Source organism: Lepidochelys olivacea (assembly GCF_965140295.1).
Source record: "Lepidochelys olivacea isolate rLepOli2 genome assembly, chromosome: 7".
NCBI lineage: Eukaryota > Metazoa > Chordata > Testudines > Cheloniidae > Lepidochelys > Lepidochelys olivacea.
Window position 1 is genome coordinate 91,526,603 of NC_140417.1, and position 144,179 is coordinate 91,670,781.

Below are 144,179 nucleotides of genomic sequence, written 5' to 3' on the forward strand. Positions count from 1 at the left end.
CCACTCAGCCCGCTGCCGGTCTGGGGTTCTGGCCGCCGGCCCCTTGCCAGCCAGGGCCCCACTCAGCCTGCTGCCAGACTAGGTGAATGGAACCCCAGCTGGCAGCGGGCTGAGCGGGCTGGCGGCGTAAGATCAGCATTTTCATTTAATTTTAAATGAAGCTTCTAAAACATTTTGAAAACCTTGTTTACTTTACATACGACAATAGTTTAGTTATATAATATATAGACTTATAGAGAGAGACCTTCTAATAAACGTTAAAATGTATTACTGGCACGCAAAACCTTTAAATTAAAGTGAATAAATGAAGCTGTAGAAGATGCCTTGTTTGTGCAATTTTTTTTTTTGTTGGCTCTTATTGAGAAATACTCATGTAGTCTGCATAGTAAGGGTCTTTCAGATCCCTACAGTATGGATTTTTATGGCTGAGTAATGACAGTTCAACTTGTGAATGGAGCTAAGAGCCTTAATGATTCTGTCAGTCAGTCACCTGATAGTGCATGCATCTCTCAGAACTAGATAAGTGATGGCATGGGCCCAGAACTGGTGCTGCTTAGATACTCACTGATCCATCACCTCCTGTAGAATGAAGGAGTAGCTCTGGTACTTCACTTTTAGTTACTTGGGAATTTTTGAAGTAACTTTTTCTTTGTTAGAAAATGCCAATTCATCAACACCAAAACTTTCTGCAGAAATGTACCTGTTTTGAGCAGAAGGTTTCTCAGGTCCAGGCTGGAATTGCTGCGCAGGCAGCTCTCCACCCCCACCCCAGAATAGTGTAATGGGAGTGAGAGAGAGTGAGGTTCAATTCCCTGATCTCCCTGATTCGGGCCAGACAGTTGAATCCAGATCTCTGGCATCCCAGGTGAGTGCCCTAAGCACTTGACTATTCCGCAGTGGTCTTTCTTGCCCTTGTTTTTTCCCATGCAAAAATAAATAAATAAAAAATCAACAGGTCACAAGAACAGACATAAAAACAGCCAGACTGGGTCAGACCAAAGGTCCATCTAGCCCAGTATCCTGTCTTCTGGCATTGGCCACTGTCAGGTGCCCCAAGGGAATGAACAGAACAGGTCATCATCAAGTGATCCGTCCCGTGACCCGTTCCCAGCTTCTGGCAAACAGAGGCTAAGGACACCATCCCTGCCCATCCTAGCTAATAGCCATTGATGGACCTATCCTCCAAGAACTTACCTAGTTCTTTTTTGAACCCTTTTATAGTCTTGGCCTTCACAACATCCTCTGGCAAGGAGTTCCATAGACTGTGCGTTGTGTGAAAAAATACTTCATTTTGTTTGTTTTAAACCTGCTGCCTATTAATTTCATTTGGTGACCCCTAGTTCATGTGGTATAAGAAGGAGTAAATAACACTTCCTTACCTATTTTCTCCACACCAGTCATGATTTTATAGACCTCAATCATATCCCCCTTTGTCTCTTTTTCAAGCTGAAAAGTCCCAGTCTTATCAATCTCTCCTCATATGGAAGCCATTTCATACACCTAATAATTTTTGTTGGTCTTTTCTGAACCTTTTCCAATTCAATATATTTTTTTGAGATGGGGCAACCACATCTGTATGCAGTATTCAAGCTGTGGGTATACCATGGATTTATATGGAGTCAATATGAAATTTTCTGTCTTATCTGTCCTTCTTAATGATTCCCAACATTCTGTTAGCTTTTTTGACTGCCACTGCACATTGAGTGGATGTTTTCAGAGAACTATCCACAATGACTCCAAGATCTCTTTCTTGAGTGGTAACAGATAATTTAGACCCCATCATTTTATATGTATACTTGGGACTGAGTTTTCCAATGTGCATTACTTTGCATTTATCAACATTGAATTTCATCTGCCATTTTGTTGCCCAGTCACCGAGTTTTGTGAGATCTTTTTGTAGCTCTTTGCAGTGTGTGTAGGACTTAACAACCTTGAGTAGTTTTTATTATCTGCAAATTTTGCCACCTCACTGTTTTTCCAGATCATTTATGAATATATTGAATAGGACTAGTCACAGTACAGATCCTTGGGGGACACCACTATTTACCACTTTCCATTCTGAAAACTGACCATTTATTCCTACCCTTTGTTCCCCCTCTTTTAATCAGTTACCAATCCATAAGAGGACCTTCCCTCTTATCCCATGACAGCTTACTTTGCTAAAGAGCCTTTGGTGAGGGACCTTGTCAAAGGCTTTCTGAAAATCTAAGGACACTATATCCACTGGATCTCCCTTGTGCACAGGCTTGTTCACCCCCTTAATGAATTCTAGTAGATTGATGAGGCATGATTTTTCTTTCCAAAAAACATGTTGGCTCTTCCCCCAACAAATTATGTTCATCTATGTATCTGACAATTTTGTTCTTTACTATAGTTTCAACCAGTTTCCCAGTACTGAAGTCAGCTTTACTGTCCTGTAATTGCCGGAATCACCTCTGGAGCCCTTTTTAAAGTTGGCTTCACATTAGTTATCCTCCATTTGGTACAGAAGCTGATTTAAGTGATAGGTTACAAACTATAGTTAGTAGTTCTGCAATTTCACATTTGTGTTCCTTCAGAACTCTTGGTTGAATACCCTCTGGTCCTGGGGACTTATTACTGTTTAGTTTATCAATTTGTTTCAAAAACTCCTCTCATGACACCTTAATCTGGGACAGATCCTCAGATTTGTCACCTAAAAAGAATGGCTCAGGTTTGGGAATCTCCCTCACATCCTCAGCTGTGAAGAACTCTGCAAAGAATTCATTTAGTTTCTCCGCAATGGCCTCATCATCCTTGAGTGCTCCTTTAGCATTTTGATCATCCAGTCCCCCCACTGGTTGTTTAGTAGACTTCCTGCTATTACTTTTTGAGCCTTTGGCTAGCTGTTCTTCAGATTCTTTTTTGGCTTTCCTAATTATATTTTTACACTTCATTCGCCAGAGTTTACGCTCCTTTCTATTTTCCTCACTCGGATTTAACTTCCATTTTTTAAAAGATGCCTTTTTGCCTTTCACTGGTTTTTACTTTGTTGTTTGGCCACGGTGGCACTTTTTGGGTTTTCTTACTTTGTTTTTTAATTTGGGGTATACAAATAAGTGGAGCCTCTATTATGGTGTCTTTAAAAAGTTTCCATGCAGCTTGCAGGAATTTCACTTTTTGGTGTTGTACCATTTAATTTCTGTTTAACTAACATCCTCATTTTTGTGTAGTCCCCCTGTCTGAAATTAAATGCTACAGTGTTGGGCAGCTGTGGTGTTTTCCCAGCCACAGGGATGTTAAATTTAATTATATTATGGTCACTATTACCAAGCGGTCCAGCTATAATCACTTATTAGACCAGGTCCTGTGCTCCACTTCGGACTAAATCAAGAATTGCTGCTTCTCTTGTGGGTTCCAGGACTAGCTGCTCCAAGAAGCAGTCATTTAAGGTGTCAAGAAAGTTCTTGGTTTCATTCCTTCTTGTAATGGAAACAAATTACAAAACCTCAAATTTTGTTTACAAAATGGAAATCTTGTTTCCCATCCACCCCTATTTCCATCCACCTTGTAAGACATGGGATGCTCATCCACAGTTTAGTATATTTCAGAATGTCCCATTCCTTTTGCCTCTGAATTAGGACCAACCCTTACAGTTTTGCTGGTGTGTAAACAGATTTTATGGGGTTCTTTACAGCTGCACTCGCTGAGCTGGTACTAGTGTGCTGGTTGGTGTCATCACCAAGTACATGTATGCACACCCTATCTTGGATGGACTGTCTTACAAGTTCCTAGAGAGCACCTTCTAGGTTTTACCAAGATGGAGGAGAGCTGTCCCAGGGCTGGCCATATGGTGGATTTTATTTGCTAAGCTTTAGGAGTGGTCTCTCCCTGTGTTTGTGTGGTGGTTTTTTTGTTTGTTTGATTTTTAATATAACTTGTTTCAGTCAATGCCTTGTGTGCCTTACAAATAAAATTCTGGGTGGTGGTGTTGGATTATTAAGGTGATTCTTGCTGATCCTGTGTGTGTGTTTGGTTAAAGAAATCTCTGCTGTATGCCAAGGGCCCAAGTAATATTAGTTTAAATTATTATTGTGCAAATGTAATTATAATTTCTATCAACTTTTTAGCAAAATATGAATCAGGTGAACAGCAGAGCCAGACCCAGATGGAATTATTTCATTTAATGAGGGCATTAGTAGCAGGGTGTTGTAAGGAGGCCACCTTTATGTATGTATTTCATTCATTCATTCATGTGAGCTTCCAGACTCATATTGCTGAGTCTTTGTTCCTGTAACTGGCAGGAGCGATGCTGGTTAGTCCCTTCAATACTGTTGTCATAAATATAAAGAGAAGGGTAAACACCTTTAAATCCCTCCTGGCCAAAGGAAAACCCCCTTTCACCTGTAAAGGGTTAAGAAGCTAGGATAACCTCGCTGGCACCTGACCAAAATGACCAATGAGGAGACAAGATACTTTCAAAGCTGGAGGGGGGGAGCAACAAAGGTTCTCTCTGTCTGTGTGAGGCTTTTGCCGGGAACAGAAAAGGAATGGAGTCTTAGAACTTAGTAAGTAATCTAGCTAGATATGCATTAGATTCTGTTTTGTTTAAATGGCTGATAAAATAAGCTGTGCTGAATGGAATGTATATTCCTGTTTTTGTGTCTTTTTGTAACTTAAGGTTTTGCCTAGAGGGATTCTCTATGTCTTGAATCTGATTACCCTGTAAGGTATTTACCATCCTGATTTTACAGAGGTGATTCTTTTACTTTTTTTCTTTAATTAAAATTCTTCTTTTAAGAACCTGATTGCTTTTTCGTTGTTCTTAAGATCCAAGGGTTTGGGTCTGTGTTCACCTACACAAATTTGTGAGGATTTTTATCAAGCCTTCCCCAGGAAAGGGGGTGTCGGGTTTGGGGAGGATTTTGGGGGGAAAGATGTTTCCAAGCGGGCTCTTTCCCGGTTATATATTTGTTAGACGCTTGGTGGTGGCAGCAATAAAGTCCAAGGGCAAAAGGTAAAATAGTTTGTACCTTGGGGAAGTTTTAACCTAAGCTGGTAAAAATAAGCTTAGGGGGTTTTTCATGTACGTCCCCACATCTGTACCCTAGAGTTCAGAGTGGGGAAGGAACCTTGACAACTGTGTATCTGATTTAAAAGGCAATCGAGAAGTGCATTGAGGATTCCAGCATGTCAGCAAAGCAAAACAGTAATAGGATGAGCATTAAGGAAAATCTCTGCCTGCGTTTCCCCCTCTGCCTAAGGGGGAAATCAGCCTCCTCAGTCTCTCCAGCTGGGCTCCACAGCTAGGCAGAAACATGCTAGGACATCAGCAGAACCTCACAAGTTCTGCTACTGGAGGACACTCCACTCCCATAGGGAAGGAAACAGGATTTGCCCCTCAGGAGTCACTGTATAAATAAGCTAAAAGAGCACTGAAGAGTTAACAGTATGAGCCCCATTACAGGATTCTGCTATTATATCTTTGCTGGTTATGCGGGTCTGGAGTGATTATTAGAGCTGATAGGGAATTTTTTTCTTAAATATTTTTGTCTGAAACTTTGTCAGGTCAAGAGAGAGACCCCAAAATAGCCAATAGCCTGGCGGTTTGAGCACTCATTTGGGCTGTAGGAGACATTGCTACCTGTTTCAGAGCCGGGACTTGAAACTGTTTCCTGATAGGGTTGCCAACTTTCTAATTGCAGAAAACCAAACACCCTTGCCCTGCCTGTTCCCTGAGGCCTTGTCTCTGCCCCATCCCTTCTCCAGGGCCCTGCCCCGCTCACTTCATTCTCCCCTCCTTCCGTTGCTCACTCTCCCCCATCCTCGCTCACTCATTTTCACCGGGATGGGGCAGGAGGTTGGGGTGTGGGAGAAGATGAGGGTGCAGGCTCTGTAGTGGGGCAGGGCATGAGAGGTTTGGGGTGCAGGAGGGGGCTCAGGACCGGGGCATGGGGTTGGGGTGTGGGAGTGGTGCAGGGTGCAGGCTCCAGGAGGGAGTTTGAGTGTGGGAAGGGGTTCCAAACTGGGGTAGGGGTTCGGGGTGCATGAGGGAGTTCAGGGTGCAGGCTCTGGGTGGCCACATCTCCCTTTGGCTCCTAGACAGAGGGTTGGCCAGGGGGATCTGCATGCCTCCCACTCCCATAGGCACCACCTCCGCAACTCCCATTGGCCATGGTTCCCAGCCAATGGGAGCTACAGAGCCAGCTCTTGGGGGAGGGGGGCAGTGCACCTAGGAGCTGGAGGGATATGCCAGCTGCTTCCTGGGAGCTGTGCAGAGCCGGGCAGGGAGCCTGCCAGACCTGCTGTGCCACCAAGTGGACTTTTAACAGCCTGATCAGCAGTGTTGACCAAAGCCACCAGGGTCCCTTTTTGCCCAGGGAGCCACCCAAATCACTGGGATATTGGCTGTCTGAGGTTTGTCTCTTTCCCTCTGTTTTTTAGTGAAAAGTTTCAGGTCTCTTTTTCATTCTAATGTGGAATGAAAACAAATTCTGAAACCTCAATTTTTTTTGTTTAATTTTTTTTGCAAAACAGAATTATTTTTCCCTGACACACTTTATGGATTATATAAGAAATATGATGGTGAAGTTGTGTCCTGTTATACATCTTGAAGTCAAAGGTGCCCCCAACTACGTATATAGACACCCTGCACTAGGCATGTATAAATCCAAAGAAATAATATAGTCGTGGATTAGTAAATTTTGTTTTACTTATATACATTGCCCAAAGTTGTCTCTGAAGCAAGCAGAAGGACTGGAGCTGCAGGGTAGAGATGGCACATATGCATTCTTTGTTCATATAACAGTGGTCAACGTGCGAGGATTCCTTCCTTTCCAATCTTGGAGGAACTCACATGGCTGCTTGTGATATGTGCTGATGCTGCCACGGGTTGGGCCGTTGCTGTTTTACAGCTCTTTTATTCCAGTCCCGGTGGCTCAGGAAGATATTGCTGCCTCAGCACTTTTGGAAAGTTATCTTGATATGCCTGAGAGTTTCTTTTAAAGATTAGCTTATGTAGAAACTGTGTTGCACATCTTTCCTGCCCCCCCCCCCCACACACACACACGTCTTACTAGACTGACTTCCCACTGGGAGTGGCTTTGTCAAGTGTTGCCAGCTCTCGTAAGTCTTGCAATAGTTTGTGTTTTGCTTCTTGAATCAAAAAATTTCATAAGAATCCCATCTTTGGTTTTAAAAAAAAGGAATTTTCTACTCTTCATGGTTGTGGAGAAAAGCTTGAAAACATGAATCGAGTGCACCCAAGGGCTCAGAAACTAGGAGGCAAATAAAAAGAACTCCACATTTGTTTTTTTAAAATCTCATGCTTTTTAAGACTTCCATAATGTTAGGGGCTTGACTCACGATTTTTGAAAGCTTCGGGTTGACAAAACCCTTGGCCTTTTTGAGTCAGAGCAGGAGACATGCTTGCTTGGCTGTAAAGGGACAGAGGTGCATGCAAGAAGCCTGTCCTCATGCAGCTATGCAAGGGCCTCCCACAAAAGCAGTCCCTGGGGAGCACAAACAGGTGCAGAAAGCAGAGAAGGGGAAGACATGGGGCCTTTACCCTGCTCCTCTGTGCATGGGCTAGCAGATCCAGGCTGGTGTGCTGTAAGGGCACAACCTGTTCCATGGTAATGCAGCTGCTTCGTCACCTCATGTGTACTGAAAGATCCACACTTCCTCCCTGTAGGGCTGTGCCATAAATGGTAGAGCAGGTTGACCCTTCTTTCAATGGAAAATTCTTTTTTGGACCAAAACACAAATGTTCACACCCAAACTCATCTTGATTTTTCTTTTCATTTTATGATGAAAAATTTAAAACACTTTGAAAAAAATAAAGTAATAAAAGCCACAATCCAGCCTTTAATGAGTGTTTTGGGAAGCAATAAAAGGGACCTGGAACAACCTAGAAACACCCAACAAGCCTTGATGAGATGAGTTTGTAATGATTGATGTATCATTGTCTTGCATGTAGGATTATATTTTATGCGTGTCTTTGCCTGCAGACTTTATTCAGCTGAAAAAATGCTGCTCTTTTCTTTATCTCTTACTCTTCCAATCACTCTGATGTGCCCATCAGTGTAGGAACCAGATACAAAAAGTACTACAAACACAATGTCTGTTTAGTTATGCCCAGGACCTTGGTCTCACTGACAAATCACATTTTCTATAAAGTTGTTTTCTGAGCTTCTTTATGTAGGAAAGAGAGAAGGGCTATCAGGACATTTGGTAGCTACATTTAGTCAGGAAAACTCTGCAAAGCACTGTGAGCTGAATGATGCATTACTTTTATTCACTCTGGTCTGCAGTCAGGGATTACCACGTCCAGAAGCCCTCTAACAAGCAAACCCTGGTCTAAGTCCCCAAGCTTCACCAGGTGTTTTCAGCCACAGTGTCACTGTTGATCCCAATATTGGAAGCATTCAGGGATTCCTGCAGATAACTAGGCCCTAGCCCTATGGGTTCTTTGACGATGACGACGACAAGCAGAAAAGCTTCTCTGTGACCTTCACAGTCAACCCAGGGTAAAGCACACTGCAATAGTCTAATCTCTAGTTGACAAAAGCATGGACTGCTATGGGGAAAGTCCATTTCTGAGAGGGGGGACACAGTCCTATGCCTATATGAAGATAGAAGAAGATGTTTATGGTCATTGCTACTGCTTCGGTATTTAGAATTATTTCAATGGGAGTCACTGCTCAGCACCTTGACAACGAGAGGTCACATGCCCCCTACAAATGGCACAGTCATAATTACTGGCATTTTCAAATAGCGCTTTCTTCACTTTCACACATGGGGGGCGCATATAATAGGCACGGGAAGGCATTGCCTTCCCACACAGGTGCAGCAGACACCTTGCTGAATGCTGGGGCCATGGTGGCCCTGCCTCTTCCCCTCCCTGCCTTCCATGCTACCGGATGTTTTTCTTTATTATGGTTCCCCAAGCAGAGACAGTTGAGAAGGCTAAGTAGCAGATAGCCTGCTTAGCTGCCCCTGAACCTGCATGGAACAGATACAAGGTCAAATTTCAGTCATGTCTGCTTTCCCAGCTGCTCCAGTTTTCTCCAGCACACCACCATCTCCAAGACGCCACCAACCCTCCTCTCCAGAGATCCCAGCTTCCTGTGCTGCTGCTTGCTTTGCCAGTTCCTTCCCTCTCCTCCCTGCTCAGCTCCCTCCCTGCTTGGCCCCTCACCCCATCTAGTCCCCCCCTCCCTGCTCCTTGGGTGGGCTAAGTGGGCTTCCTCCTTCCCTCCCCATCCTGTCCTGCTCATCCTCCTCCTCCACCCTCTCCCTGTTCGGTTGGCCCCAGCCAGTGAGTCCCCCTGTCTCCCTGCTCAGCCTCCCTCCTGCTTGCTCTTTGTGGGGTTTCCTCCTCATCCCCCCTGCCCACCTGTTCCCTGGGTTCCTCCTCCTCTCCTCTTCCTGCTTGTGTTTGGCTCCCTGTCCCCCACCACTCACTCATTGCAGTCCCCCTCTCCCTGTTCACTCAGCCCTCCCCCTCACTGCTCTCAGTTCCACCCACCTTCCCCCTCCCTCACTTGCCCTATCCCAGTTGTTCATTTTAACATGTTGTCTCGTTGAGGGATGCTATTTGTACTATGCATTATACAATGCAGGGGAGTGGGAGGTAAAAAGCCCCATCAGTTTGAAAAGTGGTTCTGGTTTTCACTGGCTGGCCTAGCTGTGGGATGCCTCCTGCTCTGCTGATGCTGGAGCAACTCAGCTAAGATGTAGGAGGGCAGATCACTTTTAAAAGAGGGCGGGCTTTTGGAAAGCTTGCCTCTCTCACCAAAAGAAGTTGGTCCAATAAAAGATATTATTGCCTCACCCACCTTCATGGGTGGCAGGTATAATAGTCCAGGGGGAAACGCCTTGTCTCTCTAAAAGGACACACTGGACAGTCTCTACGTAAAGGAATAAATGGACACAAATCAGATGTCAAGAATTATAACATTCATAAACCAGTCGGAGAACACTTCAATCTCTCTGGTCACGCGATTACAGACATGAAAGTTGCGATATTACAACAGAAAAGCTTCAAAACCAGACTCCAGCGAGAGACTGTTGAATTGGAATTCATTTGCAAATTGGATACAATTAACTTAGGCTTGAATAGAGACTGGGAGTGGCTAAGTCATTATGCAAGGTAACCTATTTCCCCTTGTTTTTTCCAACCCCCCCCCCCAGACGTTCTTGTTAAACCCTGGATTTGTGCTGGAAATGGCCCACCTTGATTATCATACACATTGTAAGGAGAGTGATCACTTTAGATAAGCTATTACCAGCAGGAGAGTGGGGTGGGGGGAGAGAAAACCTTTTGTAGTGGTAAACACCCATTTTTTCATGGTTTGTGTGTATAAAAAGATCTTCTGTACTTTCCACAGTATGCATCCGATGAAGTGAGCTGTAGCTCATGAAAGCTTATGCTCAAATAAATTGGTCAGTCTCCTTTTTTTTTTTGCATATAAAACTCATCACACATAATTTCTGTGTGAAATAAGGAATCCCGTTGAAATCAGAGTTGTTGGATGATTCCTCTCTGAACTCTACTGTACCACAAATACAGCTACCTACATGCACAGCCTGTTTAGTAATCAATTAAGAGTCCCTTCAAAGAGACTCGTTTGTTTTCCAGATAATGGAAAGTAAAATTTAAGGGAAGAAGCATGGTTTGGTGTTGAAAGCAGAGCTAGAAATGTGAAGATCTGGGGTTCTATTAATGGCCCCCCTGTCACAGACTTCCAGTGTGACATTGTACCCGTCATTTAAGGCTTAATCTCAAGGGGAGTCTTTCCATTGATTTAAAAAGACAGCAGATAGGGGACTTAATTAGCATGTGCCTCAGTTTCTCCATCCAAAAAATAGGGATAATAATACTTGCCTGCCTCACAGGAGTTCGTGTAAATTCATTGGTTTTGGTTAGGTGCTTTGAGGTCATCAGGTGGAAAATGCTTAGAAGTGCAATTTTGCGAAGTGTTTTTTACAATTCCAAAACCTTTATGCTTCATTCATGCAGTATGCACTTCTCCTGGATCAGAGGAGAATTTCAATTTGGGACTTTATGGGATGACTCCTCTTCCCACTGTGTGATGCTGGAGCAACTTGCCAGAAGGGGAGGGGAAGCAGGGATCCACCCCATCATCACTTTTCAAAGTAGGAGGTGGGAGGACTAGACAAAGACGCAGGTAGGCCAGCCAGCCTTATCCTACGTGTGCAGTCAGTCAGTGTTCTGCAGGGAGGGCTGGATCACTTGTAGCAGCAGGCAGCCTATGCTGTCCTGTCCTCCGAGCCAGGGCCAGCTAAGTGGGACTGGCAGCTGAGGCTGCCAGGAGGCCCCCTCCACCAGGGCCAGAGCCTTTCAGAGCATTCCTACAGGTAAGCAGTGCCAATTAGGTTTTTTCACTTGTTCAAATTCTGCAATGGGCAGGGCTGGGGGAGGCGCAGAGAGCTTGAGTGGCCAGAGCCTGGGGGGGAGGGAGGTATGGAGGTAAGGAAGGTGGGGCAGAGGGAGGAGGGACATGGTGGCGGTGAGGAAAGGCGGCACTGATAGGATAAGACTCAACTCTTTTCAGTGGATGGGAGATTACATTTGCCTGGTGGCCAGTTTCTCATGAGAATGGGGCTGGTGATTTGGTTCCTTCACCCATGGGGATATGGGATCTACCGGTCTGGTACATAAAGCTGGCACAACCATGCTGCCTCAGTGGGACTTTTTGCCGCCTTGGTTCTTTGAGCTAAGCATGTATTACTGTTATTAAAGTAGCAGCTAACCTTTATTTTACTGCCAGGATTCATCTCTAGCTGCAGCAGCCACTCCTCCTGGCAGTTCTTATTCATTGCCTGAGGTGCTTACTGCTGTTTAAACAATAAACACGGGAAGCACTCAAGCTTTGTTTGTGTGAAGAAGTGAAAATAAGGTGGCAGCTTTTGCAGTCTGATTCCAGCCATTTTCTTCCTATCAGGGTGCAAATGCCAGCTGAAGGTGAGGCCTGACACCTTGTTTTATTGTGTGAAGCAAGGATAAAGGTTTCTCAATTAGCTTTAACTGCAGCTTACCATTATAGTTCCCCAGGATCATTCAGAGGGGTTCTGGGCACTTGAAAAGGCCATTTTGCAGGCTGCCTGCATGTCAACTATCAGGGTAAATCAAAAAACCTGTGACTGACTTTTTTTTATTCCCAAGTTTAGTGCTTTTAATTAGGTACCTTCTGCATCTCCAGCCTTCACAAACACCATCTGGTGCACAGTGGAAAACATGCTCCATTTTCTTTACAAAGAAATTGCAGAAAAGTGGAGGGTTTTTTCAAACATAATTGGCTTAGGTTCAGGGATTTGGTTGGAAGGGGATGTGCAGGTGGTGAGTGGGGGTGAGAAAGGAGGGGGAGGGAAGAGAGGAGGGAGACGGTGGGGAAGGGACAGGGCTTGGACAGAGCAGGGTCTTGGGCAGAGCAGGGGTGGAATATGGGCAGGGCCACAGACAGAAGAGATGGACTACTGCCTCCCCAAGCAGAAGGACTGCGGGGGCTATTTAAAGGGCCTGGGGCTCCCCTGCTTCTACTGCCCCAGCCCTTTAAATAGCCACCGGAGCCCCGCCGCTGCTACTCCAGGGTTCTGGGAGCTATTTAAAGGACCAGGACGGTAGACGCAGGGGAGCCGCAGGCCCTTTAAATAGCCCCCGGAGCCCTGGGGGAGTGGGGGCTCCAGGGGCTATTTAAAGGGCCTGTGGCTCCAGCTGCCTCTGCTGCCCCATCTTTTAAATAGCTGCTGGAGCCCCACCACTTCCGCAGGGGGCACTTACCCTTGGGGGGGGGCACTTACCTTACAGGGTGGTCTGGGGCTGGCTCTGACCCCCTCAGCCCTGTCCCTTCCACCCTAGGCCCTGCCCCTTTTGGGGGCCAGAGGTGGCCCCAGCGTACTGGTAAGTCATTGGACTTACTTTCACCTCGAGCTTTACCCACCTCCTATGCTTTCACACATTCCCTCAGGCCAGGGAGCTAAATCAGCTGTTCTTTGTGCAGGTATTTACTTCTAAGTCAGACTATTGGCTTTTTTCTTGCTATAAAAGTAAATAGTATCATTTTTTTTAAAGCAGAGAGCTACAGTATGTTCATAGCATTCCCATTAACAGATAAATGAATTGTTTCACACAGGCCCAAGATGCAGCTGTTTATTATGTTGGCATATTTGTTCCAAGGAATTAGATATTCAGAAGAACTCATAAGATGGAACACTAAACATGGAGAAGAAATGCTAAAGAAGATCACGGTGGTTCCAGAATGCTTTATGAATGTTGTAAGTTATGTAATTTTCTCTCTTTAAAGTATGGATTGCATTATTACTAATACAACAACACTGATAATGGTCTGCATGCCAAATTAATGTTGTTTGAGTCCAATTCACAATGAGTACAAGCTACGGTCATGTGTACAGTAGATGTACCTTGCATAAAATCACATAATAAGACAGCATGTTAGATTGGTGCTGCTACCACCTCACCTTTGGCTGAAAGAACAGGCAAGTAGCTGCTTTAGGGCACTGGGAGTCAAGACTCCTAAATTCTGTACCCAGCTCTGCCACTGATTCGCATTGTCTATGAGCAGTGTGCTTAAGGTCTGATCCAGCTCCTACTGAAATCAGTGGGAGTCTCTCCATGTATATGATCAAACATATACTGCTGTAAGCCATAGTCAGTTATTTAGGCCTGGTCTACACTAGGAGTTGAGGTCGAATTTAGCAGCGCTAAATCAATTTAACCCTGCACCCCTCCACACGACAAAGCCACTTTTTTTGACTTAAAGGGCTCTTAAAATCGATTTCTTTACTCCACTCCTGACAAGGGGATCAGCGCTGAAATTGGCCTTGCCGGGTCGAATTTGGGGTACTGTGGATGCAATTCGACGGTATTGGCCTCCAGGAGCTATCCCAGAGTGCTCCATTGTGAACTCTCTGGACAGCACTCTCAACTCAGATGCACCGGCCAGGTAGACAAGAAAAGGCCCGCAAACTTTTGAATCTCATTTCCTGTTTGGCGAGCATGGCAAGCTGCAGGTGAGTGCAGAGCTCATCAGCAGAGGTGACCATGATGGAGTCCCAGAATCGCAAAAGAGCTCCAGCATGGACTGAACGGGAGGTACGGGATCTGATCGCTGTATGGGGAGACAAATCCATGCTATCAGAACTCCGTTCCAGTTTTCAAAATGCCAAAATATTTGTAAAAATCTCCCAGGGCATGAAGGACAGAGGCCATAACAGGGACCCAAAGCAGTGCCACATGAAAATTAAGGAGCTGAGGCAAGCCTACCAGAGAAGCAAATGGCCACTCCGGGTCAGAACCCCAAACATGCCGCTTCTATGATGAGCTGCATGCCATTTTAGGGGGTTCAGCCACCACTACCCCAACCCTGTGATTTGACTCCATCAATGGAGTGGGAGGCAACATGGAAGCAGGATTTGGGGATGAGGAAGATAACTCACAGCAAGCAAGCGGAGAAACCGGTTTTCCCGACAGCCAGGAACTGTTTCTCACCCTGGACCTGGAGCCAGTACCCCGCAAACCTACCAAGGCTGCCTCCTGGACCCGCCAGGCGGAGAAGGGACCTCTGGTGAGTGTACCTTTTTAAATAGTATACATGGTTTAAAAGCAAGCATGTTTAATGATTAATTTGCCCTGGCATTTGCGGCCAGTAGAGCTACTGGAAGAGTTTGTTAACTTGTCTGGGGATGGAGCGGAAATCCTCCAGGGACATCTCCATAAAGCTCTCCAGGATGTACGCCCAAAGCCTTTGCAAAAGGTTTCTGGGGAGGGCAGCCTTATTCCATCCACCATGGTGGGACACTTTACCACGCCAGGCCAGTAGCACGTACTCGGGAATCATTGCAGAACAAAGCATTGCAGCGTATGTTTGCTGGCATTCAGACAACATCCGTTCTTTATCTCTCTGTGTTTTCCTCAGGAGAATGATATAATTCACGGTCACCTGGTTGAAATAGGGTGCTTTTCTTAAGGGGACATTCAGAGGTGCTCGTTCCTGCTGGGCTGTTTGCCTGTGGAACAGAAAAGTTCCCTGCTGTTAGCCACACAGTGGGGGGAGGGGTTAGCCACGCGGTGGGGGGAGGCAAAATGCAACCTTGTAATGAAAGCACATGTGCTATGTATGTAATGTTAACAGCAAGGTTTACCATGAAAGAGAGTGTACCCATTATTTTATAAAATGTCTTTTTAAATACCACTGTATCTTTTTTTTCTCTCTACTAGCTGCATATGTTTCAAGGATCACAGTATCTTCTCCTTCCCAGAGACTAACAAAGATTAGAAGGTGAAAAAAAACGTAGTCATGATGAAATGTTCTCTGACCTCATGCTGTCCTCCCACACTGACAGAGTACAGATAAATGTGTGGAGGCAGACAATGTCAGAGTGTAGGAAAGCACAATATGAACGCGAGGAGAGGTGGCGGGCTGAAGAGAGGGCTGAAGCTGAAAGGTGGCGGCAGCATGATGAGAGGAGGCAGGATTCAATGCTGAGGCTGCTGGAGGCCTCAGCACGTATGCTCCAGCGTACAGTTGAGCTGCACGAAAGGCAGCTGGAGCACAGACTGCCCCTGTGTAACCAACCACCCTCCTCCTCAAGTTCCATAGCTCCTCACCCAGACACCCAAGAACGCGGTGGGGTGGCCTCTGGCCACCCAGCCACTCCACCCCAGAGGATTGCCCAAGCAACAGAAGGCTGGCATTCAATAAGTTTTAAATTTTTTAAGTTTTTAAGTTTTAAAGTGTAGTGTGGCCTTGTCCTTCCCTCCTCCCTCACCCCTCCTGGGCTACCTTGGCAGTTATCCCCCTATTTGTTTGATGAATTAATAAAGAATTCATGAATGTGAAGCAACAATGACTTTATTGCCTCTGCAAGTGGTGATCAAAAGGGAGAGGGGAGGGTGGTTAGCTTACAGGGAAGTAGAGTGAACCAAGGAGTGGGGGTTTCATCAAGGAGAAACAAACAGAACTTTCACACCATAGCCTGGCCAGTCATCAAACTGGTTTTCAAAGCTTCTCTGATGCGCACCGCGCCCTCCTGTGCTCTTCAAACCACCCTGGTGTCTGGCTGCATGTAACCAGCAGCCAGGTGATTTGCCTAAACCTCCCACCCCGCCATAAACATCTCCCCATTACTCTCACAGATATTGTGGAGCACACAGCAAGCAGTAATAACAGTGGGAATATTGGTTTCGCTGCGGTCTAAGCGAGTCAGTAAACTGCGCCAGCGCGCTTTTAAATGTCCAAATGCACATTCTACCACCATTCTGCACTTGCTCAGCTTGTAGTTGAACAGCTCCTGACTACTGTCCAGGCTGCCTGTGTACGGCTTCATGAGCCATGGCATTAAGGGGTAGGCTGGGTCCCGAAGCATAACTATAGGCATTTCAACATCCCCAATGGTTATTTTCTGGTCTGGGAAGAAAGTCCCTTCCTGCAGCTTTTGAAACAGACCAAAGTTCCTGAAGATGCGAGCGTCATGTACCTTTCCTGGCCATCCCACACTGACGTTGGTGAAATGTCCCTTTGTGATCCACCAGTGACTGCAGGACTATTGAAAAGTACCCCTTGCAGTTTATGTACTCGCTGGCTTGGTGCTCCGATGCCAAGATAGGGATATGGGTTCTGTCTATGGCCCCACCAGTTAGGGAATCCCATTGCAGCAAAGCCATCCACTATGACCTGCACATTTCCCAGGGTCACTACCCTTGATATCAGCAGATCTTTGATTGCGTTGGCTTCTTGCAGCACAACAGCCCCAACAGTAGATTTGCCCACTCCAAATTGATTCCCAACTGACCGGTAGCTGTCTGGCATTGTAAGCCCCCCCAAGGCTATTGCCACTCGCTTCTCAACTGAGAGGGCTGCTCTCATCTTGGTATTATTGTGCCTCAGGGCAGGGGAAAGCAAGTCACAAAGTTCCATGAAAGTGCCCTTATGCATGCGAACATTTCGCAGCCACTGGGAATTGTCCCAGACCTGCAACACAATGCCGTCCCACCAGTCCGTGCTTGTTTCCCAGGCTCAGAATTGACGTTCCACGGCATGAATCTGCCCCATTAGCACCATGATGCCCACATTGCAAGGGCCTGTGCTTTGAGAGAAGTCTGTGTCCATGTCCTCATCACTCTTGTCACTGTGCTGATGTTGCCTACTCGCCCGGTTTCACGTTGGCAGGTTCTGGTGCTGCATATACTGCTGGATAATGCGTGTGGTGTTTAATGTGCTCATAATTGCCAGAGTGATCTGAGCGTGCTCCATTCTTGCCATGATATGGCATCTGCACGGAAAAAAGGTGCAGAACGATTGTCTGCCATTACTCTGATGGAGGGAGGGGCGACTGATGACATGGCTTACAGGGAATTAAAATCAACAAAGGGGGTGGCTTTTCATCAAGGAGAAACAAAAACAACTGTCACACAGAATGGCCACCTCAAGGATTGAACTCAAAACCCTGGGTTTAGCAGGACAATGCTCAACCCACTGAGCTATCCCTTCCCCCAGTATTTGAGACAGGACTGAATCTCCATTAAACTTTTCAAGGTGCCCCTGACAGACCTCACCGGAACAATTGTCGGCCGTTGATTTCACGAAGGGAGGGAGAGGAGAGCAAATGAATACAAAACAAATCTGGTCTATTTCTTTTTTCATGGCCATAGTTTCGATCCACTCCAGCTATCTTTTACATCTTAGGCTGGCAGCATTTCTGCAAATAGCTTGCTGAATGTTCAATAGATGCAGTCAAATCGTAGAAAAAGGTATCTGGTGAATATATCACTTGACCAATTTCATAAATAATCAAAATATATGAGCTGACTAGTATTGGACCATCTCTGACGCTGACCAAATACCACAAAAAGGATTCAGATGTCCAAAAGGTTGAAATTAATCAGAAAAGAACATATTAGTCTAATTCTATTCAACCAGCTGTATCGTTTAATCCTTAGGGTATGTCTACACTACGGAATTAGGTCGAATTTATAGAAGTCGGTTTTTTAGAAATTGGTTTTATATATTCAAGTGTGTGTGTCCCCAAAGAAAATGCTCTAAGTGCATTAAGTGCATTAACTCGGTGGAGTGCTTCCACAGTACCGAGGCTAGAGTCGACTTCCAGAGCGTTGCACTGTGGGTGGCTATCCCACAGTTCCCGCAGTCTCTGCTGCCCATTGGAATTCTGGGTTGAGATCCCATTGCCTGATGGGGCTAAAACATTGTCGTGGGTGGTTCTGGGTACATATCGTCAGGCCCCCGTTCCCTCCCTCCTTCCGTGAAAGCAAGGGCAGACAATCGTTTTGCGCCTTTTTTCCTGAGTTACCTGTGCAGACGCCATACCATGGCAAGCATGGAGCCTGCTCAGGTAACCGTCACCGTATGTCTCCTGGGTGCTGGCAGACGTGGTACTGCATTGCTATACAGCAGTAGCAACCCATTGCCTTGTGGCAGCAGATGGTGCAATACGACTGGTAGCCGTCATCGTCATGTCCGAGGTGTTCTTGGCCACGTCGGCCAGGAGCACCTGGGCAGACATGGGTGCAGAGACTAAATTTGGAGTGACTTGACCAGGTCATTCTCTTTAGTCCTGCAGTCAGTCCTATTGAACCGTCTTATGGTGAGCAGGCAGGCAATACGGATTGCTAGCAGTCATACTGTACCATCTTCTGCCGGGCAGGTAAGAGATGAGAATAGCTAGCAGTCGTATTGTACCATCTTCTGCCAGGCAGGCAAGAGATGAGGATGGCTAGCAGTCATATTGTACCATCTTCTGCCGAGGAGCCATGAGATGTAGATGGCATGCAATCCTTCTGCACCATCTGCTGCCAGCCAAAGATGTAAAACATAGATGGAGTGGATCAAAACAAGAATAGACCAGATTTGTTTTGTACTCATTTGCTTCCCCCCGTCCCCTGTCTAGGGGACTCATTCCTATAGGTCACACGGTAGTCACTCACAGAGAAGGTGCAGCGAGGTAAATCTAGCCATGTATCAATCAGAGGCCAGACTAACCTCCTTGTTCCAATAAGAACAATAACTTAGGTGCACCATTTCTTATTGGAACCCTCCGTGAAGTCCTGCCTGAAATACTCCTTGATGTAAAGCCATCCCCTTTGTTGATTTTAGCTCCCTGAAGCCAACCCTGTAAGCCGTGTCGTCAGTCGCCCCTCCCTCTGTCAGAGCAACGGCAGACAATCGTTCCGCACCTTTTTCCTGTGCGGACGCCATACCAAGGCAATCATGGAGGCCGCTCAGCTCACTTTGGCAATTAGGAGCACATTAAACACCACACGCATTATCCAGCAGTATATGCAGCACCAGAACCTGGCAGAGCGATACCGGGCGAGGAGACGACGTCAGCGCGGTCACGTGAGTGATCAGGACATGGACACAGATTTCTCTGAAAGCATAGGCCCTGCCAATGCATGCATCATGGTGCTAATGGGGCAGGTTCATGCTGTGGAATGCTGATTCTGGGCTCGGGAAACAAGCACAGACTGGTGGGATGGCATAGTGTTGCAGGTCTGGGACGATTCCCAGTGGCTGCGAAACTTTCGCATGCGTAAGGGCACTTTCATGGAACTTTGTGACTTGCTTTCCCCTGCCCTAAAGCGCATGAATACCAAGATGAGAGCAGCACTCACAGCTGAGAAGCAAGTGGCGATAGCCGTGTGGAAGCTTGCAACGCCAGACAGCTACCGGTCAGTTGGGAATCAATTTGGAGTGGGCAAATCTACTGTGGGGGCTGCTGTGATGCAACTAGCCCACGCAATCAAAGATCTGCTGATATCAAGGGTAGTGACCCTGGGAAATGTGCATGTCATAGAGGATGGCTTTGCTGCAATGGGATTCCCTAACTGGTGGGGCCATAGACAGAACCCATATCCCTATCTTGGCATCGGAGCACCAAGCCGGCGAGTACATAAACTGCAAGGGGTACTTTTCAATAGTGCTGGCAGCTCTGGTGGATCACACAGGACGTTTCACCAACATCAACGTGGGATGGCCGGGAAAGGTACATGACGCTCGCATCTTCAGGAACTCTGGTCTGTTTCAAAAGCTGCAGGAAGGGACTTTCTTCCCAGACCAGAATATAACTGTTGGGGATGTTGAAATGCCTATATGTATCCTTGGGGACCCAGCCTACCCCTAAATACCATGGCTCATGAAGCCGTACACAGGCAGCCTGGACAGTAGTCAGGAGCTGTTCAACTACAGGCTGAGCAAGTGCAGAATGGTGGTAGAATGTGCATTTGGACGTTTAAAGGCGCGCTGGCGCAGCTTACTGACTCACTTAGACCTCAGCGAAACCAATATTCCCACTGTTATTACTGCTTGCTGTGTGCTCCACAATATCTGTGAGAGTAAGGGGGGGACCTTTATGGTGGGGTGGGAGGTTTAGGCAAATCGTCTGGCTGCTGGTTACACGCAGCCAGACACCAGGGCGGTTAGAAGAGCACAGGAGGACGCGGTACGCATCAGAGAAGCTTTGAAAACCAGTTTCATGACTGGCCAGGCTACGGTGTGAAAGTTCTGTTTGTTTCTCCTTGATGAAACCCCCCGCCCCTTCGTTCACTCTACTTCCCTGTAAGCTAACCACCCTCCCCTCCTCCCTTCGATCATTGCTTGTAGAGGCAATAAAGTCATTGTTGCTTCACATTCATGCATTCTTTATTCATTCATCACACAAATAGGGGGATGACTACCAAGGTAGCCCAGGACGGGTGGTGGAGGAGGGAAGGAAAATGCCACACAGCACTTTAAAAGTTTACAACTTTAAAATGTATTGAATGCCAGCCGCCTTCTTTTTGGGCAATTCTCTGTGGTGGAGTGGGTGGTTGGCTGGTGGCCCCCCCACCGCGTTCTTGGGCATCTGGGTGTGGAGGCTATGGAACTTGGGGAGGAGGGCGGTTGGTTACACAGGGGCTGTAGTGGCAGTCTGTGCTCCAGCTGCCTTTGCTGCAGCTCAACCATACACTGGAGCATATTGGTTTGATCCTCCAGCAGCCTCAGCATTGAATCCTGCCTCCTCTCATCACGCTGCCGCCACATTTGAGCTTCAGCCCTGTCTTCAGCCCGCCACTTACTCTCTTCAGCTCGCCACCTCTCCTCCCAGTCATTTTGTGCTTTCCTGCACTCTGACATTATTTGCCTCCACGCATTCATCTGTGCTCTGTCAGTGTGGGAGGACAGCATGAGCTCAGAGAACATTTCATCACGAGTGCATTTTTTTTCTTTCTAATCTTCACTAGCCTCTGGGAAGGAGAAGATCCTGTGATCATTGAAACACATGCAGCTGGTGGAGAAAAAAAAGGGACAGCGGTATTTAAAAAGACACATTTTATAAAACAATGGCTACAGTCTTTCAGGGTAAACCTTGCTGTTAACATTACATACATAGCACATGTGCTTTCGTTACAAGGTCACATTTTGCCTCCCCTCACCGTGTGGCTACCCCCTCCCCCCTCCCCATGGCTAACAGCGGGGAACATTTCTGTTCAGCCATAGGCAAACAGCCCAGCAGGAACGGGCTCCTCTGAGTGTCCCCTGAAGAAAAGCACCCTATTTCAACCAGGTGACCATGAATGATATCTCACTCTCCTGAGGATAACACAGAGAGATAAAGAACAGATGTTGTTTGAACGCCAGCAAACATACACTGCAATTCTTTGTTGTACAATGATTCCCGAGTACGTGTTACTGGCCTGGAGTGGTAAAGTGAAGGACACAATAAGGCTACCCTCCCCAGAAACCTTTTGCAAAGGCTTTGGGAGTACATCCAGGAGAGTCGCGAATGCCAGGGCAAAGTAATCCTTTCACATGCTTGCTTTTAAACCATGTATAGTATTTTAAAAGGTACACTCACCGGAGGTCCCTTCTCCGCCTGCCAGCTCCAGGAGGCAGCCTTGGGTGGGTTTGGGGGATACTGGCTCCAGGTCCAGGGTGAGAAACAGTTTCTGGCTGTCGGGAAAACCGGTTTCTCCGCTTGCTTGCTGTGAGCTATCTATAACCTCATCATCATCATCATCTTCTTCGTCCCCAAAACCTGCTTCCGTGTTGCCTCCATCTCCATTGAAGGAGTCAAACAACATGGCTGGGGTAGTGGTGGCTGAACCCCCTAAAATGGCATGCAGCTCATCATAGAAGCGGCATGTTTGGGGCTCTGACCCGGAGCGGCCATTCGCCTCTTTGGTTTTCTGGTAGGCTTTCCTCAGCTCCTTAAGTTTCACGTGGCACTGCTTCGGGTCCCTGTTATGGCCTCTGTCCTTCATGCCCTGGGAGATTTTGACAAAGGTTTTGGCATTTCAAAAACTGGAACGGAGTTCTGCTAGCACGGATTCCTCTCCCCATACAGCGATCAGATCCCATACCTCCCGTTCAGTCCATGCTGGAGCTCTTTTGTGATTCTGGGACTCCATCATGGTCACCTCTGCTGATGAGCGCTGCATGGTCACCTGCAGCTTGCCACGCTGGCCAAACAGGAAATGAGATTCAAAAGTTCGCAGTTCTTTTCCTGTCTACCTGACCAGTGCATCTGAGTTGAGAGTGCTGTCCAGAGCGGTCACAATAGAGCACGCTGGGATAGCTCCCAGAGGCCAATACCGTCGAATTGTGTCCACAGTACCCCAAATTCGACCCGGCAAGGCCGATTTAAGCGCTAATCCACTCGTCAGGGGGTGGAGTAAGGAAATCAATTTTAAGAGCCCTTTAAGTCGAAATAAAGGGCTTCATTGTGTGGACGGGTGCAGGTTTACATCGATTTAACGCTGCTAAATTCGACCTAAAGTCCTAGTGTAGACCAGGGCTTAGCCAACTCCCTAATCCACTCCGTACTTAGATACCAGCACTATGGTGATGACTACTCCTGAAAAATCTAAAATACAGTAGATATATATAATCAAGTTTCTTGATTTTGATGTTTGAATTTAACTGATGATCTAATCCCAGAAATTTAGAATGGCTTGTAATTCTTTATCATTTTTAGGGATGCAGCATTGAAATCTGACTATTACACAGTGTAAAGCAGTGCTCTCCAATTTTTTTACACCCAAGATCACTTTCTGAATTTAAGGGCAACCCAGGATCTACCCCGCCCCTTCCCTGAGGTCCCTCCTTCCTCAAAGACCTGCCCCACCCACTCTACCCCCCCCCCCATCACTGCTCTCCCCCACCCTCACTCACTTTCACTGGGCTTGGATAGGGGGTTGGGGTTTGGGTTCAGGAGGGGGTGTGGGCTCTGGGCTGGGGCTGAGGGGTTTGCAGTGTGGGAGGGGGCTCTGGGCTGAGCCTGGGGCAGGGGGTTGGGGTGGAGGAGTAGGTAAGCGGTGCAGCTCTGGGGAGGAGTTTGGGTGCTCCTGGCTGGAGCAGAGTGTTGGGGTGCAGGAGGGGTACAGGGTCCTGGCTCTGGGAGGGGGGGTCAGGGCTGAGGCAGAGTGTTGGGGTACAGGAGGGGGTAGGGTGCTGGCTCTGGGAGGGGAGTCAGGGCTGGGGCTTGGGGTGCAGGAGGGGGTTCAGGGTTATCCAGGAGGGGGCTCAGGGCTGGGAGTTGGGATGCGGCCTCCCACCAGGCAGCACTTACCTCTGGCGACTCCCAGTCGGTGGTGCAGCGTGGCTGCCTCTAAGACAGGCTCCCTGCCTACCCCAACCCCATGCCACTCCCAGAAGGGGCCAACACAGCCCTGTGGCCCCAGAGGGACGGGGTGGGCTCCACATGCTGCCCCTCTCTGCAAGCACCGCCCCTGCAGCTCCCATTGGCCACAGCTCCCCATTCCCGGCCAATGGGAGCTGCGGGGGCGGTGCTTGCAGGCAGGAGCAGTGCACGGAGGGAGAATCCTGCCCTGCGCCCGATCCCTGGGGCTTCAGGGTTGCGCTGGCCACTTCCAGGAGCAGTGTGGGGCCAGAGCAGACAGGAAGCCTGTCTTAGCGGAAGCCCCGCTGTGCCGCCGGAGATCGCAATCGACTGGGAGATCCTCTAGGATTGACCAGTCAATTGCAATCTACCGGTTAGTGACCCCTGGTGTAGAGGCTGCACTACCCAGGTGAATCACAGGTGCCTTCTATGGTGATGTTACAGCATATTGCATCAACAGCCCTTCCTGGCCATCTGTTTCCCCCGGGGTTAAAGGGAGGGCTCAGAGCTTTGCTGTGCTTCAGTGATCGCTTTCGGGCCATTACCAGCTCACATAATTATAACTCTTGGTAAATGAACCAGTCCTCAGCAGCCCTGGGACCTGGAAGAGCACAAAGGTGGCACCTTCTTCCTGTGCCTCCTGTGTTGAGCAAGAGCTCAAGTGGACATGTGGATTGGGACCAATGTTTCCTTCAAGAGACCTCAGTGCGCACACAATGTGAAAAATGGATATATGTATAAACAAACCTTTATTTGGCTCCCTGCAGACTGAAATCATCAGGTACCATGGATACCCCAGTGAGGAATATGAAGTTACAACAGAAGATGGATATATCCTTAGCGTTAACAGAATTCCTGGTGGGAAGAACAGTGGGAACACAGGTATGAGTTATTTGTATGAAGTAAGGAAGGCTTGGTGGTCCAAGTTTCTAAAAAACAGTCCCCTAAATTGCACTCGAGTAAATGCAGCTGCAATACAATTTCTGCCCATTTCTTTGCCACCATGAAACATAGTTTTCAACCTTCAAAGATGCTAATAAGGGATATAGACACCATCTTGACCAAAACTTGGCGTAGAACTGATAACCTCCACTGCTAAAAGCATGAGTCTTTAGCTTGTACTAAAGAGCAAGGCTGAGAGCTAACACAGAATTGCATTCTCTATGGCAGCAGTCTCCAACCTTTTTACTCCCAAGGTCACTTTTTGAATTTAAGGGCAACCCAGGATCTATCCCACCCCTTCCCCTAGGCCCCACCCCTTCCCCAAAGCCCACCCCATCCACTACATCTCCCCCCCTCCCCGTCACTTGCTGTCTCCCACCCTCACTCACTTTCATCAGGCTGGGGTAGGGGGAGGGAGTATGGGTTCTGGGCTGGGGCCAAGGGGTTTGCAGTGTGGGAGGGGGCTTTGGGCTGAGCCTGGAGCAGAGGGTTGGGGTGCAAAAGTGGGTGAGAGGTGCAAGCTCTGGGAGGGAGTTTGGGTGCAGGAGGGGGCTCCGGGCTGGGGCAGAGTGTTGGGGTGCAGGAGGGGGTACAGTGCTGGGGGTTGGGATGCGGCCTCCCACCGGGCAGTATTTACCTCTGGTGGCTCCCAGTTGTGCAGCGTGGCTGCTGCTAAGGCAGACTCCCTGCCTACGCGAGCCCCACACCGCTCCCAGAAGGGACCAACGTACCCCTGTGGCCCTGGGGAGGGGGGAAGTGGGGGTGGGTAGCATGTGGCTCTGTGTGCTGCCCCTCTCTACAAGCACTGCCCCCCCAGCTCCCATTGGCCACAGCTCCCCGTTCCTGGCCAATGGGAACTGTGGGGGTGATGCTTGCAGGCAGGAGCAGCGCACAGAGGGAGACCCTTTCCTTGGGGCCGCGCTGGCTGACCGCTCCTGGGAGCAGCATGGGAGCCTGTCTTAGCAGCAGCCCCACTGTGCCGCCGGAGATTGTGATTGCCTGGAAGTTCCTCTAGGATCGACTAGTTAATCACAATCGACCGGCTGGTGATCACTGGTCTATGGATTGGGTCCAGAGAATCACAGAGGACACACTGAGCAATGGGTTACATAAGCAAAGTGTGTGACAACATACACATTTCAATTGGTGAGTCACACTTTAATTTACAGATTACTCACATTTTCAAGTACAAAGATCTATTTTAAAGAGATCTTTACACTATGTGATTCACATGCAAAAATGCCATCCTCCCACATAGATCAGCAGCAGGGTGTGAAGGGCTAGGCCTTCTAATCCGTATTTTAGACTTTTACTGTTGAGCTCCAGCAGTAACTGCCCCCACCTTTTGGAGACTAGCCAGTGAAGGAGGATTTGACACACACTTTCCCAGTGATTTACATAACTGTTTACTAGTCAGCAGTAGCCTCCTGTGTTCTATCCCTGGCTTTGGGAAAAGGTCTGTAGTTTACACAGGTTGGAAAAAAGATAATCCAACCTGGTTTAATCACTCTGAGTGGCAGTGTGATGCAGTTGGGTTTGTCACATTAATTAGAGATCTGGGTTCTAGATCTCCAGACTCCTTCCTGACTGTCTTCTAATTTGGGTTTCGTGGCATGGTGTGATAAGGCAGCCCCACCTGGAGTGCCCTTCAGTAATCCAGGTGAGCCTGCCTCAGTTCGTCCTTTCAGATACCCGAAGAACTCCATGACAGGCTCTCTTGCCTCAGTAGCACACCTTCTGGTAGCTGGTTTATTACACAAACAACATGCAATTTCTCTGTAACCAGAAGTTCCAACATAGCTCATTTATAGGAGCCAGCCACTCTGTAACACACAGGAATTTCACCTGCAGTTAAAATAGATGAGATTTGAACCCCAGGTCTCCTCTTGCCCCACTCAAGGACCTTTCACCTAGATTACAGGCATATTTGGGGAGAGGCTCTCAACATTTGTTTTAGAGTAGCAGCCGTGTTAGTTTGTATCTGCAAAAAGAAAAGGAGTACTTGTGGCACCTTAGAGACTAATACATTGTTGCCCCTCTGTAAGTCACACAAATATGCCATTCAGATGCCAAAGCTCTAAAATACTCCACAGACAGAAAGTACCAATGTATAACTCCTATTCTTGGAATCTGCACATGAGGAGTCACAATGTGGGCAAAGAACAGATCCCAGAGCTTTAGATTTCTTGCAAAAGGCGTGCAAAAAGTGACACAGTCCAGTGGGAAATTGCCAAAAGAGGTGACCTTTGACCTTATTATTCTTTCTCTATCGATCCACTTTTCATCAAATCAGCATGAAAAACCCAGTCATGCCCCAATTTTATTCTATGTTTTGATTTTTGCCATTTCAATGAGACTTTTACAAAATAAGGTCCTGTTAAAGCAAACTCTGTAACACAACCTTCACTACTGTGGAGCTACTGCCGTACCCTAATAAAATGTTCTTCCTTTTCAGGGCAAAAGCCAGTAGTGTTTTTGCAACATCCAGTCCTAGGAGATGCTACTCACTGGATTTCAAACCTGGACAACAACAGCCTGGGCTTCGTGCTAGCAGATGCAGGCTTTGATGTTTGGTTGGGAAACAGCAGAGGGAACACTTGGTCTACAAAACACAAGACACTTAAACCTGACCAACAAAAGTTCTGGGAATTCAGGTAGAGTGAATTATTTAGAAGTACTAAAAATGGAACTGGCTGGGTCCTTGGTGACTGGCTGGGCTGGGGGATAGATAATGGGATAGGGGAATCTTTCCCTTTCACATTATTAGCTGATACCTAGCACAGATTGGTAGTGACCCAAAAGTGGGAGGGGGCCTATAATGACAAGCAATATGATAAAAAGACACAGGGCACCCATTGGGGCTGAAGTGCGGGAGAGGAATGGTGGGGAGGGACTGAAGGTGTAAGGGAAGGGTGTGGTTAAAGGGAGGTGGATACTGAAGTGAGTTAGGGGAGGAGGAAGAAAAGGAAGATAAGAAGCATAATGGACAGTGATAGTGAGATTGAGCAGCTGAAGGGCTGCAGTGATAGGAGAGAGTCAGGATAAAGTGGCATGGACAACCAATGGCAATGGAGCAAATGAGAGAAAAAACCACCTATTCAGAGTCAAAGTATCAAAACTGGTATGAGACTGAAGGGTTCTCCTGTCTGTAGCTCCTCATGGGCATGGGGAAAGGCCCATGGCTTGGTGCTTTGGCACATTGCACTAATCTCAGGTCTCCTGAGCTGAAATGCTTCTGCCTTGATCTCTGGAGACAGAGCTGCCTTACTTTCTGAAGTGAGGCCAAGAACCCAAACCTCTAAATGGTTTGACTTAGTCATAGAATCATAGAATATCAGGGTTGGAAGGGACCTCAGGAAGTCATCTAGTCCAATCCCCTGCTCAAAGCAGGATCAATCCCCAACTAAATCATCCCAGCCAGGGCTTTGTCAAGCCTGACCTTAAAAATATCTAAGGAAGGAGATTCCACCACCTCCCTAGGTAACGCATTCCAGTGTTTCACCACCCTCCTACTGAAAAAGTTTTTCCTAATAGCCAACCTAAACCTCCCCCACTGCAACTTGAGACCATTATTCCTTGTCCTGTCATCTTCTACCACTGAGAATAGTCTAGAACCATCCTCTTTGGAACCACCTCTCAGGTAGTTGAAAGCAGCTATCAAATCCCCCCTCATTCTTCTCTTCTGCAGACTAAACAATCCCAGTTCCCTCAGCCTCTCCTCATAAGTCATGTGTTCCAGACCCCTAATCATTTTTTTGCCCTTCGCTAGACTCTCTCCAATTTATCCACATCCTTCTTGTAGTGTGGGGCCCAAAACTGGACACAGTACTCCAGATGAGGCCTCACCAATGTCGAATAGAGGGGAACGATCACGTCCCTCAATCTGCTGGCTATGCATCCCAAAATGCCATTGGCCTTCTTGGCAACAAGGGCACACTGTTGACTCATATCATGCTTACACTGTCACCCCTAGGTCCTTTTCTGCGGAACTGCTGCCTAGCCTTTCAGTCCCTAGTCTGTAGCGGTGCATGGGATTCTTCCGTCCTAAGTGCAGGACCCTGCACTTATCCTTGTTGAACCTCATCAGATTTCTTTTGGCCCAATCCTCCAATTTGTCTAGGTCCCTCTCTATCCTATCCCTGCCCTCCAGCATATCTACCACTCCTCCTAGTTTAGTATCATCCGCAAATTTGCTGAGAGTGCAATCCACACCATCCTCGAGATCATTTATGAAGATATTGAACAAAACCAGCCCCAGGACCGACCCTTGGGGCACTCCACTCGATACCGGCTGCCAACTAGACATGGAGCTATTGATCACTACCCATTGAGCCCGACAATCTAGCCAACTTTCTACCCACCTTATAATGCATTCATCCAGCCCATACTTCCTTAACTAGCTGACAAGAATACTGTGGGAGACCGTGTCAAAAGCTTTGCTAAAGTCAAGAAACAATACATCCACTGCTTTCCCTTCATCCACAGAACCAGTAATCTCATCATAGAAGGGGATTAGATTAGTCAGGCATGACCTTCCCTTGGTGAATCCATGCTGACTGTTCCTGATCATTTTCCTCTCGTGTAAGTGCTTCAGGATTGATTCCTTGAGGACCTGCTCCATGATTTTTCTGGGGACTGAGGTGAGACTGACTGGCCTGTAGTTCCCAGGATCCTCTTTCTTCCCTTTTTTAAAGATTGGCACTACATTAGCCTTTTTCCAGTCATCCGGGACTTCCCCCGTTCGCCACGAGTTTTCAAAGATAATGGCCAATGGCTCTGCAATCACAGCCGCCAATTCCTTTAGCACTCTCGGATGCAACGCGTCCAGCCCCCTGGACTTGTGCACGTCCAGCTTTTCTAAATAGTCCCTAACCACCTCTTTCTCCACAGAGGGCTGGCCACCTACTCCCCATGCTGTGATGCCCAGCGCAGCAGTCTGGGAGCTGACCTTGTTCGTGAAGACAGAGGCAAAAAGAGCATTGAGTACATTAGCTTTTTCCACATCCTCTGTCACTAGGTTGCCTCCCTCGTTCAGTAAGGGGCCCACACTTTCCTTGGCTTTCTTCTTGTTGCCAACATACCTGAAGAAACCCTTCTTGTTACTCTTAACATCTCTTGCTAGCTGCAGCTCCAGGTGCGATTTGGCCCTCCTGATTTCATTCCTACATGCCCGAGCAATATTTTCATACTCTTCCCTGGTCATTTGTCCAATCTTCCACTTCTTGTAAGCTTCTTTTTTATGTTTAAGATCTGCAAGGATTTCACTGTTAAGCCAAGCTGGTCGCCTGCCATATTTACTATCCTTTCAACACATCGGGATGGTTTGTCCCTGTAACCTCAATAGGGATTCTTTGAAATACAGCCAGCTCTCCTGGACTCCTTTCCCATTCATGTTATTCCCCCAGGGGATCTTACCCATCTGTTCCCTGAGGGAGTCGAAGTCTGCTTTCCTGAAGTCCAGGGTCCGTATTCTGCTGCTTACCTTTCTTCCCTGTGTCAGGATCCTGAACTCGACCAACTCATGGTCACTGCCTCCCAGATTCCCATCCACTTTTGCTTCCCCCACTAATTCTTCCCGGTTTGTGAGCAGCAGGTCAAGAAAAGCTCCCCCCCCCAGTTGGTTCCTCTAGCACTTGCACTAGGAAATTGTCCCCTACATTTTCCAAAAACTTCCTGGATTGTCTATGCACTGCTGTATTGCTCTCCCAGCAGATATCAGGATAATTAAAGTCACCCATGAGAACCAGGGCGTGCGATCTAGTAGCTTCTGCAAGTTGCCGGAAGAAAGCCTCATCCACCTCATCCCCCTGGTCCGGTGGTCTATAGCAGACTTCCACCACTACATCACCCTTGTTGCTCACGCTTCTAAACTTAATCCAGAGACACTCAGGTTTTTCTGCAGTTTCATACCGGAGCTCTGAGCAGTCATACTGCTCCCTTACAAACAATGCAACTCCCCCACCTTTTCTGCCCTGCCTGTCCTTCCTGAACAGCTTATATCCATCCATGACAGTACTCCAGTCATGTGAGTTATCCCACCAAGTCTCTGTTATTCCAATCACGTCATAATTCCTTGACATCACCAGGACCTCCAGTTCTCCCTGCTTGTTTCCAAGGCTTTGTGCATTTGTATATAGGCACTTGAGATAACCTGCTGATCGCCCCCCATTCTCAGTATGAGGTAGGAGCCCTCCCCTCACAGACGTTCCTGCCTGTGTTTCCTCCCGGTATCCTGCTTTCCCACTTACCTCAGGGCTTTGGTCTCCTTCCCCCGGTGAACCTAGTTTAAAGCCCTCCTCACTAAGTTAGCCAGCCTGCTCACAAAGATGCTCTTCCCTCTCTTCGTTAGGCGGAGCCCGTCTCTGCCCAGCACTCCTCCTTCATGGAACACCATCCCATGGTCAAAGAATCCAAAGCCTTCTCTCCGACACCACCTGCGTAGCCATTCGTTGACCTCCACAATTCGACGCTCCCTACCCCGGCCTTTTCCTTCCACAGGGAGGACATTGAACAGTTTCTGTTTTACTTAGCTAACAAACTTGAGATTTACTAATGTGCATTCTAATGTAGTTGAAACTATGGTAATTAATGTATGTAAGCCTTTTGTGTTTCCTCTCTGTAGTTTTGATGAGATGGGTAAATATGACATTCCAGCAGTTCTCTACTTTGCCATGAATAAAACGGAACAAAAGCAGCTGTACTATATTGCCCATTCAGAGGGCACAACTGTAGGTAGGTGAAGGAATGCAAGCTGGTATACCATAGCATCCTATTTACATCCCAGCAGGATGTGGACTTCGGTTATTAACTCCCTTTCTCCCTAGCTTAAAAGTTAAAGGTAGAAATACTTTCTAAACTGAAATTGTCAACGTTTGGATAACTTTTCTCAGAACAATTTTTGTGTGTCTGAACTAAGCAAACAAATTGGTTCCTGACATCTTTTTAGACTTTCTTGGTAAGGTTTGTTGATATCAAACAATTATTTAGAAGGTGGTCACTGTGAAAGCTTGCATGGTGTCTTTGGTTATTATAGTTTTGCCAGCTCCTGCAATTTTATCACAAGCCTCACAATATTTGTTGCCATCTCCTGCAGTCAATGCTGTGTGACAAAGTTCCTCCTCTGCCTCGGTGGGTCCTGCGCTTATTGGTGGATTTGCTTGCCTCAGTGATTCACAGCAGCCCTCAGTTTGGCCATTCTTGCTAGTGGCTCAAACCTGCCATCCACTCAGCTAACCTCATCACTGGCCAGCATGGGGGAAACGGAGAACAATCCCTGCAGTTTCTGGGTCCCACCTAGTGGGTCAGGGCGGATCCCTTTCCAGTTTAGACCTTCCCTTCTGGTGTTTCTCACAGACCAGATTCAACTCCTCCTGTGTCCGATCAGGAGTTGGGGGGATGCGAGGGAACCCAGGCCCACCCTCTACTCTGGGTTCCAGCCCAGGGCCCTGTGGATAGCAGCTGTCCACAATGTTCCCTGTATCAGCTGTGTGACAGCTACAACTTCCTGGGCTACTTCCCCATTGCCTTCCCCCCAGCACCTTCTTTATCCTCACTGCGGTATCTTCCTCCTGAAGCCTGATCACACTTGAACTCTTCACTCCTCCAGCAGCACACCTTCTCACTTTCTGCTCCTGGCACGACCCCCTACTAACTGTTGGGAGGTCCTTTTTAAACCAGGTGTCCTGATTAGCCTAACTGCCATAATTGAATCCAGAAAGTTCTTAATTGGCTACAGGTGTCTTGATTAGCTTGCCTGTCTTAATTGGTTCTGGCAGGTTCCTGATTGCTCTAGGGCAGCACCTGCTCTGGTCACTCAGGGAACAGAAAACTGTTCATCCAGTGGCCAATATATTTGCCTTCGACCAGACTCCTTTGTCCTCCGTCCATTCACGCCTCCGAGCGGAGTTCCTCTGGGCGGCGTCCACTGACTCCCTTGATGCCTTTGAGGAGCGGTGGGCGCTGTCCGGAGTTCTCTGCTCGGTGTCCCCGTCCGGTTCCCTTCGTTTGACCCTTTGACCGCACTCCCGTCCCTGTTTTTCATTAGTTGTCCCCCGTAATTAGTTGGTTCTCCAGGCCCTGTGGATCTCCCCCTTAGGCTGTGGGGGGATCCTTTTGTAGTGGACGAGCTCTGCCCGCCCACGTCCTGGATTCCCAATAGGACCAGACTCCTTTGTCCTCCGTCCATTCACGCCTCCGAGCGGAGTTCCTCTGGGCGGCGTCCACTGACTCCCTTGATGCCTTTGAGGAGCGGTGGGCGCTGTCCGGAGTTCTCTGCTCGGTGTCCCCGTCCGGTTCCCTTCGTTTGACCCTTTGACCGCACTCCCGTCCCTGTTTTTTCATTAGTTGTCCCCCGTAATTAGTTGGCTCTCCAGGCCCTGTGGATCTCCCCCTTAGGCTGTGGGGGGATCCTTTTGTAGTGGACGAGCTCTGCCCGCCCACGTCCTGGATTCCCAATAGGACCAGACTCCTTTGTCCTCCGTCCATTCACGCCTCCGAGCGGAGTTCCTCTGGGCGGCGTCCACTGACTCCCTTGATGCCTTTGAGGAGCGGTGGGCGCTGTCCGGAGTTCTCTGCTCGGTGTCCCCGTCCGGTTCCCTTCGTTTGACCCTTTGACCGCACTCCCGTCCCTGTTTTTTCATTAGTTGTCCCCCGTAATTAGTTGGCTCTCCAGGCCCTGTGGATCTCCCCCTTAGGCTGTGGGGGGATCCTTTTGTAGTGGACGAGCTCTGCCCGCCCACGTCCTGGATTCCCAATAGGACCAGACTCCTTTGTCCTCCGTCCATTCACGCCTCCGAGCGGAGTTCCTCTGGGCGGCGTCCACTGACTCCCTTGATGCCTTTGAGGAGCGGTGGGCGCTGTCCGGAGTTCTCTGCTCGGTGTCCCCGTCCGGTTCCCTTCGTTTGACCCTTTGACCGCACTCCCGTCCCTGTTTTTTCATTAGTTGTCCCCCGTAATTAGTTGGCTCTCCAGGCCCTGTGGATCTCCCCCTTAGGCTGGGGGGGGAATCCTTTGTAGTGGACGAGCTCTGCCCGCCCACGTCCTGGATCCCAATAGGACCAGACTCCTGTGTCCTCCGTCCATTCACACCTCTGGGCAGAGTTCCTCTGGGCGTCGTCCACTGACTCCCTTGATGCCTTTGAGGAGCAGTGGGCACTGTCTGGGGTTCTCTGCTCGGTGTCCCCATCCAGTTCCCTTCGTTTGACCCTTTGACCGCACTCCTGTCCCTGTTGTTCATTAGTTGTCCCCCGTAGTTATTTGGTTTTCCAGGTCCTGTGGACCCCCCTCTTAGGCTGGGGGGGGGGATCCTTTAGCAGTGGATCCCAATAAGACCAGACTCCTGTATCCCATTACTCATGTTTTGGAGAGAAGATTAAAAACACAAACTCTTGCAGCTCAAACACCAGAAGGCAAATAAAAAGAACCTAAACATTATTTAATTTCAAGCCAATCTTATTATTTTAGTGGGGCCTGATGCAGGATTTTTGTGTGCTTGGTATTGGCTATTCTGCTATTTAAAAACAAATTGCTGGTATTATAGCCACTAAATCAGTATTTACAAATTGTTTACTACGTATACCGTGAGTACAGAAAGTCAACTCAGTCCCTAGTGTATGAATACAATGAGGGATTTGATTCATTTGCAGTCACTTGAGGGTTCCTGGTTTACCCATAGGATCGGTTGGTGACAGTGGGATGGGGGATATAGGCTGGTATGCCATGTTGCACCATTGCCATTTGAAAAAAGTGGGGAAAAGACAAAAAATGGTGGTTGGGAGCAGGAAGCCTGTTACCACTTCTTGCATAATATCCTTTTCCCCTTTTTTCTCCTTGAGTCAGAACAGTATTAGGCTCTAAGACAAAAGTGATAAAACATGCATTTAGGCTGGGATTTTCAAAGGCATAAATAGAAGTTAAGCACCCATCTCCGCTAGGCACCTTTGAAAATCCCAGCCTTAGAATACAAATAGTACCATATATCTTCTATACATAGACATTGTTAAGGCCATTTTAATTGCTTCTTAAAATGCTGTGCAATTACTCACAGTACAGTGTATTTCTTTTTTCTCTGAACATTTGCCTGCCCTTGTGAATTTAAGTCACAGTTTTAATAGTCTTTTAAATATAGTTTTGAATGTGAACAATTAATTTACAACCCTATAAATAGTGCTTTAGAAACTGGGCATCATAAAACTCAGAAAATATTTTATGGGAATTTTGGAAACTTGATAGGAAAGATTCTGGAATCATCAAGAAATCTGGTTAATAGAAAATTTGGTTCTACACCAAAACAAGTTGAAACTATAATCTGACTCTTGGCCACCTGAATCCATCTGAACAATACCCCAAAACTTAATTTTTCCCAATGAAGACTAAATGGAGATTTAGGATGAACATTTTGCTGTGATAATATGGAATCATAGGGCTGTAAGGGACCTCGACAAGTCATCAAGTACAGCCCCCTGTACTTGAGGCAGGACCAAGTAAACCTAGATCATCCCTGACAGTTATTTGTTAAACCAGTTCTTATGAACCTCCAATGATGGGGATTTCTCAAGCTCCTTTGGAAGCCTATTCCAGAGTTCAACAACTCTTATAGTTAGGAATTTTTTCCTAATCTCGAACCTAAATCTCCCTTGCTTCAGATTCATTACTTTTTGTCCTACTTCAGTGAGCATGGAGAACAATTATATAGCATTTGAATAGATAAAAGGCTACTTATACATTTTAACCTTCAGTTTGCTGCATGGTAACTATTTATTTTAATTATGGATGATTTCTTTGCAATAATACAAAATAATTTGTATTTTCTTAGGTTTCATAGCATTTTCCATTAGGCCAGACTTGGCTCAAAGAATAAAAATGTTCTTTGCCTTGGGGCCGGTAGCCACAATTACATTTGCCAAAAGCCCTCTGGTAAAGTTTGTGAGTCTTCCTGAAACACTGCTCAAGGTATGTCATTCCTCCACCTATAGGGCCAGATTGTTGGCTTCAACTCCTCCTGATCTGCTCTGCCTAAAAGCAGAGGGGAATCCTTGGGTGGTGCAGAGCTGCTGTGTACCCCGTACTCCCTTTCTACTGGGGGGCATGTCAGGGGCTAAAAGAGTTAGGTGGGACTGGGAAGTAAACTCAGCAAAGCTGAGAATCTGGCCCTGAATATTTGATTATTCAGATAGTTCTATGATGGACTTGGAGCTGCTCTATGATGATTTATGAATACTGCATGTTGGCCTAGTTATTGGGGTGTTTTCTGAATGACTATATTTCTTTAACTCAACAAGAGTCTGTGTGGAAAAACAGGAAGGAAAGAAAAGAATGGCTCAAGACAATTCACCCCTCAACAAACACTCAAGAGTTGTTCGGAGACAGTGGCAGTCCTATTGGCTCTAAGGATTTTACTTCGTTTGCCTTCTGAGCCTAGAAGAACAAAAGAACTATAGCATGTTTAAAAAGTGACCTTTTCTCAAGAAAGAAGTAATAGGGGAACAAGGACCCTACTGGGACCCTGGAACACAGGACACTGGCCTGCCTACTTACCATCGCAGGATGGCAAGCCTGTACATAAGATAGATATGCTTAGAGATGGTTTTAAAATCATTTTTCTCTAAAAGCCTTATTCTTACTGCAAAATAAATAAATCCTTCTGTCTAATAAGGCTGGTCACTGTACATCACCAATCAAAGACTCCTGAAGGGAAGAATTGCAGGTGCCCAAATCCAGTCAGAACCACTGGATACCCATGGTTGATATGCAGAGGACTGTAGCCCAGAGCCAAGTCTAAGAGTGGGAAAATTGTAAAATTATGTCCCAAGACAGAAAAAAGTCATGAGACCTGAAAGCTGAAGGGTGCACCCAGAGAGACCGGACATGGGACAGAGGTGTAGCTAGTCCTACAGCCATGACAATTTCTTAGAATTCTATTTCCTGTTTATGGAGGCAGGTAAAAGTTACACAGGAACGGCTCCTGGGGCCCCATGAGAACTGCCCCCTTTGGCCAGCATGTACATACATACTAACTCAATGTATACTAGTATTTTATATGCAAAGCAAACCTGAGAATTATCAGATTGGAAGTGATTTCAAAGGAATCACTACCACAACACTGGTGTGGGCTTGAACTATGGACTATCATGGAAGTGCTGGTTGAGGTTCTGTAGTTAAGACTGAGTTGAGATTTAAATTTAAAGCCAGCATTCAACCACTTTGCTACAGATGAAGACTGCAGAATATCCTCCTCAAAATGACAGCTCTTGTTTTTTGAGTACAATATGAATTTTCTGAGAATTTAAAAGTAAATCCTTGAATTTTGAGTTTAAAATTAATTTTTTGTCTCAAATGATCTTAATAATAGAATAATGCAGATACTTCAGACTTCCCAGATAGTTAAAAAATCACTGAAATCTCATAACCTCATTGAAGCTGGTGGCTACAGTGTCTCTCTCTCCCCCCCACCCCCCTTTAAGATGATAGAAACAGTTAAGGTCTGTTGTGAAGTAATTGTGAGCTCTACCCAAAACACATCCAAAGCCACTCAGGAATTTGAACTTGCCAGGTATTGTCTGAATTTGTGAGTGTGAGTGTGTGTGAGAGAGAGAAGCAGAGAAGCACACAGAAACAAATAGAGAAGGAAGCTCCAGACACAGCCTGGACAAGCATAGCATGTAGCCCCAAGAGAAGTCTAGAAAGAGTTTTTGGAGGGGGTTATGGAGAAAAGGGGCTTATGGCTGTGAGCAAGGAGACTATCTTGTGTATCTTGGGTTCTCTTGTGTTCAGAGAAACATAACTTTTTATATTCTTTGTAAATAAACTAGATTGCATCAAAGCCCCTCGACTCTATCATAAATTTCTCCTCCCAAATTTTTGCTAACCACTAGGATCAAAAGGGTTTGTGTGGTCCTTTAAGAAATGTAGCATCTGAGTCAGGTTGCTTTTCTTCCAAATGATCTTAATAACAGAATAATGCAGACTCTTCAGACTTTTCATATAGTTAGAATTATTGAAATCTCCTACACTGGCTACATTTGAAGACCTTTTTTAGTATAATTGGTCATTTTTTGCCATAATACATCATAACTGAAAGTTTCTCCTTTAGCAGAGGCTGACTAATTTTCTACTTCACCGCATGACCTGAAGCTGGGATGTATGTGTGCAGAGGAATGGAGTGTCGGGGGAGGAATAGTGTGGGGGTATGCATGCAGAGGAATGTAGATAACCCAGTGTGGATGAAAATGGCCGTTATGCCCTGGCTGCTTTCTGCTGCTCCAGAAAAAAAGCAGTCAGAGGCTATCAATGAATCTGGCCCTAAATGTTAAAATAAAGATTTAAGGTTGATACTTCATTCTTCAAATTGGTAGAAATGTACATCATAACATTTTCTTTGGTTTTCTTGTGTGTGTTCATGTGTGAAATATTTAACAACTTAAAAAGCCAAGGAAATTCCTAGATAAAAACTTGTTAAACTGGAGTTATGTTGAGAGGACATATCAGTAGCTTAAGGTAAAAACATTATAAGGTTGCTGTAATTATCCCATAAACAAGCTTTACAAACTATAAGTCCCATTCCCTCCACCTCCCCACCCCAAAAATAGTACAATGTGTCTTAAAAATCAATATAATCTAATCTGGGAAAACAAACACTATGATGGATGAACCATAAATACATAGTTATTGCATGGCATCACTACATGGCAGAGCAGTTTGTGTGCCTTAAATTTGCATTTCTCTACCTTAACATGTTTGCATTTCTCTAAAGTGTAGCCTGAATTCTGAATTTCCTGGACTTGAAAATCTTGTTTTGGGGATAATTACAACATCTCTGAAATATTTTTACCTTTAAATTATTGCTCTCAGCCTTAACTCCAGTTTAGTATATTTTTTTTTCTGTGAATTCTGATTAATTATATTGTTAGGGCAGAGTAGAGAAGCTTGTATGCTGTATCTGTTCTGTGGCTAAAGAACATCAGACTCCAAGGCTCTCTGTCTCACATCCTCCTTTAGAACTACAGCAATGAGAGGACACAGAGTAAGACTTTGCATATGGTGAGTGTTAGTGGCAATGAAGAAGACTGCTGTATTCTGTAACCAGGCTTACAACCAACTGAAATATATTCTGAAACAGAGGTCATTGACTTGGGAATGGATAGAGAATTTCCTTCATGATTATCACTCAGTAAACTAAGAAAGGTCAGGATTACAACTGAAGTATTACAGGATGTCAGAGGGTTTCATCAAGCTCTGAATACTTAGCTCATATTCAAGAGTAAAGTGGCAACATATCTGTATGAAATGGAACTGTAATGAGACAGCTACTGAATAATTTTCTTTTCAGACTGTATTTGGAACTAAAGGAGTCTTTCATCAGAGTGAACATCTGCAAAAGCCTCTTACCCTATTGTGTACCAAGCTGGATAAGTTTTGTGCATATGTCCTCTCTTTTGTGGCTGGGCGTAATGAGCAAAACTTAAATATGGTAAGTATGGACCAGGCTATTTAAAACAAATACTGCTCAAATAATTTCTGAGGTAAATAGCATTTGTGCCCTGTGTGTGTGGCACATAGCTACTTTCATGTGGGGAAATATATGCATAGTACTTGGCTTAACTCAGTGATGTTCTGAGGGAGTAAGAGCTTCTTGGTGACTTTGACCAATGCCAAGGTGGCTTTTAACTAGTGATGGGATCAACCAGAACACTAGGTTCAAACCTTCCAAAGCAGGTGGGGTGAGAGTCTGAATCCAATCCTGGATCCAGATTTCACAAATGTCTCTATCTGGTTGATACAAGCTTCTGGGTCTGAACACCACTTACCAACTGCAAGGTATTAAAGATTCAGAGCCAATTTGGCAACAGGGCCATTCTCTAATTTCAACCCATGAATGACATGTGCATAATACTTGCTATCTTTTCTTAATCTAAGATTCATTTTACCTTTATCCTGTCTATCCATGGGCTCATTCTTGCCCTCAGACTACATGGCCATGCAGGAGGAGGAGGGGGGAAGAAGCTCTCCATCCCATTCTGCTTGTGTGGCATCTTAGTCTTGCTTGGATCATGTGTGTAAGGTACAAGGGTGAGAAGAAGGTTCTGGGTCTGCATGCCCAATGCTTTCTTCCCTTCATGAGCTAGTGGCTAAGGAGGTGTGTGGAGTGGGTGGAACCATAGTTCCATGCTCCATCCCTGCATATACCAGCCAGCTGAGCTATATGGGGGCAGGGGTAGGGCAAATGTACTGTGCCCTGAAGGAAGCAGGAAGAAACTGTGACTCTCCAAAGTTTACTGTAACTAAACTCATATTAAGAATTAAACATTGTTCTCTTGCCGTAAGGCTAATAATCAGAATTTATCAGACTATAAGAGTGAAGTAGCACTCCATTTCCCAGAGGTACTTCTGACAATTGGAAGCTTGTTTTAGTCTAAATAGATACTGTGGGCCATATCCTGCCATTGATTATTCAGTAGAGCTCTTTGTAGATTCTGTAGGGGCTTCTGTTCAGAAATGGGTGGTATGGCATGGCCTGAAGTTTGCAAACTGATTTGGATTCACCATCTTTGTCCTCCTTTGCTTTTTGTTAAACTGAGATTAAACAATTAATTAAAGAAGTTTTATCTAATTGTAAGAAAAATATCCAGTTTTTAATCAGTGATAGTATGTCAGATTTTTCTAACAATTGAGAATCATGGTAGTGTCTTAAAGCCAAATTATAAAATAAACCCTACCAAGGTCTGCTCTGACCTAAAACATTTAATAAGTTCAATATAAAAAATTAACCACAGAAAGATGTGATAGCGATTTAAAACAGCCATTTCAGGAAAGGTCTAGCCTTTCTAAATGGTGCAGATAAACAATTAATGCTTTTTCTGACATTGGGTATATCAGTAATGTGACTCTCAATTCAGAACCAAATTTGATGGAAAATATAAGTTATTGTCTCACAATATTAAGTAATTGTCTTTGAGTGTACTAATATAGCTAGAAAAATATATATGTAAAAATTATTTTTCTTCCTTGTTTGTGGAAAAAGTAAAACACATAGTTAATTAAGTCTTTGTTATTAAATATACATGTATATGGGATTTTTTATGAGGTCAGGCATGTACCTGGTTTGAAAACTCTAGTTTTTATAGTCATTTAAAATTATTTTTATCACAGAAACTGTGTTTATTCAGTAATAGTGACTTCACATAACAGGGACTCCCTCTAGTGGCCAAAATGCCACCTGTAAATTCTTAGCATTAAGCCAATTATTTTGTAGACTTGTTTGTAAGTTCCCTGTTTTTATATCTTAAGGGTAACGTGTTCTAGTCCTTTTTCATGCAATGGTAAAACTGGTGCTTTCTAGCTTTAGAAAGCTGGGAGTGTGGGTTTGCCTTCTTCTGCAGTGTGTGGCATGGGTCACTTGCTGGTATAAATTAGAGTAAATGTGGGTGGATTCTCTTGTAACTTGAAGTCTTTAAACCCTGATTTGAGGACTTCAGAAACTCAGCCAGAGGTTATGGGTCTATTACAGGAGTGAGGTGGGTGAGGTTCTGTAGCCAATAACGTGCAGGAGGTCAGACGAGATGATCATGATGTCCCTTCTGGCCTTAAAGTCTGTGAGTCTGAATCTAACCAAATGGATCCCACGTTGATAACAATTAGTAAATGTTTTCTTTTCAGAGTCGGTTAGCCATGTACATCGGACATTCACCTGCTGGAACATCTGTACAAAATGGCTTACATTGGCGCCAGGTATTTCATGTAGTATAAGTGTACTTGATACTCTGAAACAAAGTCAGGGCTACTGTGCTAGGCGTAGATCCATAAAGGTACGTAGGTGCCTAAGATCCAATGTTAGGCTCCTCTGTGATCCAAAGAACTCCTGCTTAGCTGCTGCCTGACCCTGTCGAAGTCTAAACTCACTCAGCACCTAAATCTTTGGTGTGAAAGTTTCCTATGCATGTATGTTGCTGTCTCTGGGTATGCATGTGGCTTCCTCATTATAGGTGCCCGGATGCCTATCTGCCATGTAGACTACAGAATAAGCCACAAATGGGGAAGATGTTCACCTACCTGTGTTGCCTGCAGGGCCTGATCCAGTGGACAAGCTCAGAGGCTGCCTGTTGGATCAGGTTCTGTTCCAAAACTGGGTGAAGAGGTAATGCCCACCTTCTAACTCAGTGGTTGGAACATTCACTCGGGCCTGATCAGGGGGAAAGGGTTTAAACGGGAGAGTGCTCTAACAGCTGGGCAATGGGATAGTCTGCTGTGGGTCTCTCTCAGTCTCTCCTGTTGAAGTTCTTCCCATGAAAGTCATTGGAGCAGGGGGAGTAGATCCTCGGTCTCCCGCCTCACAGCTGCTTGCTCTAACCACCAGGCTACAGAGTTATTCTCACTCTCTTTGTGCCTGTCTTTAAGTATCAGGGGGTAGCTGTGTTAGTCTGTATCCACAAAAACAACAAGGAGCTGGGGGTGGCTGGCTCATTACAAATAAGCTTTGCCACTCCTGGAATTGACACCTCCTCATCTATTATTGGGAGTGGACTACATCCACCCTGATCGAATCTGCCCTGCCAACACTGGTTCTCCACTTGTGGGGTAACTCCCTTCTCTCCATGTGTCATTATATAATGCCTGCACCTGTAATTTTCACTCCATGCATCTGAAGAAATGGTTTTTACCCACGAAAGCTGATGCCCAAATAAATCTCTTAGTCTTTAAGGTGCCCTTGGACTCCTTTGTTCTCTTTAAGTAGTTATCCATAGTGGAACAGTTTCAACAGGAGAGACTGAGGAAGTCCCCATTAGAGAACCCTCCTGAGAGGTAGAAGACCCCATTGAAATGCTCCTGCCCCCTCAGGCAGAGGGGGGAACTGAACCTGGGGTTCCTACATGACAAGTGAGTTCCTATCCAAAGTGAGCACCACCACCTGCTAGGTTTGGTGTGGAACAAAGCAGGCACCTAACATTCTCACAAGAAATGACTCAGACACCTAAGCTTCCTGATTCCAGGCAGTGGCTTCCCAGCTGTGAATCGCAAGCAGAAATAGGCTGGATTTAGGTGTCTATCTCTGAGAGAGGAGTGGGGCTTAGAACCCACCTCCTCCATTGGCTAACTTAGGCGGCTCCCTGGCTAATGTTCTGGCTTTTGTGGATCACATTCTTAGAAGCCTGCTCCTCACATTCCTTGCATAGGAGCAGAAGACGCCTAACTCAGGCTACATGGTTCATGGTGTTGTTCCAGTGATTTTCTAGGAACTTAACAGTTAGGTGTTACATCACCAAAGTTCCTTTGTGGATCCAGGCCTTAGAGACTTGCCCAACTTGTCTTATCACACATTGTCATTTACTTTTGCTAGACAGAGTGTTGTTTATCACAACAATTTTCACAAAAGCCTTAACCCCTTGATATCAGGTACTGAGATTTCTTTATGACACATTATGCACTTAGGAATTGGACAGTCGGGTCAGGAGCTTGCAGGCTTAGTTTTTTATAGTTAAAAACATTTTTATTTGAAAGGTGTATAAGTGAAATAGAGCATATTACATGTAATTTGAAGGTGTTAAGGTCCTAGGTGTCTAATTCTCACTGATTTCAAATATCTGTAAAAATCTGGCCCTAAGTCACTTGTGAAAATGAGACTTGGGGTTCCTAAGTCACTTAGGTGCTTTAACATTTTTTACCTGTGCTCTCACCATTACCTGACTGGGATTGATCGTGTACCAGTTGAAAGTCAGTGGTGCAGGATTCAGCCTATTATGCATAGAAGAAGGCTGGCACATTCTAAAGATTTTGATCTGAAACTGTGAATAAATATCCTTGTTTTCCTTTATTACAAATAATAGAATTTAGGCGTAATGCTCCTTATGTGATCTTTGGCTTTTCATTAAAAATTGATGTCAGCTGGAATGCCATTAATATACATTACCAGAATTTAAACCTTAAACCTAAAATGAAGAGGTAACAACATTGCTGTAGGATCAGACTGATAATTTCTTGAATTTTCTCTTAAAAATGGCAAAATCTTTTAAAACAATCTCCATAAGGTCAGTAAGAACTTAAATGGGTCAGTACAAGGAATTTTGATAAAATCGTGTTACATATCTTGTCTCTCAAATAGAAATACAAATAGTTAGTGACCTTGCCTAATCAAAGAGGCCATGATTCTGCCACCCTTAAGAATCATAGACTTTAAGGTCAGAAGGGACCATTATGATCATCTAGTCTGACCTCCTGCACAACACAGGCCACAGAATCTCACCCACCCACTCCTGTAACAAACCTCTAACCTATGTCTGAGCTATTGAAGTCCTCAAATTGTGATGTAAAGACTTTGAAGTGCAGAGAATCCTCCAGCAAGTGACCCATGCCCCACACTGCAGAGGAAGGCGAAAAACCCCAAGGCCCTTTGCCAATCTGCCCTGGAGGAAAATTCCTTCCTGACCCCAATATGGTGATCAGCTAAACCCTGAGCATGTGGGCAAGACTCACCAGCCAGACACTCAGGAAAGAATTCTCTGTAGTAACTCAGATACCGCCCCATCTAACATCCCATCACAGGCCATTGGGCATATCTACTGCTAATAGTTGAAGATCAATTAATTGCCAAAATTAGGCTATCCCATCATACCATCCCTTCCATAAACTTATCAAGCTTAGTCTTGAAGCCAGATATGTTTTTTGCCCCCACTGCTTCCCTTGGAAGGCTGTTCCAGAACTTCACTCCTTTGATGGTTAGAAACCTTCATCTAATTTCAAGTCTAAACTTCCTGGTGGCCAGTTTATATCCATTTGTTCTTGTGTCCACATTGGTACTGAGCTTAAATAATTCTTCTCCCTCCGTGGTATTTATCCCTCTGATATATTTATAGAGAGCAATCATATCTCCCCTCAGCCTTCTTTTGGGTAGGCTAAACAAGCCAAGCTCTTTGAGTCTCCTTTCATAAGACAGGTTTTCTATTCCTCGGATCATCCTAGTAGCCCTTCTCTGTACCTGCTGAAGTCTGAATTCATCTTTCCTAAAATATGGGAGATCAGAACTGCACACAATATTCCAGATGAGGTCTCACCACTGCCTTGTATAATGGTACTAACACCTCCTTATCTTTTCTGGAAATACCTCGCCTGATGCATCCCAAGACCGCATTAGCTTTTTTCATGGCCACATCATATTGGCGGCTCATAGTCATCCTGTGATCAAATAGTCTGAGGTCCTTCTCCTCCCCTGTTACTTCCAAGTGATGCGTCCCCAGTTTATAACAAAAATTCTTGTTATTAATCTCTAAATGCATGACCTTGCACTTTTCACTATTAAATTTCATCCTATTACTATTACTCCAGTTTACAAGGTCATCCAGATCTTCCTGTAGGATATCCCGGACCTTCTCTGTATTGGCAATACCTCCCAGCTTTGTGCTATCTGCAAACTTTATTAGCACATTACTGCTTTTTGTGCCAAGGTCAGTAATAAAAAGATTAAATAAGATTGGTCCCAAAACCTATCCCTGAGGAACTCCACTAGTAACCTCCTTCCACACCTTTCAGTGTGACCTGTTGTAGTCTCTCCTTTAACCAGTTCCTTATCGACCTTTCAATTTTCATATTGATCCCCATCTTTTCCAATTTAACTAATAATTCCCCATGTGGAATCATATCAAATGCCTTACTGAAATCGAGGTAAATTAGATCGAAATCGAGGTAAATTAGATCCACTGCATTTGTCCAAAAAATCTGTTACCTTCTCAAAGAAGGAGATCAGGTTGGTTTGACACTATCTACCTTTTGTAAAACCATGTTGTATTTTGTTCCGGTTACCATTGACCTCAATGTCCTTAACTACTTTCTCCTTCAAAATTTTTTCCAAGACCTTGCATACTACAGATGTCAAACTAACAGGCCTGTAGTTACCCGGATCACATTCCCCCCCCCCCCCCCCACTTTCTTAAAAATAGGAACTATGTTAGCAATTCTCCAGTCATACAGTACAACCCCTGAGTTTACAGATTCATTAAAATTTTTGCTAATGGGCTTGCAATTTCATGTGCCAGTTCCTTTAATATTCTTGGATGAAGATTATCTGGGCCCCCCAGTTTAGTCCCATTAAGCTGTTCAAATTTGGCTTCTACCTTGGATGTGGTAATATCTACCTCCAAATCCTCCTTCCCATTTGTCGTCCTACCATTTTCCCTAAGCTCCTCATTAGCCTCATTAAAAGACTGAGGCAAAGTATTTGTTTAGCTATTGGGCCATGCCTAGATTATACTTAACCTCCACTCCATCCTCAAGGTTTAGCGGTTCCACTTCTTTTTTCTCTGTTTTCTTCTTATTTATATGGCTATAGAACCTTTTACTATTGGTTTTAATTCCCTTTCCAAGGTCCAACTCTACATAGCTTTTGGCCTTGCTCACTTTATCCCTAAGTGTTCTGCTAAGGTATCTTTCCTTGCTAATCCCTCCCACTCCTTGTAGGCTTTCTGCTTTTTCTTAATCACCTCTCTAAGGTGCTTGCGTATCCAGCTCGATCTACAACTCCTGCCTATGAATTTTTTCCCCTTTCTTGGGATGCAGGCTTCTGACAGTTTCTGCAACTTTGACTTGAAGTAATTCCAAGCCTCCTCCGCCTTTAAATCCAAAAGTTCTTCAGTCCAATCCACTTCCCTTACTAATTCCCTTAATTTTTTAAAGTAAGCTCTTTTGAAATCAAAAACCCTAGTCACAGATCTATTTTTGTTTATCCTTCCATTTAGTTTGAATTGAATTAGCTCATGATCACTCTAACCAAGGTTGTGTCCTACAACTATTGCTTCTATGAGGTCCTCGCTACTCACCAAAACTAAATCTAAAATGGCATCCCCTCTTGTTGGTTCAGCAACTACTTGGTGAAGGAATCCATTTCATTGGGTCATAGTACCTTACTATGTGAGTAGTCTCCTTGATTTCAACTGAGCCCAGAATAGTCAAGCAATTATCACAAATGGCTGGTTCACTACCCTTAGGATAAAAACTGTTTTCCTGCATTCTTTCTAGATTAAGATGCAAAATATGCCCCTCTGTGGGGGACAGCAGCTGTAACTTCCTACATGATTATAGGATGCTTAGAACCAAGGGCCTCTGACCTGGCTAGCCTCTAGGCACTACTCCAATATAAATGTTAATATACCAATTGCATCTAACGACCTGAAAATAGCCAAGACTGGTAAACACAATGGGCCTGATTCTGATCTCACTTACACTGGGTATAAATCTGGAGTAACGGAAGTCAGTGGAGTTACTCCATATTTACATCAATGGTTCAAATTTCTCTCAGGTGTAACAGCTGAAGTCATTGGAGAGACACAAAGGAGCAATCTGGCCTACTGTTTGGTTCCTTAAAGTCCTTCAATTCAGTATTTATAAATACTTACACGGGAAGGAGATTTCTGATAGCAGTTGGCTCTTTAATCTAGTGGACAGAGATGTAATATGATCCAATGGCTGGAAACTGAAGAGAAATACACTTAGGTTAGAAATAAAGTACACATTTCTAAAAGTGTGGGTAGTTAACCACCGGAACAGCGTGAGAGCAGCATTTGCCCCAAAGTTTTAACAGGATGAAAGACGCTGTATTCTGCTCTCTATCCCCTGAGCTATCCAGACTTTCACTATCATTATAACTTTTTATATTATATAATTAATAGGTATTGTATTCAAAGCAATTGCAAGCTTATGACTATGGCTCTAAGGAAAAGAACATGGAAAAATACAATCAGGTAGGTTAACATACTTTTTGTTGAAAAATGCTGTGAGCTTTGAAGAAAAATAAAAAAAAATTGAGGACTGGAAAGCTCAATATTTAGTACTATAAAGGAAAATTTCTATAAGATGTGCCAATGATACCTTACATCAGTGAGGTTAAAAAGTATATATATAAATAGATCGTGTTCGGATAGTTGTGGGTGAAACTGTGGAGAAAGAGGTGATTTCATGCATATATGTGGACATGTCCAATTATTAAGATACGTAACCAAATATTACAAATGGATGGAGATTTATTACCAGATGATCCTTTGATAATTCTCCTGGGACTTTCCAGTGGGAATGGTCACAGGCAAAGGAATGAATCTCTCACCTGATAGTAGCTGCTAGACTATTGACAGTGTCTAATTGGGAAAGGCAAGATGTTTCAAAAAACAAAACAAATCCCGGAGATGAGAGGATTATTGGTATGGAGAAATTAGTGCATCAGGTATGCATACAGCAACACTCAAACATACTACATTCACCCACAAAACACCCATCTGATTTGGCAATTCTTTAATAAATGTAATAGACTTGCTTTGGATTGTTAACAAAGAAGACAGAATTGTCTTTCAGTTGAAGGAAATCCCCAGAAGTCACATGCCCTGAGTTGTGTGAGGAGGTTCATCCTCTAAGGCGGTAATACCCTGCCAGCTAAGAGTGTCTTTTGATGCTATCCTTGCATACTGCATCTTTTGACAGAAAGTGAAGAATCCATTTTGTAACAGCTAGTATTTGTATTTTCAGTGTTTTGTGTGGCTGTGGCAATGATATTTCCTAAATATACCATTTAAAACCAAAGCAATGTAAAGCACGCACCCTTTGCTACCAAAGGTCAATTTAAAAGAGATGTGTGTGTGTATAGCTACAGGGAGGAATGACAATCCTGTGTTTAAGGCATTGATTCAGACTAAGGAGACCCAAATTCTGTTCCTGGCTCTGTCGCCGATTTCCTGTATGATCTTGGGCAATGCACTTAACGTCTCCCTCTACTCCAGTTTCCCATTGGTAAATTGAGATTAATAATAATACTTCCTTGTAGGATTGCTGTGAAGATGAATTCATTAAGGTTTGTGAGGTACTATGAGTACCAAAGAAAAGCCTCTGAATAAAAAAAAGTGGTCTAAAATGTCCCATTTTAATAAGCAATAAGCTGCAACACTCTGGGTTATGGACAAATGGAGCACAAGAAATAAAATGGCTTGTATTTTGCTCAGTGCATCACAGTCCTATAAGATGTGAATAGAATGCTAGGATATATTAAGATGATACAAATATATTTTCTTACAAAATGTGTAACATGAACCAATGTACTTTAACATCTGTATTATAAGCATGGTTATTAATCTTTTGAAATTGATCACTCTAATGTTAAGGTTTACCCCCAATCCAGATATCAAATTGCTGGAGAATTTTCATTCATGTATTATGCAAAAATCCAGGAATAGGGTTGTTGTTGCAATTAACAGGATGAAAAATGGACTAAGAAAGCAGGTTTTATTATTACTATTTTTATTTTAGCAGATTGTGAAAGCAAGATAGTAGGCCTCTGTCTCTTCAGAATTGGTTTGTTAAAAAATTGGTGTAGCTTTACAGGTTTTCATTTCTAATCCATTTCCCTTTTTGCCAGACTACCCCTCCTATATACAAGATAGAAGAACTGAAAATGCCCATTGCTATTTGGAGTGGTGGACATGACTTGTTTGCAGACCCAAAGGACGTGGCCGCATTACTTGGTCAAATTACTAATCTCATTTATCACAAGCATTTTCCTGAATGGGAACATCTAGATTTCACCTGGGGTCTTGATGCAGCTAAGCGCATGTATGTGAAAATCATTGAACTGATGAGGAAGCATCCCTGAAGCCACACAGTGGTTCCTGAGGTTGAATGATTTGATCCTTCTATTGTGCTCAGAAATAAGGATGGTTTTCTTTCCTTAAAGTGATTAATCAGGGGATTAGTAAAGGGCTTTATGGTGACTGACTTGTATTTTCCTACATTTGTCACTCTACTGTATTTTCCAACCTGGTGAATTTCAATAACTAGGGAACTACCTCAGGAAGCTGAGATACATTTCCAAGAGGAAAGGAGTACTTGTGGCACCTTAGAGACTAACCAATTTATTTGAGCATAAGCTTTCGTGAGCTACAGCTCACTTCATCGGATGTTGCATCCGATGAAGTGAGCTGTAGCTCACGAAAGCTTATGCTCAAATAAATTGGTTAGTTTCTAAGGTGCCACAAGTACTCCTTTTCTTTTTGCAAATACAGACTAACACGGCTGTTACTCTGAAACATTTCCAAGAGGAATCTGTTTAAGACCTACAAAAGCAGTCATGTACATACCCCCTGTTATACCACAGGGGATCACTTTGTTTGAAATTTTTTAATCTCTGCCATATAGTCTATGAGTGGGTGATTCATGACATTCATCCAGTTCCAGACAATAACGTTTCTTTCATCACTTTTAAAAAGCATGCTTTTCGTGGGAAGCTTTTAAAGAGATTGTCAAAGTGCTTAGGTCAAAAAACAGTTGACTTTGGTGCTTGAGAATGATTCCCTTCATAGCCTCTGGCCAACTCTCTCAACTTCTCTTTCAAGTTTCCTATTTTCAAAATAGCCTACCTTGTAGGGATGTAGTGAGGATTAATTTGTTAATGTTTGTAAAGAACTTTAGGGATCAAAAGATTACACGTGCTAAATTTTATTAGCTCATATTGAAAGATTTATTTCAGCTTTCTGGGTATTCATAAATTTTTCCATCCAATCCACATTGTAGCAAGAGTTATGCTAAAAATTCAGATACTCTATTTCCATGAGCAGCTTTGATGTGGTAATTACTAACCAGTAGGCACAAACTGAAATATGGATTACTGTTTAGGCGTAGCTAACTACGGGGAGTGAGTTCCTTTAGTCAGTAATGCAGCTGCAAGCAAGCTGTGAGCAGACTCAGCTGTTTACTGCTTTCAAGTGAGTGAAGTTATTGATTCTGTTTTGAGTTCTTTCAGTTAAAAAATTCATATACTTCTGATTTGTTGCCCTGGGTGATTCTTTCAGTGGGTTTAAGGTGCTGAAAAATTAAACTTGTTCCTGCCTGTTCATACTCCTGTCTTAAAAACATTGTAGGGAGGCTGTGGGGCTTTTTATATTATTAACAGCAAGAAACTGGGCAGTTATGGTATGATTAACTTGGAAAACATGTGACAGGTATATAATCAAGGCAATATATTGTGTGTACTTATGCTTTGAGTTATGATTTGTGATTTAAGACATTTTTGCAATTAATAAATAAAAAACTCAATCATCTCCTGGTGTATGTCCCTGGATTAGCTGTGCCTGTATTAAATGTTCGATCTAATATAAGAATGCAAGTTCTCTTACTGTATATCCAATAGTTTCTGGACTGGTGGGGATGAGGAGGGATGTTCTATCAATAGGGGTATCTCAGCCTCAACCAGAGTTAGATGTTTAAAAAAGCCTGGATTACTGTTATGACATTAAACAGTTTAATTGTCATTTTATCCTCATGATTTTGAAGCCAATCTCATGCCCCTTTGGGTGTCTAACTTGAGAGTTTTGAACATGCAGAGGTGGCAATAGTGAAAACAACATCCCATAAGTGCGATTTTTAAATGAAATGACTATGGAAAGGGACAGATATTTTTCATTTTAAGATTTTTGTTGGGTGGTTGTTTTTACCAAAGATGAGTGAAGGGGAGACACACAGAGGATAGGGCAGCCAGAAGTAAAATTAACCCCTCCACATGTATTGCAAACACAGAACAAAATAGTCACAAGCCAAAAAATTATAGCCACGCTTTTTCTTGAATTTTCACCAGACTTCCAAAATAATAGCAAATATCACCTGCTTTTCTTTCTTTCTTTCTTAGAAATGGTATCTGTCTGCCTTCTTCACTAGCTCAGCCCCACACCTGTCAGCTCTCATGCAATCATGTTAGGCTGGCAAACATTTTCCTTTCATTTACATTTCTTAGCTGAGGCTTCTAGGCTGCTCTGTGGAAGTTACTTCTCTTAAGCCTCCTAGATGGCTATCATATCAGGTAGGTATGGACAAAATCTGTATTTAGAGCCTCTGCTCATATGATCACTACAAAAGTATTTTCTCCTGCTGATAATAGCTCATCTTAACTAATTAGCCTCTCACAGTTGGTATGGTAACTTCCAACTTATCAGTATGTGTGTGTATATAATATCTTACTATGTGTTCCATTCTATGCATCTGATGAAGTGAGCTGTAGCCCATGAAAGCTTATGCTCTAGTCAATTTGTTAGTCTCTAAGATGCCACAAATCCTCCTGTTCTTTTTGCGGATACAGACTAAGATGGCTGCTACTCTGAAATCTGCTCCTATAGTAAGGCCCTAACCCATTTTGCTCTGGCCTGCATTTCCAACCTTACTGCATATCACATTCCCCTCTCCAGGCCCCCAGTAATGCCAGCTTTCACTCCTATTATGGTCTCCTCTCCCACTACCACCTTGTTTTTCAAGAATGTCCTTTTTCTTAAATGTATGTCAAACAAAATATGATTCCATGCCCCCACTTGAAGGTATAACAGGTATGGCAGGGGAGGAAAGGGATGTGGAAGAACTCCAGTCTGCCATAGCAATCCTCCACTGATTTTTGATTAAGGATCCTAGGCCATGGTGAAATTTGGAGCTGACCAGGACTAGTATTAAGCACCATTGGCACTGACCCAGACCTGAGAACCAGGGAGCTGTATGCCACCCTGCTCCTCCTGCATTGTCTCTCGCTGGCACAGGAGAGAGGCTGTCCCTTTATTTCTTGACTTGGAAGGATTAGATTTCACTTGTTCATTTTCCCCTTCAAAATGCACTAAAGGGACAAAAATGAGAGTTCTATGTTGTTGCATGTTTGGGGGAGGGACCTTTAAAGGTTCCTTGTGAGATGGATCAGCTACTCCTGCCTCTCCCCCCCAACAGCTGATTCTGATCAAATGGAGATCAGGTGGCAAAACTTAGTTATTGGGGGAGAGCTGGGGCTATCTATTTAGAGCTGGATGAGCACAGTTGAAAGAGGAGGAGTTTCTCCTCTCTGGGAAACAGCCTGAAAGAAGGCTGAGAAATCGACAGCTGAGAAGACAGGACAGGCTATTGCCCAGGAGAACTAGAGGTAGAAGACCAGATAAGCAGCAGCCTGTCTGAACCTCTGAGTAAGGGGAGGAATGTGCCAGCCCCTGGACAGAGGGGTCATTGGAGAAAGACTATAGTAACTGAGGCATGCATATGAGGGAGAGATGGCCTGCTGACCCCAGCCAGGCTGAAGGTCGGATTGTTTTCTTATGTTTGGTTAGACTTTGATAAAAGACTGAAGCCCTGGGAAAGGGCTGGACTCTAAAGTGGTCTGGCCAGAGGGCCAGGTCACTCTTACAACTAGACTGGGCTGAAGGATAGCATGTGAGACTGAAGTAGAGTTGCTGCATCATTACATCCAGGCATAAGGGGGTGTCCTGGAGTGGCAGCTTTGCTCCACATGTACAGAATGCCTGAAGACTCATGATCTGGCCTGCCATCATTAGTCAAGAATATTTAGAAAGGAAAAGCTTCAGATGTAATATCTTGGGCTTGCAGACCACTGGTGACAACTGTCTTGTGGTCAAATATATCCAGCAATCTATTAAAAAAAATTATAAAATTTAAATACAATTTTTTTCTGAATCTGTTGTGAATCATGTCTTCTATAGTCATCAGATTTCAAATAAAAATTAACTTTTTAAAATTCCCTGCTAGTGTAAGTAAGGGGATAAATTGAAAAAAAAATATGAAAATTATCTAAATCAACAGAATAAAAATAAGACAACTCCTTCCAGGCATACCACATGGCTATGTATTTTATATGCCGTATGTACTGACTGCATACCAGGAAATATAATACAGTACATGTCTTCAGCAAACATCAAATCTTTTAAAAAACAAAAAAAACAATGCCTCCAGGGCATTCTTGGTACTGTACAACAGGGAGTGCCCAGATAGGCATGAAAAAAAAATCTACTTAACACTCTTATCATCTCATTAAGGACTAGGATGCCTTCTTTAACACACATTCAATGTTGGTGAACTTTAATCTTCTCGCTATATCCAGTGGAGACTCCCCATTCTGAAAGAAATAGACAAAACATGTTGTGATAATAGTCATGGAAGCAGGTACTTGAGTGTGAGTATGTCTATATTGCAACCAGAGGAGGGGGTGCAGCATGTGTAGAAACATGTGAGGTAGTGTTAATCTATTTAGCACCAATCCCAGGAGTAGTGAAGCTGCATCAGCACAGACTTTGGTACAGATTAGTTCTCTGACTAAATACCCAGAGTCCAGAGCAGCCTCAGGTCTGTACTGATGCAGCTTTGTTGCTATTGGTACTCCCACTAACTAGATTAAAGCTAGCTTGGGTATGTCTACGTGGGCTGCAATCACACCTCGGACTGCAGTGCAGACATACCTGAGAGCCTCATTGGGCAGATCAGCCAGTTTGTGTTTATCTGTATGGTTTGTATTGCCTGATCCAGACCAATAAGAATCCCCAGCACTAAAAGATGTCTCAATTAACTGAGTCTGATCCTGCTCCCCGTCAGTCAGTGGGTCAGGGTCTTTATTTCAATCACATCAAAATCCATTCTGTTAATCAACATGGCTGATGTCAGAAGTCGGGGTCGAAGCAATAGTAAATGAAGGAACTGCAGTGTTGTCAAGGTTCTTTCATGTCTCTGGTATGTAGTGAGGAAATTAGTTCTTTCCTTTGACATTTGATTAGCGGTGGATGAGCCTCCTTTGGGAAAGGAAGTTGCCGATTCAGCCCCTTGCACAATAGGTTTTGCCAGTGTAAGGCTCCCATCAGCCCTGGGGAGGACACCCACATATCTCATTCCACCAGGGGGCCTGCAACCAGCCATCATAACTGGAAGTGGGTAGTGCTGGACTGACAGGGGCATGGGCATGGCGAAGACCCCTAGGAGATGCATTGATTCAATACATCCCCCAAGTAGCCTGCACAGCTCCAACCATGCGCTATTTACAGTTTAATGCTGCTCTCCCCCCAGGAAGGCAGTGGGGCAAATATTTCTTTCTTCTTCACCAGAAGTGAATCCACTCTTGGGGAGCATTCTCCTGTGCCAGCCACCTGATTTCTGGAAGCTTAGCAGCGCAATGCTCACAGACACAGCTATTATCTCCTTACCTTATTCTTTATAGAAGGGTCTGCATGGGCTTCAAGTAGTAGAGGGACAACGGACTGATTTTTCATTTCACAGGCATAGTGAAGGGCTGTGTTACCAGACTGAAAGTAAACAGAATCCAGGTAGAGTTTACTTTTACCACGCTTGAAGCAGAAATTTTAGACAGACATTTATCTTTTGTTTCATCAGCCCACCTGCCAATGGTACTTGGATGTTGGAAGTTGTTTTGTGTGTTTCTTGAAAAAGGATGATATGTAGCCATATGTGATACAGGGCAGAAGGCACTTAAAATGTGATGGAGTGACAAGACTGATTGTTTTACTGTTACCAGAGATGGGTCTAAGCCACAAAACAACAATCTAGATACAGGGCCCAGACATCAGTCTCCGCAAAGCTTGAGAATATAGAGATTGAGGGATCTGGTTCAGGCTGCATTGCTATCCTAAAGCACATCTACCTACAAACCAGGCTGCACAACCCTCCCTCCCCTACCCCCAGCGTAGTACAACTCCTCATCCTCCCCACAACCCCCTAATGCAGAGCAATGCCTAACTGTGTACAGCTTTGCTACAGCAAAGCTTACGCTGCATGCTAGTAAACATAGCTAGGCAGTAGCCGAGGTAGAGGAGAATCACTTCATGTTTGTGTCCAGTCCTGTGAATTTAGGAAGTTGTGGTTGGTGGGGTTTTTTTTTTAAACTATTTCTGTATTTAGGAAATTTTAACAGTTTTACAAATCCTAGCCCTGTAAATATCAAGACACAATACAATAATCATTACAACAATTAGAGAAACATTACACAGTAGTCATTGGATCTCTCTATTTAACAGGGCATTACCATGTTACAGAGTGAGAATCTTTACCCCTGATATGCCATTTCTGTGATTTTTACTAAATTGAGTGGTCATACACTTAACAGACCAGGTATGTCTATCAAATATGAAAATTCAAAAAAATTGGACAGGTATGTTGGTTTTTTCCAGGTGAATGTATTATCTAGACATGTTTACTAGCATCCAAAGTAAGCTTCACAGATTTTAAAAAACTGAGTTGTACAACATGCTGGAAGACCATTCTGGGACCGGTTCTGTTCAATATCTTCATCAATGATTTAGATAATGGCATAGAGAGTACATTTATAAAGTTTGCGGGCGATACTAAGCTGATAGGGATTGCAAGTGCTTTCGAGGATAGGATTATAATTCAAAATGATCTAGGCAAACTGAAGAAATGGTCTGAAGTAAATAGGATGAAATTCAATAAGGACAAATACAAAGTACTCCACTTAGGAAGGAACAATCAGTTGCACACACACACAAAATGGGAAATGACTGCCTAGGAAGGAGTACTGCAGAAAGGGATCTGGGGGTCATAGTGGACCACAAGCTAAATATGAGTCAACAGTGTTACACTGTTGCAAAAAAGTGAACATAATTCTGGGATGTATTAGCAGGAGTGTTGTAAGCAAGACATGAGAAGTAATTTCTTCTGCTCTACTCTGTGCTGATTAGGCCTCAACTGGAGTATTGTGTCGAGTTCCGGGCACCACATTTCAGGAAAGATGTGGACAAATTGGAGAAAGTTCAGAGAAGAGCAACAAAAATGATTAAAGGTCTAGAAAACATGAGCTATGAGGGAAGATTGAAAAAATTCGGTTTGTTTAGTATGGCAAAGAGAAGAATGAGGGGGACATAACAGTTTTCAAGTACTGCACATAAAAGGTTGTTACAAGGAGGAGGGAGAAAAATTGTTGTTCTTTACCTTTGAGGATAGGACAAGAAGCAATGGGCTTACATTGCAGCAAGAGAGGTTTAGGTTGGACATTAGGAAAAATTTCCTAACTGTCAGGGTGGTTAAGCCCTGAAATAATTTGCCCGGGGAGGTTGTGGAATCTCCATCATTGGAGATTTTTAAGAGCAGGTTAGACAAACACCTGTCAGGGATAGTCTAGGTAATACTTAATCCTGCCATAAGTGCAGGGGACTGGACTAGATGATCTCTTGAGGTCCCTTCCAGTCCTGTGATTCTATAATGATGCAGTTGCAATGCATTAGCTTATGACCATGTTTCCCTCTAAAGGCTGGCCTCAGTGACTATAGCATCTGCTTCCTTAGCTCATTACACAAGAGAAATTATTCCATTCTTGTGAGAGAAGAAGAATAGAGAAGAGAGAGGAATAGAGAAGCATGCCTGCTCCTGCCATACCACATCAGCTTTCATATAATAGTTAGAGAAGCACCTGGGATTCCCTAGCAAGTAGCCTATGGCCACAATTGAATGTCAAGACCTTTCCTAGACATTATCAATAACTAAGGCTTATGGGACACTATCTGCTCATGCCTTAGTGTTACAGAAACTGGCTGAAGAAAGAGATGGAGCTTTTCCCCCCTCTCCTGCTCTATGTGGAGGAAAGAGAAAGAGATTATTTACTGCACCCAGAGACCCTGATGGATGTAGGTGTATACCAGGTAGTCTCTAGATGAGACCAGGAGGGAGAAGGAGCCACCCAGTGCCCTCTGAAGACTAAGAGGTTGTAGGGATCAAATTATCCCCCTCCTCCAGAACAAAAAAATGGCAAAATTGGAGTGCCCTTGACCCATAAACTGCACCAGACCAGGTCCATGGATGTTTGTGAAGCCAGGTTGACAGTTCATGTGTAGGACTAGAACCTGAACCTACCCTGACTTTGGATGGATAAAGGGTTCTAGGCCAGCTGTTCATACAGTCGCTCATACCACGACATCACTCAGAATAGTCACAAAGTCTAACCACCCCCAACCTAGGGAGTCAGCTCCTTTCTGGTGCAGTCCACACCTACTGGCAAACTTGATAGTCCCAATTCTACACACACAGAATCCTTCCATCACCTCTGCTGAATTAAAGCATGTTCACTCCACTGAAGGATGATGGGTGACTGAACTCAGGTTTGTTTCCTTTGCCATTTGCACTCCTTTAAGGGTGTTGTGGCAATGTAACACTTCATCATTCCCCAGCATTTGACTAAGACTCTACCACAGCAATAAAGAGGCTGACAGTCAAATGTCACACACCAGGGTAAGGGGAGTGTGTCTAACATTTCACATCTGTTTTAGATGCTGTGTCTGGAGCAATAGTGATTAAGACTCTAGAGGCAAGAACAATAATTGAGTTGAATAAAAGCCAATCTGAGCTGCAAAGGGGGAGAAAATTGTGTACTTTAGAAAATTTCACCCTAAAATTCAAGGGACAACAGTGAGCCACAGTGACAGACAAGCTTAACATATCAAAACAACCTTTTACAGGTTGCTCTTCCCCTGAAGCATCACACTATTTCTAGTAGCTTCTGAAAGGTACTTTTTCTAAATTAACTAAATGAATGTTGTATACACCACACCAGTGAGTGACCTCTGTGGCTGTACAAACCCACTTACATAGTCTGTAGCATTAACATCTGTGCCAGCTCGAAGTAACATCTTGATTAGGTTTTCATTCTGTTTAGTTTTTGATACCTGTTAAACACATAGAAAGAAGTCCAACCCAGTTGGAACGTTAATTCAGCTAATACATGTTACTAAGCAGATTTGGGCTAGCTATGGGTATTCTACTCAAAACAATGGAAATGCCCTATTTGTGCAGTACACTTACACGTGACACTACTATCTCAGCAGTATGTCAGTTATATTCAGAGCCAAATCCTGAGGTCCTTATACACTTTTACAGTTCTTACTCAGTCCTTAATTTGAATGCAATGCAGGATTATTTTGTGTATATTCATAACTCTGGATGAGCTACAGTACAGGGTCCTGCTTGTGATAGGTAGGTATCACCGGCTGGCTGGCCCTTTAAGGGGAGTCAAGCCCAGCCTTGCCTGTCATGATCAACTACCCTCTCAGTTGACCCTGACTGACTAGGGATCAGATGGGCCTGTTCAATTATTAGATCCAACTGGGACGGGGTCATGAGAGGCTTACAAGAGGTCAGAGAAGTCAATCAAGAGTGGAGTGGTCTGGGAGACTCTAGGAAAATAGTCCTTGGAGTTGCTACTTAATAGAGACCAGAGGAGAAGTAAAGAGAGAGAGATGCCTTCTCCCCTCTTACTCCCAACAGAGGGCCTGAGGTAAGCCTATAAGCTGTAGAAGCCATGTAGGGAGGCTGGGGAGTCAGTCTGCCTATAGGATGTCCTCAGCAGGAGCAGAACTAAGGACCCTGTACCAAAGATATAAGATATACCATATAGGAAGGCAGAGTGGGAGGTCCTGTGTTTCCTTGTGAACTTGATTAATAAACCCATATTCCAAGAAGGAATATTACTTGATATGTGAAAGCCCACATCAGAGTTATTGGAGAGTCTAAGAAGGAGACAGTGAAACAGTAGCAGTAGAATGCTGTGATGCTTTTAGTAAGGCAAGTAATTCGACACTTGCATGCCTGAGGTGGTCTGAAATGGCTTCCTTCCTGTGGCTTGGCCTTGCGTGTATGCGGCATGTGAGGTCATGCTGTGCAGAGGATACTTTTTTGTTCCACAGTGTATGGTGGGGAGCTGAATGGAATTGGCCTGCAGGCTGCCACTTGGGTCAGGGTTTTTGTGACTTCTGGGACACGTGTTATATGCCTTGCGTACACAGATGGTATGCCACTGCTAGGAAGCCAGTGTACCTACAGTGGGTCTCAGGATGGAAAAATGTAAGGTAAGTCTTCCTAGTTTAGTTTGTACTCACCATGATAAGATAGCCAATAAGCAGAACAGGCATTAGGATGATAATAAGCAGGTAGTCAAGGAAACTAAACCGTTTTCTCACAGCATAATGCAAACATGTGCGATCTTTCTAAACAGGGAAGAAACATCTGATTAGCATTAGATGCACAATTATTCCCCTTGTGTATGTCACAGCTTTCTGACTCGTTATATCTGGAGCATTTCTTTTTCATTAATGTTGAAACAGGACACGGGTATCTTGCTCAACTGAGTGAAATACATTTCAGTTGCACAAAGCCACAGTCCCTGAGCTTCACAGGGGCACAGTGTGCATGGGACTGGGGTCTGAAATTGATGTCTCCAGTCCTGGGCCAGGTTAGGGGGAGCATGGGGGAAGAGTGCACTGCAGTTCCCATGTGGCTGTTACTGTAGCCTGTGGGGGAAGAATAGCAAGAATAGCCCCCATTTTTAAGTGTGTCATTAATTGTTAATTTGTGTCATTAGAGATCCCATTGACTCTCCCCTAGTCACAGGGGGTAATGGGGTAGCTGTGGAGTGAGACTGTGGAGGAGGAGGTAGGAGGGGTTTGGAATAAGCAGCCAAACAGAGCTGCTGCAGAGGCAGGGAGAGCTCCCCATGCCCTCAGAAGGCAAAGAAGCTTCTGGATGGGGTGGGGGAGAGCAGTAAGAGCCTGGCAGTTCTGCTCCCTCTTCCTCGCCTGTGAAAAATGTATTGGTCTGCTCCTCCTCTGTAATGCTGCAACAGCAGGCCTGGGAAGGGAGAGAAGAGAGCTCCCTTGGAATTGCCATCCCTCCTGACCTGCGGGGGGAGAGAGACACAGACAGACATACACACAAAAGTCCCCGGATTTGCCCTCCTGCCAGGCCTGGGAGGGTGTGAAGAGCCTCCAAAGCTACAGATGTTGAGTGGGGAGCAAGGCGGGTGAAGAACTGTGGTGTGGCTGGAGTTGATGGGCAGGCTGAGTCACAACATTAATTGCTATGAGGCTACAATGACCAAAAAATCCAGTTTCTCATTTGCTGTCCCATATGCTCTAGGGGGTGAGTGAGTTCAAAACTCTGGAGACCGCTTAAAAAGAACTAATTAAAAATCACAATTTTGGGGTCAATCTCATGGCTCTTTTTTAGGTCTGACTTGGGGTTTTTTTTGGTTTTTTTTTGTTGTTTTTTTTTTAAACTTTTGGGGTTGGCAATACTACAATCATTTTCTTCCACTCCCTAATTGCAAAATGTAATCAGATGTCATTAATGAAAAGAGGGGAAATCCTGGGACACTTGGCTATTGCCATTCACCTTGTTTCTGATGTTCACATCTGCGTTCCATTTCAAAAGGAAACTGACTATTCCGTTGTGTCCCTGTCTGCACGCACAGATTAGGGGGGTGTCTCCCCCAAAGCTGTCTTGAATGTTCAAATAATTGCTGTCCTCTTCCAGCAGCAGTTGAATTTGATTGAAGTCATTATCATAAGCTGCCTGGCAAATGGGCTGAGGAAAGGAGGGGAGGAAATGTTAGTGACCCAGGCATTATAGGCCTGAGCCTCAGAGGAGCCAAGTACTTCCCACTAGGTGAAGTGAGAGTCCTGTTAGCTCCCTTTCAAGCAGATGTGAGGTCCCTCAATTCCCACCTTCTGGGAAGCGCTCGGCACTTCACAGGCTCAGGCCCCATGAAAAGAAAGAAAGATTAAGGTATAACTCCAAGGTGGGCAAACTGTGGCCTGCGGGCCACATCTGGCCCATGGGACCGTCCTGTCTGGCCCTTGAGCTCCTGGCCAGGGAGACTAACCCCTGGCCTCTCCCCTGCAGCCTCAGCTCGCCCTGCTGCCAGCGCTCTGGGCGGCGGGGCTGCAAGCTCCTGCCAGGCAGTGCAGCTGCGAGAGCCGCTAGGGGTGTAATGTGTTAAATTGCTCCCCATAGGAATGTGCTACTTATGAAGCGCCAGGACTGGCAGCTGTAAGTACACGGTAAGTAGCACATTCTTACAGGGAACAATTTAATATACTACACCTGGGTAGGGAAGGCTCTGCCTCCCCAGACAGCCTGGCCCTGCCCCCTATCTGTCCCTCCCACTCCCTGCCCCCTGACTGTCCCCCTCTGAACCCCCAACCCATCCAACCCCCCCCCCCCGGCTCCTTGTCCCCTGACACCCAACCCCTATCCAACCCCCTCTACCCCCTAACTGCCCCAACCCCTATCCACACCCCTGCCCTCTGACAGGTCCCGTGGGACTCCCATGCCTATCCAACCCCCCTTGTTCCCCATCCCCTGACTGCCCCCCGGGACCCTCTGCCCCTTATCAAACACCGCCCCGTGGTGATCTGATGCTTGCAGTGCTATGGTGTCTGTGTGGGCAATCCAGGAAAAAGGGGGTGAAATGATTTGTCTGCAATTGCTTTCATAGAGGGAGGGAGGGAGGGGTGACTGACATCATTTACCCAGAACCAGCTGCGATAATGTTTTTGCCCCATCAGGCAATGGGAGCTCAACCCAGAATTCCAGTGGGCAGCGGAGACTGCGGGAACTGTGGGATAGCTACCCACAGTGCACCACTCTGAAAGTTGACGCTAGCCACGGTACTGTGGAAGCGCTCCGCCGACTTAATGCGCTTAGTGGGGACACACACAATCGACTGTATAAAATCGCTGCCTAAAAATCGACTTCTATAAAATTGACCTAATTTTGTAGTGTAGATATACCCTAATAGTTCAATCTTGAAAAATGCTGCACCCCAATCCACTAACCCACCTAAACAGGTGCTTACTTTCACATACAGTGAGTAATCCCATTGATCAGAACTCTTGAGTAAGAAGGCACAGTTTTTACACAGTAACTCTTCAGAATAGAGCCACACTTCAGGTTAAAATAGAAACTTTTTAAAAAAGAAAACAAGAAAGGATCACTTCACTTCTGCAAATATGGGTCAAGAAGCTTAAATACAAGTAACACAATTTCTTGTCAGGATATATTGGACTTTTCTTTTAGCAATCCCAATACAATGAATCAATCTGAATGCTGGTATTGAAATGGTACAAAGTGCACTAGGGAACTTTCAGTGTGCTCCAGCAGGTCTAATGGAACAATTAGTGTGCAACACATTAGTGTGCTTCAGAAATCATAACCCTGCAGCATGCATTGCTGCTCTGTGAAGACTTTCCCTGAGAGTACCTAATCTGTGTAGTCCAGAAAAGAGCGGGTCCGAGGTAGGAATTTTCCCAACATCCTTAACCGTGAAGACTTACGTAGAAAAGTCATTTAGTTTCTCAGCAATGTCCTTGTCTTCCTTAACTGCTCCCTTTATTCAATTGATCCAGTGGACATAGAAGTTCTGTCACAACCTTCTTCCGCCTGATCTACTTAAAGAATCTTTTTACCCCTTTTTCTGTCTGCTCTTCAAAATCCTTTTAGGCCCTTCTAATTTCCCTACTAATATTGCCTACTCTAGTTTATGCTACTGTTTATTGCCTTCACTAGGGTCAGATTTAGAAAGATTTCAAAAAGAAAAGGAGTACTTGTGGCACCTTAGAGACCAACCAATTTATTTGAGCATGAGCTTTCGTGAGCTACAGCTCACTTCATGGGATTTCAGTTGGTCTCAAATAGTCTTTCAAAACTTGGCATTTAGCCATAATGTTTTATTCCTTGCTTGCCCTGTTCCTTTTTTTTCAGCAGTTTAACCTGCCTTCTAAGGCTCTATTGTTTTCGTAAGCAGCATCCATGCCACCTCTAGGGATTTTATTTCCTTTACATTTAACTTTATTGCTTCTTTGACTAACATTCTCCTTTTAGTGAAATCTTCCTTTCTAAAGTTGGCCCTTTTTGGTACCCTACCTCCTCTTAGACGCTGAACCTAATTGTGTCATGGCCACTATTATTTAGTGGCTTAACTACTGTCACTTCTTGAATTAGCTCCTGTGTGTTGTTTAAGACTTGCTCAGGACTACATTTTCCTCTTGAATGCTCAAGAGCTAGCTGTCCTAAAAAAATCGTGACTTATAGAGAGTGTTTTTTGCAGACACTGTCCTGTTGTGCCATTTGACTAGTTTAAAACTGGGTGATTGAAGTCCCTCATTTAGAAGAGGACAAATGAGATAAAAGTGACAAATGTATGACTGGGACTTAAACCAAAAAAAGGGGGCTGGTTGGGTTAGAGTGCAGGCTCTGAGGGTCAGGACATGTTCCTGGTACTCTTGCCTGATACCATGTTGCTACATAAAACACCTCAGGCTTATTTAAGGTCCACTTCTACTTTGTCTCGGACCTTGTAAATTTCAGCTGTGGCTGTTTATAGAAAAAGGGTGGAGAGTGCCCTAGATAAGGTATACCACGAGGAAGTAATTTCCCTTGAGTAGGGAGGTCTGTACTGTGACCGATATGACAATATCCTGAACAAATCTTATGGCAATAAGATTAGCATTACTGAAGTAAATTCAATGGTTTTGGGGTCCACTGTATTAAAAAGGCAATTGTTTATGTTATTGTGAGATTGTATGTAATGTCAGGTATGCGAACTCTGATTATCAGCCCTTTGAAGCCACCCCCGGAGAGGATTCTACGTACTAGTTCGAACTGGATTCTCCAGGGACCAATGGACAAAGGATTTGTGCATCATTAGCCTGGTTTTAAAAAGCCTTGGGGCTTTCTTCCTGATCCAGCAAATGGACAGGACCTCTGGTTCAAGGAGGGTCCCAATTGTTAGGGAGGAGTTGGAGGGACTGACCCTACGGAGGGACTGACCCTACTGAGGCCCCAAAAGACACTGTTCTTGTTCTGAACGGAAGCTGTGATGAACTTGGAACCATAAAGAAACCACTTGTGTGAGGTTTTGAAGGACAGCTCCTGTCACAGCCCATGTTAGGATTGAGGTAATCTCTGGTAAGCTTATTTGTATGAGTATAATTTTGTTGTTTTTCTCTGTTGTGCTTTTACCTTAAGAATAAAATACGCTTGCACAGGAAGTGTATGTGGTTATGAGCAGTTACACTTAATGCTTTGAAGAGAAAGTTCACCAGCCTTCTTAGGCAGAGTCTCTTGCTGAGAACAACACCATGAAGGCAGGGAACTGTTCAGCCTGGAGATATCCCAGTCAAATGGGAGAGAGATGCATGTCTCCAAGAGAGGTGATGGCCAGGGAGCCATCTCAGAAATTGCAAGTGACAGATCTTAAGGTTGTATCTTGTCCTCCATTGACAGGAGAAGGAGGGGAAAAAAATCAAGGAGCAGGGGAAACTGCAAACTATTCAAGACTAATAACAGCTAACGGCAGATATTAGAGCCTTAAAGGAAAAGCTAGGGACTTAGCAGACAGTTTCATCCTCTTACACCTAGAAGAGTACTCTGCTTTAGGGTTGAGGCACAGTAGTTGAACAGTGTGATAAACCTTGTATTACTGCTGCTCTCGAGAAATGACTTCAGTCTCCTGGGTTGTTGGTATGATGACTCTTGGCAGGACTAAATTAAGATGACCTTATACAGGCACAAGGCCACAATCACCGCTCTGGGGGAATGCCTGTCTGTCTTGCAAAGAAGAGCAGTGACTAGTGGTGGGGATAATTTCCAGGAAGCTTTAGAAAAACTCCACTGATCTGCATGACCAGAGTACCGAGTTGTAGGTTCAAATCACAGAATTCAAAAGACAACTGGCTGATCGAAAGAGGAACTACAAGCCACTTTGGTGAAGGTGGAAAAGGAAGCACCCCAGAAGAACGCGACCCAGAAGGTAATCAGTAAGATGGAATCTCAGGTCACTGAACTTCAGAGAGACTTGGAGCTAGATTCACAAAAACTTAAATGTGGTGGCACTCAGTGTTGCCATGCCTAACTTTTAGGGTCCTGGAAATATCACTGGGATTCACAAAGCCTAGGTTAAGCTCCCTATACAGTGAATGGGGAGAGACCCACACCTCATAATGGGATTCACAAAAGCCAGCACACTATATAGCTTGCCTAAGCTAGCCAATGGGAGATGCCAAGCCAAGGGGTATGCTAAGCCTGTGCCTCCCCGCACTGGGGAATCTCAGCTGCAAACCCTGTCTTAATGTTAAGCACCTACACCATTTTAACACAAAGCAAGAAAGGGGGCACCTCCCTCATAATTTTTAGCCCAGTGATTAGGATGGTGATACTTCCCCCAGCTATACTGTGTAAACTTGCCTATAGGGGCCTGATCCAGTAGGCCAGATCTGAGCATTCAGACTGTACTGGATCCTATGGGCAATTTCGGCAAAGGAATGCCTGTCTTTCCTCCCAGCTTGTGCATCATTCTGGGCTTAAGTATCCAGGTGCCTGATGTAGGGCACATGATCAGAGGCAGAAATATAAGCACCTAGGGAATTTTCACTGCGAACATTTGCTTACTGAGTTTAGAGGCCTGCAGAGTTCAGGATCATCTGAGCAGGGGTTTTGTGAATCCCAATCGGATCTGATTATGGGATTTAGGCCTAAAGTGGCAGTTAGTTTCCTAAATTCTTTTGTGAATATAGCCCTTGGAGTCTGAGCGGCCGGGAACAAACCAGAAACCCAGGAGCTGGGGGGAGAGTTGGAGGTACTGAAAACATCCACAAGACATACTAGACTCCACTGTTACACAACAGGAGCTCAGATCAAAGCAGGTTCTGAAGAAGACCCTGGATAATGAAGCAGAGGCATTTACAAGCTGCGACCCAGAGAAGGAGCTGGGTTGTACTTCAGACAATCCCTCTGTCCCTCTCCTTAAGATAGGTGTCCCCGAGCTCTCTTCCTTGGAGCTGAAGCTGTAACTTAGGCCAGTTTCCCCTCCAGCTGGTCCTTTTTCCCCCAATCAATGCTGTCACCCTCAGCTTAGGAGGGTTCAGCAGGCAGATCATCTTCTAAGGGAAGAGACAGAATATATAGTAGTCTTCCCAGAGCTTGCCCAATTGGTTGGGAGCGAGGGGTACCCTGCCCACCCACACTCTACTAGGCTCCTAGTCCCAGGCTCTCAAAGAAGCAGTAGCCTGGATTTTCTCCAAGCCTTAACTAGCCTCTGGGACCATAGTCCACTCTCCCAACATCTACTTCTGCCTTCTCTAGGTCTTCATCCACTCTAAAAAGTCCCAGAACTTAAAGGGGGACACCACAGAACTGATGTTGACTGACCCTTGCATCTAACAGAGGCAAGAAAGGAGAAAGTGCTTTTCTCTAAAATAGCAGAAGTCCTTACACAAGGACATGGTATTTGATCCAGATGCATGTTTGGGAGGGGTCCCTGTGTGTGGTTGTAGGGAACAGGCCACTTTGTAGAACGCTGCCTGCCCTTGATTCTATGGGGTCTGCAGTGAGTTGTAAAACTTCCTTCCATTTGTTGTGGAAACCTGTAAGGGTAGTGCAGAGGCAGACAATGGTCAGCACAGATCCTGCCCCAGTAACAGGAATAATCTAAAAAGGGGAGCATGGATCCTCAAGAGCTTGATCCAAAGGCCATTGAAGTCAGTGGGAGTCCCTCCATGGACTTACTGGGTATTGCATCAAGCTCTCAACAAATTGAACTTCTCTAACCAAAATACTGATGACAGTAAGGCAGATTTTGTTCATCAGTCTTAAAGCATTTGGTTAGATCAGAATGTGGTAGTCATGGAGCTGATCTCTAACGTATGAATACTGGATTTTTATCTGGTTATTGGGATGTTTACTGCATGAATGTATCTGCTTAGTCTAATAGGGTGCTGTCTGGTAAAAACAAGCAGGAAGCAAAAAAAAAAAATGGCTGCAGATAAGCTAGCCCTTGGCAAACACTTGGGGGTTGTTCTGAGACAATACCATTACAAGAAACAGGCCTGAAACAATAGTCCTTTAGATCTCCTATCAGTTTAAAAATGGACTGTCTCTGAAAGGAGGAGGTAGTTGTTGGGCAGGTGTTCTGGCAACCCATATGTGTGCACGTACCTTCCAGGGGTGTCTGAAGAAAGTTAGTCCTGCACAGGTTACCATCACACGTAAGAATGTGCCTGTAGACATGTTTGTTTTAAATTCCCCCCGCCCCATTCTTTGTTCCTACTGTGATCAATAAGTACACTGATTTAAGAAGGTTGATCTGATGACTGTATATACCACTAGTCACAGACTCCTGACGGGAAAAGTCACAGGTGCTGAGCTCAGTTGTGCTTGCTGGGTAAGCACAGTTGATGCACAGGGTACTGTATCCCAGAGTGTCATCTAACAGAGAGAACTTCCCCTGGGCTGGAAAGGGCATGAGGCCTGTCAAGGTTCCTTCCCCAATCTGAACTCTAGGGTACAGATGTTGGGACCTGCATGAAAGACCCCCTAAGCTTATTCTTACTAGCTTAGGTTAAAAACTTCCTCAAGGTACAAACTTTGCCTTGTCCTTGAACCCTATGCTGCCACCACCAAGCGTGGTGAACAAAGAACGGGGAAAGAGCCCACTTGGAGAAGTCTTCCCCCCAAGCCCTACACCCCCTTTCCTGGGGAAGGCTTGATAAAAATCCTCACCAATTTGCATAGGTGAACACAGACCCAAACCCTTGGATCTTAGGAACACTGAAAAAGCAATCAGGTTCTTAAAAGAAGAATTTTAATTAAAGAAAAAGTAAAAGAATCACCTCTGTGAAATCAGGATGGTAAATACCTTACAGGGTAATCAGATTCAAAACACAGAGAATTCCTCTAGGCAAAACCTTAAGTTACAAAAAGACACAAAAACAGGAATAGACATTCCATTCAGCATAGCTATTTTACCAGCCATTAAACAAAAGAAATCTAACACATTTCTAGCTAGATTACTTACTAACTTTTTACAGGAGTTCTGAGCTGCATTCCTGCTCTGTTCCTGGCAAAAGCATCACACAGACAGACAGACAGACCCTTTGTTTCCCCCCGCTTTGAAAGTATCTTGTCTCCTCACTGGTCATTTTGATCAGGTGCCAGCGAGGTTATCTTAGCTTTGTAACCTTTTACAGGTGAAAGGGTTTTGCCTCTGGCCAGGCGGGATTTTTATAGTTCTGTATACAGAAAGCTGGTTACCCTTCCCTTTATCTTTATGACAAGGCCTGACACCTGAGGAAAAGGCAATGAGGCCTGTACTCACAGAGGGGACAACAATGCAGCTAGTCTTGTAACTGTGACCCAGAGTACAGATAACTACAGTCTCTCAAAATTGCATGGGGGTTTTTATGAAATAGTCTTACATTTCCATTTGCTCTTATAAAATGGAGTCCCTTCCCACAAAGCATAGATACTCTGTTTCAGAAACTCCATTGCATTAATTTATGCCTTGAAATCTAACTCAAGTTGACACACCTATTCTACAAATTAGGTGTGAATCAATGTTGAAGAGAACAATTGGAAAATAAAACAATTATTTACACCATTTCTGAAAAATCGGTCAGCATCCCAACTGTCCAGAAACTATAACTTGTCACTCATTTACATCACTGTTCATTTATATTAGTCATGTAGGAGCCCTACTTTCCAAAGAAAATTACTGCCTAAAAATACATTCTACTGGAAAAATAACTAATGAATTTAGTTGTTTACTAAAAAGTATGAAAGAAATGTTGACAGTAATTACACTGACTCTGCTCTAATTAAACCTCTTAAACTTTCAGTTTTTGATGTAAAAAGCCTGAGAAAGTTCTGTCAGAGTAGTAAAGACTTTAAAAGGAAGTTGTTGTAAATATCTGTCTACAGCTTTGAAGTGGAATGAAGTCCAACCAGTTAGTTGGCTTATGAACACGTGCAACTGAACTATATATAAATTAAAGTGCCTCATTCCCTTTCATTTGAAATAGCACTTTACTTTTTTAAATGAAAACTTTATTGCTTTTCCATATGTTAATTTAGTTTTTGAGAGGCATGTACGTTCTATGCTATATCCAGCAGGAGAAACCTATCCGTTGTAATCAGAGTCTAGGGAGCAAAGGAGAGATTCAGCTCCTTGTCTGTAATTATGGAAAGCATTTGGCCATACATTTTATACAGCACTCTTGCTAAAATCAAGGCACCCCCTTCCTCCCCACCGCTGTCTCCCCATTACTGACGCTAAGATGTGGGTGGGAATGAGGAGAGAACTCTCTTCCATTCAGTAAAGAGAAATGGCCACTGGATTTGGCCCTTAAGGCAATAGTTTGGCTTGGTTTTAACACAGTTGGTAAAGTGGCCACTCAGTGGCATTGCCTAACATGTCAAACAGAACCCCAAACTGCTTCGCTCTGAATGCAGAGCTGTAGCATACTCTTAACTTAGCTAACACCTTCTTCTCTGAAAATGAAACAACCCATGTAATGTAGGTATTTGTACAAAAAGTACCCTTATACACTTCTAAAATATTATACTTTAGACAAGATGGGGTTTTCAATTCCTAATGTAAGCCTGTCAAGGAAATCTAAATCTCTTCTATATAGATCTTCTACAGTTTCACATACCTCATAAGAAATGACCACATACCTCTGAATAAAGTATCCCCATGACTGTTCTTGCCTGAAGTCCCGCGTAGCTCACTTGACCAGCAGATTTTCTTGACTTTCAGTTGCTCTTGAGTTTACTTAAAGTTGATTAAAATTTAATCTCAAGAGTCCTTTAGCAGAGTGATTTGAGCCATGAACAATGTATCTGAGCCTTTCCAAAGCTACACTTGTTGTAAGTGCTTTCCTAATCAGGGAGTATGAAATGATGCCGTTTTCAAAAGCCCAACCCAGTGAGGTAAACATGAGTGTGGGTTTTATTGCAAGGCTGACACAAGTAGTACAAGTTACAACAGCTAGACTTATTTTGCAATAGCAGGTTCTCTTAAAGGAAAAGGTTAAACTAGCCATAGGGGAGAAGACAAATTGCACAAGAAAATGAATGAAGAAATGTGAGACTTCTAAAAGAAGAATTTACAGAACTAGGTGTTAGATTATCACCCAAATAGTAAAAAATGGGACCCTAAAATATAACAGCTGTGACTGCAGAAAATGAGATTAAACTAGCAAGAGTGGTGTTAACATTCCCATAGAAAGGTAAATGCAGATTTGCTTTATCAGATAAATATGCTTCCTTTAGTACACAATCACAGAAATCAGAAACAATGAATCTAGTCTATCCACTGCTAAAATGGGATGGAAAAGGAGTTCAGGTTGTGATACGATAACTATCACTTGTACAGCATCATCCGTGTATGTAGTGCTTTACAATAACCAGGGAAGACAAAGAATATGCCCTGGGGAACTTACAATACAATGATCACTGTCCTTGACAGTTACCAGATTCTTCACAATTGAAGTATCCCATATCTCTCCAAACTATTCTATATTCCCGGGTGTGAAATTTGGCCATTGAGCAGCCTCGGTGATTTTTGGTGCAGGCACAAGGAAAACTGAAAAATTACCTACCCTTCTATATGCCCAGAATAACATGAGACACTCACCTAATCCACAAACAAACCATGCTTTTCTGTGCCCCTTGCCAGAAGAGGGTGCCACCATCTTCTCTGAGAGCAGCCTGGTGGCTAACAGAGCTAACATAATCTTTGGATATATAAAAATAAAAGGAGTACTTGTGGCACCTTAGAGACTAACCAATTTATTTGACCATAAGCTTTCATGAGCTACAGCTCACTTCATCGGATGCATAAAGTGGAAAGTACAGTGAGGAGATTTTAGATACACACAGACCGTGAAAAAATACACATTGTAAGGAGCTTGATCACTTAAGATGAGCTATTATCAGCAGGAGAGTGGGGTGTGGGGAGAGAAAACCTTTTGAAGTGATAAACAACGTGGGCCATTTCCAGCACATTTCCAGGAGTTAACAAGAACGTCAGAGGAACAGTGGGGGGGCGGAGGGAGGAGGGGAGGAATAAACAAGGGGAAATAGTTTTACTTAATATAATGACTCAACCACTCCCAGTCTCTATTCAAGCCTAAGTTAATTGTATCCAATTTGCAAATTAATTCCAATTCAGCAGTCTCTCATTGGAGTCTGTTTTCGAAGTTTTTTTGTTGAAGGATAGTCACTTTGAGATCAGAAATCGAGTGACCAGAGAGATTGAAGTGTTCTCTGACTGGTTTATGAATGTTATAATTCTTGACATCTGATTTGTGTCCATTTATTCTTTTACGTAGAGACTGTCCAGTTTGCCCAGTGTACATGGCAGAGGGGCATTGCTGGCACATGATGGCATATATCACATTGGTAGATGTGCAGGTGAATGAGCCTCTGATGGTGTGGCTGATATGATTAGGCCCTATGATGATGTCCCCTGAATAGATATATGGGCACAGTTGGCAACGGGCTTTCTTGCAAGGATAGGTTCCTGAGTTAGTGGTTCTGTTGTGTGGTGTGTGGTTGCTGGTGAGTATTTGCTTCAGGTTGGGGGACTGTCTGTAGGCAAGGACTGGCCTGTCTCCCAAGATTTGTGAGAGAGTGTTGGGTCGTCCTTCAGGACAGGTTGTAGATCCTTGATAATGCGTTGGAGAGGTTTTAGTTGGGGGCTGAAGGTGACGGCTAGAGGCGTTCTGTTATTTTCTTTGTTGGGCCTGTCCTGTAGTAGGTGACTTCTGGGTACTCTTCTGGCTCTGTCAATCTGTTTCTTCACCTTCAGCAACCTATTGTAGTTGTAAGAATGCTTGACAGAGATCTTGTAGGTGTTTGTCTCTGTCTGAGGGGTTGGAGCAAATGCGGTTGTATCGTAGAGCTTGGCTGTAGACAATGGATCGTGTGGTGTGGTCTGGGTGAAAGCTGGAGGCATGTAGGTAGGAATAGCGGTCAGTAGGTTTCCGGTATAGGGTGGTGTTTATGTGACCATCACTTATTAGCACTGTAGTGTCCAGGAAGTGGATCTCTTGTGTGGACTGGTCCAGGCTGAGGTTGATGGTGGGATGGAAATTGTTGAAATCATGGTGGAATTCCTCAAGCGTTTCTTTTCCATGGGTCCAGATAATGAAGATGTCATCAATATAGCGCAAGTATGCATCCGATGAAGTGAGCTGTAGCTCACCAAAGCTTATGCTCAAATAAATTGGTTAGTCTCTAAGGTGCCACAGGTACTCCTTTTCTTTTTGCGAATACAGACTAACACGACTGCTATTCTGAAACCTGTCATTATGCAAGGCACTGCATTTAGCCGTATGGAGTGGAAATCTATCAACTTCATGAAAAACCTTGTACCGATACAGACAGACATCATCTTCCTTTCCAAATGCAAACAGATGGACATCATACCAAAAGGACTGAAGGTAAAAAATCCATTACAATCTACATACCACACAGACTACGCTGACAGCTTGTGCCATACGCTCTCAAAGAAACTGCAGAACCACCTGATCAACGTCCTCTACAGCAAACAGGAAAAGATTAAGAATGAGCTCTCAAAACTGGATACTCTCATAAAAAACCAACCTTCCACACAAACTTCCTTGTGGCTGGACTTTACTAAAACTAGACAAGCCATTTACAACACACACTTTGCTTCTCTACAAAAGAAAAAGGACACTGAATTATCTAAACTACTACATGCCATAAGGGGCCACAGCAATGGTTCCCTTAACCCACCCAGCAATATTGTTAATCTATCCAATTATACTCTTAACCCAGCAGAAGAATCTGTCCTATCTCGGGGCCTCTCCTTCTGCCCCTCCACCCCCACGAACATGATACAGTTCTGTGGTGACCTAGAATCCTATTTTCGACGTCTCCGACTCAAGGAATATTTCTAACACACCTCTGAACAACATACTAATCCACAGAGACCTTCCTACCAACATTACAAAAAGAAGGATTCTAGTTGGACTCCTCCTGAAGGTCGAAACAGCAGACTGGACTTCTACATAGAGTGCTTCTGCCGACGTGCACGGGCTGAAATTGTGGAAAAGCAGCATCGCTTACCCCATAACCTCAGCTGTGCAGAACATAATGCCATCCACAGCCTCAGAAACAACTCTGACATCATAATCAAAAAGGCTGACAAAGGAGGTGCTGTTGTCATCATGAATAGGTCGGAATATGAACAAGAGGCTGCTCGGCAGCTCTCCAACACCACTTTCTACAAGCTATTACCCTCTGATCCCACTGAGAGTTACCAAAAGAAACTACAGCATTTGCTCAAGAAACTCCCTGAAAAAGCACAAGAACAAATCCGCACAGACACACCCCTGGAACCCCAATCTGGGGTATTCTATCTGCTACCCAAGATCCATAAACCTGGAAATCCTGGGCGCCCCATCATCTCAGGCATTGGCACCCTGACAGCAGGATTGTCTGGCTGTGTAGACTCCCTCCTCAGGCCCTGTGCTACCAGCACTCCCAGCTATCTTCGAGACACCACTGACTTCCTGAGGAAACTACAATCCATCGGTGATCTTCCTGAAAACACCATCCTGGCCACTATGGATGTAGAAGCCCTCTACACCAACATTCCACACAAAGATGGACTACAAGCCATCAGGAACACTATCCCTGATAATGTCACGGCAAACCTGGTGGCTAAACTTTGTGGCTTTGTCCTCACCCATAACTATTTCACATTTGGGGACAATGTATACCTTCAAATCAGCGGCACTGCTATGGGTACCTGCATGGCCCCACAGTATGCCAACATTTTTATGGCTGACTTAGCATAATGCTTCCTCAACTCTCGTCCCCTAATGCCCCTACTCTACTTGCGCTATATTGATGACATCTTCATCATCTGGACCCATGGAAAAGAAACCCTTGAGGAATTCCACCATGATTTCAACAATTTCCATCCCACCATCAACCTCAGCCTGGACCAGTCCACACAAGAGATCCACTTCCTGGACACTACAGTGCTAATAAGTGATGGTCACATAAACACCACCCTATACCGGAAACCTACTGACCGCTATTCCTACCTACATGCCTCCAGCTTTCACCCAGACCACACCACACGATCCATTGTCTACAGCCAAGCTCTACGATACAACCGCATTTGCTCCAACCCCTCAGACAGAGACAAACACCTACAAGATCTCTGTCAAGCATTCTTACAACTACAATAGGTTGCTGAAGGTGAAGAAACAGATTGACAGAACCAGAAGAGTACCCAGAAGTCACCTACTACAGGACAGGCCCAACAAAGAAAATAACAGAACGCCTCTAGCCGTCACCTTCAGCCCCCAACTAAAACCTCTCCAACGCATTATCAAGGATCTACAACCTGTCCTGAAGGACGACCCAACACTCTCTCACAAATCTTGGGAGACAGGCCAGTCCTTGCCTACAGACAGCCCCCCAACCTGAAGCAAATATTCACCAGCAACCACACACCACACAACAGAACCACTAACCCAAGAACCTATCCCTGCAACAAAGCCCGTTGCCAACTGTGTCCACATATCTATTCAGGGGACACCATCATAGGGCCTAATCACATCAGCCACACCATCAGAGGCTCGTTCACCTGCACATCCACCAATGTGATATATGCCATCATGTGCCAGCAATGCCCCTCTGCCATGTACACTGGGCAAACTGGACAGTCTCTACGTAAAAGAATAAATGGACACAAATCAGATGTCAAGAATTATAACATTCATAAACCAGTCGGAGAACACTTCAATCTCTTTGGTCACTCGATTTCTGATCTCAAAGTGACTATCCTTCAACAAAAAAACTTCGAAAACAGACTCCAACGAGAGACTGCTGAATTGGAATTAATTTGCAAATTGGATACAATTAACTTAGGCTTGAATAGAGACTGGGAGTGGTTGAGTCATTATATTAAGTAAAACTATTTCCCCTTGTTTATTCCTCCCTCCGCCCCCCCACTGTTCCTCTGACGTTCTTGTTAACTCCTGGAAATGTGCTGGAAATGGCCCACGTTGTTTATCACTTCAAGTTTCAGAGTAATCACTTCAAAAGGTTTTCTCTCCCCACACCCCACTCTCCTGCTGATAATAGCTCATCTTAAGTGATCATGCTCCTTACAATGTGTATTTTTTCACAGTCTGTGTGTATCTAAAATCTCCTCACTGTACTTTCCACTTTATGCATCCGATGAAGTGAGCTGTAGCTCACGAAACCTTATGGTCAAATAAATTGGTTAGTCTCTAAGGTGCCACAAGTCCTCCTTTTCTTTTTGTCAATACAGACTAACACAGCTGCTACTCTGAAACCTTTGGATATATAAAGAGAGGAATATGGAGTAAAAGTAGGGAGTTAGTATTACCTCTGCATGCACCATTATTGAGATCATTACTGGAATATTGTGTTCAATTCTAGTGTCCAAACTTCAAACAGGATGCTGAAAAACTACAAGGAAAAAGCTAAAAGAATAATTTGCAGTCTGGAAAACTTGCCTTTATAATAAGAGACTGAATTCCTTCAACCTATTTAGTTTATCCAAGAAAAGGTTCAGTAATAAATTGAGCATGGACCATAAGGACTGACATGGGAAGATTTGATAGTAGACAGCCTTTTAATCTAGGAAACAAAAGCATATATCCATGACAGAAACTGAAGATGACAAATTCATATTGGAAATATGGTGCAGGTTTTTTTTTTAACTGTGAGGGTAATTAACCATTGAAAAACTTATCTAGGGATGTGATGGATTCTCCATTACTTGAAGTTTTGAAATCAAAATTAGATGTCTTTCTAAAAGATATGATCTAGCTGAGCTAGAAGACGGGCTTGATGCAGGAATCACTTGATGAAATTCTGTGGCATATGTTATGCAGGAGATAAGACTAGAGAACCATAATGGTCCCTTCTGGCCTTAAAAATCTAAGAAAATGGCCCCTTTTCTGCACAGTCATTTCCAGATTGCAGAAGTCTTCAGTAACTTCTCAGAAACAACTGTAGTGGCTGTGGCTAGGAGTGGCAGCAGGGACTTTTTACTTTAATTAGTTCAGCGTTTGGTTTTTCAGTTCCTAAGAGAAGCTGTGGATGTTGTCTCCAAACTGAGCTGATGACAGCTCTGTGGTCATTAGTATTTCTGTTTCAACTTCAAGTCTTTGGCTCTGCTTGAGTGTTCCTTTGGCTAATTATCCCGTTGAACAGAAATGAACAGCACCACCTGGTGTGCAGTTTGGGAACAAAAATGAGATATTTGTCATTTTTAAGACTACACTTTTACAAAGTGGTATGTGTACATTCTGAAGTACAAATGGAAAGCTTCTAAAGGATTCACTGAGAAGGCATGCCAGCTTAGTAAAGGATGCAAGAACTCAAAATTGTGTTTTGAGTGTAGAACCTGTTTAAACACATACCTGTTAAAGGCAATAACCTGTGAAAAGAATATAAATTTTATGGTGATCCATATATCAGGATTCAGCTGTAAACACTTAACTTTTAAAAACGGGCTATATGTTCAAATAGCTGAGGTCCAGCCTCCCTTTTTGCATATGCAATTTGTGGCCTCAGATTTAGTCCTTGTACCTAAGACTGCCTGAATTGTGCTCTTAATCAGGAACTTAAGAGGGGCAGGAACTCTGAACACTACCCACACAAAAAATAAGCCACCCTTTTGAAAATGTGGCCACTTGATTACTTTTCAAGATTTGCAAAATAAAAAATCAGTCTTTCAGATACGGACGTATTAGGAATTTCCTGCAAAATTTTATCATTTGGTTACTACTCCTGAAACGTATGATTTTTGGAACCAGATCTTTAAACTTAAGAGTCCTATTCTGTTTCCACTGTAGTCAGTGGGAGCAGAACTGAAAGCCTAAATTGTTGTCATAGTTTTAGTATTGCAATTAGTATAGTTAATCATATAATATGCTGAGTGAATTGTTCATTACTCACTGAATACACTTTAAATTGGTAATTTTTTGCTTTATTTGCCTTGCTCTATAGCTAATCAAATGCTATTTCTCAAACAATGTATTTGACAAGTAATGGCAAAAGTCATTGACTGCATTATTTAATTAATTACTGTTCATTATCTAATCAGTTCCAAGTGTACATTTTCACTTATAGTTCTTTCTATCCAGTTCCATAACCTATTTCTATAACTGTGCAACTTCTACTGTGGCTAAGGCCCAGATCCTCAAAGGTAATTAGGTGCCTAGCTCCCACTGAAATCAATTGGAATTAGGGGTTTAAATACCTTTTGAGGTTCTGGGCCTAAATCAAAAGATGGACAAGTCTCACATGTTACATAGGACTGTATTCATCACCCAGTTTTCTTACTGACAACTGCATAAGTCAGCATGGACAGCTGTCAAAATGCAGAAGGCTAAACTGATCAGACTTTGATTAGTGATGGTCATGTCAAGTAAATCAAGATATTTTCTTCGACACTGCCAAATTAACACATTAATTTGGAGGAAATACTATGTTCCATACAAAAAATCATGAAGACAGTATTAACATTGAATCAACCTTTAATAACATTGAAATTAACAATTACTAAAGAGCAGTAAATAAATACACAAAGGAAAACAGAAATCACAGCTCTTATATTTCTGTACCACTGGAAGGATTCTTCCCCATTAAATATCAAACTTTGGCTATCTGCCATACTTCTGAGAGCCACATTTAAAATGGTGTATGGTTTAAAAAAAAAAAAAAAAAGCCTGGAAACATTTTCAGATAGATGAAATCCTATTAATTACTTTTTGAGGAAAACATGGGTGACAAAAATACATATTACATAACACAATTATATGTTGTAATTTATTGTTCAGCTTACTCCTGTATGTGTGTAACAATCTATTTTAAGTATTCCTTTCCCCCTTTTTACTTGCCCTCCAAAAGGCCCAATCCTGAAAATACTTACTCACGCTTTACTCATGTGAGTAGTCCTTTTGCTATCTTGTGTGAGTCAAGTTACCCTGATATATGTTGAGAAAATTGGGTCCTTGCTATGTAATTAAATGTACAATAACCACAGATAACAAATAGTGTAGTTCAGTCTGTGGTTATATTGAAGGGGGAAAAAAATTACAAGATTTGTAATAGGTGAAGTTGTCTGTCAACTCTCCAAAGGAAGGGCAATGCCAGGTTTTGAACTCAAGACACTTCCATAAGCAGTGTTGCATATCCTGACGCAGCAGAAGGTCAGCATTTAGTCTTCTCATTTCTCACACTCTGCAAAGCTGGATATCACTAAATCTAAATTTTCCATAAGCATCTTTTATTTTACTATTGGGGGAAATAAAGATAGAGGATTTTGCGTACAATATATAGCTATGATCCTGCAAGAGGATCTGTACAATCAGACTTATTAGTCTCCAGCTGGATGTCCAAAAACTGAAGCACACAAAAATCAGCGGCCACTTTTTAAGCTTTGTCTGTTGGATTCTTTCGTACTCTAAATTCCACAGTTTAAAAAACAAAATCCTCTTTTGGCAATAATATATATATATTAGACTTTTGAAAGCTGATTTAAGGGCTTTGAGGGTAACGGAGAAATAATAAGCACATTATCAATATATATTAATAGAGTTAAATAACTGTGTCACACTGTTTGGAGTGGCTCACGACTAAGTACCAACCTCATGAAAGACTGTCATGAAGAAAGACAGAGACTCCAAACTGGTTTTATGTTCTATAACTAGATTTCACCAACCCAGAAACAAGTGTGAACTCCTAAAGCACTATAGCAGTCCTACCCTGGAGTTGCAGACAATCCCTTTGGGCATTCCAGTCTATCTTGCCACTCAGGCAAGCTGAACTTAGTGGTAGATGGCTTCTGTACACTAAAGATCACAAAATATTCAGGTTGTTCCTAGTCTCAAAGACCAGTCATTCACCCAAGATCAATTTGTACCTTAGATCTCACAGCAAAAAACACTTGCAGCTGATTCTATAATAAACTAAGGATTTATTAACTTTTTCAAAAAGAGAGCGTTATTACAGGGATAAAGCAGGAAAACATACATACACAAATGTGTTAGTCTGTGGTTTCAAAAAGTGACAGAGCTGTAGTAATCTGTCAGTTTTGAATGCCTTTTAGGGCTAACCCAGGTTGGCCTGGGGATCTCCACTCTGTTTCATAGCTCCAGCCCCGTGAAAATCAAAACTGCAAAAGATGAAAAATGTTCTTGTCAGCTATTTTTATTTCCTCCTTCTGGAATTCAAGCTGATGGGATGAGCCTTTTTGCATGTAATTATTAATCTCTCCATTAGTGTGAGGGGACAATTAACAAAGTATTTTTATTGTGATGTCCCACAATGACCCATTTAGTGTTGACCAGACTTCTTGATGTGCAGCCCTCCTGACTGGGTTCACAGTTTCAATGCAAACATTTTTTTTTATCATGTTAGAGCAAAAACTTAAATATTACCTTTATAGCATGTGCTAAAAATACTATGAGAGATTAATGCAAGTATGAAATGTTCCTAAATTGCTAAAGTCTAAACACATTGTTATAAAGCCAATACTCCTCGTAACCATACAAACACACAGGTGGAAAAGACTGGTTTCCAGGAACGAATTTGTCAATGCTCAGCTGAGGCCAAAAGCCTTTGCTAGAGCTGACACCTGGTCAGCCAGCATCACAGTGCTATCTGGTAGAGGTGTTTTCACATGGACTCTGTGACGCATTTTGCATTTTTATCTTCTACTTACCAAGAAGGTAAACTTTCTCCAGGCTGGTGGATAGAAGATTCATAGGATTGGGCCCAGCTCATATGGGTCAATAAGAACTAATGGCCCAATGAGGGCAAGCTGCTTTATTGAGCAAACAAGTTGCAAAAAATGTGCTTAAAACTATGATTTTGCTCAGCAGTTTTGTATATGTGGTTCCACACCCATGCCCATTGGCAGGATTCCCCATCTGTGCCCCAAGGCCATACAACAGTCGGCGATGCTTTAGAGTAGCCTTCTGCATCTTCACTTCATTGTACCAGCACTAAAATCATCTTTCTTCTAGCGATGCTGGAAAGAGGGGACTCCTTTAGGTGATACTTTACTGATCTTTACAAAGTTATGCTTGAAGGCTTACCTGTGTCTTATGCCATAGCCCACGGTAGAGGGAAGTAGGAAGGCACACCACTCCAGCAGGATTTCCTGGAGGTACTGTGCTTGCTCCAGGAACGTTCTTTGGTGCACAGCCCCTATGATACCCTATGCATGAGAATAGCTTCGCTGGCAAGAGTGGAGAGGCAGGTCATTGCCCAGTCTCCTTTCTAGTGCCAATCTAGGCACTAACCAATCTAAGCACTAACTAGGTTCTCTGTTCTCTAACCACAAAGAGTAGGAGCGTGCCTGGTCCCTGCTCATGGATGTAATGGCAGAGGAAGCTTCCTTGCACCCTCTCCCCCCACTTTAAGTTCATTGTTGCCAACTCTCATTATATTTATTGTTTTTATTAAAGCCTCACCTCCTGGAATCGTGTGATTATATGATGATCTCAGCTTTCACTTAAAGTAAATTCCTAGCCCTCCTGGTTGTGGAGAAAAGCTTGAAAATGTGACCCTAAGGCAGCATTTCTCAAATGGCCACATGGGCTTTTCTTGCAGCCACAGCCTTCTGGGCAGTGGGGATGGGAGAGCAGTGGCCCCTCCCCCAGGGCCACCAGCAGGGGAGCCAGAATTGCAGGTAACCAGAGGAGCAGGCAGCCAATGTGAGTTCCCCACCTTCCTGGGGGTGGTGGGGTTCAGGCTTCAGCTCTGGGGAGGTGGGTAACAAGCTCTGGCCATGGGACTTTGGGCTCCAGCTCATGGCAGCAGGCTCCTGTCCCGCCTCACCACTCCCTGCATCATCCCTGGCCCTCACTGCTGTTAATATGGCTTTTCATTGCCTCCCAGCTAGTTAGCAAGTCTGCTTCTCTGAAAAACATTAGTAAACAAACAAACCTCACTTTTCACAGCAGCAAATTTACTAGATAGCAAGTCTAAAAAAATAAAAGCAAGCAAAAGAAGCTACAACAATAAAAGACAAGAATATTTTTTTTGTTTCTATTCTTTTTAGGTTCAGTAAAGAATAGAGACAACTGTACATTATTTTTATGACTGAGTTTGCAAAAAAACAAAAACAAAAAACCCCACCCTGACATAAATTCTATATGTATATATATATATGACATGTATATGTGCATTGCAGCTCACAACAGAGCTCCGGCTATCAAGCCTGACTGCAACATCCATGCTGTTATTTTTAGTGCTAGCACAAGTCTGTCTACCATGTTGGGAGGCTCACTCCCAACTGCAGTGTAGACATGCACTAAGAGGATCAAAAACCAGAAGGTAAATAAAAAGAACCCAAACATAATATTTTAAATCTCATGATTTGTAGGACAATCGCATGATTTTTGGGACCCTGATTTATGATTCTGGAATGTTAAGAAATGGCAATACTGTAATTACACGAGGCCAGATTGAATCTCACCCTTCCACTTTTTAAAATGTGAACTAAGAATGAGCCCACTCCTGGTGCCCTTGCTCACGTTAGTAGTCTCACTGAAGTCAATGGGATTATTCATATGAGTAAAGGCTGTAGGATCAGGCCAATTGTGTGGCTGTGCTTTAGTCAGCCTGGTCCCTGATGCTGTAAAGTGAGACCAGCAGCTGTGAAAGATAACATATATGGACATCAGAAGAAGTTTTCCTTACCAAATTTTACCACAAGACCATAAATAGTGGCAGGTGTAGCAAAGTGTGCAAAGTACATATTACATCAGAATATTACATTACTTATTTGAACAACTGTCATCTTTGCTACAGTACATATAATTTTTTTTATCAGGAATTTTAAAGGCTGGATAAATTTGTTGTTAGTGTGTTTTATTCATTGCTGGTTATTGATTCTCTTGTGTAGGTTTTAATTAAAACAGACTACTAAACCAACCTTTCCTTTTCTGTGTATATTACCCCGTTTGCCCACATTCATTATATGTAATGTTAACCCCCACTGAAGGAATCATTGCATTCTTTCCCCAGGACATGAGATAAATGTTTCACCAGAGCACAACTGAATATACATACTGCCTCCAGATCAAAATATAAATATAGTTAAAATAAAGCAACATTATGGACTCATAAATCAGTGACTGAGTCAAAACCATTTTTCTGTAGTAGGATTAAAAAGTCTTTTTAAAATAGATTGCAATGGCACTTGTTTGCACAAAAAGATGGATCCTCAGAAGGCAGGGAAACTTCTTTGGACTGCTTTTAAAGTAATGTTGACATAACAGAACCACCACTCTTCTGAGCTACGTTAGACAGGGTGGAAGAGCTCTTCCAATCTATGGTACTTCTCTTCACTCTTCATCTCCTATGGAAAACTCCTAGAGAACATAATAGGAAATGATATCCTTTCTACACATTTTTTTGAACCAGCCACTAGAATTTAGGAACATAGCCACAACTAGACCCCATGTATCTACCTTAGGTACAAATATGGTTTTCCCCCTTCACCGCAGTAGCTAAGCATCTCACAATTTTTAATATATTTACACTCACAAAGCTCCGGTTATTCCCACTTTACCGCTGAGAAACCAAGAGACTGACTTTCCCAAGATCATACCAGAAGTCTCCTCAATCCCAGGTTAGTGCCTAACCACTAGACTATCCTTCCTTTTCTGACCTGTGTGGAGGGGCAGGCCATTGGAAAGAGGAAGGATAAATTTTATATTTTCTATTTCACTTGAACTAATTAGAACTAGCTACTGCGGTCACTTTGCTTTCATGTTGCTTCTTGTTCCCCTGTTCTTCGTCTGGATTTTATCTGTTTAGGCCCAGATCATACAACTGAATCCACACAGTCAATAGGGCTCTGAGCAGGCACAAAAGTCCACTCATGGAACCATTTGCAGGATCCAGGGTCTAAGGCCTGCAGAGGGCCCAATCTCTCAGATGTATACATGTGCTTAACTTTGTGCACTGAATAGTCCCCATTGATTTCAATAGGTCTGTTCACAGTTGGGGAGGAAGCTTCCTTTCATGGACACTCAGACAACCAGTAGCTATAAAATCCCTCTTAGTAGCTGTTCTCTAATTTCTTTACCTGTAAAGGGTTAAACAGTCTCACTGCTATGCATCGGTAAAAGGAAGTGAGTGGGTACCTGGCCAAAAGAGCCAATGGGAAGGCTAGAACTTTTTAAAATTGAAACAAGACTCCCCTTTTGTCTGTCTGTCTGGTTCTCCGGGGGAGAGGCAGACAGGGCAACAGCTATGCTGTAGGAAGCTTGGGGCCAGATATGAAAGAATCATCAGTATGATTCGTAGAAACTACTCATTTAAAACCCCAGATATGTGAGTAGATTAGGAATGTCTAGGAAGATGCAATTAGGTTTATCTCTTTATGGCTTGTGGACTCCTCTGTGCTAAACCCAGGTGCTTTTGTTTTGCTGGTAACCTTTAAGCCGGACCTCAAGAAAGCTATTCTTCATGCTTAATCCTTGCAGTTGCTCTTTAAAATCTAGCAATAGCCTGAGTTCCCAGATGTATTTTCTTTCTTTTTTTATTAATTTTTTTTTTACCTTTTTAAAGAACAGAATTGGATTTTTGTGTTTTAAGAGGTTTGTGCACATGTTTAATTAGCTGGTGGCAACAGCTGATTTCCTCTCCCTCCCACCTTTCTCAGCTTTTCCCCAGTGGGTTGGGGGGTGAAAGGGCTTGAGGGTACCCCACAGGAAGGAATTCCCAAGTGCGCCTTCCTGGGCTCTCCAAAGGGGTTCTGCACTTAGGTAGTGGCAGCATCTACCAATCCAAGGTTAGAGAAAAGCTGTAACCTTGGGAGTTTAATACAAGCCTGGAGTGGCCAGTATTAATTTTTAGAATCCTTGCGGGCCCCCACCTTCTGCATGCGAAGTGCCAGAGTGGGGAATTAGCGGTGACAACAGTGCATAAGGTTTTAAGCACACATGTAAATCTTTGCAGAATCAGGGCCTTAAATTGAAAACTCTACAGTCAGCTGATACATCAGCTTAAGCACTTTGCACATACTGTATTGGACATTAATTAAATAATAGTATCAATATGAGATATAATAACCTGCTCTGTATTACTGTTAGCACTGCAGACACAGAGGGTTTCTAAGGAGAGCATACTTGCTAGTACAGTACATAAGAACGGCCATACTGGGTCAGATCAATGGTCTATCTAGCCCCGTATCCTGTCTTCCAATAGTGGCCAATGGCAGGTGCTACAGAGGGAATGAACAGAACAGGCACTCAGTGGGTAATCTATCCCGTCATCCATTCCCAGCTTCTGGTGGTCCGAGGCTAGAGACACCCAGAGCATGGGGTTGCATCCCTGACCATCTTGGCTAATTGCCACCTATCCTCCATAAACTTCTCTCGGTTTTTTTTAAAACCGTAGTATAGTTTTGGCCTTCACAATACCCCTGGCAACGAGTTCTACAGGTTGACTGTGCATTGTGTGAGGTACTTCCTTTTGTTTTAAACATGCTATCTATCTATTTCATTGGGTGACCCCTGGTTCTTGTGTTATGTGAAGGTGTAAATAACATCTCTTTATTCACTTTCTCCAAACCAATCACAATTTTACAGACCTCTATCATAATATCCTTAGTCATCTTTTTCTAAACTGAAAAGTCCAAGTCTTGTTAATCTCTCCTCATATGGAAGCTGATTTAATTGGGGATTGGTCCTACTTTGAGCAGGGGGTTGGACTAGGTGACCTCCTGAGGTCCCTTCCAACCCTGATATTCTATGATTCTAAACTGTTCCATACCCTTAATCATTTTTGTTGCTCTTCTCTGTACCTTTTCCAATTTTATATTTTGTGAGGGGGGTGACCAGGACTGCTTGAAATATTCAAATTGTGGGTGTACCACTGATTTACACAGTGGTGTTATAATCTTTTCTGTTTTATCTATCCCTTTCCTACTGGTTCCTAATATTGTTAGCTTTTCTGACTGCTGCTGCACATTAAGAAGTATGTGCCAAGAGTATAAACAAGAAGAGTTAAGAGAGAAAATTATGCTAGGCACAGGACACCTGCACTTTATCAGCTATCCAACCTGTTTAATCTGGGTGCTTATAATTTATTACCAGAGAGAGAATAAAATCCCTTCCTTTCTCATTCTTCTGAAGCTAATCTTCTTGCTTGCCGGATTCATATAGTGGTATGTTTCAGAGTAACAGCCGTGTTAGTCTGTATTCGCAAAAAGAAAAGGAGTACTTGTGGCACCTTAGAGACTAACCAATTTATTTGAGCATAAGCTTTGGTGAGCTACAGCTCACTTCATCGGATGCTCCGATGAAATGAGCTGTAGCTCACCAAAGCTTATGCTTAAATAAATTGGTTAGTCTCTAAGGTGCCACAGGTACTCCTTTTCTTTTTGCATATAGTGGTATGTTTATTTTCATTTAACTGCCTCCTGTGTGTTGCCTTTTCTCCTAACACATTTCTCAACATGTTATTTCTTTAGTTCATACAGTGTCCTTTAAAAAAATATATTTTTTTACATTTTGCAGACAAAACACATAACCTACCAGTCCATAAATACATTTTATTAAGTCTTTGGTTAACTGAATTAGCACACTGAACCCAGAGGAGGTGAATGGAACAGATGAGACACACCATTGAGGGCCCAGCGCCCCCCACCAGCCTGACGTGGGCCGTGATCCTGCAAATACTTGCAAACCTGCATAGTTCTGATCAGGCGAGTCCCTCCACTGAACCCGTCCTGCCTGGGCGCAGTTATTCACAGTGCAAGAGTCTGCAGGCTCATCAGGCCCTTGCCAGGACGGTCCACACAAGATCTGGCAGGAGGCGGCCAGGGGACAAGATGGGAACTCGGTGCGAGGCGGGGGCTTTGCCTTGCCCCAGACCTGTCCCCTGCGGGCATCGCCTCCAGCCGGCCTCCCGCGGCGGGGGCTAGCCCTGCCCTGTGCTTTGGGGGCGGCTCCCCCGCCGGGGTCCAGCTCTGGCGCTGGCTCCAGGGGGGAGGACGGTGCCCCGTGTCTCCCAGGCGGCGTTTCCACGCTCGCTCCCTGCAGCCGGACCGGCAGCGGGGAGGGGGAGGCTGTTCCTGCCATGCTGCTTCCTGAGTGGTAGGGCGGGCTGCACAGCTCCTCCTCCCCCTGCCGGGGGCCGCGGCTCGGCTCACTGCGGCGGGCTCGCGTCCGTAGCCGCCGAACCGGCTCTCCTCTGCAGCAGGGGCTGGGGGCGCCTGAGCCCCGCACCGCCTTGGGCGTGGGGCGGCCCGGCCCTGCTGCTGCTGCTGCGGGGGAGGGGACGCCCTGCCTGCGCGCTCAGCTCGCTGGCGCGCCCGGGAGGGGGGGGCGGGACGCAGGTGGCCGGGCAGGGCATCCCCCTACACCGGGAGCTGGCCGCGGGGAGCGCCCGCCTCAGGCTCGGCCCCTCGCATCGCGTCCCGCTGCAACGCGCCCGCCCCTCGCAGCCCCCGCCCGCCGCCGCCGTCCAGCGGATGCGAGCCCCAGCCGCCTGCGCCGGGGGACCAGCCCGGCTTCCTGGTAAGAGCCTCCCCCTTCGCGCGCATCTGCCTCCCGCTCCAGCGGGGCTCCGGGGCGCGCAGCGCAGGGACTGGGGCGCCGCCGCCGGCTGCAAGGAGGGTCCGCCCGGCCGCCCCTCCCCCGCTGAAGGCGGCAGATGCGCTCGGAGCTGGCGTGGGGAGCGCTGCGAGGAAACGAAACCTACCGCCTCTGGGGGTTGCTGGTAAGGGGGGGGGGGGGAGGGAGGGTAAGGCAGAAATTTCCTCCCTAAAGGGTCAGGAGCCGTAGGAGACGGCATCCTCCTATTGTTATTGGCTGTACGTGTAGTAATGGCACATTGGGTAGCCAGGGGTGCAGCCCCTGTCATAGGCGTCCTGACACACCCCCCCAGCTTGAAGTGGTGTCCATTATATCCAGGGTTTACAGTTCGGTTCAGTGGTTCTCGGCATCAGCACCCCCACCCGTACAAATTGTTCCAGAGCCCCTGCCCCCCGTAGGCAGCCGCAATCAGGAACGTCCCCGATCTATTAGCGATGGCATCCTGTTGTACCAGCCCTGCGGTGGGGTGCTGGAACAACTTGTACAGTGGGAGTGCTGAGAGCCATTGAACCAAACTGTAAACCCTGTGTATAATGGAAACTGTTTCAAGCCATGGGGAGAGGCAGCACCTCCGGGACCCCCCAGTTCCAGCACCTATGCCCTGTGGAAAACAACAGCCGTAAGATGGCACCAGTAGCGTGCACCTGGAGAAACTCTGAATAGCATAACCCTGGGGCAGAAAAGGGGTCAACGTCCATGTTAGCTCTTGGTGTGCCAGGACTCGGAGCATGGCTGAGGCATGGCCAGCTCTGACATGGTGTCATAACTTATGACACTACATTTTGCAGTGCTTGTAGTAGGAATGGGCCAAATTCTGCCCTCTAGTGTAAATCTAGGAGCAAAGTTTGATCCAATATTCTTTAGTTTTTAAAAATATCATGGTAATAGATTTTTTTCTTTAATTGCACACATTCTTAGGCCATGTATATGGTCCGGGCACTACAGTGGCATAACTGCAAAGCGACTGCTATGCTGCTGTAGCATCATAGTGTAGATGCTTTTTACATAGACGGAAGGGGTTTTTTGGTCAATGCAGGTAATCCAGTTTTTCAGGAAGCAGTAGCTAAATTGATGGAAGAATTCTTCAATTCAACCCAGCTTCATCTACACCGGAGGTTAGGTTAGCTTAACTGTGGCACTCAGGAATGTAAATTTTTTCACACCCCTGATCAACATTGCTCTGTCAATCTAAATTTTAAATATAGACTAGACCTTATATATGTAGTCAAGCAAAGAACAGCAGCATCATGATTATAGCTTTTTTTAAAATTACACACACAATCATGCAAAGAACATTATTAGTTTGGAAAGTGGAAGAAGAGGGTAAAAGAATGAAATAGAAGCAATATTTAAGTATAGTGTCTGGAAACCTGAGACTTTTAAAGTATGCAGGTTCTTGTACCATGGTCCATCACCCTAGTATAGGGGTGGGTAAACTACAGCCCGTGGGCCGGATTCGGCCCACGGGACTGCCACCCCTGTGTTGCCACAGATCCCCCACACTGCTGCTGGAAGTGGCCGGCACCATGTCCCTGCGGCCTCTGGGGGGCAGTTGGGAGCAGAAGACTCTGCCTGCTGCCCTCGCTTGCAGGCACTGCCCCCCACAGCTCCCATTGGCTGGGAATGGGGAACCGCGGCCAATGGGAGCTTCAGGAGAGGTACCCGCAGGCAAGGGTGGTGTGCGGAGCCCTCTGCCCTCCCTCCCCCAGGGGCTGCAGGGACGTGGTGCCAGCTGCTTCCGGGAGCGGCGTGGCGGAGGGCCAGGGCAGGCAGGGAGCCAACCTTAGCCCCGCTGCCACCCTGGAGCCGCTCCAGGTAAGCAGCGCCAGGCCGAAGCCTGAACCCCTCCTGCACCCCGACCCCATTCCCTGAGCCCCCTGGTACACCCCACACCCCTCCTGCACCTCAACCCCTTCACCTGAGCCCCTTTCTGCACACCACACCCTCTCCTGCACACCGCACCCTCTCCCACACACCACACTCCCTCCAGCACCCCAACCCCTGCCCCAGCCCTACATTCATGGCCCTGCATACAATTTCCCCACCTAGATGCGGCCCTCGGGCCAAAAAGTTTGCCCACCCCTGCCCTCGTATCTAAGTGCCTTCCAGTGGTGCATTAAGCAATGTGACTAACATCTGTCATGTGTTTGTTCTCTCATGCTCTCCCCAGGGGCAAAAGTGTGTAGTAGAGTGTTTTGTTTTGGAATTTATTTAAATACATTTATTTAAATATTCACACATGCTATGTATTTGTCAGAGAAGGTAAGGCCAAAGAAATGTGCCTTGCACTTGAAATGGAGGGTTTATTATGGTTCTTATTTCTTGGGGGAGTTCATTTCAAAGTCTTGGGCTGGCCCCCAAGAAAGCTTTGTCTCCTGCACAGATGAGCTTTACCCTTAATATGAGTTTAATTGTCTCAGTGGAGCGTAGTTGTTGACCATGTTACGTATTGGGGCAACAGAAGGTCCCTAAAAGCGAAGGGAGCCACAGGCAACCGAACCATCTTTCCAAGTCTCAGTGTTGCCCCTTCTCCCCGAGCACCCATGCGGCCTCTTCCCTCGAGGCTCCACCCACCGCTCACTCCTCTTCGCCCCCCGTCGCTCACCCTTATGGCCGGTAAAAAGTGGGGGGCATAGCCCTCCCACTTTTAATAATGATGGGGCCATGGCCCCTTGGCTCCCCCTGTTCCAGCACCTCTGGTATGCATCCTGGAGCTTAAATGGATCTTTTAGATATCCTGGGCGCAGGCCATGGAGCAGTTGAACGTAAAGGCTAAGACCTTGAACATGATTCAGTATTCTATGAAAAGTCCTTATAGGGAATGGAGGACAGGTTTTAGCTTTTACGGTAGCCTATGTTGCTGAGTGTTGCAGGGCTGGAGCACCCACAGGGAAAAAGGCAGCCAAGCTCCCCTCCCACACCTTCTCTCCCGACCACCGGTGGCCCTGCCAATCAATTCCTCCCCCTCCCTCCCAATGCCTACCGCAGATCAGCTGTTCTGCGGCATGCAGGAAGCACTGGGAAGGAGGAGTTGGGATGGGGCATGCTCAGGGGAGGGGGCAGAAAGAGGCAGGGAAGAGACGAAGCAGGTGCAGGAAGAGGCAGGGTGAGGGTTGGGGGAAGGGGTGGAGTGCGGGTGGGGCCTGGGGCTGAGCACTCCTGGGGAAAATTAGAAGCTGTGGTCCCATAGCCAACTTTAGATGGTAGAAAATGTTTCTTGTAGATACTGCTTAGTTATAATTGCGCAAATTTTACTGAAAATATTACAGATAATATTGTGCCAATTAAAATAATTGTAAACATGAGATTTTTATTTTAAAATATTGTGATAATGAAATAAATAATGGGATGTAATGGCTTGATCCTGCAAACATACATACGAGTAACTCTACTGAAGCGACTTCTCATGTGAGTTAACTTACATGCATAAAATATGCGCAACATGAGGTAGTAAGGCATTTCCTGGAAATTGATTACCATCTTAGGGAAAATTGATAGCCCAAGGTGAAAAGTTATAATTAAATCCTGGGCTGTTGAGGGAATGACAAGGCAAATTTTGTTAAAGAAACTGTAAAAAAGTTTGATAAAAATAAACACTGAGCCTTTGTTTTCTTTAACATTTAAACAAACAGGTTTCTTTGTACTTGTCTGACTCAGATGTTATTTCTTTGTCAAATGTTATATTGATATTGTGTGTTACTTTCTAATACATGTATTTTTCTTTATTTTTAATAAATAGATAAATGTTAATCTTTCAGAAAAATTTTCTGGTCACAATTTCCAGTGTTAATGACATTATCACTTCATTATATCAAAGCAATGGGTGCTTGCTTCTAAGATTCCTGGTAGTTGGATATTATTTCCTGCTTAAAAATTAATCAGAAACCAGCTTTATATTATTTTTAAATAATACTTTTGTCAATAGGATGATTTTTGGTTGATTAAGGGAAAATGTTTTCTGCCTATTCTTCCATTAAAGTATTGAAGAATTAGGGATACAGCTCCTATAAACAGTAGCTACCAATGTAAATCTCCAAGCTGATGGTGACGAAGGGAGGGATTATCACAATACACCAATCTTATTTATTAATTTTATTTATTGGTGACTGGAAGAGGAGACCAGTATTGATCATATATCCTATATGAATGCAACACTATACAGAATAATAGCTTACATTTATGAGCAGTTACATTATTTTCTTTTAGTTCTCTGTTGGTAAATTGTAGATTCTTCTGTAGCTCTGATTATCAGGTCAGAGGAATTGTGCAATATGGGTATTACTGAAGTAGAACACCTTTGTTTTAGGAAAGAAAAGTTAATTGTGCCATTACTACCCATTGACACAAATGTCTAGTTTCCCACAGAATTGGTTGAATAATGTTTGTTAAAAAAATTATTTGACAGAAATGATACGTGGTGAATATTTTTTTAAATTATTTGCCTGGCTCTGTTAAGTAGTCTAGAAGTATAATCCAGTCACAAGTTCCTTAAAAACACTATTCACAAGCCAAATTTAAAAGGATGTACTTTGCTCCCATTTTTTTTAAAGTACATGTTTACCCTACCTGTATATAAAATGAATTAACCACTAATCAAAGTGCCTGAAATCAAAAGGACTACTGATGTGCTTAAAGTTAAGCATGTATTTAAGTGTTTGCAGAGTTGTGGCCAGAATACACACACACAGCAGATATATAAAAAATTAAGTGTTACAATTGTCTGCCAATTTCTTTTTGGTAAGAAAAATAGTACTTGTTAAAACACTCTAAATTCTTCTGTACATGACTTTCAGTGTGCTTATAAGCATGAAATATTCTAAATCATCTAGGTCAGAGGTTCTCAAACTGTGGTCCATGGACCACCAGTGGTCTGCAAGCTCCATTCAGGTGGTCCGTGGATAGTTCCCTCTAAGGTGCGCATCTGGACAGCCGCACGTGAGAGAATGAAGGGCAGGCGTGGCTCCACTAATTAGGTGCCTGGACCCTGGAGAAGTTGCACGTGTAAGGTGAGGTGGTGGCCTTCAGGGGAATAGGGGGTAGGTGGGAGGGGGCAGTAGGGTGAGAAGAGGGGGTGGGGGGAATTTGGGATGTACAGGGCTGTGGCAGCCAGAGAAAGAGGTGACTTTCCCTAGCTCCAGGGCTGCGGCTGCCGGGGAGAGACGGCCCTTCTTCCCAGCCCCAGCTTGGAGGCTGCTGTGGCCGGGGAGAGAGGGCACATCCATCGCGTTAGAAAGGTAAAACTACTGATATGAAAATATGAGTTGTGTGCTTTTATTTGTAGAACAAAAAAAAGTTTATTATTATTATTTATTACTATTATGTGTTTGTTAGATAGCGCTTTTATCCAATGCGCTTTACAATAGTTAGCTAATGATACAAACATTTGGAAAGCTCATTAAGTGGTCCTCAGCAATTTTCAAGTGGTCTGCAGAAAAAAAAAGTTTGAGAACCACTGATCTGGGTTTTATTGTGGATCATCAGTTGTATTTGTTAAAATAACATATTGGTCTTTATTTTTGTCTCTTTGATTGTTTTGCTTAATGCTGCTAGACCACAATTTTTGTTGTCATAAACTTAATATTTTAGAAGTAAATTCATGCTTTCAAGAGGGACTCCAACCGCCATTTACTCAAAATCATGAAAGAGCAAGCCATTTAAATAATTAATTCTTTTGAAATCAATTAACTGTATTGTCTTGATGTCAAACATATTTAAACCTTGTGCCACGCAAGCATGATTGATCTGGTAACAGCTGTACTGTAGTCGTCAACCAGGTTACCCAAAGGGTGGGGTGTTATCAGCATTGTCGCCTGTGCTGCACTCACTCACTCCTGATAATTTTATTTGCTAAAATCTGTTAGAACTGATGTCCTCAAATTACCTTCACTTCTCCAAATTGGAGGGCTCACAACCAACATGACCACTTAGTATTACTCATTGCATTCACTGAAACTCAGTACTACTTTAAAAGTGAAATTGTAAAAGGAAGATCTGCCTATTTCAGCTATTTATTTTTTATCACAACTGCATCTAAAATGCTAGTACCATAGAGTAACAACTATATTTTTTGCTCAAACATGAGAATTCAAGAATAGTCCAGAAGGAAGACGGGCAGTCCGTAAGAAAGAAGTATGAAATAAAAAAGTTTACCAAGCTGAAGATCCTGCATGTTCAGTCATGTTCCTTTCATCATCTTCAGTGCAGCTTCCTCCTGAGAAGGGACACTTCTCATGATGTTGTTTCATTCAGGCTACCAGGCCTTGCATTTCTTTGTTGCACTGTTTGCATTTTGCACGCATGCCTGTCTTACCCACAGGTAACTTCATTAAAATATTCCCAAACTGGGTCTCTTTTACAGCCTGCTGCCATTATAGGTTTTCCCTTCTAGTGAGAAAATGGTATGGTAGATCTCAAATCAGAAAGACCTCAAGACTTCTGGTATATGCTGCTCAAATAGTTTCACTTTTGTTTCTACCGCCTGTCCCTCCCTTCTCACATTTATCTCCAGACTTCTTCTCCTTGTCCAGATCTATTCCGCCCCCAACAATCTTCTGTTTATTGAACTTTTTGAAACTTTGCACTTAGAATCGTAGAATCATAGACTTTAAGGTCAGAAGGGACCATTATGATCATCTAGTCAGACCTCCTGCACAACGCACCCACCCACTCCTGTAACAAACCCCTAACTTATGTCTGAGCTATTGAAGTCCTCAGATTGTGGTTTAAAGACTTTGAGGTGCAGAGAATCCTCCAGCAAGTGACCCTTGCCCCACGCTACAGAGGAAGGTGAAAAACCCCCAGGGCCTCTGCCAATCTGCCCTGGGGAAAATTCCTTACGGACCCCAAATATGGCGATCAGCTAAACCCTGAGCATGTGGGCAAGACTCACCAGCCAGACACCCAAAGAGAGGTAAGGGATTGACTCTGTGTACACAAATTTGCAGAGGGACAATAGGGTTGAGGTCTGTTATTTCTCACCTCTCTATATTTATTTATTTATTTTAAAACAATTTTGCTGTTAACAAGCATGTTATCTCTGGAGACACAAATCCACAGTTTGAAAACTGCAAAACTAAGCATCTCTGATGGTATCTCCTAGACCAGGGGTTCCAAACTTGGTTCGCGGCTTGTTCAGGGTAAGCCCATGGTGGGCCGCGAGACGCTTTGTTTTCCTGAGCGTCCGCAGGTACAGCCGCTCGCAGCTCCCAGTGGCTGTGGTTCGCTGTTCCTGGCCAGTGGGAGCGGGAAGCAGCGTGGGCCTGGCCATAGCTTCCCGCAGCTCCCATTGGCTGGGAACGGCAAACCGGAGCCACTGGGAGTGACGAGCAGCTGTACCTGAGGACACTCAGGTAAACAAAGCGTCTTGCAGCCTGCCAAGGGCTTCCCCTGAACAAGCCACGAACCAAGTTTGGGAAACCCTATTCTAAACTGAGCACTGAATCCCATTGAGTAGATAGAAAGATTAACATAAATAATCTGTACAGAAGCCCCAGGAACCGCATAAGATTGGATCCCTAATCCATGAACTATTGGAACTCATTCACAAAACTTTTCTTAAACGTTACATGAATATATCATCTAATACTATAGAATTTATCATCCCTAGTCTATGATGAGAGATCTTTGAGCTATAATGTACTTAAAACTATCGTTAGGTTTTTTCCTCAAAAAGCATTTTATCAAAAAAATCAGATTTAAATTAAAAATATCCATTTAAAAAAATTTTTTTTTAAATCATTGATTTTTATCCACCCAGCCTAGGAGCACTATTCATAGACCATGACCTGACTGTGCTAAGGCATCCTCCCTGAAGAGGATAGGGATATTGCCTTGAAACTATGCAACCTGCAAATCTGCAAGGAATGCTGCTTCCAACACAGCAGGTCCTAGCAGTCTGTGAAGTGTGCCAGTCCCTCCATGCTGCTCTTTGCCCCTTTCTTGTTTCCCTTTGCAGTGCAGGTCCCTCACCCCTTAGTAGGTTACAAGACACAGTATCAAGATTAATTTTGCAAGTGGTATTTTAACTTCGTTGATGCTGGTGGCACCATTTCTGGTAGTATTTCTGCTGCTTAGTCAAGGAGTTTGTCATGTGAAAATGACTGTTGCTTTGGCTTCCCCCACACTCTGGCCTGACATGCCTCTCCTTAATCTGTGATGCCCTACCTGTGTAATGGTCTTGTGGAGGGACTTTAGCAGGTCTCTGAGGGGAAGGAGGCTGATGAATTTTAGCTGACACTGCTACTTTAGCCCATTTTCCTTGATTTTGGGGTCTTATCTGCCACTCTGTGCCTCTTTGTTTTCCTTTGTATTGCAGGAGGGGATCTTGACTGTGGGATTTTACAGGCATAATTTTGATGGACCACTGGAAAGATGGTGTAATGAAGCATGTAATGTAAATATATTTCAATGAATGGCTAGTTCAGAATATTGTTACTCCTAAAGGAATATCTGCTTCATGAAATCCTGGCACTGGTGATATTTTATCAATGTAGTAAAAAATCCTTTTGTGCTTGTCTTTTGAGATCTTTGTGAAATATTATCTGAGGAAAAAAAATACAACTTTTAGTTTGGCACCACAAGTCAAGAAAAGAAGAATTCTCTTAATAACTTACATGTTAGTGGCCAGCAGTTAGCATTCTGAAAGCTTTCCCTTAGAAGTGACCAGCTGCTTGCCCCGCGATAAAGAAACTGTTGCAGAGTACAGTATCTTAATACATTTGAACCCAGTCATGACTGTTTCAGAAAGCTCAGATGAACAGGCGTTGTGTGGGTTTTCCATAGTTTCTGGGAAGGCATCCATTCCCCTCCCGCGCTAAACCTCTGGATCACACCACAGCCACTACTACAGCCTCAGGGCCCTTTGCTCATCCAGGATGGGATGAGACATTAATTTCTCAGTGGATCTACTGGCTGCACACTTCCCCCAAAGGATGCCTTTTTTGCCTTCAGAATTTGGCCCTTTAGTGAACGAGCTTATGATCATTTGCTTCTTCAGTAGCTTCAATATAAAGGTGGAGAGCATGTGTACTAATATGTAGTTATTTATGTATAAGTCCCCAGCTGTCTTCATTAGAAACTATATGCACATAAAGAATGTAGGATAATTATTAAAAATATGTGTTTTGTTTAAAATGCCAGTTAAAATACTAAGATTTGGAGAGCCAAATTTCTGTTCTGGAGGTCACAGTCTCCTTATCAACTCCAACTAAAGTAAATAAGTATCTGGGGACAGCATTTGGGTGTAAGAGTATTTGGTTTTAGTTGGTTTGGCTGTGACCCCACAAGGATAGGGGATGCTGGTTTCAACTCCCTATTCTACTAGGGTCATCTGTGCTGGAGGATGGGTGGTATCACTGGGGATGCCATCAAGGAAGGGTATCTTTAATTTATGATAAGATCTCTGTAGGTGCAATCTTGGCAAGAGCTGCACAGCAGATGTCTTGAAACCAGAAATAAAAAGTTGACTACTTGTCTTGCTGTTGTCTGTGTTCATGGAGTGACAGGAATCTTAGCACTGCCCCTGTGCCAGACTGGGCTCTGCTTGCTTTCTGGGCCACACTTCTCATCTCTGTTCTCCCCATCCCACAGCAGCTTCCCCTCCACTTCTGGATGGAGACATGACCAATTCTACACATCATTGTGTTTTAATTCTTCATTTTAATCAAGTAGGACCTGTAACAGTGTTGGGGGGCAGGAGGCTTAAAAAGTGGTGTAGTCATTAGAAACCTTATATGTGATGTATTATTAGAGCTGAGCTTCACAACCTTATGTATAAAAGTAGATGAAGATTAGAGTCCTGCTTTACACTTTAAAGCGATGTAGAATGAGGTTTACTACTGTCTTTGTCAATGAATTCAAATTTCACTTTACAATGACTGGAATTTCTGTTTTCTTACCAGTGATAATTTTTCTTTTGCCTATTAAGCCATTTCGCATAGCAACTGTATCAATACGAAAAGGAGTACTTGTGGCACCTTAGAGACTAACCAATTTATTTGAGCATAAGCTTTCGTGAGCTGCAGCTCACTTCATCTAAGGTGCCACAAGTACTCCTTTTCTTTTTGTGAATACAGACTAACACAGCTGCTACTCTGAAACCTGTATCAATATGCTGAATTGTAAACCTGTATCCAGAATTTTTCTGTTTCATCTATCTACCTCTGTTAACAATTGATTTCAGCGGCTTGGTTCAGTGATCTATGAATTGAGCTTGTAGATACCACAAGGCAGGACAAAACTTAAACAATACAGGCCTCATAAAGTTAAGAATGCATGGAATAATCTGGGAATATAAAGATAACTTTAATATGTTGTTGTTAGTGCCCAGTATAGCAAATGAATGGTCTGTGATTTACATTGGGTGGAAATGAGAAAAGCAGTAGTTAATGAGAAACTAGTTTTATTATCATGGACACACAGTACAGCTGAGTAAAAATTGTGTTGTCATTCTCCAGATTGCTGATAACTTGATTAGTGTGCTATTAGCAGTATTGCAGCTGGATATCAGAGCCTTTGGACACACTGTCTGTAACAAACCTTTCTCATTGTATTGCTGAAGTCGCTCTCTTAAAGAGTCCTTCTTAAAGTGGTAACAGTGATATGTAAAAAGTGAATCTGTTCCAGGAAGAAATCTGTTGTTAGAAAATAGATAAAATAGACGATCTTGCGCCAAAAATGTCACATCTGAATTGAACTTCAGTAGTTTTCTTACTCTGAAGAATTGCAGACTAACTTTAAAGTATAAGTCTTGGAAGGGCTTATTACATCCTTTTGGCTGCTTTTAAGGAAAAATCTATTTTAATTTCACTCACGTTTTCTTGTAGAAGTGAGGTTGAATTGTGTGACTGTAAAGAATAGCACAGAGGTTTAATCTCTTGGACAAATGGCTCCAGGCTTATGCCCCCTAGCACTACACATAGGGTCCTCTCCAGGTAGGATCTCCCCCTTTGTGCTAATTTGCCATTGTGGTGCAGGAGGAGGCTCTGGGCTGAGGTAGGGAGTTGGAATGTAGGGGTGGTGAGGGCTCCAGCTAGAGGTGCAGGCTCTGAGGTGGGGCTGTGGATGAGGGGTTTCGGGTGCAGGGGGGAGCTCCAGGCTGAGGCTGAGGGGTTCAGAGGGTGGAAGGGGGATCAGGGCTGGGGTAGGGGGTTGTAGTGTGTGGGGAGGGCTCCAGCTGGGGGTACAGACTCTGTGGTGGGGCTGGGGATGAGGGCTTTAGGGTATAGGAGGGTGCTCAGGGCTGGGACCCAGGCGTTCGGAGGCTGGGAGGTGGATCAGGGCTGGGGCAAGGGGTTGGGGCACAAGAGGGTGTCAGGGGTGCAGGCTCCGGGCGGCACTTACCTCAAGCAGCTCCCAGAAGCAGTGGCATGTTCCCCCTCCGGCTCCTATGCAGAGGCACGGCCAGGTGGTTCTGTGCGCTGCCCCGTCCTCAGGCACCACCCCCACAGCTCCCATTGGCTGCAGTTCCAGGGCAATGGGAGCTGCGAAGCTGGCACTTGGAGCAGGTGCAGTGTTAGGAGCTCCCTGGCTGCCCCTACACATAGGAGCTGAAGTGGGGACATGCCGCTGCTTCCAGGAGCCACGCTGAGCCATAGCAGGCAGGAAGCCTGCCTTAGCCCTATTGTGCTGCTGACAGGACTTTTAATGGCCCTGTCAGCAGTGCTGACCGGAGCCGCCAGGGTCTCTTTTTGATTGGGCGTTCCGATAGGAAAAACGGACACCTGGCAACCCTATAGAGGTTATGCACAGAGGAGATGGCAAAGACTGGGCAGATGTGGGTGGAGACTGGTGTTAGGGGGCTTATTCCTTCACCCACTTACTTCCCTGGTCCTTCTCGCATGAACAGAGAGCAACAATACCCGAAGTCCAAAGGTGCAAACAATTCGATGTTTATTGGGGTGAACTTCCAGCAAGCATGATTCCAGTTTCCTTCCTTAGTATCCTCCTTCCCAGCTCTGACACCACAAAGCCTTACACCTGTGTCCCTGTTCCCATTCCTACCCTTAGCCAAACATGATTCCAACTTCCTTACTCCCATTCCCTGTTCCCATTTCCCCCTTTAGCAAAACATGATTCCAATTTTCTTATCCCCATTCCCTGTTCCCATCTCACACACCCACATGCCCATGCCCACCCCCACCCACACCCACACCCAGTCACTTCCTCATTGACTACAGATTATATAGTAAAACTTGAGTTCTGCTTAGCTATACCTTAACCAATCATTCTCCTGAAATTTAACTAACCAATCCTAACATATTGTAACATGATTATGTAACCAATTATATCCCACCACCTCAATTAGTTTACATCCAGCAAAATTAATTATACAGCAGACAGGAACAATCACAGAACCAGACAGAGATTATACAGAAAAACAACTGCAAAGTGGGAACTATAATGACAAAACAATACAGAAGTGAGGATTTCACATCCCAGCTATTGATAAGTGAGTTCTTGCCAGACAGGATGCTATCAAACTAAGTTTCCTTTTACATTTTCTAGGCACTTCCCTTTCTCTGGAGGTGATAGGAATACAATCCTGTCCTGATAGTGCCTAACAGCCCAATAGCACCTTATTTCAATGTGACTAGTTTGGAATGCGAGGATGTGACCGTTCGCTTCCCAGCTTATGGCTGCCTCTGCTGCTTAGCCAAAGGCCTGAGCCTAAGCACAGGGCCACAAACTGTCACAGTAAGAGAAGGCCCTTACACTGGCAGACAGTGGTTTTGATTCTTTCTTTTATACCTCTATCACTAGCCAAGTGATAAGAATACACCTAAATTCTTAGAGTATAGGCCTTTACAGACAGGCCTGAATATCTATATCCTAACAACTGGGATGAAGCCTTCATCTCTCTTCTGGTTCATGGAAATTAGATGTAAAGAATATAATTCTGACCACTAGAATGTCTCTTGTATTGCTCCCCAGCTTTCCAGTGGGGGTGGCCATAAGGACTGCCAGGGCTCAAGGGAGACCCTGCTAGTCAGTTCACATGGTCTTGTGCTGCTGACTAGAAACACTAGTTGCAGAGCCATCATGGAGGCAAGGTTCTCTAAATGGATAGCATAGATTCCTGGCACAAGATCATCCAGACTTACCTTCCATCTAAATTAACAGAACACTGCTAGTGTGGGCCCAAAGAGTTAAAGGTGCCAGCTGTTGTCCACTATTAAACACTTCGGCACACAAAGACTTCAGCCTGCTTAGTTCCCTGGCAAACACACTAGAAAATTAATCAGTCATGACTCATGGACAGATGCTTTCGGACGGTTGGTTGGCCACAATGGCTATTGCTCTGGATCCTGACTTGCCGCCATGGGCAGAGACATCATTTGGTTGGTCTGGTCAGGTCGCTCGCCTTTACTGGTCCTTCTCTGGCTGAGCAGAACTGGATAGGCTGTCTCATCTCGCCATGATGGTGCAATGCAGTTAATTTCAGGATCAGGTGAAAAGCTGAGAGAGAGAGGATAGGTGGAAGATGATAACTGGCTCTGTGGATGAGGGGAAAGCAGTAGACTGTTATTCCTTGACTTTAGCAGAGCTTTTGATACTGTCTCCCACAGTATTCTTGCCAGCAAGGTAAAGAAATATGGGCTGAATGAATGGACTATAAGTGGATAGAAAGCTGGCTAGATCATCAGGCTCAACGGGTAGTGGTCAATAGCTCCATGTCTAGTTGGCAGCCAGTATCGAGCGGAGTGCCCCAAGGGTCAGTCCTGGGGCCGGTTTTGTTCAGTATCTTCATTAATGATCTGGAGGATGCTGTAGATTGCACCCTCAGCAAGTTTGCAGATGACAGTAAACTGGGAGGAGTGGTAGATATGCTGGAAGGTAGGGATAGGATACAGAAGGACCTAGACAAGTTAGAGGCTTGGGCTAAAAGAAATCTGATGAGGTTCAACAAGGACAAGTGCAGAGTCCTGCACTTAGGACAGAAGAATTCCATGCACTGCTACAGACTAGGGACTGACTGGCTAGGCAGCAGTTCTGCAGAATAGGACCTAGGGTGACAGTGGACGAGAAGCTGGATATGAGTCAACAGTGTGCCCTTGTTGCCAAAAAGGCTAATGGCATTTTGGGCTGTATAAGTAGGAGCATTGCCAGCATATCCAGGGACGTGATCGTTCCCCTCTATTTGGCATTGGTGAGGCCTCATCTGGAGTACACTGTCCAGTTTTGGGCCCCACACTACAAGAAGGATGTGGAAAAATTGAAGCGAGTCCAGCAGAGGGCAACAAAAATGATTGGGGGGGCCGGAGCACATGACTTATGAGGAGAGGCTGAGGGAACTGGGATTATTTAGTCTGCATAAGAGAAGAATGAGGGGGGATTTGATAGCTGCTTTCAACTATCTGAAAGGGAGTTCCAAAGAGGATGGATCTAGACTGTTCTCGTGGTACCAGATGACAGAACAGGGCATAATGGTCTCAAGTTACAGTAGGGGAGGTTTAGGTTGGAATTAGGAAAAACTTTTTCACTAGAAGGGTGGTGAAGCACTGGAATGGGTTACCTAGGGAGGTGGTGGAATCTACTTCCTTAGAGGTTTTTAAGGTCAGGCTTGACAAAGGCCTGGCTGGGATGATTTAGTTGGGGATTGGTCCTGCTTTGAGCAGGGGGTTGGACTAGATGACCTCCTGAGGTCCCTTCCAACCCTGATATTCTATGATTCTAAGATAGCATGGGCCGGGGCCAGAGTTGGGAGACAGGCTGTGCAAAAAGGGGCACATGAAGGAAGGGAAGACAGAGCAGGATCTCACCTGTATCAGGTTGGGACCCTCACTGATGCAGCAGTGATAGTGAGGAGTGTGCCAATTTCTGGGCATTATAATGAAAAATCTCTTCAGTGGCTGTTGTAGTGTTGGTAGTCGTGTTCCTCCCACCCCCCAAAAAATCTTTTAAAGGGCCCCAAAAAAGGGTGAAAATGGAATAGCTCATGCCCTCATTATTTTGTCCTCCAATTAGGTCTAATTTCTGGTCCCACCCGCCTCTTGTTTACCAAACATGATCTTAATACAGTCCTTGGGCAGTATCAATAGACCTCTTTGTTTAAATTAATTTAGTCTTTTTATCTCCTTCTCTCATCTTTGTCTAAAACAGGCTGTTGCTCTCTTTATGCTAACTGAATCATTCTGGTAGTGAACACTTACTCCAAAAGCCCATGTTTATTTATAGACAGCCATCTTCTGTGCAGACTTAACTGTTAGAAGGCAGCTTTTGCTGTTTTGATTATCTTCAAGTAATCTATAAAGACAGAGTTTCTGTCCCATGACTTATTTTTTCCAAAGAAGCCTCCATTTTTAGGTGCCTACCTCCTAGTGAAATGCAATGGAAGATAGGCACTAAACTTCCTTTGGCTCCTTTGAAATGCTCAGCCAGCCTGTACTTTCTGTACAAACTATTTATTTTTACTCTTAGGTTTGATACAGTGGATTTTAAAAATGTAGGGCTATGCCATGCCACTAATTTTTAAGAACACCACCCATGGTAATCATGGTCTTATTTAAAAGTTGTTGAGACAGTTTGGGCCTGTAATTAGGAGTTTAAGAGTTTCTTGTGTTTTTGTATTTTTCCTCATTAAATTGATGACTTCAGTAGTGACTGAACTCTTTTCCTAGATGCACACTTTTACACTAGAAGAAAATCTGCATTTTTTATACATCATGGTCATTATAACATGTGTAATAAAATTGTGGTGTGATGGGGTAGGTGGAGGGCAGAAATTGTAGGTACCATGCTCTTTGTGAGCATGTTGATGTTCTGTATGTAGCTACCAGTGGGACTAGGAGAATTTGCTTAATCGTTATATGTATATGAAGAAATAGCCATTCAGTGATTATATAAATCCTTGTGTTCCATTTTGCTCAGGGCATTTAAGTAATCATTACATGGATTTGCACACTGTCTGGTTATTAATAAATAACTATACACTTGTTATGCAAATCTGATTACTCTCAGCCAATTGAAGTGTGCAGGATTGGATAAGTGAGAAATATGTCAGTAGATGTATAGCATTCCAACACTATGACTGGCTGAGATGGTTCCCAGTTAGTATAATGGCTCATATCCCCGGCATTGGGGGTTGGATTATAGTTTTACACAGGATGGATTTGATTTAAATCAATTGATTTAAATCACAAGTCAGGAAGACTCGGTTTAATCATGTATTTCTACATAAAAGTGCATTCTTGTTCGTTGTTATAACCTTAATACATATTCTTCACAACTCAGAGATAGATGTAAGTTTCATTTTTAGAAGGTGCAGACTATATATTTTTAAAGTGATTTATTTTGAGAACTTTTCAGATTAGTTTTACAGCTATATCAGAAAATGAATGATTGGTCATTTCATTTACCAAAGGTAATTGAAGCAGATATTTATGAAGTCATCGGGAGGTGAACTATCTCCAATTCAACAGGTTAATCATTAATATTTGGAGGATTTTCTTGCCATGCTGTATTAGGAGGAGAATATCACCAGACAGACATTTAAACTGTTTTATTTAACTAAAACAACAATGTTATATATTCTGGATCTTTTTCTTCAACAACAAACATAATATTTTAACAAAACGAGCATATGAATTTTTGAATTTAGTTAAACCTTCAAGTTTTTTAAAATCAGGTTTGTTTTTGTTAAAATTGTTTTTAACTAAAATAGTGAAATGAAATTTTATTTTTTTTTTTTTAAAAAAAACGCTTCGAAAAAACTTCAACAACCATTTTTGCTGTTAACAACGTTATCTCTGGAGACACAAATCCACAGTTTGAGAACTGCTAAACTAAGCATCTCTGATGGTATCTTCTGCACTGAGTCCTACTGGGTAGATAGAAAGATTAACCTAAATAATCTATACAGAAGCTCCTGGCACCACATAAGATTAGGTCCCTAATCCATGAACTATTGGATATGAATATATTGTCTCACACTATAGAATTAGAATTTATAATCCCTATTCCACGATGAGATATCTTTAAGCTATAATTTATCTTAATTAAAACTATCTTTAGATAGGTTTTTTCTTCAAAAAGCATTTTATCAAAAAAATCTGGCGTTTTATTTATTTATTTTTTAAATCATTGATTTTTATCCACCCTGGTTTTATATATTAACACAATTGTTTTCTATATCTGAAAAATGAATAAAACTACACTCCATTTCACTTAAGGGATTACACATTTGAGTTTCTCCTTGATCGTGTAGAGTACTTCATTACTCTTTTACTATTAACTTGTATTTCAATAACAGAGGCCCTAATCTGGATAAGGGTAATTCTTTTGCTGTGCACTGTACAAACATATAGTATGTTCATGTGCAAATGCAAACCAAGCTGGCCAATGTCATTCTTTTTTTTTCTTTAAAGAGGCTTAATCTTCTATATAATAGTAGTCTCCTCATTATTCTCTACACTTGGATACATTGGTCAGAAAGCATATTAGAATCATTATAAAACATGTCAGTGCTTTTGTAGCCACATTTTTTTATTTGTGCTGTATATGGTATTAGGCATAACATTTGTATCTTTTTACAGTAATTTTTTACAAAAATGTCAAGTTTGTCCTAGTAGTGTATTTACTGTATCAATTTTAAATATTGTTCCATAACCCAAATTGCCTTCTACGTTGGAATCCACGAGGGATTTTTTTTAAATCAAGTGCTTCACTATTTGTACTGACTTTTCTGCTAACCTCTTTTGCTGTATCTTGACATGGTATGCATACGTGCAGGAGCTTGCTCTTCAAGGCTTTCACAAGCACCAGTGCATCATTTGAGGAAGTGTGAGTTTCTGCTGCCACCAGATGTCTCCTCTTAATATGCCTGAATTTGTAATTGAACTTTATTTCTTATTAACACTCCTTTATTTTAAAGAAATTAATGAGGCAAATGTAACCTTTTAACTTTAACTTTTGTACTGCTAGTGTTAGGGCATGCTGGGAAGGTTGGGGCTACGGGGGTGGGAATTCCTTGATGGGTGTTTGTGCCTCCCCAAAAGAGGAATCTGTCCCAACAGAAACCTTTTCTGGGATGGTGGCAGACAAAGAGCCCATCACTGGTGATCTTCCACAGCTGGCTGCTTCCTGTTTAAGAATGGATTTTGGTGTCATCCAGGAGGAGGGGAACCTCAGTGAGGCCGACATAAAATGATTTATTGGGTGGGGGCAGAGCAGCACTGATTGATTCATTTAGTGGCAGTTGGCATTTTGGTTGGCTCAGTGTTCAGCCCTCAGGACCCTGGGAGCTTTGGGTGACAGGAATGGGTGATACCTGACCAATGAGATATGGGGCAGTCGGGGGTGTGGCTCAGGGTACCAGTGTGTTTCAGCCTGGCTAGTAGGAGTGGGGAAAGTATTAAAGCTGTGGTGGTACATTGTCACCACTGACCCATGTTGGATTCAGACCAGCAACCTAGTTATGAAAAGATTGTCCTTCTCCTGAACTGGCCACTTCTTTAGTAAACTTTTACATTTTACAAGGCGAAAGATGTTTTTAAAATGAAATTTGATCTATTTTATCACTAAAGCAGATCATTGTAATGCAGATTTTATCTCGGATACATGCCCATGCAGTTTGTTTTTTTTTAACAGACTTATTGGAGTGTTTCACTTCTTGTTTAAGGTTGGTTGTGTGGGGTGGGGAATACTATTTTTGATCCAAAGTAAATGCTCATTCTGATATCTATCCTGTATCAGTTTCTCTTCCCCCCTTTCCCTGGTTCCTTAAAGAATGAGCAGTAATGCTTTTGAAAAATAATAGAACTGTAGCAGGGGTAAACTTAAAATTAATAATTAGTTCCTGCATAATAGATGAAATACTGAAGTCCTCGCTCTGGTAAAATGTCTGTTGTCTTCAGTAAGGGATTTCCTAAGTAAGGACTGTTGGGTTCAGGATTTGATCACATTTTGTGGATTGAATCTGCAGATACACAGAAAATACAAAATATTGAGCTTGGGACTTGACAGGTAAGTGAAGGAGGGAATGATTTCATACCCTTTGTTTTAACATGAATATATATTGTAGCAAGTTTTGATCCTTCAGAGGCATTTGCTTTCTGTGCCACATGAATCAAAGAAGACTGGATGCTGTCTTTCATGCTGAAGATCAAAAAATACTTCTCCATCTCCACCAAGGGAATCTGTGAGGCTGCAGGGGTAGGAAAGCTTATGAAAATGAGCTCCTTGCCTCTGGCTGAGCTGGGTGGATCTGCATGGAGCTGGCCAAGGCCCCCTTCAGCGCCTGGTATATATATATTAGAGCAAGTAGCCTGCTGTGGCCTCAAGGGTCTGTTCTACAAGCCAGGAATAGGCAGTGTTGTGGCATTCTCCCTTTCCCAAAATACAGCTCCTGGTGTTGGGCTGTGGGGGGCAGGGGAGGAGGCATAGGACCAATATGCCAGCTCAGCCCCATCCAAAAATTCCCCTTACACCAGGGCAACTTCCAGGTGGTCAGGTAAGCTAGCTTTATGGTCCTTTGGTGCCACCAGGGTAGCACTAAAGACCCATAACTGGGTACAGTGACAAAGATATATTTATATATAGAGAGAGAGATCAGGGCACTGTAAGGATTTACAAGGCTAACTTATGTTAGCCTTGTAAATCCTTACAGTGGCCTGATTTTCCAAGGTGCCAAGCACCCAGCAGCTACCATGGACTTCTTTTTAAGATTTGATTACAGTGCTAGCAGTGGTAAAGACTGAGCCAGGAAACATGACAAAATAACTCTTTTGAAGAATAATCTGGAGGCCTTAGTGGCTTGTCACTAGGGTTATAAAGCAAACAAACAAAACTCTCACTTAGCTGAGGGCTATTGTGATTGATTGGAAGATGATTAAATTCACTTGTGTAAAATCTGTTCATGTTGAGGTGATCTTTTTTAGTTAACAGAATTCAAAATTTCCCCTGAATAAACTGACTTCTGCATTTGATATCTAGGTTCTGTAAAAGAAAAGGTCCTTCTTTGCAACATATAGCAAAACTTCCTGCTTTATAAAATTTCATGGATTTTTTTTTTAATGTCGCTCTTTGGATGGAAACACTTCATAGAACAATCATACCTAACTCATTACGGGAACATGGTTTATTCTTGAAAAAGAAATTTCACTACTTATAGTATTCCATGTTAGTATATGGAGCACATTTTCACTGTTACATATAATAGGAGATTCTCACATGAAACAGGAAGCATCATATTATAATCAGGTTTTGTAGTTGTGTTTCTAATGCCCTGTCTTGAGAATTTTAATTTGGCTGAAGTTTAGAATCTCTAGAATAGAACCATTTTTGGGGAAGTACATACGACAGTAAATGTGAGTGAACCAAATTTACATTTCAGATCCAGTTTTCAAAGTAACATTGCAAAAGCATGCAAGTATTTTGCACACATCGGCTTGAAAATTTAGGCCAATTCACAGACTTGTAGCACACCTAGCAATGATTGTAAAAAGAACCAGGGCTGGCAGTGGAAAAACTGGGGATGGACCCAAGCAAGAATATATAGCCAGTAAGACTTATTAGGTAATTATAATGACTGCAACAATGTAGAATTAGTTATATCTAGTCAAAGGGAATAAGTGGATTAGTAAAGGAATTTACAAGTAAATCAAGGAGGAAACAAAACAAAAAAGAGAGAAAACTGGCCAGTTAATAACTGAGATGAAATTGTTGACTCTAAAATGGTAAAGATAATGGTTAAAACTAAAGGCTGACCTAATAGATATGATTAGCCTTTAAGAAAAACAAGGAAGAGGCAAAGACAGGAAGTAATGGAGTCGCAGAAAACATAACTAATTATTTCTTTGTAAAAAGATACAGAAAAACAGCCCTAGGGGTTGCTCTAATTTCTGCCAGGGTTCAAACTAGCCTCCAGAGAGGGAGAAGTCCACATTAAGTCTTTGCTGCAACTCCTCTGAGTCTGGGGCTTCTGTGATGAACCAGTCTAGCCTTTAGATGTTTGTAATGTGCATTTTCTGTATCGCACAAAACCTTTGACATTCAAGACCAATCTTCTAGATTGAGCACTGAAGTGTTGGGAATTAGAGCACCCACCTTCCCAGCTTCAGATTCATATTAAAGTATAACTTAATGAATCATTTCCTTGTCAGAAGCCTTTTTTGCTGATGACCACAGCACTTTCAAATGTTTGCCTTTACTTGTTACTATTTGCATTTACTGAAGGGTTGTGTTAACTCCTATCTCTTCCATGCTGAGTGCAGTTTTCGATCACTTCTTGCAATTGACCAGTGCTATACATGCTATACAAATAGTGCTAGAAAGGTTTCATATACTTTTAGTTACTAAACATGTAGTTTCCATATTAAGGCAGGACAGTTGCCTGATTTAATTTATAATTATAGACCTGCTAGAAAAAAGTGCTCAAATTCACACTGTACCTAGATACATTTACCATGGCATATGCAGATGGAAAAACAAATGCACTTATTAGTCTCTGAACTTTTGATTTGGACTCTCCCCCTCCTTTGTGTTTGTCATTTAAATTACAACTTAACAAAATATGAAATCAATTTATTTTAAAACTACTTAATATACTATTATATACTGAGGCCACCTGTAGTAACATGTTTATTAAAATGCATAATTTGACTTGTGTGTGTTGTGTTCGATTTTAAACTGTTATGGTACTTGGCATGGCATAAGAACATAGATGTTTGAAGATATTTTCAGTTAAAATGACTTCATTATCATATTTCGTGTTAGCACATGGTGACAATCAGAGTATTTGTACTGAAGTTCCTCTTTGACCAATAAACCATGACTCGCGGGGCTGTGGGGAGGGCAACTTACTGCAAGCACTAAACATTGCATTGATTTTTTTTCCGCCCTCCTCCCCTGTGCCCCCCATTTTGTTCTTTGTGACCAGATGGAGAGATTGAAAAGAAATAGTAATCTTCTTGGTTTGCAGACTGTGGGCAACATGGAACAGCCATTCACTGTTAGTTCATTGGTATGTATTACATTTTGATATTTAATGCTTTGGCATCCAGAGTTTCAAAAAAGCAGCAAACTATCTGATACCACCCACGCTAGTTTAGTTGTGCTGACCACCAGCTCAAGGGTTTTTCCAAGTTTCTAACCACCATTCCCTGCTACCACCCTTATTCTCTGCCCAGCTGCCCCTTCGTATGGAGTGTAGCGAGCTGGAATTTAAATATTTTTTAAATATTATATTGAATACATTTGATTTGTTGGGTTTCTCCCTCTTAGTTACTGTGCACTTCCTCTGGGGTGTGTTTGTATACACATTCTGAATTGAAAGACTGAAGCCTTTAAAATATAATAAGATGAAGCAGTTTCACAGCAGCAGTTTCATTCAGGAATGTAATCAAAATTATTTTAAATAACGGTATGAAAGAGAAAATGTATTAAATCTTATAGAACATGAGTTCATGGCTTTTCTTGCTGGCTTCTCTTCCTGTCCTGTTAAATAGCTTTAGTTTATTCAGCTGTAAATGAATGCTTTAATCTGTAAAGTTCCATTGAAATGAACTTCTGGTGTGATCCTGCAAATTCTGACTGCTGTTATCAGTTACGCTACACCCAACTGTAAACATTACATCCAGTGGTAAGGGCTTGCCTACGCTTGAAATGCTACAGCCGCTGCACTGCTGTAGCATTTCCAGTGTAGACACAACCTATGCCAACGGGAGGGCTTCTCCCATTGCTGGAGCTACTCCCAGATTGCTAGGTCAACAGAAGAATTCTTCCATTGACCTAGCACTGTCTGCACTGGGGGGTGATGTTAGCATAGCTGCATCTCTCAGAGGTGTGGATTTTTCATGCACTTAGGAGATGTTGCTGGGCCTGTGTAAGTTCCAAGGGTAGATCAGGCCTAGGTAGAATACTTTAAATGTCTATAAAAATGGGGCACTTTATGGGAATTCATATCTTGGGAAGTCTAGGAAGCTGCCAAATCAGGCTTATTCTTTTATTTGTTTCACTCTAGTTAATTTAATTTTGTCTTTATCTTTTTCACAATTTTTGTGTTTTTAATATAATTTATTCATGGTTTTTAACGCCATTGAAGACGCATGATGAAGTCTTTTCATTGTTACTAACATTTGTGGCTATTTATTGATTGATTTTATTTAATTAATTTATTGATTTAAATTTAAATTTCCCTCAGTGCCTTGAACAAGGTCATGTGTGAATGGGGTCAGCCATCCAAGGTGAAATGTAACCTGTGATGTGTTGCTTGTTTTTCAGAAAAAGTTAGCAGCTATGCCTGACCACACAGATGTTTCAGTGAGCCCAGAGGAGCGAGTACGTGCCTTAAGCAAGCTTGCCTGTAATATAACAATCAATGAGGATATTACGCCGCGTCGTTACTTTAGATCCGGAGTAGAGATGGAGCGCATGGCATCTGTATATCTGGAGGAAGGAAACCTGGAGAATGCTTTTGTTCTTTATAATAAATTTATAACGTAAGGAATAATCTGTAGTTTTTTTTTACCGTAATGAGTCTGATGGATAGATTGATTTGGTAATTTTGCCCAGCCATCAAACAGACCACAAAAAGAGGGGCTTTTTACTCCCTCATTCTGCTACTCTTCCACACAAGGACTAGACAGAGTCTGTCCCTGAATGAATAAGTCATTGCAAAATGTCCAGTGCATGCTTAGCATGTGATTTTTTTTTTCAAAAGGTCATAACTCCATCAAATCAAAAGCAGATTTCACTAGAACACTCAGTTACTTCCTAATTGAGAGCTAAGTCCATAGCAGATTTAAACTTTCTAAGGAGACAGGCTGTAGAACTTTAAAAAAAGTTAAATATATAATAATGGGGGACTGGGGGGGTTCCCTCACTTTGGTATCCTGTTTGTTTGTTCAGGCATTGTTGCATTTGTTCGTTGCTTGTTTTTAAACAAACACATGCAACTTTTGGGAACAGAGGGCCAGGAAATTTCCAGTCTTGAAGGTGAACTTTTCAGAAAGCTATGGGTGGCTGTAAACAGAGGTATCCAGTGCGCATCCTACGTGCACAATAGTGATTGATTCTGCCTGTTCTATAAAATAATTTGTTTCACCTTGTAGCACAGGTTGGTGTGGTCAGAAGTGGGCTGCAGTAATGCATGTCAGTATGACATGCATGACTTCACATGAAGTCTCTACAGAGACTTCCTCTGTTGGAAGCCTTCTCTCTTAGACTTTTACCATGTTATCATTATTATTATTTACATGGCAGTAGCTCGTGAAAGTTGCAATCCATGAACAATCATAGAATAAAGGACATTCACTGGCCTGAAGACCTTAAATAAGACAAGACCTAACAAGTGTGTTCAGAGTGAAAAGGGGATGGAAGGACAAGGGTGATGCTGATAAGATCTGGTTACAAAGGCTAGCTTGTGCCCAGCATGGTGATTTCTGGTGCCATGTGTTAGTTAGTCCTGCTATTACCCTTTGCTACTAAAGAACAAGGAAAAGTGCATCCAGCTACAGAAAATAATATTGTGGGGGTTAAGATTTGTGTTATGTAAATCAGTGCTGGAATTTCAGTGACATGGTTTAAACCTGTGAAAGCATAGAAAACTGCTATAAATCAAATTGGACTGTAGTGTTCAACTTCTGTGATATGCAAAACTTGTTTTCCTCCCAACATAAAAGCTGTTGTGGATCTTCCTTTGGCTAACAAGGGGGGAAATGTGTGTGTTTAATTTTCTAGCTTATTTGTAGAAAAGCTGCCCAGTCACCGAGACTATCAGCAATGTTCAGTACCAGAAAAACAGGATATCATGAAGGTAGGTTTGCTTTTTCCTGGCATTGCTCTCTCAGTAACTAAATTGTTCTTTCCCCAGAACTAACAAATACGTACGGAACCAACCAAGACTAAGTTCTTTTAACTAACTCCATTAGCAACAAAGTTTAATTTCAGTTTACTAACTTGATCATTGCTGGGATTCTAATTGCAACTCCTAAAATGTGAATTAATTGGTATCGCTGAACAGAGCCAATAGTATATTGATTGTTTGACACTTAGTTAAATCTGTTTCTAAAGGATACATATATTTTAAATACCTTAATTTAAAAGCATTTAGGATATCATCCTGCTTCCATTTAAATGAATGACCCTTGACTTCTGAGTGCCGGAGGGACGTTTGGAATTATTAGTGTACTGTATATTATCTGCTTAACGTGCTGATAAGCCAAAGTATTTTCTGCTTTCTTTAACACTAAAATATGTACTCCATTTCCTTTTAATGTTTTTCCCAATTTCTCCAGTACTATATTGGTTTCATCATTGCTTTAATTAATGGATGAACTTTTTAAATAGTTCCCTCCTCAGTTTAAAACACCTGAAATTATCCATTGATATTCACTGAAATATGGAAAACTGTCTCTTCTAGCAAAACATTGTGCCTCATGCTGCCATTCCACAGTGCATTCCAAGTGATTCCAGAAGGGGACAGCTGCTTTCTGGTGCATGTGTGCTGTGACAGGCAATAGCACCTGTGCACTGGTTTGTATATACTCAGATTCATCTGGCAAAATGCTACACTGATGTTAAATTTTCCAGTTTGAATTATTTAAACACCCCAATAACTACGGGCCCAAGCTATTGAACTCAATAGGAGTTCTTATGTGAGTAAAGCTAAGCAAGTATGTAAAGTGCCATGTGATTGAGGTCTACCATTGTAAGTTTAATACATTTAATAGGGTCTCTTTTGAGGCTTGGTCCACATAATTTTCTTCCGATTCTTATTCTGCCTTGGGCCTTAAATCAGGAAAGCATCCCTATTCAGGAGAGGTGCCCAAGCACATGCTTAAATTCTGTTAATCAATGGGATTAAGTACATGCTTAAGTACTTTAGTTAAGGTCTTGAAACATGTAATATCAAAGACCCCATTCCTGCAGTAAACTCTCCACAGGCAGAACTCCACATCTGAGTGGAGCCCCACCTAGGCTCATCCCAGATAGCTTGTTGCAGGATCTGGGCCAAAGCTGATCTAAAACCTAGAAATAAACGTAATCTGAGCCAGTAATGCCGTTTGTCACATGTCATTTGTGCCTCACAGAGGCATCAGACTGGTTGGAAAAGTGATTTTTCTTTTCAACAAGAAATCTGTTGGCCAGATCTCAGCTGGTGTAAACTGGCATAGCTTCAATGGACTGTGCCAACTGATAACAGCTACAGACATGGCTTTATGTATTTGACATGCCTGTAATTTAGTATTTTTAACTTTGTTTTGAAATGATTGACTTTTTAAATCTGCATTCCAGCTGATTTTCCTTCCCAGCTAATTTGTTTGTTTGTTTGTTTCAAAGGCAGGAAATCAGTTTTACGATTTTTTTTATTTCTCCTCCCCTTCCCCCACCCCTTCCCAAAAGAAACTGAAAGAGGTTGCATTTCCAAGGACAGATGAATTGAAGAAGGATCTTTTAAAGAAATATAACGCAGAATACCAAGAATATATGCAAGACAAAGTAAGTCTTATCTGAATTCACATTTAATTTTTAAAGCATTATTCATATGAATGTTTACTGATTTAATCAGTTAGTTATAAATATTACATAATCAACATTCAAATAAAAAAAGCAGTTGTATGAGAAAAACATCTAAATTTTACTATTGTTTAGGCACTATTAGAAACTGTGTCTTTTGAGCATCTAATAAAGCATCCGATGCAGTGAGCTGTACTCACGAAAGCTTATGCTCCAATAAATTGGTTAGTCTCTAAGGTGCCACAAGACCTCCTTTTCTTTTTAATAAAGCAGTGTATTTGAAAATAAGTGGTGTAGATGTGTGGTTATTTAGAAATAAATATGTAAATATTTTAGCATTTACTTAATAGAAATGCTTAATGTCTTTATCTATTGTAGAAAAAGCCTCTATTGCAGGTTGGTACAGTTTGGTTAATGCTATTTTATTTGATAAATTCAGATACTGTACTAATGAGTATTTGAATTGGCCCCTTTTCCCTGAAGAAAAAGCAAAATTAGACCACAACACAACTAGTATTCCCTTGAACTCTGACATCCATCAAGGCATTGTGAAAAGTACAAAATTAGGCTAGGTTCTGGTTGACTCGTGGGTGTATTTAAGTAACTATTAAGGGCTGCATAGTCATATTCCCACTTTGTGTAATAAAGTCACTGAGAGTAGGATTTGTAGTTCAAAAGCTTGTAATGGAAAGAGGTAGAGGAAGTAAGGAACACTGTTCTTTCTCCCACAGAGCGTCTCCTGGAATTTGGAACAAGAATCCATGTTCCCATTTATGATTTGTTTGCGAGGTTTTGTTTTGTTTTGTTTGTTGGTTATTGATTAAGTATCTATATTTTAACTGGATTCTGACAGTTTGTGTTGCTATCTCTTTAACAGAAGTGGTGAAGGAATGTTGGAACCTGAAGGTTCCCTGCAGTTTGTGGAATAGCAGTTGGTGTTGGGCAGCTGGAGGGAGAGGAGAGTACAGTGAGGACCTACTGTGACCGAGAGAGAACAATAAGTAGTGTGGAAAAATCCATACAATGCAAGGTTAAGGGCTGATCTCCACTGAAAACTTACATTGGCATAGCTCCACACCCCTGAGAGACGTAGCTATGATGACCTATCGCCTGGTGTAGAGAATACTAGTCAACAGAAGAATTCTTCCATCAGCATAGCAACTGCCTCCTGGGGAGGTGGATTAACTGCTGCGATGGGAGAACCCCCCCTGTCATTGTAGTGAGTGTCTGTGCAGCGGTTTAAGTGTAGACATACCCGGAAGCAGTCCAAGGGGAAAGGAAGAGGGCAGGAGAAGGTGTGAGAGAGAGAACTGTGCTGTGAAATCCACTTGAAGATAGATTTGTCCTTGATGACAAAGACTTGTTTGTGCCTTCTCCCTTTACTCCCCTATTCATAAAATGACTTTTTTAGACTATAATTATTTCTGCTAAAATATAAGGGTGTCAAGGGCAAATACTATTAATACTGAGGTAAATGCATAATGTATCAGGGGTGTGCAGAATGGGAGATCTCTGTCCTCTACCCCTAAGTACATCGTGTTTATTATTTTAGAGCACTTCTGTGGGCACAATTGTATTGGGCAATGTGGCTAACGTATTCCAAACAGTGTCATTATTGTCTGATAATAACTGGTAATCAGTTTGCTAGCTTTCCCCTCATGATTTTGTGACTCTTTTAACATCGTCTAAAGGATCTGACCACTTTATTTACATACTTTGCAGAACAAGTGTAAAGCTGAATTCTTAAAGAAACTGGAGCAGCAGAGGCTGATAGAAGCAGAAAAGAAGAGAATTGCACAGATGCGACAACAGCAGCTTGAAACGGAGCAGTTTCAGTTCTTTGAAGATCAGCTTAAGAAGCAAGAACTAGCCCGAGATCAGAAAATTAAAGAGAATATGGTTATGTCTGAGCAGATTGATGGAAGTGTGTTGTCTTGCATTTCTATGCATCAGAATAACTCCTTATCTACCACATTTTCTGAGAAAGCCAGTAAGAGTGATGCCTCTGTTTCTACTGGACAATCTCCTCCGGTAAACCAGGCCTTAAAGCCAGCAGCCACTTTAAGCACTGTTCAGAGTAAGTGTTCAGTGGAGCTGTAATGCTCCTCTGCATCTCCTAACATACTATATGATATCGACCTGCATGTGTGTATTTCATTGTAGCTTTCTCTGACATGGAGGACCAAATGTTCCTGGAATGTTTGTGTGTCTGTACACTACCCTTTGTTTTCTCACCTAAAATGGATACGTACATCTGAGATTACCCATTTCACACCTACAAGTTCCTAGGCCTGCAGACTACAGACCCAATTGCTTCCATTGAATTAAATGGGAATTTTGCCATTAACTCCATGGGAGCAGGCCCAGGCCCACTGTGGCTGCATTTTTAGAGTTCTTCTGAAAATTTGGACCAGGAAGTAGTGCTAGTTCACTGCCTTAGTGAATGCAATCCAGTTAACATTCTGTATTCTTCGATGTACATTTAATAGAAGAAAGGTTATGCTCTGTAAAGTTCTATATTATTCTGACAAAAACTTCTTTGTGGCAAGTATGGCACTCCGTATGTAAGTCAGTTCAGTTGATCTCTTAACTGTGTAAACCTGTTACATTAGAAAATTTTGCACTGAAGACTAAATTATAAATGCCCTTTCTCCTCGTTTATTAGATCAAATGGCTGAAGCACTCCGAGGTGTAGTTTTACCCACAGATCTTTGTCACAAATTTCTGCTGCTAGCAGAGGCAAATACAGTAAGAGGAATAGAGACATGTGGAATTCTCTGCGGAAAACTGGTACAGTTGAACCTTCACATTTGTACGGGGAAGGCATTTTTGATAGTACTGTATTTTCCTGTAATGAACTGATATCAAAGCAAAAACAGATCTGAAGTGCAAGGGCTAGTCTACACTACCTTGCTACATTGGCACAGCTGCACCGATGCAACTGCACCGCTGTAACGCACCTGGTGAAGATACACTGTTGACGGGAGAGCGCTCTTCCATCAGCATAATTACTCCACCTCAACGAGAGGTGAAATCTGTGTTGGCAGGAGAATGTCACTCAAGTGGGTGGCTTTTTCACACCCCTGAGTGACATAACATACATTGACTTAAGCAGTAGTAGAGACAAGCCCTCCATGTGTAACGTAAGTAACTTTATAAAATAATCTTATGGCTCTGTTAGGCTATCTTATTGAATTGTGGTCTGCTGTTTGCATTGTTACAGACCTATTTGATCTTAATTCTCCATAGTTATTGTGGTCATGTACTGTTATTAAGCTGTACACTTAACCTCCATTACAGGATTTTTCAAGAACATTCCCTGGTATTCATCAAACAAAATGAGGTTTAGTTATAGGAAAACTGGATATTAAAAATGTTAAAAGCTATTGGTGGGTGTTATCAAATTCTAAAAAAATCCACCACTGTCAGCAAATAAAACAAAAATCACTGCTGTTTGTTCTTACCTATTTCCTAGATAATGTTCAGTGGTCAGTTAGCTAACTTTCCAGCAGTACTTAATTATCAGATTGTTCCCAGAGCAGTGGGGATAGCACCACTGATGCTGATACACAGACATGCAAGAACAAAGAAGTTCGAAGTGGATATCAAAGTGCATTAGACACACATAAAAACCAAGAATAATAAAAACAGGGACGCATGTTGTGTTTCCAAGCTTCAAAGAAAGTAATTGTATTTTTACATCCCTTGCTTTCATTCTTAACAGACATCATCTCTTCTTTTAACATTTTTCTGTGCATACACATTTCAAATACGTTTGTTGCTTCTCTGTCTATTGCTGTGATGAAATACTGGCCAGATTCTTAGCTAGTGTAAACTGGCATAGTTTAATTGAACTCAGTGGGACTAATGCAACTTATAGTAGCTGAGGATCTGACCCTTTTCTCTTCAGATTCATGTTCAGCATTTGTTCATTAGAAGACGATTAATTCAAGTCATCTTCCTACCATGTGTTTTACAGACACATAATGAATTTACTATTACCCATGTAATAGTGCCAAAGCAGTCTGCAGGACCGGATTACTGCGACATGGAGAATGTGGAAGAATTATTCAGCGTTCAGGATCAACACGCTCTCCTCACTTTGGGTTGGATCCATGTAAGTATGCCTTGTGGATGTTGACTTCTCTGTATTGGCTAGATAAGATATACAGAACCAGCACTGGAAAACCCAGTTTAAAGAAATAATTTGCATGATTTAAACTAATTTTCTCTCTCAATTTTTGTGCTGGTGACCTGATTTGACATAAATGTCATCCCCTGATACAAGCTGTTCTTTATTTCTAGAAAGCTGTAAAGTGTTTCATTGATACAGTGGGCCCAGTTTTGCCCATGCAACTTCTATTCAAGACGATAGGAGCTGTCTGTCTGTTGGCAGAATTTGACCCAAAATTCTTTCTCACATACACCTCATTCAATACCATTTACATGTCTGACATGTATCCTCAAAAAGGAAAAGAGCCAGAGACTTCATAAAGTCCACTAGGACTTTGCTATTGATTTTATATGGAATTCACTCAGCTGCTACAGTGATGGACAGCAATTTAAAATCCTAATGTATACAAGATACAATTCAGTGCAGAATTTGGCCCATTTGTATTAGATACACCCCGTTTCTAAAACCATTGCTTGTAGGTTTTCAAACTGCAGTTTGGATCAAGCAGTTTTGAGCATTGAGAGTTTATTCCAGGCATGGTGAGAAGGAAGAGTTGTGAAATAAATATTAAAAAATAGAGTACTTGACTGAGTATGTTACATAATTTTCTTTAAAAATCAGTAGTGAAGATTTTTTTTAAGATAGGAAATGTGACAAAAAGAAACCTGCTTGCAAAAGAAACTTGAGGCTCTGTTTTGTTAGACGATTTTAGATTTTTTTTCAATTGCAAATTTGGCTAATCTTGTAGTCCATGAAATTATAAAATATGTGTAGAAATGAGTAAATCAGCTCAAACGTGAACTTCCAAGACTTAGTGCATTAATGACTAAGATCATAAATGGTGAAGTAATGCCTGACCTCTTTGGAGTTCAGGGGCCTGATTCTGATCTCACCTATACCACTGTAAATCGGGAATAACTCCCCTGAAAGGCAGAGCATCTGAGATCAGAATTGCACCTCAGATATATAAATCACCACTTTGTATAGCTGGTCAGGAATTTTTTGTCTATACTTTTTTGTTGTTGGAAAGTGCTGATTTGTCAAAACTGAAACTTCTTGGGGAATGGTCGGTTCTGATGAATTTCCCATTTTGAAAAAATTTTAAATCAAAGTTTTTTAAAGTTTTTGAAACATTCCACTTTGACTTTTTCTAAGAAAAGTTCAGTTTTTCCTTTTGGAGTAACTTTTTTTTTAGAAATTTTAATTTATAGTATAAAAATTGTTAAATGGAAACAAAACATTTTGAAATATCAGAACAAAACATTTCAATTGAACTGAACTGAATAATTTTGGTGAGTTGCAGTTCTCAAACATTTTTGAGATTTCAATTTTTGGTCCTGATTTGGGTCAGGATTTTTTTTTTTAACTTGAAAATTTTCCTGGGACAGGAAAATGGTTTACTGGGGCCACCCAGCTCTGTCAATTTTATATTAAATCCATGTTTGCATTGGAACCAAAGACAGTGATGTAATGTGAACACCATGTAAAATTTCAACCTGCTTCATACTTCCATTTTCTTATAGGTGTTGATTCACTTTTTACCGTCTAGTGACAGTTACTTTCAATTATGTTCTAATTTTTACTTTCTACTTGATATGGATGGTGTATGATCCCACTCTTAGGGATTTTGGACAATTAATTTGAGTCCTTTGATCTCGGTCTGCCATCTTATTATACCCACACTTGCCTTTTCAATCTAGATTTGTTTCCTTTCATAAGAACATTAATCTGATATTCAGAAGAATTTAAAATTGTTTTTGTAAGCCTTCATACACCTGGCATTAGGGATTTACTCCTGACACTGTAGCGTTTAGCTTTTGCATTGTTGAGTCATTCATGAAAATTATCCTCAGAGGTATGTTGTGCCATGGAAAAGTTAAGGTTTAGTAGCAAATAATAAAAACTGAATCTGGGGAAAATGCTAACACCTTCTCTTGTTACAAAATCCTGTTTCTTCTTGAATGGATTTTTGACCTTGACTTGACTAAGAAATACTTTCACTATGCAGAGCTTTCCCTTTCTTTTTGTAGACGCATCCAACACAAACTGCATTCTTATCCAGTGTTGATCTTCATACTCATTGTTCTTATCAGCTAATGTTACCAGAGGCTATTGCAATTGTTTGTTCACCAAAACATAATGAGTGAGTTCTGTTTTTTCTAAGTAATGTTTAGCTATCTCTCCCAGCCTGCTATCTTAAAACTAGATCACCTGCAAAACAGCATCTGAATGTCAGCTAAGGTGAAGGAGATAAAAGGTTGTAGTATATATGTGTGGGTTTTTTTCCTTGTGTTCTAAATTGATCGTGGCTTGCATTCCAGTAAGCCTGTGTGTGCAGTGTTATTTGACGTCACCTTGTCTCATATTTAATTTTAAAATTCTGTAAATGGTGATGCTCCGCTCCACTTGGTAGGTGTGACCGCATTTGACTGTGGTAGTTCTAGGCTTCATGGATCTCATTGTCAGGTGTCTCACAGAATCCAAACTGCACTCTTCTAAGTGAAGAAGGTGGATGGTGTAGGTTTTTTAGCTTGTTCTTAGTGGAAAACACTGACCTGATGGGAGGTTAGAGATAAGTCACGCTTTATATTAAGGTTCTGTTTTACCAATGGTTTATAAAGTACAAATAGATGACTAAAAGCTGTTTACAGTACATTTGTTACAGGCCAAATTTGTAAAGGTATGTTAGCATTGCTCCTCTCAGCGTTACAGGGCCTAAGATCTGGTTTCACAAGGGGTTAGGCATTGCAATGTTGAGTGTTGCAACATGTAACTCCATGGTGCCCGGCCCCCTAGTGGAATTCAGAGACCAAAGTTGGATATCCAGGCTCCCCAGGAGGTGAATTAGGCATTAAGAAAGGGATTCTCAGAAGCCAGCAAACTGAGCTGGGAGCCACCTAAGACACCCAGGAGTGAAATACAAAAGAAAGGGCAGGGCTCAGGGCCCAGATCCACCTGCAGCTGGCCTGTGCCAGCAGGGCTTGGGCTAAGAGGCTGTTTAAGTACAGTGTAGACGTTTGGGCTCGGGCTCAGGCTGCAGCCCAGGCTCTGGGACTCTCCTACCTCCGAACTTGGGCTTGGGCTAAGAGGCTCCGAACTTGGGCTTGGGCTAAGAGGCTGTTTAAGTACAGTGTAGACGTTTGGGCTCGGGCTCAGGCTGCAGCCCAGGCTCTGGGACTCTCCTACCCCCGAACTTCTACACCACAATTAAATAGCCCCTTAGCCTGAGCTCCAGGAGCCTGAGTCAGCTGGCACAGGTCAGCTGCAGATGGCTAATTGCAGAGTATATGTACTCCTGGGTGCCAGAGGCTCCTGTCTGTGCTCCAGATTCACAGGCTTGACCCCTCTCCTGGAGTTAGGTGCCTAAGAATGGTCAGCCTTTTCTAGCAAAAACAAGAGTAAGGACCTTCCTACCCCCGCTGATGATAGTTCATACCCAGGGGTCAGGGTGTTCACTTGGGATGTGGGAGACCTGTTTTCTAATGCCTGCTCTGCCTGATGTGGAGTAGGTCTCCCATGTTCCAGGTGCATGTCGTAACCAAGTTATTTCGTATTCTAGGGCCCCCTTAGAAAGAACATAAGTGCAAGAGACTGAGACTATGTATCCCAATGATTAGGGCACACACCTGGGATTTTGGACAGTCAATTTCAAGTCCCTGCTCCAATGAATATGTAATTATTTATACAAAGTATAACAGCTCCAACAGGAGCCATTGAGTGATACCTGCCTCAGAATAATGTGAAGTTTAGGGCACTCCCTTTTGAGGTGGGAGAGCTGGGTTCAAGTTCCTGTTCCAAATCAGGCCAAGTGGGGATTGCAACCTGGGTCTCCCACATCCTAGGGGAATAACCTACTCTCTGAGCTATGGGGTATTCTGGGGCACCCGTGTATGCCAGCCAGCCCTGAAAATTCCTGGCTCTCTTTTGTGCAAGTTGAGTATATTGTAGCACACCTACCGAATTGGGCCCTGCAAGTGAGATAGGCAGGGGAACACCTAGTTTGAGAATCCCACCAGCCAGGGCTCAGGCAGGAGCAGCTTGTGAGCTGTGGGGTGCCTTCAGGATTTAGGAGTCTTGGCACATGCCTACCAGCAGAAATGAAGGTACCTTCAGGTCAGTGGTGGTTTTGTGAATGCCAGTGGTACCTAAATGTTGAACTTAGGTGCCTAACTTCCTCTATAGGTACCTGTGTCCCCTTAGTGAATCTAACCCTAAGGAAATACTGAGTGGAGCAATGCCTACATGCTTTTAAAAAGAGGCATATGGAGCAGGTCAATAGATTGCTTGCTTGTAATCGTGGCTTATAAACATCTATAATACCTTCTCCTGCTGTGCTTGTAACATCTATTGCACATCTTACTCATGTCTGTAACATTTATTAATCTGTTATTAACCCTTTATAAACAATTCATAAATAGAATCTTAAAGGTGACCGTGATAAAAAAGCACATGTATGTAATCATTAGCAATGCAGTTGTACCCAGGAGCTGCATGTTATCTTAACTCACAGCAGCTAAAGGAATGCAACCAGCATACACATTCTGTCTCCACATAGCCCCTACATGTGGCAAAGGTATAGCTCTCTGGAACCCCCGTGCAAAGCTGCCCCGTACAAGAAGCATCGCTGGCTATGATGGCTTCTGCGGTCCAGAAGTGGCAGTAACAACCTGGAACATGGCTGTGCCATGACCTGGGTAGTGGAGGGTAGGCAGGATTCTGTTTCTCCCCCTTTCCCTTCTCCTCCAGTACATGTAGTAGGGCCGCACACCACACCAATCTACATGGGCTTTGGGCAGGGGATAAGACTTGGTCTTTCATTATTCTCCTCAGACTTACAAAAGTAATAGTCTTCAGCAAAAGTTTGTACAGCAGATGTGAAACGATGAGCCCAAAGCCTTCTGTAACAATTTTTCTAACTCAGTACTCAAAGGAGCAGCTGTTCCTCACCTGAGTAGTACTGCTGACTTCAGTGAGTAGGGACTAATCATTGAGTAAGAGTTTATATAGGACCAGCCCCTCCACTTGTATTTCTGATGGTCTGTTTTTTATTCAGTTTTAGGAACATTAATCAAAGTGAATTGATTTGTAGTCAGGTGACTCTTTGTTCTTCTGTAGAATTTCTTTTTTACTAGTAATAAAGACTCAAAGCAGAGTATAGATCAACTCTATCTGGCAGGATATTTTCTACTTCATAGACTCATAGCTTTTAATGCCAGAAAGGACCATTTTATTATCTTATCTGATTTCCTGTACATAAGAGACCATTAAATTTCACCCACTTACTCTGTATTGAACCCAGTAACTTGTGTTTGATTGACTAATGCTTGTTTGAACCAAGTTCTTTTAATGCTACAAACCTTAAGTCAGTTTTGTTCTTTGCTTTCCAGCACTGGGATCTTCAGACTTACTAATGCTGGCATGCTTGAAGTTTCTGCTTGTAAAAAGAAGGGGTTTCACCCACACACTAAGGAGCCTAGACTATTTAATGTAGGTATATTACTTTTAAAATATTCTTAACATATTCCAAAAAAATAGTCAAAGATGTGATCATTGTAATCGTCTAGTGAGACCTCCTGTATAATATAGGCCATAGCACTTCCCAGAATTAATTCCTGTTTGAACCAGAGCATATCTTCCAGAAAAATATCAGTCCCTTCAAATTCTAACCAGAGCCTGTGCTGCAAGCAGAAGTTATATCAGCATTAGGTTGGGTTTCTCTGTATTTTTATTTTGATATCTTTGGACCATGTATAGTTCATGATCCTTTCCTAACTGACAGGTGCATTCCTGATGCCTCCTTCTGTCACCTGTGAAATGATGTTTGTTTATTTTAAATAGAATTGTGCTAAAATGTAAGTAGAGAACTTAAATTTAGGCTTGACAATAATGAGGCCTGGTAAATTGTGGGTGAAGTAAAGTGATATAGCTTAGAGGGAAGTTAAGACATAACCTCAGGTCATGTTGTAAACGTGTTTGGTTCTAACTGGTTTTAACAAGAGTTTTGGATGTTTTGGAAGCATATTATCTACAGTGATAGTTATTGGAATGGCATTTATGCAGATGTTAATTAAAGATACTGTTTAGTATTAAATAGCCCATGAGAGAATAGAAGGTATTTTAAATATGATAGTAGAAATATAGATATGGTAAAAGGCAGGTTTAATGCTAATTAATTAAGGGATGTTATTGTAAGTCAGAGGTGGGCAAACTATGGCCCGCAGGCCACATCCGGCCCACGGGATTGTCCTGCTTGGCCCCTGAGCTCCCGGCCCAGAAGGCTAGCCCCTGGCCCCTCTCCTGCTGTTTCCCCTCCCACGTAGCCACAGTGCTGCACGGGCAGCGAGGCTGCGAGCTCCTGCCTCTCTGAGCGGCATGGTTAGGGGGCAGCAGTGGGTGGGGTTATGTAGGGGGTCCCAGGGGGCAGTCAGGGGACAGGGTGCAGGGGGTGGTTGGATGGGGCGGAGGTTCTGGGGCAGTCAGGGGTCGGGGAACGGGGGGGGGAGGGTTGGATAGGGTGTGGGAGTCCCGGGGGGTTGTCAGGGGGCAGGGGTGTGGATTGGTCGGGGCAGTCAGGGGACAGGGAGCGGGGGGGTTGGATAGGGGGTGGGATCCCGGGGGGGCGGTTTGGGGCGGGGGGGTCCCAGGAGGAAACAGTCAGGGGACAAGGAGCAGAGGGGGTTGGATGGGTCGAAGCTTCTGAGGGGGACAGTCAGGGGGTGAGAAGTGGGAGGGGGCAAATGGGGGCGGGGGCCAGGCTTTTGCGGGGCACAGCCATTCCTACCCTGCCCTCCATACAGTTTTGCACCCCGATGTGGCCCTTGGGCCAAAAAGTTTGCCCACCCCTGTTGAGAGTGATTATAAGAAAGGGTAGCACACTAACTTTTAAACTAGCGCACTCATTTACCATCATGGTACGGTTAATGGAAGGATTATACACCCATTCTTCTTATTCAGGGACTGATCGCCCCTGGATGAACTCTTTCAGCTTGGAATGTGACTATAACTGCAGTGTATAGTTTCATCATAATTCGTGTTTGCTTTAACCAACTATTCTATTTTAAATAAAACCTTTATTCTATGACTCTCAGTTCCCCATTAAACTAATTTATCTGTAACCACAGCAGAGAGCGAAACCTAAAGAAATTAATTTGGTTATTGAGATTATTTCTATGTAAAATGTAAAACAAAGATTACACTTCTTATCACTACTTGAGTGGCAGTAACCAGTAAATGTTATGAACAGCTCTCTGTCTAACTTGAGAAATATAATATCGGCCAGAAAAGCAGCTTTCCCACATTAGGATGTCTGAGTGCTCCCTAAGCATGGAAAATATACTCCTGTTGTCCTTCTTAACAGCTGGTCAGTAGTCCCGTGCCAAGAGAAAAAGGGCCAGAGAATTCCCACAGAAGTTTTCCATGACCACTTAAAGAGATTTTTTTTCCTAACAAAGAATCACAACTGACTTCCCCAGCTGTGATGTCCAGTAAACCTGCAGAGCTAACAGCTAGCCACCATGAAGGATAATTTTCTCTATTGAACCTCTGCTTCCTTTCACCCTTTCCACCAGCCTGTCAGAAGCCATTCCAGTAACCACAAAGTAGTTTTCTAGTTAGTCTGGTGGTCAAAGATTCTAGTGTGCTCTTTACATGGCTAAAGGGTTTATAATGAGAATCTGTGACTGAACAGGTAAATAGTCATTAACGATTATCAGAAATGTCAATCTGTTGCTTGAAATAAAGGCAATGTTCCTCCTCTTGGCAGAGTTCACAAATATGGAAACAGGGCTACTGGAGCGTTAGCCACAATTGATAAATAAGAGCAAAGACTTGCTGCACGTAGAGGTACAGCCTCTCCCTTGGGGAGTGGAAGTGGAATACAAACACTGGAACCCAAGCCCTAGTTTCCTTTCGGGTGGGATTTTCAAAAGTTGACCATGAGCCTAACTCTGCCCCTGTTGATGTTAATGGTAGGTTTACCATTTGTTCCCATGGGACCTGTGTTAGGCAAATGCTTAACACTTTTGAAAATCCCACCCCAGATTGTTTTGGCTCTCGTTACACTGGCTCTTGCTACTGAACTTTACAACCATGTTTTGAAAAGGCAATCCCAGGCTACTTAGCTCCCTTCCTTCTCTGTACAAGGCACCAAGTACACAACTGCTATCACAAAGCATGGAGATATTACATGTCCCATCAGAGTCCAACATCGCTCACACTGCCTTCCAGTGTTACAAGTCTGTCCTACTTTTCAAGTCTCTGTCTTCCATTGTGGGTGTGTCTGCTGGTTTAGCCTTCTCCTCTGACTCACAAGTATTAAAGCTGATCTATACCATTATAAAATCCTCCTGTCAAGCTGCCAGGAGCATGAGTACCAGTGTCAGGACAGACTGTTAAGAAGCAGGGCACACATCAGAAATTGGTTGTGAGTTCTATACTTAGATTTCATCAGCCAAGGATCAAGTGTAAATGCTTCAGCCCTTAACATGGAGTCACAGACAGTCCCTTTGAGTACTCCTATCTATCCTGTCACTCAGATAAGCTTGCCTTTGTGAGAGATGGTTCCTTACACCAAAAATAACAACATTCAGGTTACCCCAAGTCAACTGCACTAATGATCCTATACAAAGACAATGCGTGTAGCCAATCTTGTAATAAATTAACCAAAGATTTATTAACTAAGAAAAAGAAATGTTATTTACAAGGTTAAAGCAGGTAAACATACACACATAAATGAGTTAGTCTTAGGTTCCAGAAGGGTAAGAAAAGCTGCTGTAATATATGTCCTTTAGGGCTAATCCAGGCCAAGCACTGGGCCGCTCTTGCTTACGCTAAAAAATCTTTGCCCTTCATAGTTCAAGCACAGTCATGATAATTTCTTCTTGACAGGGATTTATTCCCCTTCCCTAGAATTCAAGCTGATGGGCTGTGCTCATGCATGTCTCCTCTTCGTGGATGTGGAGGAGAGCAATCCACAAAGTCTTGTCCACTGATGTTGCACAATGGTTCAGCTGGTGTCTATGGGCCGCCTTTTGCTGGGCAGAAGATGACATCTCTTGTGATGAACTAGTATTTCACACTTGTTAATGCTTCTCTTCTGCCTATGGGGGCTTGAGTTCCATAGCAATTGCTTCTGTAGTCACAAAGCAAACATTTAAATATTACCTTAAACGGGGAATACAGCTATTGTGAGTGAGATGAATTCAGGCAGCAACTTATGAGGCTAAACACATTTTTCTAAATCTACACCTATTTTAACAATACTAACACACAGGTTAGCAAGACTGCTTTCCTGCTATGCATTTGTCAGTGTTCGGTGAGATCTATGGGGCCTTGGCATAAGCTGGCACCTAGTCTGCCAGTGTCACACCCTCTTGAACCAGAACGTAATGGTAAGCCTGTTTTGAATCCAGTTTATGGCCAACAGTGTTCTGCTATTTCCAAACATAATCTAGCCCTAAATGATTGAATATATTTTTAAGCACAATCTTGAGTGAACTGTAGGCATCAGAGGGAACTCCAGCGGCATTTTGCCTGAAATACCCCCAAAAGGCACCGGTCCGTCTCTGCTTCCCCTATATCAGCTGAAAATTCTGACAAATCTTAAACTAGCTCAGTTTGGCTGGCTGGGGCATTACTGGGGCGGGAGTATGGTTAATGCTCTGCCCACCTGTTCCAGGTGGGGAACAGTGGGCACCCAGCTCCCCCTTTTCCCTGCATATCCAGCCAACCTACAGGCAGCCTATTCAGATACATAACTGAGAGTGCAAGAATATAGCCTGTGTCAAAAAATCTAACCCTTCAGCACTATTCTCTTTAAAGAACACATAACCAGTTTTGCATGTATAGTCACTTTTCTGTTAAATTTTCAGTCCATACTTGCAAAGTTAGCCCTGTACTTATTAACAGGCAAACCTGGAAGCCAATAAAACTTGTGCCTATATAAAACAGGCTCAAAACTTAAGAGGAAGCCTCAAACCACATAATCTCATTGGAGTCCAGCCCAGTTTGGTAGTGAATAAAAGTGGCTGCCACCTAATGGGTGCTTGTGGCCTGTAGGAAATGATTTGTGGGTTTTAGGTCTGTGGATATGACAACCCTCCAAAACCATCCTGACAACACTGGTTGACACTCTTATTAGCAATCTCAGCAAAGACCTCAAGATGTGAATCCAGATAACGTCAGCACTACCCGTTTTGCCATGGTGGTAGAGCTGGTAAGGGATGAGGAACGTTGGCAGAGCAGTATGAGAGAATTTGCAGTGGTACTGCCAGTGGCCTACTGTTCTATTGCAAAATGGAGAATGTTGGTATCTAGGGCTGTTACTCAGCACCTTAGAAAGTACTGGGAACACAGAAGTAACTTTTTTGTAGCTGTCATATAGAAGAAAGCAGAAAGAACATACAGGGTATGGAATAGCTCTTTTATGATTTGGATTGGAACTGGAGCTGGTGCTCCTGCAGTTTTGCCTGACGTTCACATGATCTATTCCCTTCAGCGGCTGCTGTCAGTGAATAATGGTTGATTTCTTTTACAGATCTGTAAACATGTAGTTGGGACAGAAACAAAAATAACTATGCTGGATCTGAGGTGATGCTGATGGAAGATAAATGGCCTACCAAACAGATGCCACATGGAGAAAAATGGCTGCCGGATTTTCCAATGATGTTTTTCAGCAATTACTGATGTTTTATATTTATACATTTTAGATTTAATGGTTTGATATTTATTGTTCTTGCCATTTTCAAATTATTTTGTTCTGTCAAGACAGCGTTCACAGTGAAATAAAACAAAATCTGTACATGTATCTGAATAATATGATACAATAAAGTGAGCTTCAAACAACAACACTAGTAAAACTGACTGTTAAGTTCCCTGTCATCAGCTATTTTCTGTGCAACAGATTTTTCAACAATGGTGTTCTAGAACCCAGGCCTTTCACAGGCCGTCGAACATAGTCAGCTGAGGTATTCAGCTCGTATGGTCTAGGGATTGACTAGGTCAGATGTACTCCAGTAGCTGACGAAGCAGTCTTCTGGGCCTGTTAGGAGTCCCAACCTGACTTTTGAGGCAGCTAAGAGACGGGTCTGGGGGTTGAGGTGTGGAAGGAGAATACAAAATAATCTGCTTCTCTCAGAGTCGTACTCAGAAGCTGTTCTGAGAATCGAGATGGCCCTGCCCCTTCCGCAATGCTTCATACTAACATTTGTATTCCAGTACCAACCACCTTGGAGCCTGTCATGGGAAAATTGGCCCCTTTCAGGGGAGTCATGGCCCAGTCTGCCAGTGACTGCCTTTTGCTGACCCACCTGGGAGTCACTGACTACACCAGTTTGCTGAGTATAAGGGTTAATTATTAGAAAACAAGTGCCTGGATCGAATAAAGGTTACCGGAGCTCAGTTAGAGGGAGATTTCCAAGGAAACACGAGACACCTGTGAAGGGGAGCTCTTATAAGGGCAGAGCGGGGAGCATAGAGGGTGAGTTCCCGTCAGCAGAGGATATGTCTATGCTGTCATAAACACCCCAGGGCTGACCCATCATTTGGGCTGGGATAGTAGGGCATGTAAAAGTTCAGTGCAGCTGATTGGGCTCATGCTGGAGGCTTGGCTCTGTGGCTCTCCCCGATTGTAGGGTATCAGAGCCCAGGCTCCATCCTGAGCCTGAAAATCTACACTGCAGTTACAGGCCTGCATGCCCAACCCCATGAACCCACATCAGCTGACACAAACAGCTGTGGGTGGGTTTTTTTGCAGCTTAGCCATCCCCAGAGAGCTTGCTGGGGTGCACCCCAGCCTGCAGCAACTAGAAAAGCTGCTTGTAGAGAGGGGAGATGCATAGAGGCAGGGCTGAAGTTGTCAGCCCAAGGTGGTCCCCTAGACAGTGTCAGGAAGCTGAGAGATGCTGCCACATGGAACAGCAGCTATTGACAGTCCACCACAGATGCGTGACTCCAAAGAAGGACTCTACCCACATACATACCTGCCTCCAGGGTCAAAGGCCTGAGTCAAGAGTAGCCAGAGGGGGCAGGGCCTGGAGAGAGGAGCACAGTGGACTCATGTGGGACAGACAGAATTAAGACTGCCACGGTCTCCCGTGTAAAATGGACTAGCTATCAATCAATGAGCCCGCTCCAAAAGGGGGCACTCAGATTATTTAAAGGTCTTTATACCCCATGTGAGGGGAAATCAAGGCAGTACATGTTTGTGGTGTCACACCTAACCACCAAGGGGGACTCCAGGATGGCCTGCCTTATGATAGAGTTCATTGTGCTAACTGCTGTACAAACATAGTGACAGCCCCTGTCCCAGACAGGTTAGACCTAACAGCTGGAAGAGACTAACAAGTGGGTCTGGTAGGTGAGGGGGCATGAAGGTTAGCAACAATAGAAAGTAATCTGGATCCATGAGCGAGAGAGAGAGAGCAAGTTAGTCACTCAGTGTATGCCATGGTTCTGTTTGATGATGGGCTTTGCAAAAAACAAAACAACAACAAAAAAGATGTGCCCTTTAAGGACCACCTGTTATGGAGTTATTGTTCCCAACTTCATTGTAAGGCCCAGTTATAGGTGCTCCCTAGCACTTGCTGAGAAATGTAGTCACCAGTATCTGACAAATTCAGTATGTACGGGTCCTGGGACAAGGTTGAGGCGGTACCATCTTTTATTGGACCACCTTGTGTTGGTGAGAGCCCCACACTTTTGAGCTTACACAGGGGCGTGACCTGAAGACAAGCTCTGCGTCAGCTTGAAAGGCTCTCTTGTGCCCCAGCAGAAGGTGGGCCAATAAAAGCCACACCTCACCCACCTTGCCTTACTAATAGCCTGAGATCGCCACAGCTATTTAATACCCCTGCATAGGCACTTTCCTGACAGCATCACTGACTCAGGCTTGAGAGTCCTCAGATCCAGTGAGAATAAAATTGGTAAACTTTTATTCCATTATCTAAAACAATAGTCAAAAATCAGCTGCAAATAAAATTCACCAAAAGGAAATGGAGAACCACCCATCATTTTAGCTGTTCAGATTGTGAGCCCAAGGAAATGTTATGCAATTAACCTATTTTGCTTGCTGTAGAGGTAGCCAAAAATCACAGCACTAAAGTAATAATGCTGTGTCAGTCCAGCCACCTCGTGATTGGGTCTGAATTGACGCTCCAGGTCACCCTGATTGCCATAGTTTAGACACTGCAGAAATAGGCTCCTGGGGAGGAGACAATACCTTGCCAGTACCTTTCTGAGCAATTCCCCTGCTTTGACTGACACACATGCACACCACTGATGCTAAAAGAATGGGTCAGTCCCCCCACAAAGCCTGTGTGTATCAATCAATAATACTAACAGCTACAGTGTGGTGTGAGACCAGAAGCAGACTACACCTTGTTGTGATGACACCAAATCATGGCTCTACTTGGGGCTACTCAGCACCTCTGAAAATCAGGTCTTCTCTTTAGGTGCCTAAATGTGAATAAGGCTGGGACAGGTACGTAAGTGTTTTCTGCTATTACCACTGTTGAATGAAGATGAAACCAGTTTAGAAGCCTCCCCGAGAGCACACACGCTCTTTTGTAAAATAAAAGAGGTTACTAGATGCATATTTACTATTTATTCAAAAAATACATCATAACCAATTAGAGCCATTATTATGAAAGATTTTGGAATGAAATGATAAGAACGTATTTATTCCTGAATACATTGACAGCAATGTGCTGAAAAATACATATACAGATAAGCAGATTAAAAGCATTTGCGGTGAACAATGGATGGGCCAGCTTCATCATATTCCTGTTTGCTGATCCACATCTGCTGGAAGGTGGACAGGGAGGCAAGAATCGAGCCACCAATCCAGACGGAGTACTTACGCTCAGGAGGAGCAATGATCTGTTAAAGAACAATACCACCTTGTGTTATGGGGTAAACATGTTTGGTGACAAACCGACTTAACAATGATACTTGATGTTAATGGAACCCCTTTGGAAAAGCTGCAGTGGCATCGCTCACATTTCATTAGGCCACTCACGTGTGAGCTCCGGTCCAACATTTCATAGTCAGGGGATAGTCGGAGCCAAGCTGAGACCAAGAATTTGAGCACCCTCCCCATCAAAGCAGTACCAGTGACTGCAAGCACTGGGAAGCAGGGGAAGCTACAGCCCTTGAAACATTTAAAGCCAAACTGGCTAATGGATTGGAAAATATATTAAGGGACAATCGTGCAAGTGCAGAGGGATGGACAGTGGTTCTCACACTGTGGTTTGTGGAACCATTTCCTTCGTGGCAGGGAGATTGTGATAGTTCAAGAGCCGAGGGATTGTGGTGACAGGAAAGGAACTTTTTTTTAGCAAGTGATCAGCAGAAAGAAAAGGTTGGAAAATGCCTGGAGAAGGGGCAGGGGCACCAGAATGGGGGGAGGGGGAAAAAAGGAGGCTATGGCCCCATTTTTACCTGCCTTAATGGCAAGAGACAGGTGGGGGAGGGAGCAGAGAGGAGGGAGCAGGGAGCAGGGCCACAGGGAAGAGAGAGTGGGGCAGGGACCCAAGAGAAAGGGGAGGAGTGGGGGCGGGGCCACAGTTGGGGCACCGGTGGCTCCACCCCACACTTCTAGAGCACTTCTGGCCCTCCTGAGTAGGGGCCTGATCGAATCCCAGGGAAAGCAATAGCTGTGTCTTTGAGTCTTTAGACTCCTCGCATCAATGGGAAACATGTTAACTTTGAGTAAAATTTTCAAAAGTCCCTGAGAGTGGGATTCACAAGGTCACTACAGCACCTAACTGTTAGGTGCCCTGCCACCATGGGAATTCACAACCCTGGCTTAGGCACCCAGGCTCCCTGCACAGTGCAGGGGGAGAGTTTGTCCCCTAACAAAGAGATTCATAGAATCCAGCAAGCGAAGAATGAACTGCCTAGGCTAGCCAGTGCAAAATGCTGGGGAACTGGGTGTGGCCTAAGCCCTGACCCTCAAAAGGGTTAGGTACCTAACTCCACACAGGAGGGCGGCACCTCCCTCCAGTCAGGATTCTCAGCTTTGAATCCCCTCCTGGAATCAGGTGCCTGAGCCAGGCCAGCCCTTTCTTAGGAAAACCAGAGGACAATAAAAAGCTGGATAAAAACCTCCCCTCAATAGCCCTGTGGTTAGAGCACTCATGTAGGGTGTGGAAGGCTTGGATTTAAATCCCCTCTCTGTAGAGCAGGGGCTTAGCACCCGGGTGAGTGCTCTATCTACTGGTTTATTGAGTATACTGGGTAGGTCTCAATCCCTCCCGCGGAAGCTGCCCCACTTTGTGTAAAATACTTAAATATCCACTGGACGAGAGAGCAAGATTGACTCGATAGTTGGTGCTCAGGGCACTCCCTGGGACCTGGGAGACCCCAGCTCCAGCCTCTGCTCCACTCGGTATGAAGTCTTTAAATAGTCACTGGGATGTCTTCAACAGGCGAGACAGAGAGAGCCACCCCAGAACACCCCATCGCCCAGTGGTTAGGGCTCTCACCTGAGGGGTGGAAGACCTGGCTTCAAGTCCCTACTCTACATCAGGCAAGAGGATTTGAACCTAGGTCTCCCATTTCCCACAATCCCACATCCCGCAATAACCACCAGGTTATTGGGTTTAAAGGGCAGCTCCACATCCTCAGGCTGTGCTTTGGACGGAGCCCAATCTGGCATGTGACAGTCACTGGCCAGGCACATGGGGGGAGTAAGCTCCTACACAGAAAGGGCTGAAGTAACTTGCTCCATGCCGGGATCAAGGGAGGAACTGGGATTCAGTCACAATTCATTCTCTGCTCTCCTTTTGAGGCAACGCAGTTACCTGCCACCCCTTACTCAGGGCAGATTATACAGTTACAGTCTAGCCCAGAGTAAGGTACAGCTCATCTTGAATCAGGGTGGCAAAACTGGCCTTTTGCTAGCAAGCAGGATATGTATGGGTGATTACTTGAGAAAACATGCACATGAAAGAGTTGAACCCCACCGCCCCACACACACATTTTTGCAAAAATCTGCCTACAAATACTTGTGCTGTACCTTGATTTTCATCGTACTGGGAGCCAGAGCAGTGATTTCCTTCTGCATCCGGTCAGCAATACCCGGGTACATCGTAGTACCACCAGACAGGACATTGTTTGCATAAAGGTCCTTTCTGATATCAATATCACACTTCATGATGCTGTTGTAAGTAGTTTCATGAATGCCAGCAGACTCCATGCCTGTGAAAAAATAGCAGAAGGTTTAGAATAAGCCATAAGTGAGTACGTAGTCTTCACACTGTTAAGTAAAATGAATAGAAGCTGCTGTTCAGAAGGCACCAGTCTCCAAGGCTTGTGCAGAGTCATTCTGCTGCCGGCTAAACTACTTAGAATATGTCTATGCTACGGCGGTGCGGCTGTGGTGCCGCAGTGTAGACAACTCCCGTGTCAGCGGAAGGGGTTTTCCCATTGATGTAGTTAATCCACTTTTCTGAGGTGGGAGCTAGGTCAACAGAAGAATTCTTCTGTCAAGCCAGCTGCATCTACAGTGGGGATTAGGTCAACCTACCTAGGTCACACAGGGTGTGAACATTTTCACAGCCCTAAGTGATGTAGCTAGGCTGATCTAATTTTTAGGTGTAGACCAGGCCAGAAGTCAGCAGTTATTTGGGGCACAGATTGCTTGTGTAATTGTTTCAAACAAGAAACCAAAGGGTCTGGAATGAAAGAGGAGTAGAGTCGCCATTAGAATTTTCCATCCAATTTCAAACGGATTATAAGAATTCCTTACAGCTTTACTGAAATCTTGGTTTTAGAAAAACTAATCAGCTCAGAGCTGGGCTAGCCTATGTATGTCCTAGGAACGTTAGGTGTGTAACACTATTATTGCTGGTTTCAGAGTAGCAGCTGTGCTTCCATAGTCTGTGTTCGCAAAAAGAAAAGGAGGACTTGTGGCACCTTAGAGACTAACCAATTTATTTGAGCATAAGCTTTTGTGAGCTACAGCTCACTTCATCGGATGCAACAATTATTGCTGGTTGGGAATCCTGCCCTCTCACAAGACCTACAGGTGATTCCATTTGGTTTCGTGGCAGCCTATACTCATGTCTGTTCACTAGCATGACACGGTGCTAATGCCTCTTTCCTAAGGCACAGGCGCCAAATATACTCCGGTTTAGACAGCCAGTGTACATAAGAATTAAAGTGTCATTTTCCTTTCATCTATTAGCACACTGAAAGTACAACAGAATCATAGAATAACAGGGTTGGAAGAAGGGACCTCAGGAGGTCATGTAGTCCAACCCCCTGCTCAAAGCAGGACCAATCCCCAACTAAATCATCCCAGCCAGGGCTTTGTCAAGCCTGACCTTAAAAACTTCTAAGGCAGGAGATTCCACCACCTCCCTAGGTAACGCATTCCAGTGTTTCACCACCCTTCTAGTGAAAAAGTTTTTCCTAATATCCACCAATAGTGACACTTCCTAGTTAAAGAACACCTCTGGGAGGAAATACAGCCTTCCTTGGCTATTTTTTAAAGATATGGTTATATTACTTTGCTGTTTCTGTTCCCTGATGGGATGAGTAATTCTTAGCACCAGGTTTCCTGTGTGAATCTTCGTATTTACAAATTCAATACTCACCTTCCAAGAGTATTCTCCAATTTTGCTTAAAATCTGCTCTGTGCATGAATCTCTTGCCAATAAACTAATTGTCCTCTGGTAGTTATGGAAAGCAAAAGCAAAAGGGGGCAAATCCAATCAAAGCAAATTATGATCATTCAATATTTATATTACAGTAGCATCTAGAGGCCATGATAAGGATCAGGACCCATTGTGCAAGGTGCTGTAAAAATAGGTGTGAGAAGATCCCTGCCCCTTAGAGTTTACAATCTATGATGAGCAGCATAAAAAGAATATGGAGATGTAATAATTTTCTGGTCAATGAGGGGAAGTTGTTGTATATTGGGTTATAAGACTTTCCTGTATGAATGTACTGATCTACTTTAATAGGGGACTGTGAGAAAAAGAAGCAGGGAAGCAACACAATATACGCAACTTACCATTTCCTAGCAAACACTTAGAGGGAAATTACAATACAATGGCCTACCTCCTGTCTCCAACCCAAAGTTACACACCAATTTTGCCAATGTGGGGGAACATACATATCAAAGCTCTATAAACAATTAAATAGCTTGCTCTCTGGGAAGGAGGGTAATCAAAAGAATGAACCGCTTTTAAATGGATTCTCCTCGAAGCAGAGGGGAGTGACATTCTTTTGTGAGTTAAGGGAACAGACTATGTCATCCAGACCCTTTGGGCCTTAGGGGTCTATAGGAAGCTAAGACCAGGATCCCCGTGTGGAAGATGGATAGATACCTGGTAAGCAAGACATTCATCAAGTCTGAGTATTGCTGACAGACCTAATTTCTCTTAAATGGTTTTGTTCTAAATAAATACTACTTTGCTTTAAGGAGGCTGCTTGGTTACTGAGTACCACTGTCATTGCTCCTGGAGAGAACAGACTAGCAGGTGCTGAACATAAGTCACATCTGCTGAGGTAATCACAGCTGATCACTGGGGAGCACAGCCCAGGGCCTGTTCTGAGAGTGGAAGAATCACGTGGTTCCACCCCAAGAGAGATTTAAACCTGAGACCTGAGCAGAGGGCATTTGGAGAGACCAGGAAGGGTCAGAAGAGCAGGTATTCACAGCTTCCATTTAATGGTCCAAGGATACAAATGGAAAACAGAAGTGAATTTTGAATTTCCAGTGATATCTATGATTTATAGGAAGTGCACAGAGTCCCAGGGAAGCAATGATCAATGAACAATGATCCTGACAAAGCAGAAATAAAATCTTCGGACCAAGTTCTGAGCTGCTGTGGTGGGTAGGACCCCAGGGGTAGTTCACCCATTTAAGGCAGATCTGAATTAGACCCTTCAACGTTTTTTTTTAAGCATTACATTTGGCTCCTTAACATGCATCAGCTTTCACATTGTCTACTAATGAGCTGGGGAGTGACTTGTTGGTCCAAGGCTATTAAAGCACAGTAGCTGACTGTACAATACATGAAACGATGCTGATCTCTATCTAGGAGAACAGGAATGAGTAGTTTTTGTTTTTATTTTGAAAGTGTATATTACTTAGCTGATGAACTGTGACTTGACATTAAACTCCTTTACATGAATGGTGCTGTTATAATATAGACCCACATTAACTGAAAATATATACTAGAACATATGCATCTATAGGCACCGTATGCTGTAGTCTACTTAAACGAATGTGGAGCAGGGTGTGGTTAGGAATTAAAGGAGCACAGGGATGAGCTATTAACATAATTTACCAAAAGAAGAAATCAATTAACTTACCAATGAAGGAAGGTTGGAATAGGGTCTCAGGGCAGCGGAAACGCTCATTACCTATGGTGATCACCTGCCCATCAGGCAGTTCATAGCTCTTCTCCAGAGAGGAGGAAGAAGCAGCAGTGGCCATCTCATTTTCAAAGTCCAGGGCCACATAACACAGCTTCTCCTTGATGTCACGGACAATTTCACGTTCAGCTGTTGGCAGGACTCAGACTTTAGAATGGGAGTTAAAGATTCATGCATTTTAACAGATTGTCCATCACTTTACCCCACCAGCTCTTCCAAACAACTTGTGAAAATAAATTCTCTCTTAGTAATGCTGGGTGGGTATTTTATATTCTGCTCAATTTCTTTATGCTTCTGCTGCAGCTCTAAGAACAACCACTGATCTTTTAAGGCTATCAGGAATTTTACATATTAAGCAAATCTTCTAATTTACTATTGTCCTTACCAGTAGTCACAAAGGAATAGCCACGTTCAGTGAGAATTTTCATGAGGTAGTCGGTTAAGTCTCGGCCAGCTAGGTCCAGACGCATGATGGCATGGGGCAGGGCATAGCCTTCATAGATTGGCACATTGTGGGTGACACCATCACCAGAGTCTAGTACAATCCCTTTGAGAAAGCAGTACAGATGTCAGTTGACCTCAGATTCCCATTTTTTTAAACTTCACATTTTCCCTTCCCAAAGATCCCAAAGTCACATACCCGTGGTACGTCCAGAAGCATAGAGGGACAGAACAGCCTGAATAGCTACATACATGGCTGGTACATTGAAGGTCTCAAACATTATCTGAAATGTAACAATAGCAAATCAATGTAGCTATAATCATTTTTTAAAATTACAAACAATAAGTAACTCATTAGAGAGAGGAAAAGGGGGGGTTAGTACAGATTATTGGCAAGCAGTGGAAGGGAGAAAATCAAGTGGTATTCTGTATAAATTCTCTATATGTAGGCTAGGGCACCAACTATTCTGGATTTGTTCACGTGTGCATTTTCTCTCTCACACACACAAACACACACACAGCATCACTTATAGTATTTTATTTTCATCAAATAGCTGAGATCAGAATTTTGAGTGGAAAAAAACCCACTACTCTTTTTTAAAATAGCCTTTCATTTAAAAAAAAAAAGGATTTAAATGCTGAAATGTGGCAGCTTGTATAGGCTGGTTCAATGACCTAATAAAAAAAGTTTAAACTACAGAAACATGGTAAATTTGACAACTAGACAGACAAGGTGGGTGAGGCAATGTCTTTTATTGGACCAACTTCTGTTGGTGAAAGAGACAAGCTTTTGAAAGCGTTTGAAAAGCTTGTCTCTTGCACCAACAGAAGTTGGTCCAACAAAAGACATTGCCTCACCCACCTTGTCTCTCTAATATCCTGGGACCAACACTGTTTCAACAATAGTACAAACAACAATTTGACAACTAGCACCCCTGCCCTCCCTTCCATAACTATTTTATTATCATGAATATCAATGACATATGATGTACAATTGTTGTGAGTCTAACTGTAATGATCATATAAAAATGATACAGAATCCACAAAGATTGAAATGATTTCAGAGGAAGCTTCTCAATGCTATTACAGTGTCAGAAAGGGGCTTGGGTCCTGGACTTTTCACCATATTATAGCTTTTGAAAAATATGGTTAGGAAATCTAACTTAACCAGGGCAAAGGACAGAAATTCAGAGCACTGGCTACTACTTTATATTCAACCCTAACTACAGTTTCTAAATTTGTACGACCTGTGGTACATATTAACCCAAAAGTGACTAGGTTTTACTGGCGTTTTAGCACAGCAGACAATGAGTACAGTAATACCTTCACTCTGAATGCTCTTTCTCCTATGAGGAAAGGAGTACTTGTGGCACCTTAGAGACTAAGGTGCCACAGGTACTCCTTTTCTTTTTGCGAATACAGACTAACACGGCTGCTACTCTTTCTCCTACGAGGTTAAACATTATTTCATTAATTTAATTGACTTACTGGGGAGCTTTGATGTGGGTGATCTCTGTTCATGTGATTCTCTAGGTATGAAAATTTATCCTTGTTGCTTGTCTCTTAATTTACCTGGCACGCCCATCTGTCATTTGCTCTGCATAGAAGGGAAGCACTCTGGCCTTTCTAAATAGCTAGTAATGACCATACTATATTCAGATACTGGTATGCTTACCTGGGTCATTTTCTCTCGGTTGGCTTTTGGATTCAATGGAGCCTCAGTAAGCAGAGTAGGGTGCTCTTCAGGGGCAACACGCAGCTCATTGTAGAAAGAATGATGCCAGATCTGGAGACAATAAGAAAAGGCAAAATGAAGAAACATCAGCAACCAACAGTCCATAAGCATAGCAGTTACTTCCAGCCACATACCATGCCCCGCAGCTACAAGTGCTTCTAGCACCAGAAATTGGCCAACAGTATCTGACATGCAGTTATCCCGGATGGACATGCCTGAATTCATAGTGAAAAGCTAAGTGATCAGCACCTGCAACCTACCTCGGGTTTTACCACTAATAATGTTTTGCTTATTGAAAATCAGTTTGGGGACTCCTAAGTTAACACAAAATAAATACATTGAGCTTCAAAAAGCAGATAAAGACCTTTATGTTGTTTTTGGTTTGGAGAAAAATGTACAGTGAAACAGCATCCACTGAAATAACTTGGATCACAGTTTGGTTTGGATTAATTATTTTTTTTCACACTAGCCATCTGTCCATTTAGAGAAGTGAAGAAAACCTCTCATTCCAGATGGAAAGGGAAAAGGTCCATGAAAATAGATTTACATAAGCAACGTAGAGACTGCAGTGTGACTCTTTGTAGGTGGAATGAATTATAATAAAAGTGGCATCCATACAGGCAATGATCAGTTTTTGTGTTTACACACTGTTCTTTGCTACAATAATTTTGTGACTCTTTCTAATGAGCAACATCAGTAAAATCGGACACACCTTAGGATCCAATGAATTTGGCCCTTCAGACCTGGGGCAGACTCCTCAAAAGTTCTATCAGCAAATAAATCCAGTTTCCCAATATTCCTCAATGTGTCTTTGATGTTGGCCTCTTTCTATAACATCTGCATGGCTCTGTAATAGTGTTCAGTAGATAACAGGACTACTGAAAACTGTTTCCTAGATGGAAAAGACTAGATTTCATGGGTGGATATGTCCTATGCTTGTCTGTAGAATTTCTCTGAGGTCAGTTGTTTCCTTGGAATTCATAACTAGCTCCACAAGCAATTTGCTTTTATTCCAAACAGATTCAGTTAAAAAAAAATCCTGTTATCTATTGCCTTCCCACTATTAACTCTCATTCTTCCCAAACACAAAATCTTGGGCCAAGTCAGTGACAGTGAGGGAGTTAACATTCTGATGAACAGTAACATCTTGTATATTGTTTCTTTGTATTGATTTTTACATATATATAAAATTGTTTCCAAAGCATTGGTGGTCACAGATCAGTTTGCACTTTGGGCTTTTGGATTGGGGAAGTGTCACTATCTTGCTAAAGCGCTGATCCTTCTGCTGTTAAAGCCAATAGGAACACTTCTGTCTAGGCCTGAGCACTTTTGTGATGTGTTGTACTGCTTGCACAGTTCCGAACTGCTCTAGTTCTGTAGAACTACTTTAAATAGCTACATCATCAGCATCTTATAGATAAGTTTCAACAGTCTGTGGCAACAGACCTGGCTCTAGAGGCACTAAGTCTTGGATTTGAATGGTGGCTGTGCAATTGACTCATTAGGGCCCCAGTCCTGCTAAGCATATGCATAACATAGCTCGCATGAGTAGTCCCACTGACTTCAAAGTCATGGGTGAGTTTAAATGCTTTGCACGATCGGGACACATGTGGCCTTACTCAAGTCAACCTCTCTGATTCAGCTTCCCCATCTACAAAATGGATATAATATTCACATACCTTACAATAACTAGCCAGGTTTACACGTCACCTTGGAGAGTAAAATAATAAGTAACACTCATTAGCTCTGGGGTGCTGAATATATGTTAATTATTACTAGATCAGCTCCAATATTCAAAAATAAAATACAATACTACTGGATAGCATGACACTTCAACTTTCAAATTACTTTGTAATCTTTCGCTATTGCACCCAAGTAATTATGTCTAACTGGTGACTTATGTAAACAAAGTGTTTAAATACCTTCTCCATGTCGTCCCAGTTTGTGATGATGCCATGTTCTATGGGGTATTTCAAAGTCAGGATACCTCTCTTGCTTTGAGCTTCATCCCCTACGTAGCTGTCTTTTTGACCCATACCCACCATCACGCCCTAATAAATTACATAAAGAATGTGACTATCTCAGTGAGAGGTGCTAAGAAGCAATCAGAACACTAACTGTGAAATAAACATATGCAATTTTACACACTGGTAGCAAGTTTACAAAACATTCATTGACTACTAATCTTGGGAGTATTACTTTTATCTTTAATGCAAAAATTACATTGTTTATTTACAATATTATAAAGCTCTGGAGTTCATGTTCTTATTATAATTAAGTATGTAGAGTAAGCAACACAAGCCTAAATATAAAAATCACCAATACAATGTAGAGAAATTAAAGATGGATTTTTAAATAATAATTTGATCCCTAAGTAGTAGTCATGGAAGAAACTATCACTCAACCAAATACATCTCTGGAGAGAAAAAACTCTACATAGTGCCATTTAGTGGTAAATAATGAACACTACATTTTTCAAATTTACCCAAGGGCTATATTTGGCTGTATTTTCCAGAGTGGAAGAACAGCTATCACTAGCTATTAAAAATGTTGGCAATTTTGAAAATGTAAATACAGTTGGCTGCTTTTACTGTATTGTGTTCTTGTCAGAGCATGATAATTACATACTCCAACCCTTTTGCTTCTCAGACTGATCCATCTTGGAGACTGATTACTTTGATCTTGTGATTTTGTGATGTCTGTAACTCCGTGAGACAGTCTGAGAGCTGATCCAGGATGTGGATGATTCTGCATGCAATTGCATGCAAGCACTTATTTTCATTATGACTAATCCGTTTTTGAACAATGAATATAATCAGTACAAAGAAAAGGAGTACTTGTGGCACCTTAGAGACTAACCAATTTATTTGAGCATGAGCTTTCGTGAGCTACAGCTCACAAAAGCTCATGCTCAAATAAACTGGTTAGTCTCTAAGGTGCCACAAGTACTCCTTTTCTTTTTGCGAATACAGACTAACACGGCTGTTACTCTGAAACCTATAATCAGTACACTGGCTACTGAAAATGGCATTTGAATTACTATTTATTATTTGCAGTATGCTAGTGCCCAGAGATCTCAAGCAGGATCTGGGCCCTGTTGTGGTAAGTAGAGGTATATTGGGTCCCTTTCACAAAGAGCTTAAAATGCCATACGCTGTTTGCATGATCGCTATGCAGCCTCGATTTAAAAGCAAAAAGAAAATAGAAAAAACGAATCATCCGTAAACTCGCCCCAGGGGTGGGGGAGTCTCTGATGGCACAGCAGCATCCTCTTGCTCATGCTGTGGAAGCCTCAGGCACTTAGCTTCGGAGCTTCTCACCCATCCTCTCCATGATACAAAACACTTAAACCATTGCAAGGTACCCAACAGTCCATGCAATGAATTGTCCAGTATAATAAGCATAAAATGATTCAAAACAGGTAGTAGCTGCCAGTTTGTTTTATTCTAAGTAATCTGCCTCAGACACAGAACAGATGGAATTCAAATGCCATGCTGTTAGCTTCTTTCATAGTTCCAAAAGGAGACCAGGAAGAGTGTGAACACTTTCAGCTACATGGTCAGATCATGGGCTACGTTAGGGTAGCTTTACTCTCCTTACAGTGTTACTGTACTAGAATCTAATCCAAAGCCTCCTGAAATCAATGGGAACCTTGTGATTGTCTTCAGTGGGCTGAGGATCAGGTGCCTAGTCCTAAATTACCCTAAAACTAATTTACCCAGCCACTGGAGGATTCCCATTGCTCAGGGATCCTAGATTGGAGCAGAGCCCCCCAAGCTGATCCTGAAGCCCCCAGTCCCAGCAGCCAGCCCAGCAAGGTGTGATCTAGGTGCCTCAATACCACAGTAACTGCCTGCAGCTTGCTCTAGCTTGTGCTGCTAAGGATGTGGCTCATAAGCTGTGTAAATTCTATAGCATTCAGATGAAAAATGCCTTAGCACACATGATACAGCCTGTTCTATGTTATGTTGTAAAATACTTATCTGGGAACTAACCACCCCTTTCCCCCACCCTCCAAGCTTATGAAATTCTTTCTGGCAAGTAAATAAAGCAGAACAAGGTTCTGGGTGAAAAAAATCAGAAGTTTTTAAATTTCAATGAAAAAAACTGGCAACATTTTTTGGTCATTTTGTTTTAACTCCACCCCCACCCCATGTTTTCAACCAGCTTTTAGAGTGGTCAACATTTGTACACACATCTAATTTTTTTTAACCACAGGAAAGCAGAGAAGACGGTGGGCCCAGTGACAGGGTGATCCAGAGCCAAGGGAAAAAGGATGGGATATTGAAAACTTTCAGGAAAAGGACTTCTCCCACCAGACAACAGATCAGAGATAACTCAGACATGTACACCTGCAGGGCCTGCCTGGTCTTATTGATCTGGAAATATCATGCAAATTAATGACTTGCAGCTACAGCACCTGCCTCTGTGGTCTTATCAGATCTCAAACTAAGCAGGACTAGGGTTGGCAAGTACTTTCAGGGAACAAGTGGGTGCTCGAGGAAATGGTGTTGACATTTAAGGAGGTGAGTCACTACTATCTCTAATACATTCTGTTTACCCCCCCACCCCCGCATGTGTGTGTTCAGAATAATTGAACTGATAATTCACCTGGTGCCTGGGACGACCCACAATGGAAGGAAAAACCGCTCTTGGAGCATCATCCCCAGCAAAGCCAGCCTTACAAAGTCCTGATCCATTGTCACAAACCAGGGCAGTGCTGTCCTCTTCCTCGCACATCTTCTAAATCAACGTCCTCAAGCCTTTCAGACAAAAACAGCCCTACAAAAATAACACACAGACAATGGAACAATTCTGCAGGCAAAATGCAGGGGCTGCTGCATAAAGTGGACCTGCCATGGTCAGGATAAGCATGACATCCAGTAGGAACAAGAACATTATTAACAGACAGTGTAGGGATTCAAAAGAGAGTGTTAATCTCAGAGTGCAGGAGCCTCATATTCCACCTGCCCTGCAGAAAGGGGAGGTGTTTAAAACAAAAACAAAACAACTCACAGGAATTCAATGTTATTCAATGGAATTCCCCCTGAAGGACAGGAAGTCTGATCTTTGGAGAGATGGAGTTTTAATGGCTTGAGGATGGTACATATATTTATATTTTAGTGTATACATTCAGTGCTGGACTGGCATCTCTAGAGATAAAAGGTACAGTACAGGAAGGGGCAGTGTAAGTTTCCCAGTGCTACCCATCACCAGGCCAAGCTCCTGCCCTAGATGAACACTTCTAAGGGTGAGAGGGTAGCTTGCCATGGGCTTCCTTGAGTTTGCCAACAATGTTGTCAGATGGGAACCATTATAATAGTGGCATTTTTGTTATGGACACTAGAAACTGCACTAAGATGAACACCTCATTTCATACACACAATTGCTTGTT

The 144,179-nt window shown here is 43.4% G+C and overlaps 4 protein-coding genes across 8 annotated transcripts in view; 2 read left to right on the forward strand and 2 right to left on the reverse strand.

Annotated features, from left to right (window-relative positions):
• Positions 1-11,234: 11,234 nt before the first annotated feature.
• LOC311524412 (lysosomal acid lipase/cholesteryl ester hydrolase-like) lies at positions 11,235-49,424 on the forward strand (the record flags this gene model as incomplete). The annotated part of the gene is given in 11 exon segments (XM_084635474.1): positions 11,235-11,277; positions 11,280-11,340; positions 13,116-13,257; positions 24,384-24,498; positions 27,014-27,212; positions 31,181-31,290; positions 35,372-35,508; positions 38,885-39,025; positions 41,212-41,283; positions 47,208-47,279; positions 48,938-49,424. Coding segments are annotated over 11 exon segments (1,326 nt in total). The 3' UTR covers positions 49,172-49,424.
• A 3,665-nt stretch (positions 49,425-53,089) lies between these two features.
• ANKRD22 (ankyrin repeat domain 22) lies at positions 53,090-69,852 on the reverse strand. Its single transcript, XM_084632846.1, has 6 exons — positions 69,628-69,852; positions 60,508-60,699; positions 59,217-59,324; positions 57,930-58,007; positions 54,522-54,620; positions 53,090-53,446 (listed from the first exon to the last, which is right to left on the reverse strand). The coding sequence occupies exons 1-6, from the start codon at positions 69,646-69,648 to the stop codon at positions 53,369-53,371; spliced, it is 576 nt and encodes a 191-aa protein (XP_084488972.1). The 5' UTR covers positions 69,649-69,852; the 3' UTR covers positions 53,090-53,368.
• Positions 69,853-86,107: 16,255 nt separating this feature from the next.
• Positions 86,108-128,067, forward strand: STAMBPL1 (STAM binding protein like 1). Of its 5 annotated transcripts, XM_084632937.1 has the most exons (12): positions 86,108-86,516; positions 91,424-91,600; positions 108,469-108,552; positions 109,812-110,029; positions 111,270-111,345; positions 112,935-113,030; positions 114,771-115,125; positions 115,714-115,838; positions 117,028-117,165; positions 119,253-119,365; positions 122,610-122,709; positions 127,757-128,067. In XM_084632937.1, the coding sequence occupies exons 3-12, from the start codon at positions 108,469-108,471 to the stop codon at positions 127,811-127,813; spliced, it is 1,362 nt and encodes a 453-aa protein (XP_084489063.1). In that variant the 5' UTR covers positions 86,108-86,516; positions 91,424-91,600; the 3' UTR covers positions 127,814-128,067. The 5 variants fall into 5 exon arrangements, 4 of the variants coding, with proteins under 4 accessions (XP_084489063.1, XP_084489062.1, XP_084489064.1 ...); XM_084632936.1 differs by lacking the exon at positions 91,424-91,600; XM_084632935.1 differs by lacking the exons at positions 86,108-86,516; positions 91,424-91,600 and adding an exon at positions 86,566-86,718.
• A 2,802-nt stretch (positions 128,068-130,869) lies between these two features.
• ACTA2 (actin alpha 2, smooth muscle) overlaps positions 130,870-144,179 on the reverse strand; it is a 15,483-nt gene continuing 2,173 nt past the window's right edge. The window contains exons 2-9 of the mRNA XM_084633810.1: positions 143,396-143,566; positions 140,707-140,835; positions 138,725-138,835; positions 137,249-137,333; positions 136,994-137,155; positions 136,546-136,737; positions 133,238-133,419; positions 130,870-131,097 (exon numbers count right to left, since the gene is read on the reverse strand). Coding sequence (XP_084489936.1) covers positions 130,954-131,097; positions 133,238-133,419; positions 136,546-136,737; positions 136,994-137,155; positions 137,249-137,333; positions 138,725-138,835; positions 140,707-140,835; positions 143,396-143,524 — 1,134 coding nt within the window. The 5' untranslated portion in view covers positions 143,525-143,566 and the 3' untranslated portion in view covers positions 130,870-130,953. The remainder of the gene's footprint in view (positions 131,098-133,237; positions 133,420-136,545; positions 136,738-136,993; positions 137,156-137,248; positions 137,334-138,724; positions 138,836-140,706; positions 140,836-143,395; positions 143,567-144,179) is intronic.

Bases quoted from the DNA above. Each gene is read 5' to 3' on its own strand.
- ANKRD22 (XM_084632846.1), bottom strand. From the start codon at position 69,648: ATGGGGATACTTTATTCAGAG. The intron at 60,700-69,627 runs GTATGTGGTCAT...TCCTTTCCTCAG, and splicing joins TGGGGATACTTTATTCAGAG to CCCATTTGCCAGGCAGCTTA. The intron at 59,325-60,507 runs GTGAATGGCAAT...TTCCCTGTTTAG, and splicing joins ATGTGAACATCAGAAACAAG to AAAGATCGCACATGTTTGCA.
- STAMBPL1 (XM_084632935.1), top strand. From the start codon at position 86,653: ATGCGCTCGGAGCTGGCGTGGGGAGCGCTGCGAGGAAACGAAACCTAC. The intron at 108,553-109,811 runs GTATGTATTACA...CTTGTTTTTCAG, and splicing joins CATTCACTGTTAGTTCATTG to AAAAAGTTAGCAGCTATGCC. The intron at 119,366-122,609 runs GTGAGTTCTGTT...TTTGCTTTCCAG, and splicing joins TGTTCACCAAAACATAATGA to CACTGGGATCTTCAGACTTA.